We start from the raw sequence: 144,179 nt of genomic DNA, 5'->3' as shown, positions 1-144,179 counted from the left end.
ACTGATGACTAATAATAAGACCCAAGACTTGAAACTGTTTTCATAATTCCCCTTCTTGAAAGCAGAGATTGAAAAAAAATCTCTATTTCCCTCCTCTGTGTATATATGTGCATAAAATGCCTTATCTAATACAGAAATGTATCCTTCCGCTTCTGCATTGGAGCATCAGTATTGTAATGATTTTTAAGTGCAAATATGGTAACTAACAGATGAAAACTACAGCCTGCAACAAGTAAACAGAGAGATAAGCGATAGCTTAAGGTGTGTCTAGTTTAAAGAGCTGATCTAACTGCTGATGATGGGGTTGGGTTCAGGCCTAAAAGCTGTTCAGAAATCAGGTGGCTGTAGAAAAATATCTCACATGCATATAGAAGTCAGCCATTCCCATGATTTATTTCGGTGAGGCTCTTTCTGAGTGAAATATTTATTTTTTTCCTAAAGTGGGCTTAACCGCATTGAGAAGTGATATATTTGTGTAACAATCAATGAGAGAACTTTGGCCTTTTTCACCAGTTTTACGAAGTGCTGCAAACAGAGGGAAAGGTGTAAAGGCCCAGTCTTACTAAACCTTTACCCCTGGAGCTGGACTTACCCATGACAGCAAGAACTTGCCTTTGGCGGAGTTGAACCAGTTGAATTTTGTGTATGGGTTAAATTTCATTGAACAGGCACAAAGAGCTGTGTGGAGATTCTGCCTGTGGTTCAAGCCCATGAACTAGGTACCAGTTTAAGCTACATTAAATCAAGAGCATTTCTTTTCCCCAGTCGCCTCTGCTTGGCTGTGCTGACTGAATGAAACCAGTAAAAGCCTAAGGAACAGAGATACATCTCGGCCCGGCTGAGGCCGCTATTTGCACCAGAAAAATGGGTTTTAAAGGGCTAGCAGGGAAGAACAGTGGCACTCTGACCTTGACATCATTCACTCCAAAACATATTAAACTATAAAGCTGTGTGGACTTGGCTGACAGCTGTGTCAGGCATTGGGGAAGAAGTGATGCCTGTATGCCTGTGCAAGGTCTGCAACACCTGGACAGCGGGTACCAGCCCTAAGGGCACTGGTGTTGCACTTGCTGCATGGCTCCTGCCTCCGAGCCCCTCATCCTTGTCTCCGCAGAGGGTCCCACTGCTGTCAGTAGAGCCACTGAGGCAGTCAGACACTTGCAGCAAAGACATGAATCTGGCCCTACTGTGGTATGTCAAAGATGATAATTCCTACAGACAAAAAAGGGCAATGAGAAGAAAGGTACGGTTTTATATACAAAGGTGCTCAAATAGCATGAAAAGTCAAGCATATACAACAATCCCTTTTAAAAAAAGAGCAAAGACTGAAAATGACCCTGTCTGGAAAAACAAAGGAAAGCAACAGCAACTGGAGGCTGCCTGTGATCCCTGCTGCTGATTCACGATGGAAGAGTGTTTCCCTGCTGCAATGTGCATCTGAGCAGAGACTGCTGCTGCTTTGAGTCACCGCACTCTGCACCACCCAGCCCCCCTGCACAGAGCCTGTGTAAGGGGGCAAAACCCCAAAGGAGCTGGGTTTTACAAAACGTCCCATTTGGTTGGAAAGCCAACTTTCTAGCTAACCCAGTTTGAAACATCAAGTTTCAACCAGCCCAATGCACAGTCACAAATGAAGGTACAAAATAACATGGCTTTTACCGAGCCCTGATGCTGTGACAGCAGCCTACAATGCATGCCTAGCACGCTGGGTTCCTGGTCAGGGCAGAGTGTTTGCACCTCGGTTGTTTAAAATGTCGGGACTCTTCCCACATGGAAAGGATGGTGCATTATGCTGTGAAGGTTGATTTTGCACCTAGGCAGTAAGTGGTAGCTGTTGTGACAGACGTGCCGATGAATAGATGCAGGGAGCCATTTATTGTCTAAAATATCTCTGCTGAGAAATACAGCCTGGCTATGAGTCTTGACGCACCAGGATTGCTATCAGAGCTTCTGTAAGGGCCAGGGTGATTTTAGTCTGATTCTACACAAACTTTTTTGAACCACTCCATGGTTCTTGTAGCACACAGCTGGTATGGACATGGGTGAGGGAGGTAGGAACTTTTGCTGCCCAAAAATCATATGGTATTCACAATACAAACGTCAGTTTCCCACCTTGTTACCAGGCCTGCAGACAGGCTGAGCTCGTCCCTGTGAGGAGCCTAGGCACGGAAGTGCACTGAGAAGCTCAGGTAGTTGTTTCCTTTGGATCTTCATTTGTGACTGCACATTGGGCTGGTTCAAAGACTACATTTCAAAGTGGGTTAGAGAGAAAGCTGGCTTCTGACCAAATTAGATGCTTTGTAAAAACATCCTTCCTTCCAGCAGCTTTCTTGATTCTGCAGCTCAGGCATTCTTCTTCAGAGGTAACATTGCAGTTTAATCTGGGACTGTAGCATGAGCATGAAAACTGGGAAACAAACACCTTCAGCTGGAGCAACCCAAAACCTGGTTTTGGAAAGACAACCATAGGCGCACATGAAGCTTGTTGATATTTATCTCCCTAGCCAGACTGCCTCTCTCCTTCCTTATCATCTGTCCTCTTTGCACAATGCCAGGAACTGTCAAAGGAGCTCCGAGCTCCAACGACCCCAGCCTGTGCAGGAGAATGGGGACACATAGCACCCACACCATGTTCTGCTAGAAAACATCTCTGACATTTCTAATAAAACAACTATAGGAGAGAGGGGAATCGAAAGCTTCTCTTTCAGCTATTTTCTTTCCAAAAGTACTTTGCCAAAACTAGAAAAGTCACAGAAAGAAGAAGAATCCAGCTAATCTAAACTACAGCACACGCCAGGACAGGGAGCTTGCCAGACTATATGATGAACAAGATTTAGAAATTACCTACTCAGACTTACCCTTCTGCCTCCTCTCCGCAGACTTTTGATTTCACAAGTTTTGCTAGGAAGATTATAGTTTAAATAGAGGAGCTTTGCCCAAACCAGTAGCAAAAGTACTGGAGAGCTGAAAACCCCTTAAAGCAAAAAACAGGAAACTCCTACACCACAGGAATCCTGAATGTTCAGTTAAAGAGGATTCACTGATTGGAAAATGCTAAATATTGACTTGAGGGTTATAAAAATGATAAATGTTCAGAAAAGAGGGTGAGATCAATTTTTCAAAAAAAGAGGAGTGAGGTAGTCCAGCTAAAAAACATATTTTGCCCTTTGGGGGCGGGGGGGGAATCTGAAATTCTGTGACTGCAAAAAGCCTGGGAGAAGTGTTTAAAACTTCACAGGGTGAGGAACTCCATTGAATACTAGGCTTCATATGGCCTCTAAAACTTGAAAAGGGATGGTGCAGCTATGCCATAAAGGCCGGAAAATGTCCATTTACTTTCTTCCCAGTACCAGACAGTCCCTCCAGAGATGGGAACAGACCTCAAATGCCTGTCACAGCCCCAGTCATTGCTGCCTGCTCTCTGGACACCCCTCAGAGCTAAGGTGAGGGCTGGTGTTTGTGGAGGGCAGCAGCTAGCTCTTCTCTGAGCCCCAGGCCAGTGCCCACCTTGCTGCTCATCAGGATGCTGGCCACAAGTCCGGGTGAGGGCTCTGGTTTCCACGAGCAGAGGCTCCTGCTCACTTCTTGCACAGCCTGGAGGCAAGGATCTGCCACTGGGTTGACTGGGAGGAACACCCTCATCCTCTTCCAGGGGCCAACGAGGTTTGCAAGGCCTAGGGTCAAGCTGAGTAGTATGGGCAGGAGTAGCAGGACACTTAGGGAAAGGAGCGGTTGCCACACTTCATTCCTTCCTGGGAGTTAAAAGCCTCCCAAAGTCAGGTTGAAGGCTGGGACACACAACCATTTCTGAGCAGTCCTGCCCTTTGATGAGCCCACTTGAATCCCAAGCTCAATACCCTGCACGGCCAGACACCACTGACCCCATCCCATCACTGCACCTAAGAGAGACGGAGAGTCTGGAACTCCTGCACTGCATCCCGGTGTGTTCAGCTCCATAGGACCACACAGAAACACAGTTCATCAACTACTCCTTTACCAAACTTCAACCTGAAATAGCCACCAAGACACAACCACCTTCCCCAAAAACATGGGGGAGCCAAAACTGGCCCAGGACAAATAGGAGACATCTCCAGCCTGAACTGCAGCTCCATGAGCCTCCCTGGTCTCCATGGCCAATTGTGGGGCTGTTCCTCTCATCCTGGGCCCAGATCCCAACCCTGTCCTCAGCTCCAGCCACACATGAGAGGAAGCAAAACCATCAACTTGCTAGCTGAAAATACTAATTCCTACCTGGCCTGTGCCATCACAAGGCCACTTTCCAGCTTTTCCGGGTATGCAGACCCAATGCTTCATTTTCATCCCACCCCTACACCATCTTCAAGCATTAATGGAGCCCATGCTGTCCTTCTGTACGTGGGAAAGTCACTTCTGTATTTTACACAGTCCTATTTATTCTGTTGGATCTTTGTTGATTTTTATCGCTAAATTCATTCTGCTTTTCTATAAAATGTGATGTGTTCCTTACATGCAGGAACATATTCTAGATGGAACTTCTTCCATTTGCTTTCCTCAACAGGGATAATACTGTACTTTTAAATTCTACATAAAAGTCCCATTGCAGCCTGTAGTAATAAATTGTTCGTCACGTATGGTTTACTTTTATGATTGTGTGTTCATCCACCTTGAAAGAGTGGGATTTATGCAGAAATAATTGAGTAAATGATCTAGGAAATCTTAGCTAGAACTTAATAATATCCTTAATATGCTTTTGTACTTAAACTTTAAATCTTCAAAGCTGTAACACAAAAAGTTCCTGTTCTTTCTCACCTTTTTGTATGATAGGATAGCACCTGTTGCAGCCAGACTCTGTGCCAGGCTTGCCAATATCTCAAGAACATGAAAATCACAAGCTTCATCAGATCCAGTGTGCCACTGAAGGAGATGCCCTTCCAGGTGGGCATGGGCACCAAACTGCAGTCCCCCAGTACTCTGGCTTCCTCTCCTATTCTGCTGTATTGCTTGTAAAATATACTCATCGACAGACTGCAGACTAAGCCAACCAGCCTTTTCTGGCGTGTGAGGTCACTGGTCAAAAAAGAGCTTTTTGTCTCCTTGTTTTCAATATACTTTGAAGAAAAACAGTAGGCTGGAGCTAAATGATAGTCTGTTCCCAATGTGTGAGATCTAACAGATCTAAAGAATATATGTAAAGAACTGGTAAGACTTCCTTTATATGCCAATCGGTACATGTCCTCCAGAGTAGACCTGTCTTCTAGCCTTATCTCACTGGTTTGGAGCAATTCAATACAAAGAAAAATTACGTAATTGGAAGATAGAAAAATGCCAGAGAGCACATACCCTCAGTATATAACTCCTGATCACTGAAGATCATGATGGCAGAGAGCGATGCAAGTTCCCTGTGCTCTGTTACAGCAATTACAATAAATATAACACAGAATCAGAAGCCAGAGAAGCTTCTACTATTAACACTTCTTTAATTATAGTGTCCCATACATATGGACAGGAAAGGAAAGAAACATACTGTGGGGAAAGAGCTGCTAATCTCAGCACAGTATAGAGAAGGTGTTTATAGTTTGGTACCCTCTCATTTTTTCCTCTTAGGATGTTCTGTGTTTCACACTGTAAATACATTAGGTCTTTTCTCACTTGTATTAAGAGAATTTAAAAGAGAGATGGAAAAAAATGGCAGATATTTTTTAAAAAACATATCATCAGTAAAGAGAGCGCACAGTTTAGCATCAACACTCTGAACTTCTTTAAACTGTGCAAAACCCAAAAGTGGTGGCTTTTGGTTGCATCTCACACATTTGCACATTAATTACCAAACGCATCTCTACTGCACTTCTACCCTATTCCAACAAAAGGTAATAGCTGTCCCCTCAGCTGGCAAGACCTGTACTTCTATACCAGAAAAGCTAAAAGCAAAATTGTAAAAATGCTGATTTCTCAAAAGATTTAAGTCCCCTGATTCCCAACTTACTTTCTCCAATGTGCTATTTAAAAATCCTGACTTTAAGACCTTTTTCACAAGCCACTCGTAAGGCACATTCCATTTGCAGAGGAATCTGGCTCCACCAAGTGGCAATTGTTGTGATTGCTAATCTACACCTGCAGCTAAGGTAACGCAAATCTGGCACTAGGTACTGCAACAAGACAGTAACATCAGCATTTCACTGGAGAGCTTTCAACTCCAGTAATCCATGCCCCTTATATTATTTCACTGTAATACCTATGGAACAAACCGTGGTGGGGTAGAAGGGTTGCAGAAAAGCAAACTGTTTCCCACAGACTAATTTCACAGCCTTCCAGATGCTGGGTGGGGTACTTACCTTTAGAAATGTGATGGGAACTTGGGAAGAGTGTAGAAATGACCATACTATGTGGTCTTTATCACACAAAGGTCTGAAAGAGCATGCACTGGAAGGCTCAGACAAAGTGGAGAAGCTTGCTGACACACAGCCATCAGGCAGGATGTTTTCATATCTGTTCTGCGTAACTGTTCTTGAAAGAAAAGGTAGAAAAGGTAGAACAGCAGAGCTGTTTTTTCTTATACAATGCCAGTGTGCATGCAGAGCACTGTTACTAACGTTCCTGTCCTTCATTGTGTTACACTCTGCTCCACCAGCATCCAGGTTTCTGCATGTGTTCATTAGATAGTTAATATTCAGCTCTCAGACTGTGACGGGTACTACAACAGCTCTGCACTAGGATACTCTGTTTTACCTATGGGTGAGTTGCTTTCTGTTATGTCATATATCACCATTGTCAGGATCCGCTGTACAGATCAGAGACATTTTTGTCTCATTATACTACTGTTCTACTTTGAGCTACTTAATCACCAGGAAAAATGGGGAATAACTAGTAGGCAGCCACATATCTTTAAATTTTTAAAAAATTAAAAATTTTTTAGAAAAGTATTTTAAAAACACCATAAAGAAAAAAAGTTTTGATAGTTAGTATCCTGTTCAACAGTTACTAGGGGATATGGGGAAGAAATAATACAAGTCTTTTGGCCATTTACACACTGAAATCTTGCTTCAGTCATACTGGGTAGTATGTGTGTGTACCTTTATGTATGTATGTGGGCGGGGGGTGCTTGAGGCATGCTTTGAGTTGAAGGTACCGGGAATTTTGTGTTTGCTTGCTTCCGGCTGCGTGTTTTGTTACTGCTGTGTAATGGAGAAAGTGAGGGGTCTAGCAAACTGACAGATGATTTAAAGATATACACTCAGTGGAGGAATTTAGAAAAGTGAAGTGCTAATATACATTTCATTGACTTCTGTTTCCCTCTTTACTCATTACATATACTAACATCATACATTTTACTATTGAATTACTAACAATATCAATGTTACTAATTGGCATATGTATTTTTGTAACAGTGCCATGGGATAAGGATATCCCTTTTGGCATTCTGGATTTTATCTGAACTTAGACCAGTATATGTTAAAGTATTAATAACAAATTATGTCTGTAGTAGAAGAGACACTGTATCTGACCTATATAATAACCTCTGTATATATTTTCTTCTTTGGAATTCTCCCATAAATAGATCAAAACATTTATTTGGCTTTTACTTACTTATTTACACTAAACCGGTGACTAACTGAAAATATTTTAGAATAAATCTGTACATCAAGACGACAGTGATACAATTAATGTAGCTATGGTGATTTAGAGCATATGCATTTTATGTTAATGAGGCATATGTTGACTCATATTAAATTAACTCATGCTTGTTTGCTTTTATTGTGCATGCACTGTTTCAGTTGTGAATATGCTAAAGTATATAATTGAAAGAAAAACATAAAAAAAAAAAAAGGTCCAGAAAAATTTCAGCCATAGGAACTAAAACAGTATTCTGTAACTCCAGAGGTAACGGGCAGCATCACAGTCCTTCTTGCCATTCACTAACCAGTCTCTCCTTCCATCCAGAGGCAGGAAACATGTAAGTGCCCTTCCAACTAATGAGAGGAACACAGAGAAGATTTTGCAGTATAATTACGTTTGGTAATACACATAACAGTGTACTATGTTTACTTTTTTCTCCATTCTTACAGTCTGCACCTTCTTGTATCCATCACAGTTTTAGACCTATCTCTTGCTTTGATAAAAGTGATGACATATGGATCATATCTACAATCCTGTCCAAGCTGAGCTACCCTGATGGTTTTATGCCATCATTTCTGTTGCCTGACACAGGGCATGAGGCAGCTGAAGTCATGGGAGGGATATTTTAGCTGAGTTTCTGGAGATTACTCAGCTTCCTGCATTAACAAAATCTCACTATGAGTCACCCATGCATGGTGGCCCTGCTGCCCTGGTCATTCCCTATATGATCAATGAGCATCGCCAAAAATGAGTTGACAAAACCAAATACAGTGGGTCTTATCATTTGACCTGACAAAGCCATTGAAGTTGGTCATGTTACTGAAATTAGTAGAAATCTTTAAATAATTTTCTACCAAGGACTGCATTACCAATTTCTCTTACAAACACTCAATAGAAATGTTGTAATTCCACTTATTTGAAGACTTTGATCATGGAAGCAACCAAAGCAACTAATTAACATTGTATAGGATGTTTCAGGTCCAACTTCTTGCTTAGATGGGAAAAGCAACTTTCTGACTTAAAAGCACTTTACTTAGACCTCTAGAAGCACGTGTTGGACAACAGCAGGTAGCATCAGATTTGAACTCTGATGAGAAGTGTCTAGAATGCTCCCAGAATCACAGCTCTGATTCCTTTAATTTAACATAACTATATGATGTAACTCTATCCACGTGACTTAGTAAAGCAAGGTCAAGCCTGAGTTGAGGTTATATCTTTTAATCCTCCACCAACTCCAGTCACTATAACTCTTTTGCCATATGAATACACCTACCTGCAATAAACTAATCCAGACACAATATAGCATAATCTTCATAGAGAAAAACGTTAATCTTCTTACCGTAGAGAGTCACTTGATCTAAAACTATTGACTACTTGGCAAGATTCATTATAAAAGTACCAAATAATACAGAGGAGGTAGCTTGCAGATTAGCTAATACCGTAACAAAGAAATACAAATGTTTTAAGATATGAGTAATCTAGGAATCAGCACAATTTGGTAACAGTTTGTCAGTACCACTAATACCAGAAGTAAGAAAAAAGTTATGAGAAATTATTTTTTCTTGATAAGTATACTTTGGAAAAAAAAGGAGAGGGTAACTGGGACTGCCTTTGGATAGTCAAGAGGAAAGCAATCAAACATAGTTCATTTAATCCTAGTCAATGTATTTGTGTCAAGCAAATGGATGACTAATGGCTAAAAGACCTTATCAGCATTGCTAGAAACGACTAATTACTAGTTGGCCAAATGCAAAATGTGTTATCCATAAGTGAGGCAAAGTTTACAGGGAAAAGTATTATTTTGGTTAGACCAGCTGCTGTTTGGCTGGAAAAACTAGAGAGCTTAATCTAATTGAATTATTAATCACTTAGATAATTTGAGAGGCAGCTGTTTGCAAAGGGACAGGTAAAGATGTTAGCGCTTGTTGAATGGAGGGATATGCCTCCAAGTGGAAAGTTCGTGGGGTGTTAGGATGAAGATAATTGTACAGTATCATAAAACCAGTACTGTGTTGAGCACTTGTTCCTTAACATCCACTAGAGTCCTTTTTTCCCCAAGCTTGCAGGACCTTGGGGGCTTTTTGAGGTTTGTTTGGAAGGAGGTTGGTAGATGTTTGTAGGAGCTAGGAAGAATGAGCAGGGGGACAAAAAGGCGGGGGGGGGGCGGAAGTGAAGAGAAACTGAAATGTCTTTTGGCTTTCTGTGACATTATGAACTAAACCAGAGGCATTAATTATCTAATTTTCTCATCATTTTTCATCTTGAAGCCTAAGAGATTGTGATGATGGTATCATCAAAAAGGGATCTCTGCACTGGATAATGAAATGTGTTCCCACAACTTATTTGATAGAAGGAAAGTGAATCCCAACTTCTTCCACGTAAATCAGTAATAAACAGATTTACACCACTGTAAAGGCTATGCAGACAAAGCCAGCGATTCTGAGCTGAAGAAACTAAAAAATACAGAATTTTCCAAGGAGTGGGTATGCATAAATGGATACATAGCGTGACTGCGGTTTCCGTTCTCAATCCATAAAAGGCTTTTCTGGTTTGAAATATGTCTCTGCCCATGGCAGGGGGTTGGACTAGATGATATTTAAAGGTCCCTTCCAACCTAAACCATGATCCTATGTCCTGGGTAAGTATCTTTTATTAACCTGTATTTACAGTAGAAAATTATATACAGTACACTTTTTTTTTTCTGATTAGAAAAGCGAAGGAACCCAATGCAGTAGAAATTGTTTTCTGTCCTAAATATATTATTATTAATTAAATCCTACTTTTTTTCCTTGAAGGACTTCCACAGCATGCTGCTGGAGATGGTGAAATACTTGGAAGTGAAATGGAGGTTGATAGCAACAGAAATGAGCCCTCTCATTTTACTTCAGAAGTCTGCCAGCAGTCTGACAATGCCATTTCCTTAATGAAAATGGCTCCAGACAAAGGTAAACAAATCTAAGTAGAAATTAGGCATTGTTTCTAAAACACAATTACTGCTTTTGAAGTAATTGTGAAGTAATTTTCACTTATTATCATAAAAAGAGTACGTTAATGTCAGTAAAGGATAAACCTTATGAACGGAGATGCCTAGCAGAACAGAAGAACTTGAAGATGGGTTTTCTTGTATCTGCGGTCTATTTTCATTATCTACTGAGCAGTTCAATAGAGACAACTATTGTTCAGTGGTGCAATTAGTATTTATGTAATCAACAGCTGTTACAAAGCAAAAGATTTAGAAAACCTATTTAGAAAAGCAGATGTGGCCTGCAGCTAAAATTCGCAGACTGCAGTAGTTTAGAAGAATTCTCAATCAGTAGTCCATTTGCGAGTTGCTTTCTGGAGGATGTCTTAAACAAAGATAATTTTGGTTACTACGTGCTGGGTCATAACAAGTCTTTCTAGAACATTCCTATCAGTCTAATTGTTTACAGGTTCCAAATATGAACAAAACTCCAAATTATTTTTTTAATTTTCTATTATAAAAAGGCATACACCAGATTTTCATCTGGACAAAGTAGTGTCAGAGCTGGAAAATGCTTTTTTTTCAAGTGAAGAAGAGAGGCTATTTTACAGTACGTTACCAAAAGCATGTCCACTGGGCATTACTATTCAAAGCTGAGAACTCAGGATGTACTTTGTACGTGTGACTTGGACCATTCAGAGACTCCTGATTCAACAAGTTTTCTAGCTGGGGGACAATCGGACTTGAAAGTCTAGAGAAGTGCACTGCAGGAAATACAATTCCAGTATTTTTCCAAGATATATGCAGGATGAAGCAACTGGAAGTACAGATTGAGGGATCTTAAGAGGATCAGAGTAAATATTTATTTAACCTTACTTGAAAGTTGCCTCTATGACATATAGCTAGGAGTTCCCGTCTGGCACTTTCACAGACATTGTCTTTTAAGATCCACGTTTGCCTGAATCATCCTAAATGCATAATGATATATCATATCTTACATTTTTGAAAAGAAAAAAACTTCTGAGCTATTTTCTTGTGTTGTCAAAAGTGCTTCATCACCGCAGCACTGTGAATGCACATAATTATCCCAGAAAGTGAAGACCCAGCAGCTCCAACAGACATGTGAATTGTGCTTTTACTACCTGTCAAGAGGCAAGTACTGAAAGGAAGCTATCTTAGTGAAATTAAGCTGAAAACTAAGTGCATCAAACTATCTTTAAATGCAGGGTTGGAGGGAGAGAGACTTAAATATGAAAAATGCATTCTTAATTAAAACGTTTACAGAAGGATTGGGTAATAGCAATAGAAAAGAGTTCAAGTAGAAATAGACTTCCGGCATTGCCAAATGTTGTGTTTCACGGTCTACTACCTGTTGGAGAAGGTCTCCTCGTTCAGATGTTATCTCTGTTCTCATATTCCTTTGCAGTTTTGATTTCTCCTCCAATTCTTTCATTCCCCTCAGGAAGAAAAGTAAGACCTACAGCCTGGATCCAAAATTGTTTCTTGGCCTGGCCCCGGTGGGAAACTTGTGATCTGCACAGGCATTTACTGGCTGACTGCCAGCTCCTGGTCCTGGTCCTCCACGTGAGGCACTGGGAGCCTTCTGATGGATGCTGAGCTCCCTGACCTCCCTCTGCCCGGCGTCGGTGGGAGCGCCTTCCCCACGCCGGGCTTGGTGTCCCCGGGGAGTGCTGTGCTGGCACCTCGAGGCTTTGTTGCCACTGCTGCCCGTGGGAATAGGGCCTGCCTTCAAAGGCAGAAGCTCCATCTGAAGAGCCTGAGGGCATGAAATCCACACTCTCCCTTAAATTAAATCCCTTCAAGCACTTCAGTTCTCGCACCTTAGTGAGGAAGTCTTGCCAAAGCCTCTGGTGGGGTTGCACTGAATTAGCAGTGATGTGGGCTGCTCAGGCCCTCCAGGACCAGCTCTGGAGCGAGGAATTGATTTGCTGCAAAACAACTTGTTTACTCAATGTGAAGAAATTAATTCTGGTACCACAGACCCCAGTGCGTTGGCTGTGACGTTTTCAGGCTTTGTTGTTGGTAGTGGTGAAGTCTGTGATTTTCAAAAAATAGCATGGGAATGTTTGCAGGGGCTTCCAGGAGGTGTCAGAACAGGGCTGCAAGACCAGTGTGCAGCAAGCAAGCGCTTGAGATGGATGGCAAGACGTGCGGGGAAAGGACTACAGCCAGCACTTGGGTTGTGCATATCAGGTTTGAAAAGCCGAGTTAAAAAGTACTGTCCCAGCCCTGACGCTCCGGCCGAGCTGCAGCAGCCTGCTTTCGGGCAAAGCCGTGGCTGACGGTGTGCTGGAGGCTCCTGCTGCGACTGCCAAGTGTCATTTTCTTGTCGGCGTGATGCCCACGTCATCTTTCCAATAGAAAAGTTGGTGCTGGAGGTGCGAGGCACTGCTCCGTGGTGGCACTTGAGGCAAGCGGGGAGCGACCCGTGCCCCCCAGCCACCAGGTGCTTTGTGAGCCATCTCTGCATGGTCAGACCCGGAGCACGGGGGGCTGACGCCATCCCTTCAGTGCAAAGAGTGAAGTCCTTCACTGGAGTCTGGATGACTCCGGTAGTCCCAGCTGAAGCCTGCTTGAGGTGTTTTCATAAGTCTGGGCATTTCATCCCTGTGACCCGAGTCCCCCTCACCAAACACACTTTGGCCATGAGGCTGTGCAGGGCAAACACATTGCCGAGCTCCCCGCGGCACCAAATGTACTCAGTAGTGCTTTTATTTGGGACATCAGCAAGTGCTGTCAGGCTTGGGACATTTCGAAGCCCGTGTTGGTCAGTGGAGCAGAGAGCAGAGGGACACAGTGGGCAGCTAATGACCTGCTGGTGGTTTGGCTAGCAGTAGCTAACATCCCCCAGGCTTTTCTGATTGCCCTTTGAATCAAAGCTCTTCTGGGGCTGACTGTTCACTTTGGGAGCCAAGAACAACTTCAAGTCCCGGGCTGCCCTGCACTGAGGGCAAGGGAACACATCAGGCTGGGAATATCCGTGGTGAAATCACCACGTGCCTCGAGCAGCCCACAGGCAAGGAGCCTGGGGAGCCTGGAGCCGTTAGAGGTACGCTCCGGCACTGGCACGGGGGCTTGGCTGCTGGTCTGAACTCAGGGTGGAAAGGGCACACAGAGACCACTCAGGGAGCAAGGCGTGGGATTCGTCTTAATTTCATTTTTATTTAAAGTTCTATCAAAAAAATCAATAGTGAAATTAAGTAATCATCCAATGTTAATGATACCTTGTCACATTTCTAGCCGTGCTGATCTGATCTGATCTGATTTGCCTCTAGCCTTGGCTTCAGACAGTTGAACGCACCTACACACTCCATTATTCCCACGCATGTGTTTTTTTCCTGAACTTGGCATGATGACAGTGTTTTCAGCTTCAGAACAAAGCTAAAAATCTTCCCCTTTTTTTCTTTTTTGATGGGAAAGGAGGTGGTAATAAGGATTTTAACCAGCAGATGTCAAGACAAGGTAGGTGTCTAGGAAAGGACAAGAGGCTGGACTAATAAGCCAGGTTTCAAAATCCCTTTACATGAGCTAGCAACTGCAGTGCTGCACTTCTACTCAATTAGTGCAGCAAGCCAACCCAGGAATTATTTCAGGACTACTTTTGCAATTCCCCTGGTTTTACTAAGGAAGTAAAGACTTTCTTTTTCCTTTTTCTGGGCTTCAGAAGAGACTTAGAGGATGTTTGACTTGAACAGGTGAGACCCTCTCAGCTCTTGAGGTTTGCTACAGTCAGCATGGGGAAGGGAGGAATCCCTTTTTGTGAAGTGTCTGTTGCAGAGGAAACACTCTCCTCCTGCCAAATGTGAATGTTATGCAGAGATTTATCTGTAGGGGAGATACTTTCCTGCACTGACCATTTAGCCTTCACTCCTACGTCTTACATATATGCATACCCTGACTCCTGGGCATTTTCTTTCTTAGTGAGGGGCAATAGCTCCCATATTTGGATGGAAGGTTAGGTGCCAAGGTTTTGTAAGAGAGGGGGCTATTCTGTGTGTATGCTAGTGCTCTCCACAGAATGGAAACCATCCTTACTTCAAAAATTCTTGCACTCGCAAAAATTTATGTTGTTCATCAGACAAGTAAAGTTTGTCTGTTGCTTTTACAAAAAGCCAAAGGAAGTAAAAGTATGGATGTTAGTGAAGTCTGACTTTCCCTTGACGCAAAGTTGTGATTTGTGACCAGGACGCTGGGTGCTTGATTAGACCATGGCAGCTGTGGGGCAGAGCGTTTGCACCTCCATTGTTCAAAACTTTCTTCTCGCATGAAATGGTTAGTTCATTTTGCTGTGAATGTTGGTTGTGAACCTATGTAGCATAAACAATAGCTTTTGTGACAGACATACCAATATATTGGTGCAGGGAATCATTTATCATCTAAAATCTCCCTGCTGAGAAATACAGCCTGGCTGTGAGTCCTGATGCACCTGGGTTCCTGTCAGAGCTCCTGTAAGGTTCAGGGTGATTTTAGTCTGATTCTGTCCAGACTTTTTCATACCACTCCATGGTTCTTGCAGCACATAGATGGTGTGGACATCACAGGCTGCCTGAAAATCATGTAGTATTTTTTAAGGCTGCGGGCAGATGATTATGCCCTGACCTGCCTTTGAGCTAACTGAATGGGACATAAGAAACCACTGGGCATGACATGAGCAATTGCCAGACATGACAGCTACCAACATGAGAAGCCAACAAAAGTTACATATAGCACCGTGAGGAATGGGTGGATTTCACAGATGGTTAAAAGTGAATTATATGAGGAATAACCAGACTTCATAGACAACTGCGAGGGAGGGTTGGGGACCTTCTGGGGAGTAGAGTCTTGCAAGGCCTACAGTGCCTGTATAAGAGTACCAGTAATGTCACTTAAGGTCAAGATTATCTACGTATCATTATCAGAAGTACAGAACTTGGGTATGGATGTAGTCAAATTTGGATTGAGAGGGATAAAGTAATTAGGGGTGGCTTGTTTATCTGGGAGGAGACTAGGGTGGAGAAAGGAGGATCGAAACATGGGAAAAGAGCTAATAGATGTAAATGACGTAATCGCAGCTGTCCATGGGTACCTGCCCTTTATCATTACAGCCTGGAGCAGGACAATTAGCCAAACCTGTTGTTCTGATCATACTACACATGTCTAACTTGTTTCCAGAGTCAGGAGGCCCAGGGTGCATTCAGTTGCCAGCAAGAGAACACTCAGGATGGCAAACTGAGCATCGCAGCATCACAATGTTGGTATCTGTTCCAGGCCTGATGGTATCAACATCTCCCTATCAGCCTAACATCAGTATTCACGATACAAATGTTGATTACATACTTCATAACAGGTTGATTGCTCTGCTTCAAAATGCTGTGTGTGTTTTACTGACTCATCTTGGAAAGTTTCTTGTAACTCAGCAAAGCCATAATGGGGAGAGCAATGACAGTCTCCAGGCCAGGTCTGTAGGATGAAGCCTGCAGTTGTCCCTTTGAGGACTCCAGACACAGAAATTCACTGAGCAGCTCAGAGAGTTCTTATGTTGTTTCCTTTGGATCTTCATGACTCCAGCTAATCTAAACTACAGCAAACCCCAGGACAAGGAGCTTGCCAGACTGTATGATGAACAGGATTCAGAAATTACCTGTTCGCATTTACCCTTCTTCTCAGCAATCCTTCAATTTCACAAATTTTGCTAGATTACATTGAGAAGTTTTTCCCAAGCCGGTAGTAAAAAAGTACTAGAGAACTATAAAAAAATCAAAGTCCTACACCCCAAATATTTTGAACTTCAGCTGAGCACTTTGGTCATACAGCACATCATGTCTGGAGCACTGATCTTGTTCATTGCCTCACTTACCTGCTTGTCACAAAATGAGCGTTGAAGGGGGAGAGCGGGGCTGTCCTGTCTCAAATGTATTGTTTGTGAATGTGAACCTAGGAGTGTAGTTCGGTGGGAGGTTCCTTGAATAGCGGTTTCTTCACGTGTTTCTCATTCAGCTCCTGGGCCTCAACCACCCCAAGCGAATTCTGCTCCCAGAGCTCCAGCTTCTCTGCCTCCTTCTGTGCCTCCCTGAGGCACACTGGGAGTTGAGGTCTGCATCGCTTCTTACCCACTTGTCCCTTGTCTCCCTTTGAGTTCTGGCCTGGGTTATGCGTCGCACTATGGTTGCCATTGGTGTATAGACCCTGTTCAGCATTAACTGAGACCGAGATAAGAAAGGGGTTGATGATGATGGGAACTGGAATTCAGGAGGTCCAAAGTATATTCCCACCCTAGCCAGGGATTCTTTGTGTGATCTTGGGCATGGGTCTTAAGCTAAACTCTCTGCAAAATGGAAGTAACATATCCCTGCCTTTCTGGAGCACTGATGATACAGAAATAGCACGATAATCAGTCGTATTTACACCTCTAATAGCAGGGTAGGACAGCCTGGTCTCTTCCGTATGTGTCACACTGAATGTCACCCTTTGGATACAACATTATTAGCAAAACTCCCTGCAATTGCCTGAGTCAGCTTTGCTTGTTTGAATGAATTCCTCTGGATGGTAGATTAAATACAGCTCATTTTATCAGGCTTTCCTAGGCTTTCTGACAGGGTAATTAATAGCAGCACACACAAAGCATTAGTAGGTTTTGCATGGCTCTTATTGTGAAATTATTGTAATGATGAAACATTTTCATCTGAAGACCTGAGCACTGAGTCTATAGGGTATTAATAAAATTAATTGAACAGAGTGAAAAGAATCTCAGGGAGGGCAAGACCTTTCCTTCTGGCAAGCACAGTTATTTTGCAAGTGAGGTGTGCTGTTCTGACAGAGGAACAGAAGCAATGAAGTAAAAAAGGCTGTTGGTGTCCAGGCAGAGAATGGTCTGGTCCTTGTTCTCCAGCCACTTTGTCGTGTCTGCAGCAGACAGAAGTGTCTCGAACCCCTCCAGCTCTCCCTTCTCACTATGCTCCAGTCTTACTGGCATGTCTTACTGCCAGGAACGAGCTGTGTGGAACAGAAAGTTTGCTCCTGCCTCTGCTACACTTGGTGTTTTTCTTTCACAGGTCGAGTAACATAGATTCCGCCAATATTTTCCCTGTGATTTCTTGGGCTGTTGCATTAATGAGCATGTGTTAATGCTGAGGAAGAAATGCTTGTAGTACAAGTTTCAGGTTCAGGATGTACTTCTCATTATAGTAATTGATGGCTGACAGTGCTGGCAGGGTAAGGTCTACAGTTCAGTCTCAGAATGAGTTCATTATTCTGCCGTTCAGTAGCTTGGATAAATTGTTGTCACTGGTTTTAGCTCAGGAGAAGATTAGCCTCTTCAAGAGACTGGCATCTTCATGCTTGATGTGAGACATAAGACATGGAGTTGGAGGAAGGCAAAAATACTACAGGTTGAGTGTTAATGGGAATCGAATGTGTGGCAGCATGGAGCCGTTCTCTGATCTCTGCTAGTGTCCTGCAAAGGACAGCAAAATTAATTCTGCCCTGCAAGTACCAGGAAGATGTGGGAAGCACAGGCATCACGAATAAATGAAGAAGGGAAATGAAACACACAGGCACTAAAATTTTTTTTTTTAAATGCCAGTTTCTTAAGATGCCTGCAATAATGTTAACTTTCTCTCTCCATGTTTTTGTGTACCTCTGTTGAGTTTACCCTTCCCTCCCATCAATAACTTTCGACTCTTGGTGTTTTCTAGAGGAATTGAGATCTTAAGAGTGCCTGTCAAGAGGCCTCAAGGTAAAGGAGAGGCCCTGTTACCCGTGCTATGGTGAAAGACGAGCTCAGTGGTTATTCAACAGAAAGGCTTCCACGGGGGAGGGAGAGGAAAAGGGAGAGAGTGGATGAATGCCCAGACTGCAGAAGTGCTTCAGTTAAAGATTACATGAAGTCACAGCTAATTATTATCAACATGCTCAACACTTTTTGCAGCTGTGATATATTCTTATTAGCAAGCATGGAATATATTCTTTAGCAGCAATTAATAAGGTCAGATAAAATGTACATAATTTAGTTCTAAGGCTGTTGGACTGACAAGATGAAGGTATAAGTTTCTGGAGGGGGAACAGAATGAGAAGAGGAAAAGGAGGTTAACAAGTTATTTTAAGACTTTAGGCCTCATATTAAATTTGTTATTTATGTTCTTTCTTGATAAGCATGATGAGAGTTGTTTACATTACTTAGGGGTGCCACACCCCAGTGTTACAAGGGCTGCCAGGAAGATTTAGAAAAAGAGGACTTCATGGATGAACTACACTTCCAAAGGTTCAAACTATTAGCTGTAGGGTATGCTAAGGAGCATGCGATCTATGGGCCCATGCAGCTGTGTAGTGGTTTTGAGGGATGTGTCTCATCCAAGTGGTAGACTTTGGAGTCCGAAAAGGGATTTGGATGCTTTTGAACTGCATATAAATATTATTCCTGCACGGTTTTGTGGTTTCAGAAAGTTCAGAGAAACAGTTTACCTTTGAAGAGCTTTAAAACCAGTCAGGTGTATTTTTTTCATAATTTACCCCAGCCCTCAATGTGTTCTAGATATTCTGCAGATACAGGTAAGAAGGCCAGGGGAATGATTCAGCAATCTTTATTCACATTAGCAGCCGCAACAGTAAGACTTACTCTTCTCTGATGGATTTATGATGTCCTTAGAGGAGGGCCGGCTAAAGAGAGGAATACAATAAAGTGATGGTGTGGGAAAACTTAGCTGTGTTGCCCTCAGCCAGCATCTTCTGGTTTGATCTCACTTTGCTGTTAATTTTTATATTTAAATTTGGCATCTTTCTGAAGTGCTTCTTATCACAATGGGAGCACAAATCGTGTTAATTAATGACAGCAGCAGCCAAAAAATAAAAAGGCACTAGCACTTCTTTGCCATAGTCAAGAGTTCTTGAAACACTTGTCCTTGACGTTGTTTTGGCTGAACAAAAATCAGATGCATAATCACTATTATTAAACTTGATTGACTTGATCTTTCTTTCTATTACACCGATAAAAAGTACATGGCAGAAATTCTTAGCCTTGTACAACTATATTGCCACACACACGTATTGCTAAATAGCCAAGCATCATCTCCTTGACTTGGCCATCTGTCACTGAGGGCGTTGAAATGTCTGAGGTAGTCCACAATAGCTTTAGCATGATGAAGAAAAAAACCCTTCCTGTTGATGTAAAATCTCTGTCAGGCACATAATTAGGGTATGATGCTGTGAATCACCACAGCACAGTTGGAAAACCCATATGTTCAAAACCTTTGGTGACTTCTCATATTGACCTGCAATCATCCAATGTGCATGAATTTAAATAGCCCTCTTTCTAACCTCAGATAACAACTCACGCTGCTCACTGTGGGATGCTGTCCCCCTGGCCACACACCGGCAGCCAGGTTTCAAGAGACCATGAGAATTCTTCAGTCACAAGTAGACAACAGTGCAGCATGTAGATGCCCACCTCAGAGAGAAGAGTGTAACTAGCAAAGCTGTCAGAGAAGGCTGCCTTGTGTATTACTAAATTCATAACCTATCAGTAATGCAGTGGTGGGTCCCCAACTCTACTATACCAGCCAAACGTTTTCTTGTGGGCTCAGATCTGACAGCGAAAGAGAAATAAATAGGAAATTTACCACCAGAGTTTATTCAGTTCTTTCTCCATCTTCAGCTGAGAGATGATGAAAACATATCTGTCTCACTCACCAGCAGCAGCAAAGCAATGCAACTGGCTTAGCAGGGACACATAGTTGTTCTCCTAAGAATAAGAGTAAGAATAAGAATAAGAATAAGAATAAGAATAAGAATAAGAATAAGAATAAGAATAAGAATAAGAGTAAGATGATTCTTATAGCTCCTGAATAAACCTGCAGTTGCAGGGGTGCGTGGTGATTATGACAATTTAGAGCAAACTAGGTAAGTATTAACTTTTCAAATCTTTGCAAATCCTCCTGGAGCTTTTGAATCATCTTTATATGCAGCCAGAAATTGCCCTCTGAATGTCCAAGGGTGAGAAGGTTGGGGATCAATCTTCTTGATCTTGTGATACACACACCAAAAATCTTTGGGTGGCCAAGAGCCACAGGAGATGTACCACAGACCACAGAGAGCCAGAAGTAGGGGGAGATGGCAGCAGGTCCCTGTATGTGGAGTGAAGGTGGGCAGAAAGAATGGCAAGGTCTCAGAGAGGTCTAGTTTGAAAGCCTCTCTTGGCTTACTTTCTTTTCCAGCTGAAGGAAAAGGCTGTGGTTTTCCAGCAGCGCCAGCACAGCCCTGTGACAGACACATGGTATATTGCCATAGAAGCCATTTCTGAACTGCAGATCAAGGGCCAATATTGGAGTCACAGGGTGTCTGAAGGACAGACTTTCCTATCCACTACTACTATTAATCTCAAAGCTGAATCAGGATTATACGTAAACAAGGAAGAAAAAGTAAAATGGGTTTCTCCAGTAGCAAAAGATCAATGTAGCCTGAAGATTTTAAATGCAAGACTGGTCCTGAAGAACCACATACAAACTTTCTTTAAAAGTTTACCATCATTCAGAGCTGCTGTCTTGGCATGAGTTGTGTGGAGCAAAACTGGGTTCTTGCACTCCCACCTGAACAGATGATCTGAGAGATCTTTAGTACTGCAAGTCTGGTGTTGAGTCCATAGGTAGAAAAAACAAGATACTTCAAATGGTTAACTCAGCTTAAACAACTTAAAAGCCATACCTTAAACAGCTGTGCCTACGGCATTACAGAGCTGTCGGTCTATACACTGTTCAGTTCTTGGTACACCATTTTTCTTGATCTTGTCATACGTCAAACTTTGATTCTTTCCCCTCCTTGATCACTTTGTCTTTAATAAAATGCTATCAGTTGCTATTGAGCTTCCCAGACACAAGTTGGACTCTCAGTGTAAACACAAGAGTTGCCTCTCTGTTGCCTCTGTTGCTAAACCTTGCTGGTGTGGTGGTGGTGGTGGGATGGGAGAGGCTGCAAGGGAATGCAGTGGAGCCGATCAGCAACAAGCAGGCAAGTGCCAGTAGGAGGGAGGAACCTCCAACAGCCCCAAGTGAGGCAACATGAACTGAAGAAGGTGGCCAGACAGGCAGGACCCAACGGGATGGGGGGTGTGGGGGTCTGAAGGTGGTTGCACACCTGCCAGCTGGCTACCAGAGGTTTTTTGGCAGGCAGGTGAGGAGGGGGCTGTGTGGAGCTGCTCAGGGAAGGAGTGGATAGATGACTAGAGGTGCTAGAGGATCAGAGCAGAGGTCTCCGCTCTTTGACCAGCAAGTGGGTAGAGCAGGAACAAAGTAAGTTGTAGAAGAAACAATGCAAATGTAGTTACCTCATCTGGCAAGGATGGGAGGTATTGCTGGAGGTGGGACTGCATAGCAGGGACTTGAGAACAGGCACAGCATAGCTGGATTCTTCTCTCTCTCACCTAAAGCCCAACCACAGAAGACTCCAGCAGCACCCTCTGGAGCTAGGGCCTGGCATAAGCACGTTAAGAGCTGCTGTTCATGGGAGGAGCAAAAATAACCCGGGGGCTGGGTCCGCAGCTCCTATCAGTCACACACGAAGCTCTGTTTATGTCTTCCTACACAACCAAATGAGCTGTGATTTACAAACACAGGCCATTTCTAGCATCACAGACTAGACTTGCTGTTAATTAAAAAATGGGATGGAGAGGGAAAAAAAGTTATCCAGCTCCCCCATGTGCCTCTTCTCTGTCTTTGCTTTATTCTCACTCTGGCTGACAGCCTTCATGCCCTGTCTTCCAGCAGTGATAGAAAGATTATTTGATTCTACTAGGACTGGTTTGTCTTATAGGACAAACATCATTCCCTGGGAAACTTAGGAGTTGCTAGCACTGCAAGTTGATGCCTGCATGCCCACAGCTGATGGTCTCCATCAAGTCCCAGGTGCTGGAACCATGTTAGAGTGTGTGTGTGTGTGTACGTGCGCACATGTGCATGTGCACGTGTGTGTGCACTCACACACTGGGCAGGGAATGGGGTAGCTCTGTGTTTAAACATGAAAAAGTTAAGTTATGAGCCCTCCTGGTTGGGGGGGGGGGGGGGGGGAAGAAACTCGGAGAAAGGTGGATCCTGAAACAAAGCTAAAAAAATTAACAAGAAGAAAAGGAGGAAGATTAAAGGTATCTGGTAGTATTATTATCAGGCCCCAGATTGAGAGGAAGCATAGAGGCTGCTCATGAGCCCCATTCTGTAAAGGGCTGCTTGCTCTTGAGGCTCATGCCCTTATCGTTCTCTCGCTGGAAGAAACTGTGGCCACAAGGTGAGATGTGGGGCAGGAACAGCAGGCGAAGGCAGAGAACGTACAGAGGCATCACTCGATACACAGGCTCTAAAGCTGCAGCGTCCCCCCACAAGCGCCCAGCCCCAAGAGCGGTTCAGTAGACTATGTTGTAGTCCTGATTACGCCCAGCAGTGATTTAGAGCTCTTCCCATCTTTTAACTCCCGCCAGCTCCCTTGCCCTCTTCCAGGGCCTGTGCTGTAAGCGCAGCGCCTCTTTGCAGGGCTAATGCTCTCCCCAGCTCCAGCGCTGAGGCTGCAGAAAGAAATGGCTGTGCATTGCTGAGCAGCTGGAAGCAGTTATTAACCGAATTTGGCATCTGAGCTGAACTACGAATGCATCTGGGTGGCTTGAATTGTTCTTAATTATATTTTTGGTTTATTGTTTTCATTTCGAGCTGTGCTCCACCACTACTCTCTGTATGTCTCTGTGCTGTACATTCTCTTTTCTTGCAGCCCAGGGTAATTGCTCCTTGTCGTGCTGTGTTTGCCATTTTAATTTTTTATCATCTCAGTTACTTTCTTTTCTCCTTTTGATTATTTGGTTATGTCATTCCCATTTGCCCTGACATTTCAATAAATTCACTGCTACATTATCTTTGTCCCTAGAGCTGCAGTTTATCCTTCTCTTCTAATGTCTCTGTCTCAAAGCTGAGTATAAACTGGTTTTTTTCCTAACAGCTTCCCTCTTGGGCTGAGGAGCAAACAGCAGCAGAGAGCAGCCCTGCCCAGACAGCAGCGTGCTCTGCTGCAATCCTGGTGCCAGAGTGCCCTCTTCCAGAAATACTGGGGAATAACACGGCTCCTCTCCCTTAGGGGAGGGAAAAAAGCCAGGCAGGACGCTGCAGCTCACTGTCCAGCCATAGGTTAATGTCCAGGTACTTAGATGAGACTAGCTAAAAGGATGCTGGTGCAAATGGTGGTGTGTAAGGAAATGACGTTTTTTGGACTCCACGTCTTCAGGTTGAGGGAATGCCCTTTATCTGCTGGGTTTTGCACTTCTCTCTCTCCCTCAGGTGCTTGTATTTTCCTCTGTCGCACTCGCTTTTTGACCCCGCCAGCAAAAAGCTCAGAAGAAGGGGCTACACCGGGCAGGGAGCCCGGCAGTGGGCTGGGGAAGGGGGCTCTCCTCCTGCGCACTCACCCTGTGCACGGGGAGGTGGTCCTCCTGCGGGAAAGCACTTTTTCCCTTTACAATCGCTGATTCCACCCCAAGCAGGTAGTTTCTGTTTGCTCAAGACTTTGGGCTTTGGCAGGCGCTGACAAATCTTGCTCTGTGGTTAAAGACTGCTCCGAGCTGGCCAGTCCACCCGCTCGTGGAGGGAACGGCCTCTCGGGCAGCGTCAGCCGAGTGGCACGAGTGGACCCGCTCATGGGCCTCAGCTTCGGCTGCTGTGGAGCAACATCTGGCAGCTCAGTTTAACAGGATCGATGAAGATGGATTTCGGGTGAGTTGTTGGCCTTTGTGCAGAAGCCGGTGGGCACAGCCAGGCACTGCAGCCCCGTGTCTCTGCTGGGGGGGCAGCAGCATCTGGGGGAGACACAGGATGGGTAGGTGCTGGGTGGAGAGGCTAGGGGATCAGAGCAGTATAATACTCTCTTAACCTGCCTTTTTTTGGGCTGACCAGTGCTTACCTTGTCAGCACTCTCCAAAGCAAGATCCTCACAAATGGTTTGGTTTCTGTACCAACAAAAGGACTAAAAACTTGAGCTGTGGTTTGATGTGTGAATTGACTCCAGCAGTCCTGTGTATACAGCCCTTTCTAAAGTGCTTGCGTTGGAGACATTTGGCCATTCCAAGCCACAACACAGACGCTGAGCCAGACCTTCACATTAAAATTACTCTCAGCACAGGAGAGGCTATGGTCATACCTGTGTCAAGAGGAAGCGTGAAGGAAACACACTGTCCGTGATTCATTTGAGGGAGGTATGAACCCATATGGTTTATTCGTAAGAATAACACTAGATTTAAGGTGAAGTTAACAACATTACATAATCCTTTTTAAATGTTGTTCTTATTGTTATTGGACTTTATTCATATATAAGAAACACCATTTTCCTTCAAGGCACCCTTTTAGACTTTATTAAAGTCCTAGTGTATTAACAAGTTGAGCTGCTGGAGTCTTGCTCTCTCTTAAATCTTTTAACACTCTCCAGAGGAGAGAAAACCCACCCTGGTAGCTACTTGTTTATAAGTTCCAGTGCAGGAAGGTCCCTTGCTAATACATGGCAGCTCTTCAGCACTTCGGGCAACACAAAGGCTCCTGTCAGGGTTCTCCCAGCACTCAGCTAACCTTGTTGCATGAAAGCCCACAGTATTCACAGGTGGGAAGCTCTGTGTTACGCAGCGAGGGAAACTCGGGCAGAGCAAGGGTGCGTGACGTGTCCAAGCCCGCATAGCAAGTGAAGGACAGACTAAAGACTAAAACCCAGCTGTTCCTCTCTGGGCCTCACCTTTACTAGACCCGTTTATCATTTTAGGCCATAGCTGCAACAACGCTGGGAATGTGGCCCATGGCTGTGCAGTCGCCCTCGTTGAGGTCTTCCCACTGCGAGCCTGGCCAGCCTGGCCAGCACCGCCGGCCCCGAGGCGCTGCCGCTGCCGCTGCCGCCTCGGGTGGCCGTGCACACTCCCGAGGACACCCTCCCGTCCCCAAGGCAGCCCCACGACTGCCGAGCCTGAGCCTGAGCCTGAGCCTGCACAAATGCACATGTCAGTAGCGTGGCTGAGCTGGGCGAGCTCCGGCACGGAAGTATGGCTGCACCCCAGCAGGACGAGGCTACAGCTGATCTCTCCTCCAAGGAAACCTCAGCAGTTGGTAGACATCAGGTGGTTTGTAAAGTGTGAAGCGCTGTGGTTAGGTCACCGGGCTGAAGTAGCAACTGAGTCTAAGTTACACCAGCCTCTAAGCCAAGATACAGTCATTGCTGTCAGTAAATGCACGGTAGCGAGGGTATGTATGGATGGCTGCAGACAGATGTCAACAGGCAGGCAAAGCTGTACCCTGGCTCTGAGGGTGCTGTAGTTTTATTTATTTATTTCCAATTAAATGCTAGGACGAAAAAAGGAAACTGGTGCTGCAGTAAGGCAAACTTAGCTCTGTCCTATCTCCAACAGCACTGTTTCTGGCCATTCTGGGGGTAAGCTGGGTGAAAAGGCAAAGCAAGCACTGACCGTAGCAGCCATCTGGGGTTTGCACCAAGCATGTTCGAAGGCCAAGCCACGACTGGAGAGCCACACCGCGGACAAGTACAGCAAGGACATCAGAGCGTGCGAGCACTTTGTTCTTCAGCTCCAGAACTGTTTTTGAAGGTCCTGACCTGTTTGTGGACCTGCAGAAGCCTGGCAGCTGGGAAGGAGCAAACACAGGGACCTTTTCCATGATTTGAAAATAATTATTAGCTGTGGCTGTAGTCACCTAGCCTTATTATCCCCACCCACCCCGTGTTTGTCTTCTCCTCCAACCCTCCAAACGTCATCCTCTCTTGTCCTGGCTCCCGTGCATCAGGAGGCTTTTCAGGGCCAGATGTACACTGCGAGCATGGCTGTGGTGCCGTGGGGCAGCCGGGGAGGCTGACGCCCCTCCAGCGCAGGAGCAAAGGCTGAGCCCATGCGGCTCACTGCGGCCTGCTCGTTTATGCCAAGGAATTTTTGGCTGCAGGTGCCAGGTAATTCCTGGTATCGCTGGCAGGCAATCCTCCTGCCTATTCACAGCACTGCTTTCAGCCCACCCATCTTCACACAAGGCTCCTGTGCAAGAACAACCCTGCACAGGGCTTACATGAAGTTAGCTACCCAGAAAGTTTTGTTTACGGTGAAGTTAAAAAGTGACATACCACTTTGTCTTAGAAAGCAATGGAGGAACGTCTTCTATGGTGAAGCACCTATAAGAGAAATGGTACTTTTATGCCCAGGTTTATCACAGCGTCCGCTGCGTGCAGATAAATGAAAAGAAAGCAGTCACTCAGTGACAGAACTGGGTTTCCTGATATGTCATTATTTTAGCACAGCTCCTCTGCAAGGCACATGGCAAATGACTGTAAATAATTATGACTGAATTCCCCTGAAATATAAGAACCAGCATTTGTGTTCTGATGCATTAACCCAGCAGTTTTGCTTATACTCTTATAAAGGGACCAACAAGACGGATGCTTCCCTGCAGATGTCAGAGGGGTCAGAGGGAAGCCTGTGCGTGGGCATGCAGTGGGCAAATGCACACTGCACAGTAGGAAATAGGGCTGCCAAGCCACACACACCATTAAGCAGCATGAGAAGAGGCCAGAGAGGTTGCTGTTGGGCAAGGATAAAAAGGTGAAAAGAAAAAAAATCCTCCATGCAGTGGGGGCCGATCTCTGCACCGTAAGTCAGCCTAAGAGGTACTAGTTTAGACGTCGTGGAAATGCAGCATTGTTAAATAATTTGTGTCATCTGCCACTGGGGACCCAGGCCCACATGTTAGGTGGCCATTTATCCATGTGTTTCTCTATCCTGAAGTGTTGTGCAGAAGAGAATTCAACTATCAGGTTGTCACATCGGTGCACAGATCTGGGTTGCTTCCCAGGGCTTCTGCACCTGCATTTGGGGCAAAGGAGCAGAGGGAAAGGGACTGAGAGGTACCTGAGGTTCTCCTTGAGATCCTCCCATGTTCTGGGACTATGTGGGAACCGAGTCAGTCTCCAGCCTAGGTCAGAGGCAATCTTCAGCTGTGTGCTGGCAACAGAACCTGCCAAAGTGGCATGAAAGGGGGCATTAGTGTGAGCCTCATTTTATAAACGATCACCACTGCTTATGCATCATACAGCTGCATTAAGTACGTTAAAACCAAGGCAGCAATTACCTAGTCTTGCAGCTAATCCAGGGCTGCCTGCATGAGGTCTATGGCGCATCACACACGATGGAGAAGAGCTGTTGTGCAGCAGTAACCCAGCAGGCCTCTCCAGATGTGCTTCACTTTGAGCTGCGGCTCCTGGCCAGATGGGCTTTTAACACGTCATATTTGCCTCTGCCTTTGTACCACCTTATAAGCAGCCCTCGGTGCTGCTGCGTGAAGTAATTTGAGCCACAAGCTTCTTAAGCTGAGGTATGGGAGGGCAGGCAGAGAGAAGGGCCCTTCGAGAAGATACTCCCCCCAGTTTTAAGCATGTAACTTTACAAGTAACCCCCTGAGGGTCCTCCTCCAGCCAGAGGCAAAGGCTTTCCTGGAGAGCAACAAGGGGGAGCAACTGTCATGGATAACCACGCAGCCTGCCTTGGGGATTCAGGCCAGGCAGGAGCGATCTGTTTCTATAGCTAGAGGAGACAGCAGAGTTCAGCCCCCTGTCATTGCAAGCTCTGCCTTAAAACAGTAGTGCTAGGGTGTACATTTGCAGCAAGTATAAACTGCTCTGTGAAGGGGCCTGGCGCGGCAGAGCAGTGTCTGCATGGGAGGAAGCTTTGCTGGTGTGGATGGACCTGTTTGTTCCTGTTAAGTGGGAATGTGCAGCCTTGCAGCCGCTGCGCACGCCTGCTCAACTCCTCTCTCTCTTGCTGGCAACGCGGCTGTGTCCTTGACCAACTTTCCTGCCCAGCGAGCACAGCCTCCACAACGTTTTTTCCAAGCTGCCTGTTGCAGCTCAGTTGGCTGTCAGGGGTGGGTGTCTCCAGGCTCTCCCCGTACCTGGATGTTCCTCCGTCCCCACGCCACACTTCAACCTTAAAAAAAAATTAAACGAAAAAAACCTGACGGTACTCGCTGATGAAGGCTCTGGCAGCTGCTCGCTGTACTCATCAAAGAAAAGGAAGTGCCAATTATTTCCTCGTACGCACTGTTTCTGCAATAAAAGTGCTTTGCGGTTCAGTTGTGAATGCCGATTCCCTCCCACCCTGCACACAGCCCGGGGGTCACAAGCCCGAGCAGGAGGCAGCTGGCAGCCCACACCCTGATCAGTTTATACTTTCACACAGTGACACCCATACCTTTGTTTTCTTTGCGACGTCCACCATTTCCTCATGGAGCGAGGACAGAGACCGGGCAGGCTGCTGGGGGCATGTTCACACTTGAGTCGGTGCTGTTGACTCCAAGCCCAGCAATTTTCCCACGAACAAGCACAAATTCTTCATGTCCCCATCCCCAGAGCATCTTGCCAAACTGGGAGGGTGGGAGAGGGGGAGTAGAATCACATTTTTACTGGGAAGCTTCCCCGTCCTGTGCCCCCATTTGCTGCTGGAAGGCTCTTGCAGCCAAACAGGGAAAAATTACTCATAGCCCATCCGGAGCATCCCAGCGGAAGCTGGGAACAGCTCTTCCCAAGGACCTCCCAGACCCTGGGACCTCCACGGCTCACAGCGCTGCTCAGGGGCTCAGACTTGGCAGCAACAATGGAAGCCATATGCAAACATGCCACCAGAGAAAACATGCCAAGAAAAAAGAAAGGTTTTGTGCTGTTATTTTTTTCAGTGCTGGCAGTCATAATTTTCCGGTTTGGTTTTGTTTTTTTGGGTTTGGTTTTTTTTTTTAAAAACACTGATAGATGCAGCATTTCCTGGAGAAGCTTCTCTTACCTCCTAAAACAGTAAACACTTCAAACTAGGAAATCAAGTTGGAAAAATCAAACACATCTTTGCCCTTTGTATGCTGTTTTCCATCTACCTCTTATAATCTAGCTTTAAGACTGTCTTTACCAAAAACTAAATTGTATACACTTTTTCAGTTACAAGGTTATATTCTTGAAATGTAACGAAGGTGTTTAAATTACCTATTTTAATGACGCTACCCAAAAATCTGTAATAAGCGAAGTGCACCAGAAAGCCCTATCCAACCACCTGGCAAGACAGACCAGTATCCCAGGCAGACCAAGATGCGGGCTCCCAGCCACTCTGCACCAGCACAGCCCCCGTGACCTTACAGCAGCCGATGCTCTCATCCATTACTGCTGCTTCATTCATCTCGGCATGTTGTCCTCCCCTCCAGATTTCATACAGAAAAATACAAAGAACACAGGAACACAGTTTAGCTTGCTGACATAATGCCCATATTTAATCTTTTAAAACAAGAACAAAATCAAGAATAAAATCAAGAATAAAAATTTCATTTAAGTCATACAGTACATTAATCTTTCAGCAATGACCCAATCTACAGTACTCAAATGCCTGGCATGAAGTCTATTATCTCAGCGTTTAACAAGTGTATAACCAGTGACACAGTAAAAGAAGAGCTCACAATACACAGCTAACACGATGAGTTTAGATTTTCTTCTAAGAGTCCAGCTAGGGTTCGTAATACGTGGGTCACTTTTGAACCATACTTTGATCAACTTTTTTATTCAGTCAATCTGTTTGGGGCTTTTTTCTGTTATGTAAGTTTTTCCATTATGTACAGGAAGATTATTTCAAATGAAATTGCACAAGTTAGAATATCTATCTATAGGCATACATGGTCAATCTAACTAAAAATTTAATAAGCAGTAATTACTCAGTCCTGGTTATACATTCCTAAAGGCTTAGTAATACAGATTTAAGAAGAGGGAAAAAAAAAAAAAACCAAACCCAAAACACAACGAAACACAGTTGTAGGGCGGCAATCTCTGTAAGAAGCCTCCTTCTCTCCCAAAACAACCGAGGGTTAACTGTACTTTCCACATTTGAAATGGGGTCTACAAAGAAGTCATTTCAGCTCCTGAATAATACAAAACATGTGACTGTGTCCTTTCTAAAGTCTGAATGGTTCAACGCGTAATTTGGTGAAGCTCTGAAACAAGTAATACTGGTAGGATGCAGACTGTTAACAGAAATTAGGACAATATGCCCCAACAGCACATTTGGACAGCAAAACTGTATGTATTAAGGGGCCGTTATCCAGTGGTTAAAAGTAGCTTGAAGCAGGACAGCTCTCCCCGCAGCAGCTGTGGAGGAGGGGAAAGGGTGGGCTCTTCTGCTCCTTAGCCAAGGCTAAAGCTGAATTTTCCCCAGCTCTTACTCAAGCACCTGCCGCCTGCCCCTCTCAGCCCCCTGGCCAGCACTCCTTACCACTTTCCAAGGGGAAATCCCCCAGCCCAAAGGTGACCGGAGCCACAGCAGGGCACGAGCCTCCCCTCCTCTGCCTGGCTCCTGATGCTCCAGCTCTGCGGCAAGCGCGAGGGCTCCCATCGACTCGCTGCTGCGCAAGAGCTGCTCCTGCACGGCGAGGAGGAGCTCTGCAGTCTGGCGGCTTTCTGGCTCCTGGCCTCAGCTACCACATACATCTAAACGCAGTAACTGAGAAGCCTCTCCCTCCGCAGAGCAGTGTTACCAAACGCTGGAGACCCAGAGGGCTACCTCTAAGGTAAGTTAACTAAACACAAGGGTAATGGCGAATCTTCTTCCCACATTAGCAAAACATAAACATAACTAATTAACACAACTGCTTTGGCTTTTTTTAATCTCTCTTTTCTGGTGCCAGGTCCTGCTACAAATGGAGAAAACCCATAGAGAGCCGCTTTGTAATTTGCTACTGGCATAAACAACAAAAAAAGTCCCATTTGTTTGTTTGGTTTTTGTGGTGTTTTGTTTTTTGTTTGTTTTTTTTTTTAAGAAAAAAATCCAGACCATCCAGTGCACCTTCTCTGCACATACACACACACACACGCACTCACATGCACACGCGCCAATGGAGAGCTCCAGAAGAACAGGCATGGGAACCACAAAGCCCAAATTGTGAAAAGACATGGAGCATCTCACATTTCTGTGTTCAATTCTCATTTAGCAATGAAGCAGCAAAATGATGCATTGCAAGAAATAAATGGTCACAGAACACACATACACCCAAACACAACCGTGGATACATTTTTCCCATATTTTTTTCTGATAGATGCTGTTACTCATCTGATAGTTTCTTTCTGGCTGTGCTGAAGTTTTTGAAGAGCATCTGGTGCTTCTTTAACCTTTATCAGAATGTAAGAACCTCAGTGGCAATGGACAATCAATCTCATTCGTGCCACAACCAACCATCTCCACTTGAGATTCTCTACGAGCCCGTTCTGGAAGTTGAAGCTGACTCTGCCCCTTTGGTGCCACTCTGTTGGTTTTGTTTTAAATTAACAAACACAGCATATTAATGCAAATTTGATGTTTTCTAAAAATTAGAAATGCTCAGATAATTAGTTCAGCAATATGCAAAGTGCATCTACTTGGTTCTTCCCATAGATCACCTTCTGTTTTAAGTTTAAATTCCTTCACAGTTTAAAATATTGTGAAGGAATTGTATGTATACTTTATGTATAGAACTATTTATATACATACACATATATACACACAACTCTGTACTTTATATAGCCATAAACACTCATTACTTAACTATTTATATTATATACACACGGTATGAACACACGGTCAGTGAAGAGTTGGTGCAGGCTGAAATCATTCCATCAGGTTTAATGGAATAACAACAGTGAAACCATGAGTGAGTTATCAAGAGACACAGACATACACCTATTAGATAAGTGAAAGACCAATTAAATCAGCTCTTCCATTTTCCTATTAGCGCAGGATTGTTCCCACCCCATTCCATGCTCCATATGCACATACACAGCTAGTCTGCATTCAGTTTACATGAGAGGGCAGTGGTGGTTCTTTTTTCTAAGTGAAAGAACAGTCCATATTTACTCGGGCTCATCACAACCTCTTCTATGGAAGTGTGGCACAGCTGGGTCTGGACGTCTTGGAGGAGTCTGAATGCTGCGCCGCCGTTAGCTGAAAGCACCTGCTGAAGCGTTATTGCATGGTTATGGGACAGCTATCAATTGTTCACAGTCTGTGAACTCTCTCTCCCCAACAAGTGGTACAACTGTATAAATACATATTTTAGCACAAAACAGTTTAACACGAGGCAAGTCCAAGTACAAATGAGACCTAAAGGCCTATGGGTGAACTTTAAAGGCCAAGAGTTCTTCAGAGTGCATGTTGTTTAAGGAACGCAAGTCAGGTAATTTCAAAAGAAGTTTTGTGAAAATAGAGGCTTCATTTGGGTGATTTTTCATGATTAAGGTCCTTAATGCACGGATTAGTGTTTCCTGAAGGGCCTCCACAGAATTGACATTTTCTATTCCAGAGCGATCTAAAGAGAAAGGGGGGGTGGGGGGTACAGAGAGAGAGAGAAGAAAAAAAAAAGAGACTGAATAGATGTAGTTTGCAACATAAACCCACTGCAAGAATCACTCACTAAATTAAGAAGCACAAGAAAAATTAAACCTTTATGCGGGAAGTTTCAAACCCACATACCAAAAGTCTTTCAAACATTATTTAGCATCAGCTTTGCAAAGTATTAATCTCACACTGAACTGGCAGCATTCAATCATCTTTTCTGTAATCACCCATGTTTCCAGAAAAAGGACAGATTGAAGCACACGCTTAAATATTTTGCTGAATCACAACTTTCAATGCAAGGAGAAAGACAGGGCACACTGAAGTAAAAATTTCAAACATTTCTCAAGGCTGAACACAGAACCCTAAACTTAAATTGGAGGTTCATGGTTGAGGAGGAAATCCCACTCAGGACAAGCCACACTCGTATCTGCACAATGGGATCCCCAGGGGCAAAGGGAGTACAAGCCTGGACACGACTGGGCACTATTTCTGAGTGTTCAGAAGCACTTACAAAATGAAACATGATGCACCCAAAAATTCCCAGCTGAGGAAGAAAAGAATTTCAACATCAAGAAAAATACTATGCTTTCAGATATGCACTCACCCCACGCCCAAAGCATCTCTTTCAAGAAAGCTGTATTTAAGAACATGCCTGTTGTCCTTAGGTGGAACTTAAGTAGCAGCTTAAAAGTATGAATTTTTAAGCAAAACATCTCACCTAATCACCATGCACAGTAGCTGTTTTTTCCAAGCTGCAGCCTCTTCTCTTAAACACTATGTAAATTCAGCAGGGCACATACATACAGGAGTGATGGACACGAACAGAAATGTGCTGTGATGTGTACATGTACTTCAGCACTTTGCAGAACTGGGACACAGACTGACAACAGCTTTCTGGAGTAGCACTGAGTCAGATCGTACAGTTAGAGTGGGAATCCCTTCCTTATGCCTTCTGTCAGTGTCAATCCAATCGGACTTCTCGGGTGAACAGAGTCTAGGAAGTCCTCCTGGACTATTCACTGCACTTCCCTACCGCTATGGGAAAAATTATTATATAATCCACTTAAGGATCCATCTTAAAGCAGTTAACGTTTTTTGTTACTGTAGAAAGATTGTTCCAGAACCTTCTACTCTAGCAATTAGCAACTTTGATTAATATCAAACAATGTTTATTAGCACATATTCCACTCTTCTGTGAGGACTCCCCATTTGGTTTGGCAGCTGCTCTCCAGGAAAGCACAAGTGAAGAGAAGCCTCTCTGCCTTTATTTGTTAAACCAACTATGCCACCTGCCCCCCCCCCCCCCCCCCCCACCTTTGCAAAACCTTTAGGTTTGCTCTGTCATGAGCAGGGATGATGACATTTGCACAGAGTATGCCAGGCGAGGTTTCTCAAGAGCTCTGTACAGTGACAGGAGTACTGCCTTGCCTCTGAAAGCAGAAGAATGCACTCCAGTCTTTCCTGGCTGCCTCAGGTGAGTTACTGTAGCCTCCTCTCTTCAATTAGTCCAAGTATTTCTTCTCCCTCTCAGTCTACTTCCAGTTGCTCCCAGTGGCCAGCAGAAGTTTTTGTTAGTACTATCCCAATAAGAGAGAATAAAGGGTGTGTATTTTAGAGTCTTCTACCACAAGGCACCACTCTCAGTTAAGAGATTATCTGGTCTCTAGACCTGCACGAACTGCATTCTTTCAGCTTTGCTTCCACCTTGCTTCCTCCTTCTTCAGTGCTCATGATCTGTCTTGCTATCTCCCCTCCATCTTCAACACATCCAGCTAACTGAAGCCAGAGGTGAAGCGTTCTTAGTTTTGGAATGGTACCAAAGTAATTCCTCAGCACCACTACAAACATCCTCGATGTATGGCCCTGCTTTTTCTTGCCTTGCCGTATGACACCAAAACAAGAGGATGTACACAGTTACACAAATTCCTTGCTACTACCACTGCTGCTTCTTTCTGCACATTCTAAATATCCCTTGTAAGAGTGGTTATTCATCCAGTATTATGTGGAGATGCTTCTGACAAGTGTTCGTCCCACTAGCACTGTTTAGAGGCTTATGAACCTTTTTTTTTTTTCTACTGGCACTTTTATAAAGTATTTTATGCAACTGAAAGTATTTTAAAAAGATTTTTAAATAGTGCAGCATGGCATTTTATTTTCTGGATCACTTAATCAGGATTCAACACTCACACTCCTGTCTGCTTCTGGAACCCATGTGAATTTTTACTACTATCTTCCTTTCAATCTTCTCTGAGTAACTTTCATTCTGAGATGAAGAAGTCTTAATGGCCTTATTCTTCAGTTCTTCTTCCAATTACAGCATCTTTTGCCATTGCCTGCATCTCCATGTCATTCTCTCTGATGCTGTTCCTCAACTCTTCCTCATTCTTTAATTGAGCTCTGCCTCCCCCTTATGGGAAATGACTCTCTGGGTCACACTCCTCGTTGAGGGGTGGTGTGCAGGGGATCTGTCTTTCAAGATCCGTTTCATCGACGCCCACAATCCTTCAGTTCTACCGAGACCTTCTCCTCCTGGCAAGCCCTTGCACTGCAAGCATCCTCCCCAGGAGCGTTGTTGGGGGCCCTTCTGTTCTTCTTAGGTACCTGCTCAAGCATGAAGCTTGCTCGCTTACTCGCTTGTGCAAGTAACAACTGCAGCATTTCAACTCAGTTGCAAGCTACAGAATGAAGTTGATCTGGAAATTGCTGGACTCACAGTGACCATCAAGGTTACTATTGTGCTGGAATACGGTACAAATGCAGGTTTGGGCCCAAATACTAGAAGACCAATGAAGTTGTGCTTTAGAAAACTCTGGAAGTATTTTGTGAAGAAGTCCAGGAAGGTCGTGATCAGACTGCAGATCAGATCACAAAGTAGCAATAACGTCCAAAGCCACGATCTGAAAAATCCCCAGCAGCTGCGAGAAACCTAAATACCAAACACCTCCTCTTTTTGTCCTGTTGCACAGCTCTGACATTATGTGCTGTACATCTTACACACCATCCCTAAGCTAAGCCCTACTGGGAGCTAGCATCAGCATGGAGCAGTGTTTAAAAGGCTGGGGGGGGGGCACTGGCTCTGTGCTACAAGCACATTTAACAGAACCGATACAGCCACTTACATTCAAAACAGGCGGCACACAGACTGCGATATTTGAGGGCCCAGCAGCTGACCAAGCAAGAAGAGCGGCCATAGCCTAGTTACAACATTGCACAAGGAGGGAAGAGGCCTGGTTCTCAGTCCTTATTTTAAAGGTTGTCTCCAGTTCTCATCAATTTATTTTTTGAAAGATCAAATTTGTAAAGCAGAGTCTGGAGAAGCAACTAAACCCCCAGATTTCTCTCTGCTACCTGAACATTTTCATTAACAAACTACAGTGCCATGTTTCTTTCACACTGCACTTGCTTCTGGCTTTTGAAGCTTGCAAACTCTGTACCACCCTCTGGTCATTACCACCACCTACAAATTGAAGAGGCTACAGCTGCTCCATCCTGTGCTATCACATTTCAGTTACGCCGTGCACAAAGCTATTAGACTGAACTGTCCTGCCTTGTTTACAGAGGCTTCATGTGCCTGCAGCACTGTGCCTGGGGTGCTCCTCCCTGATAAGAAATATGTGGGTCTAAACCACTCACATGGAAGAGGTGCACTTGTTTAAGAAGTGAGTGGCCCCCAGATGCTGGCTTATAAGAAGTGGGCACTACCAGCACTCCTGCTAGCTACCTCTAGAGAGCACCTTACCCAGCAAGCAGGGATTCTGCATCTTGTATTCCAGGCATTATATGCAGAGCTAATGTGCCTAATTTGAGGCTTTAGATAATACTACAGAAGTAGGTGCTTAATCCTTCTTTGAATCTGGGCCAGGGTGTTCTGTCTATCCAGGGACTGAAACAAGATACGAGGCCAGGGAAGATGTTAGTGGATTGGCAGACCTTTAGTGGTAAGAAGTCACCATGCAGATGAATAGGGCTTTCTTGCTGACAGAGGCAGAGATCAAACTATTGGATTTAGACTTAAATAAGATACACAATAGACTTCAATGACAATACTTGGAAGTAAAAATACCACCTTATCCCAAGACTTAGGCTGTCCAAGTCAGGAGTAATTTCACTGATGCTGTCCTGTGAAACTTAGATGAGTCAGACAAATAGCTTCTAAACAGTCATTGGGCAGCTATGAGATGTATTTTTGCATTCTATAGAAAGTAGCAAGAAAATATAAGCCCGTTGCCACATTTTTCCAAAAGGCAAATATTAGAAAGAGCAGGTATGTAAAAAAGTAAATTACAGACTGCTAGTATCTTAAAACCTACTAAATTGCACTTAGACATGAAATAACAAGGTATACATTTTACAGGAATCTTTCAATAGAGAGTCATATTCAAAATTTGGCAAAGGTGTAAGTTAACTTTCTCTCCTTACCAGCAGATACCAGGACAACCGCTGTAAACAAACTCATTTCCTCATCACTAAGTTGCAGGGCATTTAGTTTCTCACTAAATTCAAACATTGAGTTGAGCAGATCACCAGCTCCCATTGAATGTAAGTCATCCACACTGTACTTCTTTCCACTGAGGAAGGTGACGGTACGTTCCTTTGCATCAAACAAAGATGCAAACCGTACCATTAAAACCTGGTGAAAGAAAAAAAGAACAACAAAACCAGATAAATATAGGTGGATTTCTAGAAAAGCCAAAGAAAAAAGTTAAACCTTTTAACAACATTCAAACTGTCTCATTAATCGCATTCTATACTGAAACTGTCAGCATGCTATTGAGCTGTAAAAAACAGTGCAAGCTCTGGCCCAGTAGTCAGAGAAACAAACAAGTGAAAAAATTAGTGAGTGGATGCAGGGGAGGGGCTATAGCACATGAAGGGGAGGAAAATTAAAATTTAAGCCTCAGACAGCCTGAGCCCCAAAGACAATGCCATTCATAAATATGCCAGCAGGGCAACTTGCTTAAGCGACCGAACAGCCAAAGGCATACAGAGCATTAAAAGAAACGTTTTCGTGGCCACGCTTATAAGGAGCAAAATCAAGGTATTGAACCAGATTCTCTCTTGGCATAAACTAGAGCAGCTCCATTGAAACAATGCTGATTTACACCACCTGATGATCTGGCCCACTAGGCATTCTTTGGGAAAGTACCATGCCACATCGCTGTACCCACTGGAATGTTAATGAGCTCTGGCAGAAAGGAGCCACATGTACGGCCTTCAAAAGGCTAGGAAAGCAGGGCTTGAAACGGCACCTGGTCTGTAGCTGCAGCTGGGAATACCCTTCGTATAAGCACCTGGGCTGGAGCAGTTGACATGTGCTGAACTTACCCCTCTGGGCTGAAATTTCTCTTGTGGTTTCTCAGTCGTATTGTGAAATGTTTCCCTCTGGAATGGCTTGTAAAGTTTCATTTGCTCATGTTCAACAACCTTATTTACATTTTCAAGGTTTAAGTTGCACACAACAGCCTTCTTATTTGGAGAAAATGAACCAACTGGCATTGGTTAAAACTTCAGACTTGCTGTAATCTCTTGGTGTGACAGTCGTCTCTTCTCACTTACCCTACATAACTGCATTAATTTAAATGTTTACTACAGATGAGAGGAGAACCAGGTTTTCAGCAAAGACTAGTGCCTTTGACAAGCTTAAAAAAGGAGGGTTCAAAAAAAATGAAAATGTTTGAGAATTCAAACACCATTCATGCACATTACATGACCTGCTCCTAAATTTAAACAGCCAAATAACATGCAGCAATCTTGAAGGATACACGAGCATTATATATCATTCACCTTTGTCACCTAAGCTATATGTCCTTTGATGACATTAACTACAGAGTGCGGAAACCTAGGTGCAGAAGCCCTCAGAATACAACAAAAGGAGACAAAGGGTAGACAGACAAAGCTGAACTTGTGCATTAGCAGGGACCCACCAGGTACTCAACAACTCTCCAGTTCAAAATGGTATTCTTCTTACAGAGCTGGGCTTTAGAAACATGAACTTTAAATATGAGCAACCACTATTAATACTGGTATTCAAAACTGAAGCCCATGAAGCTGTGTTGATTTATACTAAGGCAAAGACCTCGCCCATAGATTTCAGTGTCACCATTCTAACCAAAGGAAGAACAGTTTAGACTATAGCACATGATTGATTCTGCCTGTTTCTCTTCAAGCCAGACTCCCATTTTGCACACTGAGGATATACCTGATCAACCCTTTCACCTGACCACAGCAATATAAGCACACAAAAACCTCCACACAGGCAAGTGCTTGCTCGCTTCCCCACCACCTGCAGACAAATTACCAAGTTGGTGACTCTGTGGAGAAAATGAGCCACTACCCCAATGGATCCAAGGGGCTTGCGAGCTCTACTATCAACTACATTTGAGGTGGGGGCTTGTGGAGGTGGGTGAGGACCAGCTCAAATCCAGCCGAGTTCCTTATTTTAGGCTCACTGCTGGTTTTGAGTTGGCTCCCATGCAAAATGCCACCACAATATACCAAGCTCCGCAGTACTCCCCGTTCTAAGAGGGCTTTTTATTTTACATGTGTGTGAATATATATAGCTGTGTGAATATATATATATGCTCTAAAACCAACATTGTCTCCATGCGTCTTCTTACCCCCAAACGAACAAGCACTTCTCGAATACAAGCTGCTGGTAATCACAGTGCCAAGACAGCCACACGCTGGTGCCCAAGGGAGCCAAAAGGGGCTCGGAGGCAGTACTTTTACTCAGGTTCTTCTATTAACATGCAGATTTTGGGATATCCTAGTTTAGTTACCCAGAAGACAGAAATGACCTTGTATGCACCAGGCTTTCAAGATGCTTTTGCTTCTATTACAATGGTTTGATTAATCCCCATTTTGGGGGTTTTTTTCCACTGCTCTGCAGCATTATTTTTTGGGGTTTTTTTTCTGTTGCTAAGATGCCATGTAGGCCTTTAACTACAGGTACCAGCTCACTAAGAGAAATCATTAATGTTTCTTATAAGTGAATAGGGAGAAGCATGCAGCCATACATTATTATTAATTCCCCTGTATATAGAAACCTTCTTATCAGCAGTGCTTGTAACTGGCAAAAAGGCATAGGAATGAGGCTTGAAAAAAGCTTGAGGTGAAGAAAGGCCAAGACAAAACATTTTACTTGCAAAACATGAAGGTTTGGCTTTACGTTATAGGAACAGTTCAAGCCTGATTTTCCACCCTCCTTGAGGGCACTGGACAGTATACCACTTTGCAGAGGAAGGAACCACCATTTTTGTGTAATGTGAACAGCAACATAAGAGGCTGTAGCTGAAGAAGTGAAAATACAGCCCTTAGCTACAGGAGTTGTAGATGAATATTAAAAGGTCAAGAATAAGTATAACAGCAAAAAATACATGACAGCCAAATGGAAGAAACAAAGAAACTGACACATGCCCAGCACCAAGTCTTCCAGTATAACTTGCACCTTCCAACCCAACAACAATTTAGAACTGGGCTGTATAAATGCAGATAAAAGACCCAACACATTACACAAGAAATGTCTTCAGTTCAGGTAAATACAATATCCAGCATCCCTTTTTGAAAGATTAAATCAAGTAAACAAAAGCAAAAGCACCACCGACCCCACCCGCCCCAGAAAAGCACAGTAACATTGAATACTTGGGACTTCAACCTCTCTGGCCCTCTATGTTTAAACTTCACATCTGAATACTTATAAAATGTACATGGTCTCCAACAAACACAGGAGTCTGGAAAAACAACTAAAACCTTAAGTAAAGGTCCCCTGGTGAAGGTCACTAATTATAAAACAGCACCGAGCTCTCTGGTATCATTCCCAGTTTAACACCACTAATTCATATACATGTCATGCTCGCAAGTGGGTGAAATTCATCACAAGGACCTGGTGGGATTAGTCTAGTACTCTGCAGCTGGTACACAGTATCTACAGAGCTGCAGCAGTACAGCTAGTTATCAGTGCTACTGCTTTGGAGATGGAGGCTTCAGCAACCCCCAATTGCCAGCAAAGGCTAGTGGTCACTGGTCAGGATGGATGCTCTGGCTTTGGCAGGGAGCACAGTGGCATAAGGAAGGACATACAGAGTGAAAAACACATTTCTCTACAAAATGGGCAAGTCAATAGATAGCTTTCTAAACTATCCACCCTTCCAGATGCAGTCTGCTTCTCTCCAGGCTAAGCAAAGGTAGTTATCAAAGTAACCGCTACTATACAAAACCAAGAAACTCCCCATTAGTCATTTATTAATGCTGGGGGAAGAGGAGTGGGTAAAAGGCCTGAGCAGTTCTGAGCTGCTTGGAAGAGGGACAGCTCACCAAGATTTGACCAAACAGAAGCACTGGACACCATCAGCTTAAAGAAAGCTCAGAGCTAGCATCCACGAACAAGCTGGTTTTGCCCGATATAACCCAGTTCTACTTATTTTTGTTCTTAAGTGGGTCAGACTGCTACACAGCTTGTCAAGTCTGCACTATACACACAGTGGTCTCACCTCAAAGGTCCCAGCCTTCAGAAGATTAACCTGGTCATGCTGGGAGAGATCTCGGAAACCTGGGATGCGCTTGGCAAACTCCACCACTTCCTTCACCGCAGGGGTAAAACTCAGGGAAAACTCTTCCCAGACTTCATGACCAGACTTGTTTGGGTCCACGTGGGGAGTCTTACTCATTGGGCAGACCTGATGTTTATAAAACATATGCAGAAAACAACTCTTAAAGATATAATTCCAAATACTGACAAATACTTGAAAGAAGCAGGTTTATTCTTCACAAAAACTTTGCAATAATGATGCATAGAGAAAAAATACCAGTATTCCTCAGTCAACTCCCAAAGCAACTGGATTTCTCCTCCTCCCTTTAAAACAAACAAACAATAAAAAACCCATGGTGATCCATTAGCAGTCTGTTTCTAAATATGCTGACCTTGGAAATGCCAACATTGTTTGTAGCAAAAGACTTGAGAGAACCCAGGTTATGCTATTCTTCCCCAATGTCACTCATGCCTGACATTTGGATTTCTCTTACTTGTATTATCCCTGTAATCTCACAATTAATCACGATTTCACAATCAGTCGATTGTAATCTCACAGTCACTACTACATTCATTCTCATGTATCTGTCTTGTTTTGCAGGCAAGTAAAGTGATTCAGTCAAGGTGACAAAGGTGTCAACACCAGAGCAAGGAACCGAGCCTTGGTTTCCTGAGTCACCTGTTTACACCCTCACTACCAGGCCAACCTTCCTCTCCTATGTGTTTGCTTGTATTTGTATCACTGAAGGAGGACCAAGGAACTGGTATTCCAACTTTGCTCAGTCACAAAACGCTCTTTCTTTTATACAAACATACAGCGATTTTTTTGTAGGAAAGTCTGAATCCATTACAATGGGATCAGACGTATCAGTCAAGGCTGACTGCCAATAAATTCCCTCTGTAAAACCCAACCAGACGCTCTGAGATACTTTCAGTTCTGCTTTCTAAAATTTACATCTTTTAATGAAGTTTAAACATTTTAATATTAATTTCACCTGTCATCATCAAGGATGAGAATTCCTTTAAGTATTCCTTACAAGTATACTAAAAGGTGTATGTAATCCTACATAATGTCAGCAAAGTAAATAGAAAACAGTGAAATAGATCAGTAATTCCCCAGAGCTATGATGCTTTTGCAGGGCATCTTGAATCTGATAATTGCCTAGCAATTCTTTCCATGGAAGGTCCTAAGATCCATACTAGAATATGGTCAAAAGGTATACACACATGGGTGTGCCTATGCATTTGGCAACACCTAGGGAAAACAAGATGTAGATAGATACACATTTCTGTTTTGGTGGGGGTTTTTTTCCCCCAAATATCAGTTTCTAACTGGGCAGTCAATACGCAGAAAGCTCTCCCCAAAAGACAAGGAACAGAACTGCAAATTTTTATTTCAGCTGTGAATCACATCATCATTTGCATGTCTGCGGAAGATGCCTAAAACCAAATGATTACTTGTGGGGTAGAGGAGGACCTTTTCCATAAACTCAAAATCTTAAAATATTTTGGCAAAAGGAAAGGTCTAGGCAGACAATCAGAAGCACGGCAAACGCTAACCACTGCTCTGTCCATGATACTGCAACGGTTCACGCCAGTATTGTTAAAAATACAGTACTCTCTGAAAATAAGGAAGGAATGGTTCAGCACCCCGCTCTAAATCAGACACAAAAAGCACTTTGGTTTTTCATCCCACCATGGTTTACCCTAGCTCTCAGGCACTCGGTCCTCATGGGAAACTGCCACTTTCCACCCCTGTGTATTATGTCTAAGCTCTTGAGAGACCTCTGCCCAGGAGTCCTTCCTATGGGAGCTGTCAGCTTGTACAGTCACTAGCTCTCTTTACAGGAACCTGTTCAGGAACAACCTGTTCTGCTTTTCTGGTTGTGAGGGTATTGAGTAAAAAACCGAACCCCTGAACATCTCTGTCTCTGTACTGGTTAAGAGCCTAATTACACTCCCTTACAGCTACTGACTCATTTTGGCCAGGTCCTGCTCTCATTGACCTCTCTGGCAAAGCCCTCTTTCATGTCAGGGACGTGGAGGGGGCTTGCAGCACTCTGTTGGATTCGGGTTTGTTTCCTTATCGTCAGCTGCATTAAATCTCCCTGCAGCTGCTACACACAGGTCAAACTGACTGGCTGGGCCTCTGCAGGCAGCGTCACTCCCTGCCTGCCCATACTGACAGGTTTAACCTCTGCTTCTCAGGAGTGCCAAGAATGCTGTTGTAGTGACTCCACATACTTTCTCTGCAAGGAAGAAAGGTTGGGAATGATTACTATTTGCCATGGTGTAGTGCCCAGAGTCTGCAATTAAGGTCAGAGCCTGCTAGGGATGGCATGGTCCACATATGCAGTAGCCAAAGAAGAAAAAACAAACAAAAAAACCCCAACAAAAAAGGAAATCCAGCATCAAAACAAACAGCCTTCACTGTATGGAGACTTTCAGGGGCCTTCAAGAACCTGTGAAGACTCTTCACAAACTAGGAGGAAGAAAAATACCAGCAGCTCGAGTACTTCAGAAAGGTCAGGGGCTCGTGCTTCTCAACAGGAGTGCAGGATGAGAACGAGGATGTTATGTTCTCTCATCCCAGGCAGCTCCAGTGATAAAGAGAAGGACAATCTATTTTAAGGGGCTTACAGAACCGGTTGCCTGAATGGCAAAGAAACAGCAGGTGCAAGGCAAACAGGAGGGACCTGTTAAGGAAAAAAAAATTCCACCGAAACCCATATGCAGGAAAATAGGAAACATCCTTGTTAAGAATTCAGTGAGAAAATGCTCTAGCAAAGTCATCTAAGGATTTTAGAACACACTAGCAAGGCATGCAAACAGACTCGCTGAAAATCCTAGCCCTGAGGTTTCACCCCAGAAATTTGCTCTGAATACCTTTAAGGAAAATACAGCATATCTGAGTGTATAGATTATTTTAAAGTGAAGTCTTCAAAAGGATTGAGTGAAGAAGGGAATTTATAAACTCTTAACATCCATTTTCGTTTTTAAGTCAAGCCAGTTAAAAAAACAATGACTTTTCTTCAGCCAATGCTCTTTGACATTAGTCTACTTTCAGTCAGCTAAAAACTGAGCCAAGAAACCCCATCACTTGTATGATTTCAAATCCTCCACATAACTCAAGCCATTATTCTCCATTACAATTTGCACTATCAAACTTGTGTCACTATTTTAAGTTTCAGCAGTTGTGCCAATCATGTGCAGCTTCACTGACTAAAGAGGCACAGCTGGATCACACCCATCACCAAGCCTTTCACTAAGTCAAATCAAACAATTGATATCAATATACCAGATGCATTCTTCCTCCAGTGCTGCAAGAGTAAGTGGTATTCTTGTTTGGAGAAAAGCCATCTTCTGGGATCCTATCACACAGTCGCTGAGTATAACCACTGGGGAAGTTCATACAGTGGCCATTTGTGAAACATATGGCGTGTCCACTTGGATAATGCATTGCACTTCTCCCTTTGTACTGTCCACCAAGGGGCTGCTCACTTCCAGGGTACTGAGGGCCACCGAGCCCACTAACACAGTGCTCACTGCTCAAGATGTACTGCTCGGTGTTCTTTGACGCTCTCTCCCCACTTTGGGACTGCATCATCTCTGCTGGGTTTTGAGACTGTTCTTGGTTGTACATGAAAGTGTCTTTGTGGGCCCTAGTGACCATACCGATCACTTCTTCCTTAGCCATGTCAGCACTAGGAGGAGGAGAAGGGCTTTTGATGGTTTCCCGCTCTTGTTTGGGGTTGGAGGAAAGGTCTTCTTGAAGTGCTTGATCTTGATGTTCTGTTAATGCTTCATTGGGTAAGTGACCGCTGAACTGACTGTTCATCATGGTTTTCATGGCACTCTGCATTTCAATCAGCATCCTCTGTTTTTCACGTTTGGGAATACGGCCAAATCGAACAGCTACCAAGGTGGAAAAATGAAAAGTGATGGGAAGAAAAAAGAAAAAGTCAATCCTGAAAGCGTTAGCATGCACACACAGAGAATACACACCCCAACCAAAAATCTTGCCTTTTAAGGGAAGACTTTAACTGCTCGCACCAATACTACAGCAGGGTTATTACCAGTGAAGTCAAGGAGCTTCCTGGGCATAGGATAGGTGTGAGATATGAAATGTATGCTGTTGTTTACATACAAAGAGAGGGCAGCTCTAAAGCACACAATCTCTAAAGCCTTTTCCCCTTTTGCTACAAACCTGGCTACTGACTACACATACAGTTGTGTTAATTGTCAGGCTTTAAGCTTGGATCAATTAAATCAGTACAACTTTGTGAGCTGACAATTAGCTGAATGTAAACACAGTTCATATCATATTTGAATAGAAGTCCTACAAGACAGCTCCTCATGGACCAATTATATAACTTGCCAAAACAGTTAAGAGAATCAATGCTGAATGAAGCTTACCTTGGCAAATTTTCCTGATAACTTTGCCTTGACAAGGACATTTTCTGCTGGTAAGGGGATGCACATCATTGTGGCTGCAGCACTTTTGACCCTGTCCTAGGGAAGCTACAACTGCCTCTACCATCCTGTTCAACCACAGCCTTACAAGGGCTTATAACCAGTTTCGACTGATGTAATTATGTTCATGCAGCAGTCCATCATTAACGTAACTAAATCTCTTTCATTAAAGCAGGTGCAACCTTATGCGCAAACAAGCGCCTAGGGTATGAAATAACTCCTATGCACGACAAGAACTCAGAACAATTATTTAAAATAAGTTTTAACACTCCACCCACTAAATTATTAACAGCCCAAGATTCCTAGTTCTTGTGAAATAAACACCCAGAGAAAATTAAAAAGTGAAACAGAAGGAAGAGTTCTTGTTTGCGACAGTAAGTTGTAGCAGACTAATGTACTACATTTTCAGCATTACATTTTAAAAAAAGTCACAAGGAGTGGATAGCCAGCAAGGTGGTCAGAGACAACAGCTCAACATTACCCTTTCCTCCTTGCCTTTCCCCTCCCTCCAAGAAAAGAAAGAAAAAAAAAAAAAAAGAACAGTTATATGCTCGTCCCATGCACCCAAACCCAACTTTTTAGGCTCTATAATGATTACTCCACGGCTATCAGCTTGGGCAGAATTCCCTTTCACTGAAAAAGCAACAGTAACAAAACAAAAAAAAAACCAAAAAGAAAGAGAGAAGTGTCTTGTTCAGATTCAGGCAGGACACAGCTATAAATATTAACTCATTAAAACAAAGTTGAGACTCTTGTTACAACCGTCCCCCTAACAGACCACTGCAGCGCATCCCACTGCATTAGCCTCCAGAGACGGGAGGACAGCTCTGCGGCCAGTATTACGTTACCAGTTCAGGAGAGTCACGGAGCAAGAAGGCAACTGATCTAAACGCTCTCGGACAGGGAACGTGTCCCTGACAATAGGGCTGGCTGTGTTTTCTGCAACTAAGACCCTCCGCAATCGGTTTTGAGGTGGGCAGCAGATTCCCTCTCAGAGGATCACTGCTCAGTAGAGGAACGTACCATCTCTTGACATCCCAACAGACAGGCATTTTTTGAAACGACACTGCTGGCATCTGTTCCTATTCATTCTCATTATAGAGCAGTTGTTATTCTTCAAGCACTTCTTATACTGGATGTTTTGCTGAATGCTTCTTCTGAAAAAACCCTGTAAACAAACAAACAAAAAAACCCCACAACGATTATTACAACACATGTCAAATCCTCCTGCCAAGATTCACCTCTCTGCAAGCACAGAAAACCTCACTGCATCTCATCAGCTGCTTCAGAGCCATCAGCCCCAAGTGATTTTAAAGAACTTGCTACTCCACGTAACTTACTTCCCCTTCACGTGTGATCTGTGTATAATGCAAACTAGTTATGATTTTTAATTCTAAAAGATGCTAAGTTGTTCCCTGCAGAGTCAGCACCTAAGAGCAAAATATCTCCAGTATTACCTCTATCACTGCACTGACAATTTATAAGATATGCCCTCAATCTCCTATGACATCAAGTGCAAAGATGAAAGTCAAAATCGCATCTTTTGACTTCAATCTCCACAGTTTGGCAACAAAACCATTCTGTTGCACCGTATGACCTTCAGAGCTGGTTCTTTCACATAACCCTTAAGCTGATCAACTCCTTCACAGAACATAACACTTGCAGTGTTACAGTATCAGAAAATACAGATCTACCGATGTGTGAACATGCAAGCACCCAGTTCTGGCTTTCCCCGTGGTAAAGAATTGCTTTTCCAAAGCCGTTTTGTTGTGTGCCCCAGCCCAGGTGACATCTCACACCCACTATCTCTTAATGCAATTAACATCCACATGTCTTGCGTGACACGGTCCTTACCACCTCTGTCTCCAGTTCTTGTTCTCTGCCGTGCACTCCAGGTCAGGCAGGATTGGACAAGGGGCAAGAACAGAAAGTACTGCAGAGTTTGGAAAATGCTGTGTATTGCTAAGTGGTTTGCCTTTTCTTACAACTTACACACTGTCTGAAATTTCTCAGATTTAAGTTTAACAGAGAAGCATATCAATATTTTTTCAGCAGTATCACCCCTTCTCCCCTATGGGGAGAACTTGAGCTTTTCACCAGCAGAAAGGTGAGCAGAAACATAGCTTACCTTGCAGCCCTCACAGGCATGAACACCATAATGAAATCCTGAAGCGACATCTCCGCAGACTTTGCAGAGAAGAACCATGCCATTAAATTCTAGAATCAGAACAGAAAAGTCAAGGACATAGAAAACCAATGACAAATGCAGGAACACACTTCCAGCTTTTAAAACCTGAACTAAAAGCAAAATATGTCAGGTGAGTTCTACATAAATACAGCAGAGGAACAGACAAGAAGAATGTACAAAAATCCTGAATAGTTCAGAAGGTACCAGTGCAAGGGAGGGAGGGAAAAAGACAAACACGAAGCACTCAACAAAATAGGCAGAAAGTACATATTCACTGGACTTTAAATCACAGTAGCATTGTACTCAACTGTAGAAAAAGAAAGTCTGCTTACACTTATGCACTTCTAAAAGGACCATTTAGTTAACTAGGACACCAAAGTTCAGGCTTGATCTGTTTTCCCATCAGGACAAGTAAGCCTATATAAAGGCTACAGTTTCCCCAACAAAGAATAAACATCTTTTCTTAAAAATAGAAATATTAAAGTACACTTTATTTTATTATATATTGTAAACAAGCCATGCACTCTACCTATTTGATAACAATTTAGGACTGGTAACTCAGCCACATCTACATATGTAGAGACTATGCATTTGAGTGCACATCCAGAATGGCATGTTTGCACACTTGAACTTGAAAATACCTTCTCAGTCCTGTGAATATGCTCATGGTTTGGGGGTTTTTTTTAAGTTTTTCACCAACTATTTTATTTGTTTGTCAATAAAGATTTTTTGCAAGTCCTAAGTGCTGCTCTAACATTGGTTTCACTGAAGGCAATGGGAATTCTATCAGTGACTTCAGTAACCACAAAGTTACCTTAACAGTGAGCAACAGAAACACCTGGAAATATTCCCACAGAACCATATTCTACCAGAAAAGTAATTTATTTGACATTAGGGTTTCATTTGTAAAGAGGAACTAAAACTTTTTTTTTTTAAGGTTTTGAAAAAGAACCAAACCACAAAATTTTCTTTTTTTTTTTTTTCCTAAACAGAACTAGTACTGAGCTACAAATGTTATCTATCTATCTATCTGAACAGTTTACAACAGGTTTCATCTTCAGGAACCTCCACCCTGATATCAAAAATCTAGTTGCTAGTGAATTTTTAAGAGGAAGTAAAGGTTCTTACTAAGAACCTGGTGTAGGAACACTTTTAAAAAAAAAAAATACTTTTAAGGTAGAACTGTTAGATACTTATTCTAGCTTCATAAAAATGCAAAATGATAAAACAATTCTGCCAATAAAAGAATTCAGCCTTCAAAAGACTAGTCTAAGTTCCGAGTGTTTGTTGAAACACTCATTCCAGTACTCAGTTTGATTCCTGCCCTTCCAAAACTGCTCAAATGTAGTTCTTTATCGTTGATATTCTCTGATTACAAAAAAAAAAGTGTGAAGAAAATAGCTGAATCTAGATTATTAAATGCATTTTAAAAGGCTATCCTTTAGATCCAGCTTACAAGTAATTTGTGGATGTAAAAAACAAAGTAAGACTTGGAATCGGAAAGATAAAAGTCCCAGCTACAGCTATGTAAATACAATATAATGTTTTGGTAATTTATTTATTTTTGTTCCTCAAAGAAATTTGGGGGGAGGGAAGGTGAAGGGGCATGAAAAAAATAGAGAAACTACATTTGCAAGACAGCTCCGCAAGTATTCCTGAAGGCAATTTCTGATTCCTATTACCTTTACTTCATTCATTGCATCTTTTTAACCAAATGTTCGATTTTTATTAAGATTTCACTAGTGAAAATACGAAGTAAAGCTGGACTGTATTTATGGACTGTTTGAAGTTAGCAGCAATGGGACCTCTATCTATTAGTATTTGTATGGCAATACCATACGTATTACCATACATATAATGCAAAAAGATAAAAACGTAGGCTTTGCTATGTGCCTTCACGGCAAGCCTCATGGAGGACCCGGTTGTAATATATGGGGTTGTAATATATAAGGGGAAAATGGTGGTTTCAGGAACCAGCACCAAACATACTTGTGACTCCATTATGGCCTTTTGTCAAACCAGCAACACTCGACTGGTTTGTCTTAATCGTCTCCTCCAACCGATCGCTCTTCGGTGCCCCATCAGAGCCTTCGCTGCTCCGTCCGTTGCAGCCACTTTCCGAGGAGGAGCTGTTCGGAGAAGATGGTACAGGGGAAGCGGATGACTGGAAACCGCTGTCTGAGCTCTCACTGTGACATGAGGCTGGGCTAGATGCCGAGCTTGAAGAGCTGATGTAAGCTATCACACCCCCTAAGGCAAGAAAAAAAGACGGCACGCAGTGACATAACAAGCAGACATGCACCGCTGCCATGTGAGCCACACCGTGACCCAGCACCACCAGACCCAGCCATCACGTGTTCCTGGGCGCACTCCTTTCCCTCCCTCCTTCAGACTTGCTTCTCTCCATTCGTTTTCAACGCCTGACCTCCCAATCTGCCCCATCCCCTTCTCCTGTCTTATCAGCCTCCTCCGATCCAAGTCAAGATGAAATGGCAGAACCAAAAAACGGCGCAACAAGTCATGGTGCTGGTGGGACGGGGCAGCGGGGAGAGGGCACGGGATGGCCCAGGGCAGGTTCCCCTGGCCACCCTCTGGGCAGACCTTGTCTGGAGCCACAGCAAAGACAGGATCTTACAGCTCTGTGGAGCCAGAATGCAAACAAGCTAGGTTAGGGACAGAAATAGGGCAGAGAGAAAGACTCCGGGCAGGCTACGCGCCAGAGGCACAGAAAGGAAGGGCTGGGAGGTGCTCACGATGCAGAAGGGAAGGGGGCAAGGGAAAGAAGCAGCGCTGCAGCCTGGTTACCCTACTGAACGCCATTTGTCCGACTGCAAGCCTTTGTAGCGTTTCTAGCAGCAGCTAAACTCCGACTGCGAGGCTGCTATTTGCAAACAGTCTCCGTCCTGCAGCGTCTTGCAATCTGACACACTTGAGAATCCCTCAGATGAAACAGCTTTTTGTCCTCAGGCAGACCTGGGAGCAGTTCTGGCTTTTCACAGGCTCCTTTTTCTTGCTTGGAAGCAAGAGAAATTGTTTTCACTTCATTTGAGTTTGTCTCCGAGACTTAGCATTTCAAAAGTCAATATAAAAACATTTGATATTTCACACAGAAATTTCAACAGCGAAAGCCACACAACTGTTTAAATAAATTACACTCGGCGTCTTCTCTGTTCTATGCCTGTATTGCTGTGTAAAGCCTCTTCACAGGCAACTCAGGACATTGCAGCAAGGAACCCCACGCACCAGCAAGAATTAAAAACTTTAAAAGGGCCATGCACTGGCTTCCTTTGGAGGAAAAAAGCACTGGTGTCAGTAGAGTCCTTGATCAACTGAGTTGGCATGGCAGGTCAGGGCTGTAGCCCCTTTCATCAGCCATCGCCTCCTCACAGATAAAGGCTGTTATGGCTATTAGACAGCAGTGTTATACAACCCTGGAAATACCACTGCTTGCAGGTAGAAATTCTGACTTACAAATTTTCGTTAATTTGATCAGCTATAACGGTCCTCTTAGCATTTCTGCGGCAGTTTTACTGGCCCATTTCCTCTTTAACATTCAATTTTTTCCACCAAGGGAACTACCACCAACACCCTACAGGGCGTGCAGCTGAGGAGCCCCCGGCAGAGCCGCTGTGGAGCAGAAGTCAGACCGAGCAGCCGTGCGACACGTGCGCTACACACAGACTGCTTCTCACGTTCCTGGACACTGGTGGCCCTACGCCCCACCACAGCGGTCGCTCCTGCACAGATTTTTTAAGAAATCCTCCACGCAGCATAGCACGCATTCAGGATCAGGTTTTTGGAGAACGGAGGGTTGCAATGGACACACAGGTCCCGCAATGGCGTAAGAGACTGCCAAACACCCGTGCTAGTGTAAGACACCACCTATTTGACACATGTCCTGCCACCCCCTGGGGTGCACGCGCCTCTGCCAGGTGCCAGCTCAAAGCTCACAGTCCACCTGGTCCAAGGGAGGCACCGAGTTCCTCAGCAGGCGCCATCCTTATCGGCAAGGGGCAGAGCAGGGCACGCAATCACGGCCCCTGCGGGGAGCTCCACGTTTCTCCAGGCCGCCACCTCGCCCCGCTATCTTTAAACCCTGCCCCATAAAAAGAGATGCTCTTTTCCCTCGAGGGTAACACCAATGTCATAGGGGAGCACGGAAAGAGTACGTCCCCGGGGGTTCTCACCTCTTGTCTTTCGAAAGCCTGAGGAGCCCCAGGTAGCTGGGCTGCTCCCGTAGCCTGGAGAGAGCTTGGTGGTCTTGTCTGTGTCACAGTCAAGATTCCTGGTATTTTTGTTATCCTAGGAGTTACATTTCCCCGTGAACCCTATTTTTGTTTGGTCAGCAGTCAAAAGTTGAATCTCATACACAGCACAGGGCGACAACTCGAGACAAAGCGCGCAGACACAGCGATCTCTCTGCACGCGCGTACTGGCGCCCCGCAGAGCCGGACCCCCACGTTCGGCGGATAGGGCAGCGCGGGGTCTGCAGACCGCTGGGGCTTTGCCCAGGGGACCCGGTGGAGGCCGGTAAACCAAGTCCTTTTGGCTACGCCGAGCCGCGCTGCCGCGGGGGCCCCTTAGGAGGACCCCGGCCCTCCGGGCCCCACCTGGCAGGGATTTACTGACGGGGGGGCCCCGTAACGTGCGGGCGTTTCACTTACACGGAGATTTAGGAAGTTGTAAGGACGCAGAGGCGCGAAGGCGGCGGCGAACTGGCTGCGTTATCGATCGTTTCGCCCGCCCCGAGGTTGCTGCCGCTGCAGCAGCGGCTCCCCCGGCCGGCACCCCCGACACCATTTCACCGCCCCGGCCAACAAAGCGGGAAAGAAAGCCGGGCGCGGGGTGGCCCTGCCCGTCCCCTGCCGCCCCGCGGGCAGCTGCCCGCCCGCCGCACCGCGCGGCGGGGCCGGGGCTGCGGTTTTCCCTGCCGTCAGGCGGAGCGGGGCTGGACAGGCCCTGCCCTCGGCCGCCCCCTCCCCGTTACACAACGCCACCCCCGCGCACCGGGCCGGTCCACGTGCGGGGCGCGCGGGCAACCCTGCCGCCGCACACGGCCGCGCGCGTGCGGGCCCCGCGCCCCCGCCGCAGCGCGTGTGTCGTCGTCCCCCCCCCCCCGCAGCGCGCCCCCCCGCCCCCCGCACGGCGCCAACGGCCGCCCGCTCCCCGCCGCGGCCTCGCGCGGCGGGGGCGGGGCCGGGCACGGCGGGGGCGGGGCCGCCGGCGCCGCAGTGGCGGCGCGGCCCCACGTGTCCCCGGCGCGCCCCTCCGCCGCCGCCCCGAATGTAGGTCACCAAAACAGCGGCCGCCCGCTCGCCTCACGTGTCCGCGCCGCCAGCCGCCCCGCGCCGCCGCCCCGGCACTATTATGCAATCCGCGCGTCACCGCCCCGCACGGCCAATGAGCGGGCACGCCGCGCGGAACGTAAACACAGGGCGCACATGGCTCGCCCGGCGGGTCCATGTGAGGCAGCGCGCGGCCGGCCCGGCCACCAGCGGGGCCGGGGCCGGGCGTCGCCGCCGCCCGCCGCGCTCCCCCGCCCCGCGGCGCCCCGGCCGGCCCCCGCCCGCACCCCGCCGCCCGCCCGGCCCGCCGGGACCACCCCGCAGAGCCCCCCCCGGCCCGCAGCGGCCGCCCCGCCGCTTACCCGCGCTGACTTCCATGGCGGCCTCCTCCTGCAGGGTCAGGGGCGGCGCCGCGCTGGGCTCCGCCGGACCCGACCCGGCACGGCTGGGCTGGGCTCGGCTCCGCTCGGCACGGCACGGCTCCGCTCGGTCGCTGTCTCCCCAGCTCCGTCCCCGCCGCAGCCCTACATGCAGCCGGCGGGCGGGCGAGAGGCGGCCGCGCTGTCGCCTGTCAGAGCGGCGGCTGCCCGTCCCCGCCGCGGCGCCCTCCCCTTTACAACAAAAGCGATCGGGAGCCGCGCAGAGTGCGGCACCGCGGCCGCCCGCCCCGCCCCGCCCCGGCCCGCCCCGCCCCGGCGGCCCGCCCCGCCCCCGACCGCCCCCCTCACCCAGTGACACACTTTCCGCGCCGCCCGGGCCGCGGGCGGGAGCGCTCACGTGCGACGGGCGCGTGCGGGCGGCGGGGGCACTGCGGCGGCGGGCACTGCGGCGGTGGCGGGGCTCGCACGGGCACTGCGGCGGTGGCGGGGCTCGCACGGGGCGTACACGGGCTTGCAGGGGCGGCGGGACCTGCCTGCAACGCGGTGTGCGCGGAGGCCCCCGCCGCGGCGTCGCCCCCCTTGCCGGGCGCGGCGGGGGAGCCCCGCTGAAGTCACCTCCACCGCCCGGGCCGGGCCGGGCCGGGCCGGGCCGCTGCTGCAGTCGGCGCGGCGCTCGCCCACCGCGGCTGCGGCGCCGCGGGGCACGGTGACGGCCGGCGGTGTCAGCATCCGCCGCCGGGCCGGGCCGCTCCGCCGCCGGGCGCCGGCAGGAAATGCCACTGCTGATTGCCGCAGCTAATGAGCTCTCTCCTGTCCCGGCCGCAACATCTGACAGTTCCGAGCACGGGTGCTCGGGGGGGGGTGTGGGGGTGTGTGTGGGGTGTGTGTGGGGGGGGGGTGGTGTGTGTGTGGGTGTGGGGGTGGGGGTGGGGGTGTGGGTGTGGGTGTGTGGGTGGGTGTGTGTGTGTGTGGGGGGGGGGTGTTGTGTGGGTGTGGGTGTGGGTGTGGGTGTGGTGTGTGTGTGTGTGTGTGTGTGTGTGTCCCCCGCGCCCCCGCCGGGCGAGGGATGCACCCCCAGAGGACCCACCGCGCCGGGGCGGTAAAGCAGCGATGTCCCCGCCGGGGACTCTCCCCCATCTCCCGCTCCCCCCATCTCCCGCTCCCAGAAGGGAACCCACAGAGAAAACCCACCACGACAACAATAAAGAGGGGGGGAAAGGGGTCCCCGTTAAGTGAAGGCAGAGACCAGAAGGAAGCTCTGCCCTTCCTCGGGCCCCGGGAGGCGGAGGGAGATGCCTCGTTTCGCGGCGTATCTTGACCTCCAGACTGAGAAGGAGGCGGTGGGGTTAAATGAGGTTAACAACTAGAGGTTAAAAGCAGCTAAATGTAGTTTACCGCTTCCTAATTTGGGTGAGTTTCCTCGCTTCTCAAATGAGGTAAACAGGTCAGTTTGGGCGAGCTTCCTCACTGCTCGAATAAGGTAAACGGGTAAGTTTTCCCGGTTTTCCGCCTGTGGCCAAGCAGCTGGGAGACATCCAGCTTTTCTCTTGGTCCACAGGCAGCACCCACCACCATCTCCAGGCCCTCCATCCCCCATCCCCAATTTCCTAGGGCAAAAGCTTCTTGTCCTCGTATTCCCAGTTCTCCTCCTCTTACCAACTCCAAACTACGTTTCCGAATCCCTGCCATGTTGCCTGCTGGCTTTCTCGCACAGCCCCTGCCCTCTCGGCTGGCCGCCGAGCAGTGCTGCCTGCCCTGGGCACAGGCAGGTACAGGGCACGATGTCCCACCCTCCCTTCCCATGCTCAGGGCACCTGGCTGGGTCTCTGTCTCACTCCCCCACCTGGCTCCTGGTCTTCGTGGACCGAGCACAAATTTAATGTATTTGAGATTAGCCCATGCTGCCATGTCAAACCTCTCAACAGCTGAAATTGGCCAACAAACTCAAAGGAGAAGACAGTGTATAAATCAAATTCTCTCAGGAAACCAAGCTAAACGTCAGGAACAACAGCAGAGCAAGTTCTCTGCCTGTGCATTCTCTGTCTCTGGGATTTTCTTTTTGTTATTTTTGGATTTTGGCAAGGCATTAAGGATTACACATGATGCTTATGTAATATTTACTAACCAGTGGGTTATCACCCCCAGATGTTCACTGAGGCTGCTAAAAAAACCACAGAACTTCAGCTCTTGCTGTTGGATAAGGCAGAAGACTTCAATTTGCAGGTGGTTATGGAAGTGATGCACTCAGAGGTGAGTATGCAGACACTGGCACTCAGACCAAAGGTCCACCTGGCCTGCAGGCGGCCTGTGGTGCTCAAGGGAGGCTCCAGGTTTTTCGGGTCCATGGACTCCATTCCTGAGAGTGGCCAATAAAGGGTAGGACTGCTCCTCCACTTCCTTTGTGGGCAAGGGCAAATGCTGCTGCTCCTGCCTGGCAGGACAAATGGGAAAGGCAATGTACACAGCTTTGTAGGATGCTGTAGGGAGAGGCCATCACGCTATTGCTCCCAATCTCAGTCTCTCCTATTTACTGCCAGGACAGGACTTTGTCCCTCCCAGAGGGATTCCAGCCTCTAATATCTTCTACCATCTGCTTTTGAGACTCCCGGGGATCATTACAGCAGTTTCAGCCTGCTCTTGCCTCTGGTGCTGCACTTTGCAGCCCTGGAACCACCCCCCACCCATCTTCAAGAATGCCTTTTATTTTGCTTTTCTCTCATATCTCAGATCAGCCCCTTCCTTGATGACCTTGGACTGCTCCCTATGCTCCCATACTACATCCTCTCTCATTCCTTCCCTGCGGTGGCTCCGCACACACACATGTGGGTTGCAAGAGCCAAGCACTTCTCTTAGGGACGGAGTATGGCAAAAGCAAGTAATGGGCCCACCACCCAGGCTTCCACTCAGGATCCTTGTCCACAACATCAGAGGAAGCCAAAAGGTGTGTTTCCTGAGAAGGTCCAGCACCTAGAGCTGGCTGTGGGTAGCCACGGGATGGTGCAACCAGTGTAAGTCCCATCCTGGAGTTCCTAATGCAGAAGGTCTCAGAAATGTCCCTGTCCACTCTTATGCTATAGGTCTGCTGGTCAGCACGAAGGTATGGACTGTCACAGTAGCCCATAAGAGGTGCTTCAGTGTTTGGAGGAGAAAACTGTTTTGGAGAGTATCAAGGTTTTTATTCTGCCCTGTAACTTGGGGAAGACAACGCTCTGCCAATGGGTTGAGCTACGGGAGCCAAATTTTTCTTGGAGCCTCTTTCCACCTACCTCTTCCAAACTCCACACAAACAAACACCTGCCATAATAACCTTTGGCTCTGGCTCCTGACCAAGTCGTGGTGCCTGGGCTGCTTCTTGGGGGGCTTCTCTTTAACCCTAGCTTGGCCCCTAAAGCTCTAGCGTTACTTGCCGAGCTGCCACTTCCCTTCAAGATGTGATGCTCAGTGGGTATTTCCTGATCCCGAAGAGGAGACGTGATATCCTCAGTGTTGTTCACCCCTCTGCGAAGGGCAAAAGAAATCCTGGCATTACAGAGAGGCAGTGTACTGCTGGCATTCACAGGGGCATGGCACCTCTCCAACCCGAAGGACGGGCGGGCACTAGGATGACCACCTGAAGAGTGATTGGGAGTCCTTGTGTTTGGTCAGTCCTCTGAATCTTTCCACCTCTGTTTGCTGAGGGTGCTGTTCTCTGCAGAAGTCTTGTGGTTCAGGGAAGAGACTGAAGTGAGGCATTGACACGTGAAGGGCCAGAAAAGGAGACAAAGCACAGAAGGTGGGACAGAAAGCTTCTACAACCCCCTTCCCACCCCCGGGAAGGAACACAAACATTTCCTCCTCTTGCCCCCCACCCCACACATGTGGGACAGCTAAAACTGCATGTTTAAATTGCAGAGGTTGCAGAGTGACTCCCATCTGTGCTACAGACTCTCCTGCCTCTGGATGGGAGACGGCACAACAGTGTTGCGGCAACTAATGCTGACTTAACTGTTAAGTGCAGTTGATAGCTGGATGGTGGGACAGGATGCACTTTGGCCTCCTCACCAGAGGTATGTGGAGACTGATGACTCTTTTTCCTCAGGCCTGAAATGCTGGTGGTTGCTCAGGTCGGGTTCTGTCCCTGTGGAGAGGCCCTCCTAATCCCGGCAAACATCCACACACCAGCCAGGAACGTAGGAGTTTCCATCAGCAGGCATTTGTCTGCTTTTGGACAAGTTGGATTTCTTCAGTGCCTGGCACATTTACAATAATATTAATTTGATCCCCAAACATATACTGTGCAAAGAGAAAAAGTTTGTTTACGTGAAGAATGCCAAGGAGCAGCATCTTTTCAAGCCCCAACAGCTCCTGATGTTTTCTCTTTCTTTGTTCCTTATTACCTCAGGAAAAAACATTCCTAACCTCTTACTTGTCTTTTTGACCGATGCTCAGAACAACGCTGACATTTGCACAGATCTACAGTGAGTCCAAGTTCTCTTCCCTGGTCGTTTACAGCTTACAATGGTTTACACATAATGAAAGTTATTTTCCCCCATATAAAATACTTTGTCACTGTTTTTCTGTCTGGTCAGTCTGTTTGACAAGATCCTTCTGAAACCCTCAGTAATCTGTCTGTCCTGAATAATTCGTGCTCCACAACTGCAGGTGGAACTAGTTCATACAAGTATACTTCTCTTAGGTGAGGCAACTGATACCAAACCTATCCTTGCATTTCCAGCTTCTTTAAAGCAAAGATTTACTCGCTATCTTCAGTTACTAGCTTAAATATTGCCCTCTAAAAGTCATTATAATGATACCTATACCCGTGAATTCTTTCCTACATTAAATGATATAAATAGCAATAACTCATCTAAATAATCTCAGCCTCCGGAAGCCAGTGGAAATTCTTCTATCGATTAGCGTCGGCTGGGGTCAAGCCCTACACAGTATTTTCTGACCCCTTGCCCTACTTATTCTCCATTTCTATTTCATGTATGTATCTAACGCTTCAGATTGTTGCACTTTTTTTTTTTCTCTCCATTGAAGAGAAATCCTGATAAGGAGGTCCCAGAGGTCTTTAGCTTGTCATCGCATCCCTTCATAGGCTGAATGTGTGCAGAACGCTTTAGGAAGAAGCAAAAGCTAAATATAGAATCATTTAAAGCCTACCCATTAAGGGCATGCCTACATGACACGAATGCAACTAGTTTAGGTACCGAGAGCGGTGTAGTCACGGAGCTAAGTATAACCGAAACAGAGGAACTGGCTCACAAACCGTTCCTCCACGCTCACATCCTGTCTCTCAGTGCCAAGTATCAGAGCCTTGGAGGGAGATACAAAAGCTCATAATAGACAGTTCTATGTAAGTTGCCCATAGGGTAACTTTCTTCCTGATTCAGCTCTTCAGCAGTAGGTTTATGGCCTGAAGCATGTAACACTTCTGCTTTTCTCTCTTACCTAGTGTTACTGCAGGTGTGCTTTTTATTCGCATAAATTGTAATACAAGTGGCCGCCTAGGCTGGTCAAAATGATGGGAAATAACCTCATGCAACAGTGACATATTACAACTAGCCTCAGCTGCCCCGGCAGATTTTAATGGAAGATGAGGACTTGGACCTTTAGGCCAGAAAGACAAAGCATTAATTTTGCATTAAGCCTATATTATAAGGCAGTAATATCACTGCCTTTTTGTGTTATAGGTTACTTAATCTGCTGGTACATAATCTATTTATCCAGAAATGAAATCATCAGCTAATGAGACAAAGATGGGAATATTTATTGCTTGATGGGGCCTGATTTTTGGGAGAGAAGTAGAATGGGTTGTACAAAGGATGCACAAAGAGCTGCCCTTTACTTTCACTGAAACACGGAGACTTACGTGACTTAACTACAGGTGATTTCTAACGACACATTGTACCGTCTTGGAGAAGACATCAGCAGTGTTCTATTGAAGGCACAGTCAACCAACAACTGCTGCCTTTCCCTCTGACAGCTGCCAGTCGCTTCTCCCCACCACCCAATCCTCTCCAGGGGCAACTGCATTTCTCCCTCTGGTGTCTTTTGTAATAAACATCTTTCTAAGACTGGATTTTCTTCTGCCTTTTTCAAACTCTCTTACGTCCCAGCATCCTGCAGAGCACCGACGCCCACTAGGAAGTTCCCTAAGCTGCAGGCTGCCAGCAAGCACGTTGGCGTTGCGTGACGCTGGCATGGTGCTGGCCAGGACATCCCCGGTGTGACAGCATTGCTGTCACCGGATCACAACCATTGCTTCAGAAGTCATGCAGCTCGGCTCCACCGTTTCCCTCCTGAACCCTCCAGGCTGCCAAAACATAAATCCGGTTTGCTTTTACTCTTTGTAAACTATGTTAGTCCTTGGAGGGACGTAGTGTAACACAAACACAAAGCTCAGTCCTGGGCAGAGCAGAGATGCAAATGATGCCTTCTCCTTGTCTCGGGGAAAACTCTGCAGGTCACATGGAGGGGACACAAAGTCAGAAATGTCACCCACAGCTCCCGCAAGGTTTTTCGTATCGCCCTTGCTTCTCTCCTCTGGAGCAGCACAAGCTTATTATGATTACTGGCATATTTTACAAGGAAAATCCCAGAGAAAACTCAGCTCAGCCATGAACAGAAGCAAATGCTGCCTGTAGCTGGGCCCTAAATAACCCAAGACTGCAGAAAACGAACAGCCTTTCATTACAGGTGCCATTGATGCCTGTGCATTGGCCTGGAGAGAGAGGACTGCCTTTTTACATCCAGGCAAAACAAAGGCAACTGTATTGAAATCTGTAAAATTTTTCTGGAATAAACCAAAACATATTTTGGCCCCAAGAATTATTACCTGTAACTACCCAAAAGATAGCTGGCAGTTTAAGGGCCAGGACAGCTTCAGACTTTCAGCAGCTCTATATAGCGCAGTGTTTTTTTCCCGATCGTTGTCTCACTTTGGCTAACTTGGAGGTCAAAATATGATTTAAGGCCTAATGCTTCGCGGTGCTGAGGTGTCTCAGGAGATGATGCATGGAACACCGTATCAGACCTTGTGTCCTCCTGGATTAGGCTCAACTGGTTAAATTCTTGTTCTGAAATGCTGGCTTCTCTATTCTGCTAAGAGTCTGAAGAGTTAAAGTTATTAACTGTCTTCAGAATAAAATGCATTAGGAATAAATAAGCTTTAGGATAAACCTATTAAATGGATAAAAATGCCATTACCAGTGATGAAATATGATTGTGTGACCTTTTAAATAAATAAGCCTGCTATGCACCAAATTATGTCAGATAATAAGCTTTCTACATGATAAAGTCATGCAGTAGGCCTCAATGTTCAGGCATTCGATGAAATATCACTAGCCATAAAGGGCTTCTGAAATGTTACACTAAAGAAAATTGCTTCCAGCTATAAAAACTTAACTGTTAAAACAAATGTAGTTTCTCTCATAAAATTCTACGCAAGGCATTGGTAGCAAGAGTGAAAGCCTACTAGAAACAAACCTTAGGTATTCAAACCATTTTGCAAATACACAGCGCTTCTTAAAATAACTTGGATTCCAGATAAATCTGGAATAACTCTATTGAAAGCGAAAAGGTTATAATCATGTCACGCCAGTGTAAGATCCAAATTAGTTTCATAGGGTCTTAGAAATACGTTTGTGGGATATCTCTGGGTAGAAACATCGCTGTGGATCCAAACTAATCTACACTCATAATTTTGGTACGTGTACAAGCAGTGGAAATACTGACCTCTCCCACTGTCCTGAATCTTGGTCCTGTCTGTGTTATGCCTCAGCGACTTGCCCAGATTACTCCTGACACAATGATATTCCTATTAAGGGACCATTTGTAACTGATGTGATGGAAACAGAGCTGGATATCATCAGCCTTGTGAATAAAGAGAGACGTGCATTTAGTCAGATTCAGCTACCAGCTTCACGTGTGGCAAAACTGGCTCTCTACAGTAAGTCAAAGTAAGAACCTTCTGCTCTAAACCATTACAAATAAGAAGGAATGAAGCAAGTTCTCTCGTTCCTTCTAGTGATCACGGGCAAACCAACAAAACCTCCTGGTGAGGCACTTAAACTTTTAATAAAATCATCATGGTCACTTCATCTATTGTTACGTGAACACCAGCGAATACACGCGATTCCAAGCTAGGGTCTGAAGCACAGCTCCAAGGACTGAAAATACTCTTGGAACTCCCTGCCACAATCAATTATCTTCTCCAAAAGGTGATGTCAGACATCAACAAGAAGGAGCGTTCCTGTTTCTTTTGGGTTTTTTTCTGAACTGGGAGAATGTAAACACTTTTTTTTGAGGATAGAAAGGATCTTCTTAACCTCCAGCTACAAACTCTGACAATTTTCACCAACGCTCAACCCAGTATAAACTTTTCCAGGAGGGGCACTGAAAGAGACATAGCAAAATTCAAGCACACAAAAGAAGCCAGCTTTGCTCCAGCTCCCAAAAAGCAAAAAGATCGCTCTCTGAACGCTAGCCATTTTAACTGTGAAGAAACAGGTACATTCTCCACAACTACTTTTAGTGCTTTTGCTAAATAGAGCGAGGTATGCCAAGCTAAACACAACTTAAGCGGGACCACTGCAAAGCAATGGGTGGCATCATGAGGCTAGCAGTGAAATTTTATCTTCTCTTCCTGAACAACTGTAGCATAATGTCCAGAAACAAATAATAGGTCTGTTCCGGGCAGGAGCTCAACTACATCCTGAAAATGCCTCCAGGCACTTGCCATGTCATTTTTATTGCAGTTCCTCGTAACTGGTCAATTGTAAGCATAAATCTCGCAGACAGGGCACATTCTCAGTGGTGAAGGACAACTGCTTGTTATATAATCCTGCCAAACCCTTGATACAGCAGTTCTCAGCGGACGACCGCCTTGCTCTGAGTCATCTGGAAAGTCTCTGGTTCAGTGAGCTTCCAGGAGCAGACCATCACAACAGGTTATATTTCCACTTCCCATTTCAAATTACAGGAGGCACCTATGAGTCAAGGCAATCATTTTCTCTTTATCTACCTTCAGATGCCATCCTGCGTATGGATCCAGCCCACGCTCCTGCTGAGCCAGAAGCCCTGTGGGAGTTCCCAGCTAGCCCTGGCTGTCGCACCGTGCAGCTGCCCTGGGTGGCTGTCGGCGTGCAGGTCCCGCTGCAGTTACTGAGCAGGACGGTCCGAGGGCAACCACGGTGCAAGGAAATCTTTACCCTGCTCTTCAGAGAACCTGAGATGCTACATGCGGGGCTGCACGCGCTCTGTGCTCGCCAACCTTTCTCCAAACAGCCATCGCTGGCCCCTGTCAAAAGCGGACACGGTGCCCATTAGACCTGTGGACTGGCCCTGCACAGCTGTTCGGGTGGCGGGAGGCCAGGCGCTGCCAAACACCGTATCCCCGCTCCTGTCACCAGAGCCAGGCTTGATTAGCTCACACTCCTCTTTTTTTTTCCCCTTTGAGGCAATGCCAAGCCTTAATCCGGTCCTGGGTCACAGATCTCAGCAGGACACATTACACTGGGTCTATCTTTGAATTAGGAAGTCTTCCATCTCAAAGCTGGCCAGCTCTCCCACCTCTTCCCCCCGCCGTGCCTGACAGACAGCTGGAGTCAGCTCTTCTGACAGCAGTGTTGGCACACAAAGCTGGGAAGCTCATTTTTTACAAACCCAGACGACTACAACTTTGGCAATCTCACTGATTTTGAACAGCAACAACAACAAAAAGAACCGAGTCAGCAGCAAGCAGCACCCTGTCGCACAGGGCTGTCATAAACCCAGAAGAAATTAGATGGGTCAGGTTGGGTTGGCTGATAGGTGCCAAAAAAGTTGGTCCAGGGTTACCACTTCAGGGGCCAAAGGTGGGAAAGATGGAAGGTGATCGCTTCCCTTGTTCTCCGTCCCACTCCTCTGCAGACAACGAAATTGCTTCAGCCTTTACAGCTATTACAAAGTTCCTATGAAAGGACCATACAATTCAGTATTCAAACTGTAATGCAATTAATATGATTTTAGGACAACTTTCAAAATTGGCAAAAAACATAAAGTTTCAGCGTTCATTATGATCTGGACAAAATTCCAGTTCTGCAGTTCATTTCCACATATTTATAGTTTGGCTAAAATAATTATTCAGGCTCAAAACAGATCTCTTATTTCCTTATTTTTAAATTATACTTCTTAAAATAAACTAAAACTTCAGGAAGTTGCCAGAATAACACCTACTAGAAAGCAAGATGGTTTAGTAGAGAGGTATTTTAAAGTTTTCAGTCCTAAATGGATGGGACCATCACTGGAGAAAATAGAACTCGTCTATGCCATATGTTTTCCATAGTTTTATGATTCTTTTATTTTTATTAAACTAGCCAATGAAAATAATAACTATAGCGGAGTTTTTCGTTTAGCCTCAGGAGTCAGAACAGTGATTCAGTTGTTCACAGTGGGTTGTTTTCTTTTCTCCTTTTTTTCCTTCTCAGCAATATAAATCATAAATCTAAGAATTGGGTTTCCAGTGTAACCCATCATACTGATTAATTTATTTTGTGTTTCCTATGAATATGGTATAACTGTTGCTGTAAAATTGCTGTTTGGGTAAAACAGAGTACAAAACCCAAGCAGCAAGTATAATCTAATATATGTATCATACATAAAGGGCAGTTACCATCTTCCCAGTACAAATCATTGGCCTTAACGTGGAAGAACTTAGTATCTCACTATCCGTTCATACGGGTTTTTAGTCTCTGCCTGTTAAGAATGGACAACCAGGCATCTATCAGAAATAAAACTACCTACATTAAGATTGGGAGCTAGATTCTCCAGATTCAATAAAACCAATTGATTCATGTATTTTGTATAAATAATGTATATATAAATCTATTTAAAAAATCAAGACAGATCCTTTTATTTCCACCTCTTTTCCTAAATTTATAAATATTAACTGATTTATATCTGTCCTTGATTTTTCTTGTGTAGCTGAATCTTACTTTGTGTCTTGTTCTGTAAAAAAGATCATAAGCAGATGTTCTCCCTCAACACCTGTAGCAGTAACTTGTAAACAAAGTGAAAATAATATGAAATTTTCTATTTTACTTAAAAGCTTTACTATGACTTTGTTTAACCATGCATTGACAAAACTGCTTTCCAAATAGTTGCAAACAACATAGCAACTTAAAAGACATCATTTTTCTATATAGCGCTGAATGAACTGAAAACACAAAGCTCAAAACACATTACTTACAAAGGTTGCGTAACTTGCTATCTAAACTCATCTGACTAATCACGAAACCCGTGAGAGAGGCAGGTGGATCGTAACAGCAGATGAGTTGAAGGGCCACGATTCTCATACAAGGAAAGGGTTCAAATAATTGCTTGTTAGTCACAGAAAAACAATGCTGGAAGAAAAATGTATGAATAAATGAATGAGTGAACACTGGACTAATGAGCTACTTCCTCCACTTGGCGTATGAGCTCTCTGGGGATGGCGACTCATTTTCTTTACACGTGTGAACACAACGCAGAGTGTAATAGGGTCTTGTTTTCTGCCTGCTGTTCCAGCTATTGACACACAACCCGGTGATGAGGCCTGGAAGACGGAGGGCTCGAGCGCTGGACATAGTGCCTTTCACAGTCTACGGTGCACAGCACCAACTGAGAACCGTCCTTCTGCTCTGGGTTTGGTGAAGTGCAGCTGCTGCCTGGTCTGTCGGGGTTGCAGATTAACACCAGAGACACAGGCACCCTGAGCTAGTTCTGTGCTGAGACATGGGTCCAGACAGGTTTTTACCCCAGGGCTGCATCACGCGAACTTGGCTGATGGACCCTGCTGGACCCCGGCTAGCCATAGCCTCCTCTGCAATGCGTTCCTGCCACCGGGCAGCACCGGGCTACTAAGAAGCCCAGCTGGAAGCCAGCTGACTTGTCCTTTTCCTCTGCCTTCTCCTTTTCTTTTTTTCCTCCAACATGCCTCCCGATTCTTGTGTTTCCAAGGGACCCTGTCAACCTGCACACGGACATTCAGCCGGGGTCCAGAGGTATGCCTCTACAGCCCTTTCATGACAAGGTACAGGCTGCATAACCCCTAAGGAGCCAGCTCCACTCCGGCATATTAACTTAGCAAGGGTTTTTCTAAAGCCTGGTACCAGAAAAGCAACGCAGGGAGACCTGAGCAGACTTGGAAGGGGGCTACCTTCCATCTGAGAGAGCAATCCCAGACAGCATTGATCTGAAGAGAGCCAGGCTTAATTTAATCACTCATCTGCTCCCACTGAGCTCCCTGATCTCCAGGATACCCTGGCTCTCAGTTTCCCTGAATGATGAAGAGTTGACAGTATTTAATGAGATTAAATGTCATCTTCATTACATAAAAGCCTTTAATTATAGGATATCATTGAACATCATTTGATACCGAAGAAAAGCATGCTCTCTGAAATTTCAGGCAGTGACAAGGGGCCCAGAAGAACTGGCTTCCAGTCCTGGCTTTGCCAGAGGCCTCTTCTGGCACGTCAGGTAAGAGCAGGATAGCCACCAAATTAAAGGTTGCGTAAGCAGTGTAGCTCAGGCACTTCCTAACTCTAGGGAGCTAGACTTTGCAACCTAAACACTCTGCGTGTAATTATTAAATTGGGGCTGATTCAGAACCTTGACACATGAAAAGAACAACCCACAGGCTCTCTATCCTTTTAGACAGCTTTACATTTCAAGCAATTACTTGAAAATGATTGGACGAAAAAGTTGGTGCTTGCTCAAAGCCCCCGAAGAGCGTCCGATTCAAATCCAGATTGCTTTTTCTGTGGCTGAACCAGTGTTTCCACCGCTCTTGGTATTGGCTTGATACTCTCAGAACTAGACCTGTGTGTGCTGCAAAAGAAAAGAGCCATACAATGGCAAAAAAGATGGTGTTTTTTCCCATCTTGGAGACTGAGTAGATAAGAGTAGGAATCAGGCTGTTTTTAGAGTCTAGCTTTTTAATTCATTAGCTGGACGGGACCGTTCACATGCAGTCACTTTTCTCACTGGGTCAAGGCCAGTGAACAAGCACTGCATTACAAGGACAGAGACAAGCGAGCAAGTCCAGCTATTACTCTCCTCCATCGCTAATTACTTCATTTTAAGACCCCCACAAAATCACCAGTGATATTCAATGACCTTCTGCTGCAAGGAAGGAGCCAACCACCCCCTCCATCAGCATCTGTGCCTACCGCAGGCAGCACGCCGGCGTCCCTCGCCCAGCAGCACACAGCTGCCTTGCACCAATGCTTCGGAGACAATGCAAGGAAACAATTAACACTCGCTGTTGATTAGTCAGTCTGTACTTTTCAACTTAGCTAGTGCTGCCAAGTAATGAGCACTTCTATTAGCTACGTGGAAGGGAGTGTACTACTTGCTTCTTTAAAGAACATGCTAAATTACAATCTGTTTTTACACATCCCACCCTTCAGGAGTACAGAATTAGTTTCTAACAGGGGCTGAATCACTTACCAGGCCCTCACCTTCTACCAAAGGCTAAGCTATTAGTTAATCTAGGCAGCTTACACAAAAGTGAAATCCAGCCTAATAAAAGCTTACAGTCAACTACTTTCAACAGCACCTGGTATCAGGCTGAAACAGGCTGGCACTGTTTCTCTGCAGTTTAACTGGGGTACTCATTATGTCTTGCCTAGAAACCAGAGATATTTTGTCTACAACATGCCTGTTCAGACTGAGGAATAAGCAGTCCTGCAAGCAGAGCCAAGTGGATGGCTTGTAAACCAACTACTGGATTCCTGTGTCTTAATAATCTCACCAGTTAAATTCCTGATGCTTCCTCTTCCCTTCCCTTGCCCCAACCCCCTTCAGCTACAGCTTAGTACCCATGTTTCAGGCAGACTCTTGGTGTATAAGGGGGGGTCGAACTCAAGTAACAGCCTTTCACTAGGACTACTGTCTCAGATGACTGATTTTCACCAAACTCGTAAGGAACGCAGACTTGCAATCTCTGTTGAACTTGCACAGCAGGTTCAAAACCCATCAAGTAGGAAAGGCAGAGATCACATAACCTAAGCCTGGCTTCCCAAGCTAACAACCCCAAACAAAAGTTTTCCTCAATGTTTTGCCTTTTTTAAACACAGATTTTAATAATTTGCCTTTGCTCTTCACACAAACACTGCACCGCAATTTCCCCTCCTTCCAACCCAAAACACTGTTTAACAGTGCGTTAGACACTTCCAGTGTGAGAAAATGCTAAGGCCATCTGATTTCCTGAAGATGGGATGAGCTGTACGTACCCAAAGCTCCTGCTGAAGACAGCACCATCTGTTTCAAATTCCTTAGTTAGTCTGATCAATACCATACTCTCTTACATACACTTTTATCAGTAGAGTTCAACAAACTTTGGAGGGGATAGTATTTCCCCCCTATTTTAAAGTTCAAAAAGCTACAGGACCATGAGGGGAAGGAAACCTCAGGCAAGTCTCACTGAAGACATCTCCCATGCGCTAGAAGCTTTGAACCCTGGCAAATGACACAGCATTAGTGCTGACTGCCCAACCACCTTCCCCCATCAATGGCAAGGGTCCTGCACAGCTTAACGAGCTCTAGTACAGCATCATCAGACTCCTAGGAGCCTGCTCTTAGGAACTTCCATTTTCTGTCCTACACCATCACAGGAGCTGCTTTCAATAATCCTCTTCCCAATACTAGTTCCTCCCCCACAGGAAAGGTTAAAAACCCCCCTTCTTTAGAGGAGCAGATAGCACTTTTTAGCATAGCTACGAAAGAATCCTTTTTAATTTTTTTGCTTGTTTGAGCTGAACAAAACATGGCATAGGATTGAGCTGTTGCTCTTGCGCTGTTCTTCCTGGCTTTAACGCTGCCAAAGAGTCTCTTCTTCAGACCACAGTCCTCCTGTAAGAACTTAAAGAACAAGGTAAGTTCATTTCTCAGTTGAAGGGCAAATCTTGGACATTTCAGTCTCAGCATTAGTTTCCTGTTGTTTAAAAACCTTTCCATATCCCAAACTGAAGCTCTAGGAAGACACAGCTACTTCTTGGGCCTTCTATTGATCCCTTTTCCTATCACTACCCAATGGACGTGGTACGAAATCTGTGGAAGCTAGGACAGTCGTGCAGCTAATTTACCAGAAATTGCAGTTATTCTCCTCTCAGCATTTATGTGCAAGCTGACTTCGTGCTGAAAGGTCACACTGTAATTTCACAAAATGTAGCCTAAAATACATTCATCTATGGTTATAACTGTCATCCAAATGTGATTATTTATACCACCTAACTATGCAGAGTAAATCAGAATGCAGCTCTAACACCAGAGAAATGTTCTCTGTTCTGGTCTAAGAAACACTGCAAAATGTAAAATGAACATCCTGGAATCTTGCACAAATGAAGTAATACCTACTCTACAGTCAGTACTGTACTAGTCAACTTAAAACACTGCATAATTCTTTGTGAAATGTCTATATTTAAAATACTGTGCACCTCAATGAACAGAGCAAGCCTTAGTTTTCTATTCTGTGCTTAGTCGATTTAGCCTACGTTTGCAGATAACACAGGGGCAAGAGCTGGTTTCACACTGAAGACATACAAAAAAACAGAACTTGAAAAATAAAATTGCCGTTAGTATTTAATGACCTATAAAAAATAAACTAGCACTTTAAGTTTACATCTCATTGCACAAGATCAAAGCTGGCCTTCAGTCTAAGCACAGAACACAGAGACCCCGACCTGCAGACAGTGAAGAAGTATGCTCAGACCAACAGAAAAAAGAACATGGACTAGCCATTAAGCTTTCAATTCACACTGCACATGTCTTTTCAGTCTTATCAAAAGTGAAGCCCATCACAGAACTCTATGCTTGGGGCCCACAATCTTCACAAATATCAAATTACATTTTCAAAAACCTTTCAAAATATGGAAACAACTGAACTCCTGGAGAATTTGACACTCCTCCACATAAACCAAGAAGCAGCAGAAGCACTGGTTAAATTCAACAACCCGCATCAGCTTTATTGGATTGTTACATTTACAAGAATTAACGGTAACGGTGCAGCTGCAGGGTATTGCGCCTTCTCCAGGCAGCACGACGTGAGCCACCAATGGTGTGGTGGAATTTGTGGCCCTTGCCAAGGCCACGACTCTTCCGCCCGGCCGATGTCAGCCCACGCATCTCTCTGTGCTTGTGGACAGGCTTGGTGATCCATTGGGTATCAGGGTTGCGCCTGATGGTCTTATGGAAGGGATCAATCAGGATCACTTCGAAAAACTTGTAAGTAGAATCTTCACCCACCCAATACGAGTTCAAGACTCTCAGAGCCCCACAGTGACGGCCAGCACGTTCCTAAAGGAAGAAAAGAAATGCAGAAGGCTGTAAAATCATGGATGCAGGGCACTCTTCGTGCAAAAAGATATGAATAACTCAAACCTAAAATTTCATACGCGCTAGAAATTTCTATTTGCCCTGAGACACCCTCTTCCTAAAAGAACCGTTCCCCTTCCAGTTGCAAAGACATAAGGAAAGCTGAAAGGACTGCTGTGTTAAAAAAAAAAAAAAGGCTGCTTGGATTCCTACATGAACCATGTTTTCAAGAATGTAAGGAGGAAGGTGGTTGGTTGAGAAAAGAAGGCACTACTCTGTACACAGAAGCATCCAATAAGCAAATACACAGAGTTAAAAATAACGTGAAGATGAAAATAAAGAGCACAAGCTGCACTTGGGGCCATGGAACAATCTTTTGTGGGAAGTTATGAAAGACTGATCAATTTGCACATCTGAAGCTACAGGGGAGAAAGACATTTCTGGAGAGAGTAAGCCTGTACTGATAGGAGAAAAGAAACAGCTGATGAAACAAGTCTTTGTTCCACTGCTTGTATATTAGTGCTTGCTATTCCTATCCTCACTTGTGGTTGGAAAGAAGCAGTCTTAGTTTAGAAAACAAAACAAAGCAGAAAATATCAGTTATGCAACTCCATCTGTCTCTCCTGTCAAGAATGCTCCTGATTTAAAGCACTAAAAGTGTGTTTAATCCTAGGACTTTATCATCACTGCGGAAAAGTATGAACCAATGGAGCCCCCCCATCTTCTAGCCCAATGCGATCCCAACCTATTACTACAGTCTTCCACTGAACAGCACTTGACTATTTTCTGCATATGTAATAAAATTCTTTCAAGTCCTTGTTTTATTCCAGCAGTTGAGAGCAACACATATAGTAAACGTTAACACACCAACCACCCTCAACCAGCTCCTATGTGCGGATGGTAGCTACAACGGAGGTTTTATATTTCTGTAGTATTTCTACCTGAAAAATGTTAAGTGTTCCAGGAAAGAGCATGTCAGATTCAGAAAACTTGCAACTAAAACTGAGGGCCAATAACCTCTTCCATGAGCTGTCACCACAAGTCAGCATGTGAATAGCCATCAGATATCTCGTAATAGCATGCATGAGCACTGAAAACGCAGAATTGCGTTTTTAACTTAAACTCATTGTCTGTGTTTCTTTTAAATTAGCATGTCCCATTTAGGTTTTTGGTTTTTTTCCTCTTAAAAAAACCGACCATATTCAACTTGCTGAAGTCAGTTACGAATATTTTTGAAGTCCTGGGAACAGAGAAGCCTTCTGCTTCCACATGGAAAGGCAACAGGTAGTCTCCATTCTTTCACAATGTATCTCTTGAGTGCAGACTAGTATTAATTCTAACTGTGAGAACTACATCTCTTCAACACTACTGCTGTGACATAATGAAACTTAAAAATCTCATTGAATGGAAGTTTCCATTTTGAGTATTTCACTGGGTAACAGCATCTCACCTAAAAACAAGTTAACCACCAATCTTTGTCTATTTTTCACTACAAACATTGTGGCGTACTTTAGAAATAAGTATATGCTGTGAACATCAATAAACCACCGAAGTAGTACTTTTCCCAGATCCCATTTGTAAAATCCGAATAGTTTTTTCATTTGTCTCAATACAGCTTTTCAAGACATTCTGGTGCTTTCCGGCCATCAGTATCCAGGATCTTTTACCCAACACATTAACAAAACAGTTGTTTCGGGTATTTTTGTCTCTGAGTATTTTCAGCTTTTACAGATTAAGACAGACCTTCCTACCACCAAGTTTCTAAGCAATAACCAAAACAGTCACCTCTGCTACAGACTGAAGACTCCGGGCAAACTTCAGCTGGTTAACACCATGATGCACAGGTTTACCATAGGTTGCACCTTTCGGGACTGGGCGTTTACGACCACCACGGCGAACACGGACACGGTAGATAACGTAACCTAAAAGAAAAGGTGACTTAGGAACTAGAAGGATTCTGTAGTGTAGCAAGTGCCAATCACAGCAAAGCAACTTTGATGCTCATACTGCATTTCCAACCCTGAAAAATTCACAGGAAAATTAGGTCACTATACCAATCTTCACCAAAACCTACAACTGGAGGTGGCTAGCACAAGATGTTTTTGTTACTTCCATTACAACTGAGTAAGGGAAGCGATGTCCTGTCATGACTATTTTTTACTTCCAAACCAGAGTTTATGCCACCTTGCCGCTATGCAGTTCCAAACACACTAAGAACAGCTACAGCTACGGTGTAATACAAAAAACTCCCACCCTGAAACATGCAATAAAACAACCACCCCAAAAATAAAATCCCATATTCTGACAGTAGCATTCATAAAGCACTGAAGCATAAGCCATCCATAAACCCTGCTGAAATATGATCACTGAAAAATGAGGAAACTAGACAAACTTCACAAACAGTAACAGAAGCATAGACTCTTAGCTTTGTATTTTCATAGTGAACACGCATATTGTTTCAAGGATTTGCTCAAGTTACAGATGCACGGCCACTTTCCCCAAGTTTCTTTCACTGACCAGTAACTATTTTCTAATGACAGCATGAACTACGTCACATTGCTTACTCAAGCACATTCAGCTGTAATACAGTAATACATGATAAAATCTGGGCAGAAAAGGACACCCCCCAAACCTCAGATACTAAAAGCATTGGTCAACTCTGCAGTAGTAACACAGTGCATGAGCAAGAATTAAAGCTAAAGCCCTCTTGATCTCTATCTCTCAAAATGGCCACAGAAAGCATGAATTCAAAATTACGTGCAATATGGGTTTGGGCTGTGGGCACTGCTACTAATTTAAACACATTTATAATATTAAGTTCATTTCATGCAGGACACTTCAGGTTCTTGGGGAATATTTACGTTTCAGATTTTCTTACTCTACTACCACTTAAGGAAGGAAGGAAGCTGACATAAAACTCAAGTCACTCCATCATGAAGCACATGGACTTCACCTCTACGTCTTGTTACCTTGCTTGGCCTTATATCCCAGCCTGCGAGCTTTGTCTGGTCTGGTTGGCCGGGGAGCTCGGTGCAAGGCAGACAGCTGGCGATACTGCCAACAGCGGACACGGAGGAGGAATCGCATCACATCCGACTGCTTTTTCCTCCATAGCTCCTGGATGTACTTGTAGGCACCCATGTTTGTCTACCTGCTAAATCAAGAGGTCAATGAAAAAAGTGCACCAAATACGATTCCAGATTTGAACAGCTTCCAACACAGACACTGCATAAAACCATACACGTAACACCACTGATACACAGGATGCTCTCAAGCTTCTTTACACCACTGGCGCATCTGGTAACATGGCTCACACCCGGCAGCCTCCAACAGGACACACGGCAGTTACCATTCTCAGCAATTTTCTTCCTTTTTAATATATTCTTAAGTGTTGACCTCCTCAGCTGATAATTTTTCAGATGTGTATGTCAGATAGTACTAAAATCGATAGCTAACATCTGAACCAAGTTGCAAATATTAATCTATAAAGAAGTATATGACTGTGACTGGTGTCTTTGTTTTTAATGTGGTTTAATTACCTCTGAAAACCTTTGTGCTCTCACACACCTGCAGCAATTAGCAGATGTAAGTGAAGTCCATCAAGTCATCACCCAAATCACCATCAGAAAAACGCAGCTCATTTTATTTGCACAAAAAAACCCTGTTCATGTATGACTTTCCATACCCCTCTCTGCCTAGTCATGGCACAGCTCCTGCCATCCCAAGCTACCTCTTCTTTATGATTGCATTATGGCACAAACCACCACAAACGAACTGCAAACCCAGAATCAAACCAAGGCGTGCGGCCGGCCTGTAATCAACCTGCACCCGCTAAGCTGCGGTGTACGGCCTTCCGCACACACCAGGCAATGTGGGTCCGACTCAGTGTCCCCATCCCCTCCCAGTCGCACACCCCGGGCAGCCAGGCTGCCCCGACGAAGCGCAGGCCACGGGCCCTCCACAGGCCTCCCAGGGCCCGCGGCCCGCCCGGGCCCTGCTACCCGCGGGCCGCAAAGCCCCCGCGCCGCGGGAGCAGCCCGTCACACGCCGCCAGGGTGGCGGCGGGCAGCGGCGACAGCAGGGCGAGCGGATGACGGCCTCGGGCCCGGGATGGAACCGGATTGCGGAAAAGGCCGAGCACAGACAACCCCTCACCTGATGGCGCCCAGCACCGGAAAGGAAGAGGCCTACTTCCCACAACCCCTTGCGACAGCATCACACTTCCGGCGGCGGCGGCAGCGCATCATGGGTAATGTAGTCCTGGGGGAACGGGGCCGCCCTCCTCGCCCCGCCCCGGCCGGGCCCGGCCCCCGCGCCCGCCAATGGGCGACAGGGGGCGGGGCTCGGCCCGCCAGGCCGGCGCGGCTCAATGGGGCGCTGTGGGAAGGTCGGCCCAGGTGCGCGCTCGCGCTGGGGCGGGGGGGGGGGGGCGCGGCCCCCGGGGCGCGCGGGGCCGGGGGCGCGCGGAGCCGCAGGGGGAGGTGCGCCCGGGGGCCCGTCCCGGCCCGTCCCGGTGCGGCCCGTCCCGGCCGGGGGCCTGCGGAGCTGGGGGGCTGGCCTTGGGGCAGGGCTTTGCAAGCTGGGGCATCCTCTGAAACACACCCCCCCCCCATAAGAGCCCCATACTAGGTAGGGATTGGGGCCGGGCGGGGGGGTGACCTAAAAAAAAGTACTTTAAAAGAAATCCTGAAAAGAACCCTTAAAAAAATCCTAAAAAAAATTTTAAAAAAAATCATAAAATGACATCTTTAATCCTAAGGGGAAGAAAAGCCGTAAGAACCACCCTAAGGCCTGTTCGGCGCGGGGGGAGCAGTGCAGTGCCCGTGGCTGGCGCCGGGGAGCCCCCGGTGCTGCAGGCCTGGGGGGCTCCCCGGGGGGGGCTGCCCGCCCCGGTGAGCGTGAGCAGCCGGTGGGTGCTGGGGCCGAGGCCCTGGCCCTACCCGGTGCTGCTGGAGCCGGTGGGGCCCCCAGCCCCGCCTGCTCACACCCCTCCTGCGCACAGCACTGCTCAGAGGCCCGACCATTTCTGTGCCTCCTCCCCCCGCGCCTCCTCCGTGCCCAGAGAGGTGAATTTTCAGGAGCAGGGAAGGGGCCTGGTGCTGAGGACCTTTTGTCCCCCACTCTGGCTTCCAGCAGCGTCCCCAGTGTGCTGCTGTGGGGGTGTCGGGCCCTGCCAAGGAGTCAAAATGGGAATTGGGCCTTCCCTGCCTGAAAGTACCCCCTGCCTCCCTGCGGCTGCGGGGTGACCTTTCTGTCTTTCCTTGTATGCTTTGCAGAGCACCCTGGCTTGTGAAGTGTTACCCGGTTAAACTGGAATCGAAACAGGACATCGCCAGCCTCTCCTGGTCCTCAAAAGGTACCCTTCGTCTTTCTCTGTGGCAAACTGCTCCAAACAGCGACCTGAGAGTCAAGGCCTGCTGCTCTGCCATGGCTCCCTTGCAGAGGGAACTGCCCCTGGCTTCTGGAGGCCTCCTGCTAAAACCAACCTCCACCCATCCAAACCGATTTAAGACTGACAAAAAAACCTGCTTTTGCATTTGCTTTCCTGTGCTTCTGCCTTTAACGCTTCTATTGTCTAGCTCCTAGTCTGTAAAAGCTAGAAACTTTCTTTGCACAAAGTAAAAGGGAAGGAACCGCTGTTCTGTCGCGTTTCCAGAAGCCATCTTGATACCACCAGATACCATCAGGCCCGCAGCAAAAACACGAAGCCCAACAATGCAAGTCTTGCAGTTTACACACACGCCAACAAGCACAGCCCCTGCCCCAGAGGGTTTACACACTTCAACGCTCGCAAACAGTCTCCCCAGGCCCGACCGGATGGGTGTCGAGGCTACAGGCAAGCATCGGCACCGATGGCAGCAGCCTAAAACCTTAAAGAATGGTGTGGGAGGAAACTCTAGTCCTAAAAATATCAGTCACTGGCAAGCGCCTGGGAGGGAGCTGTGCCTCCGAGTCACCCGCTGCTTTGCGTTTTGCCTCTCGCCTTTCAGGGGCTTTGCTTCTGTCTGGTGCTGAGCTCTGCCACCGCGCCAGGCTAACAGACTCCTGTGTCTGCACAGGGCTCGCCTGCTGACTCTGCCCTCTCAGGAAAGATGGGAAAGGGCTACAAGGTGGTGGTTTGTGGAATGGCCTCGGTGGGAAAGACTGCGATTTTGGAGCAGCTTCTCTACGGAAAGCATACTGTTGGTGAGATATTTTTACTTTTTGGGGGGGGTTGTTTCCTTTTCCAGAATTTTGTTCTGCGTGGGCCCCCAAAAAGCAGTAACCGAGGACTGCGAACTGGACTGAGGTGAAGGAGGAAATTAATTGTTTCATCTCTGGGCTGTTCTTGAAATTCGTAGTCCCTTGCTTACCGATTTTTAAAAGGGGCTTGGAGAAGAACCCTTTCCGTGATGTTCCCAGTTATAAAACACATGAATGTTTAAAAAGAAACAAACACAGAAAGTAGGCAATGTGCTTGCTCCCTATTTACATAACATCTCGTTCCCTGAAAGATGCTGTAGATGCTTGAAAAGTAAATAGATATCACATGATGAGCGGAGAGACTGTTTAGATTTTTGTTCCATCTTCTTAAAGCTTTATTTTGCTTGGTTTTGGCTAATATTTAATCAAAGTGCTGAAAAGAACAACAGCTCTGCTTTAGGTCCCACATTCTGTGCTGAACTTCAAGGGCCGAGCTTCTTGGCTCTCAAAGAAATCCTCCTGTGGAAGATGGACTTGAGAGAGGAGCATGGGATGTCTGAGACTTGCTGTGCACAAAAGAAAGGGAACGAAGGCAAAGCTGTCTTGTTTCCCTCTGTTTCCACATGACTTGGCTTTGAGAGGAAGGGCAACAATCAGCAGGGGTGGCACCAGGGGTGAATCTCAGGGCTTTGTCAGAAGCTGTCTAGTCCATTTGTATCTTTTCCTTGGGCCGGTAAATTAAATGTTGGGGTAAGTTATTGGGTAAAGGACTTTCAAGGATTTCTAGAACAGTGCTTTGCAGGCACTGTGCCTTTAAAATGTGTGGATGGGAGGAATTTGCTGGCAAAGCATGATACAGAACTGGGTGCTAATACCCTTGTTTAAAAGGAGGATTTCCTCTAATGTTGCAGCAACATATGTTTCCAGCATCCTACCAAGCCCTATGCACGTAGCCCCATGTAGCATTCAGCATGAAGGCTGCAAAATCTTCAGGCTGAAGGTTTTTCCTTTTGCTACCGACCTGCCTCTCCTCTGCGCTTGGTAATTGTCAGAGACACCCGAGCAGCATGAGCAAGGCCACGTTGCTTAAATCGTATTGCCTTGCATTACTTCCTCCCCCGAGCTCCTATTAGCGACCCAGGCAGGAAGGATATTCGGGTGTTGCTGATCGGAGGAGCTATTTATGGAACCAGCCATGTACACGATTATACAACGTCATGGATACTGGCTGACATAACCGGAGGGAGGCCTCGTGCCGGGGGTTTAGCTGTGGGTGTCCCTCTGTTGCTCCTGAATGCTGGGCTCCAGCTCAGCCATTGCGCAACGCAGACTTTCCCCCTCCTCTCTCAAAAAGATCAGTTTTCCTTTCCCACAGCTCTGCTGTTATTTTTCGGAGCTAACAGTAAGGGAGGGAGCCGCTGATAGTGGAGGTGGGAGTGCAAGGGGAGAAGGAAGAAGGTAGCCTCCTGTTTTTTATGACTTTGGTCAGATCTTATTCCAAAGACATTTGGAGAAAGAGGGTAAGTAGCAGAGGCAAGATCAGAGTAAGAAGAGGGCTCATACGGAGCCACTGCAGCCCCAAAGGACGAGCGGCCACGGCCCAGCGCTTTTGCTATCACCCGCGTGTGCCATCGGGCACATTTTGGGGCATGGACTGATATGCTGGTGTTTCTGGCAGTCCCACTGAGCAGCCACTGTCCTCCCTGCCTCTTCCTCAGCCCACAGGCAGTTCTGGCAGAGAGTGCCTGAAATATGGTGAAAATGGTTCCCGGAAGATCTTTAGCTACTGCTCCAATCTGTGTTGATTTAACCCTCAAACTGTGGAGGCAGGACACCACTGTGAGGGTCTCACTGGGCAAGGACAGAGTTTGAGGACTGGCAAGTCCTTGGCTGCTCCTCAGCTGAGCGGCTTTAAACTGCACAGACCCACTGCTGGTGCTACCATTGCAGGGGTGGCCCCTCCACGCTTAAAACATGATTACTGAATCTCAATCCTCGTTTCCTAAAGCTTGTGAGCTCCAGAAAGCTGACATGTACATCTTGGCTGCTGGCCTTCTTGGCAGGAGGCGAAAAGGACTAGTGTGTTTGCTGAAAGCCCGTCTGTTCAGAGCCAACTAGCAAGGCAGCTCACCAGGTACGGCAACATGGACACAAGCTGTTTCAAAACCTGTGCTTCCTGACTGACATCAGAAGCAGCTCTGCGGCTGGTCCGAGGGCTGGGGAGAGGGGACGGGGTGCTGTGGGGAGGACTGCTGAGCCAACGCACGAGTCTGTTCCTGACGGCAGCCACATCCTCCTCCCAGTGACAAGAGGTTGCTCGAACTCAGTTGCAGACTCAGAGCACAAGGTCTGGTGCCATCCTCCAAGGTGTCCCAGACACTGACATGGGGGTCTCCTCCTGGCTGTAAATCAGCCATCAGTCTATGTCAGTGCTAACCTGCCTCCTGTTGACTTTCCTGTAAGAAGGAGTGGTGCCACAGCTGCTGTCAGGGAAGTGATTAGTGTCCTTGGAGGTTTCACGCTGCTATATAAAGCCCTTGGCTTTGAGCCTATACTCCTGGCCCTTTGCATGGTGATGGTGCTGTAAACCCAGTTGTGCTGTGTTTTTCTTCCTAGAAAAATGTGTACCTTCAGCTCTCCATGGCTTGTCATGGGTGAAGTCCGAAGTGCTGCAGTTGCTTACATGGTTGGCAGCTAGCACTCTTGCAAAGGCACCAAGATTGCTTGAGGTCAGAGGAAAAATTACTAGGGGGGGAGGAACACCCCTAAAAAAGGAATATGCGTGTCCCTGGAGCATGTGAGCAACAATGTGTGGTACTGGGCTTCGTGCTAGGCTTTAAAACTGTAAGAGGAGCTGTTTGGCTTGGGGCCTGGGATGAGAGAGGGCAAAAAGATGAGAGATGCTAACGTACATATTGCATGGCAGCCTCTCTGGCTAAACTGAGACAAGGAATCAAACAAAACCTGAAAGGAGATGTTTGAAATGAGTGCAGATTTATCTTTGAGTCGTGCAGGGACTATATTGCCATAGGTTGGGCTGAATAGTTGTTAAGACTTGCATGTATGTATACGGTTGCCTGGTACCTGGGATGATCTCTCTTTTCATGGCTTCAGTGTTACGTTCGTCCAAATCTTCCACCCTCTGTTGCACTCCTGAGGAAAGAGGGGCCGGTCTTTTCTCCCTGGTCATGAAATGGGTCCTTGACTGGCAGCAGAAGTTTGTCCCACTAAATACCTGTGGTACCTGGCACTGCTTGGCCTGAGCTCTCTTGAGAGAGCTAACAGGAGAGGTGCTGGCTTAACTTTGGCATGGGACACGTCTGTAAAGAGGATAGGTGTTTTTCCTTAAACAGTGCTCCTGTTCAGTGATGGCACAGAAAAGAGCCTTCCTTCTGCCTTTAAAATATCTCTGGCTCCTCAACCTATGGTAAAGCTTATCAGCTAAGCAGGAGGAGATGAGAACTTTTCTTGCAGAAAATACGATTTTCCTTATCTCTGCCTCTTGGCTACGTAAATAGCTGGTATGGTCAGGTTATTCATAAGCAGCTACTTCAAATCATCTTACTAGCTGGGAATGAAAACACCATATATTACTGTGGTAGAACCCATAACGAGAGAGAATTTGCCTCGCTTGTTCTCAGCTGGGGGGATTTGGGGTTTTAGCTGTCACAGCTCCAAAGATGTGGAGGCTAATTAGCCAAATTATGCATTCTTACATTTTTGTTTCTTAAATCATAACTATCTCCTGGTGGAGCTGCAGTCAGCTTTGTATTTTAGAAATGGATGAAAATGAAGCTGAATGTATGCAACTGAGGGTCACAACTGTGGCTACTGGCTGGTGGGACCAGTACTTAACTAGCGGCCAAATCTAAATAGACCAGCTCCTGTTGAGTCCTGTCCAGCTCCTCTCCAAGTCAGTGACCCTCTGATACACTGTTGTTTGAGATCTAAGTAAGCAAAGCCTGTTATCCTGGAGTTGTAGAAATGCAAGGAATAGCAGGCTTTAGGAGCTATTTGCTAAATTCCTGCTGGGAAGAGGGAGGGAGAGATTACTTAGGAGATCTTCAAAAGTACACAAAAAGAAGACACAAAATTTGCACTGCATTTATGTTCAAGAGTCATTTGGGAACTTCTGAAATTCCATCCCTCAAATTTTGCTTTATTTTGGTATTTGCAGTATCTCTGCCTTGTCTAGCCTGAGTGTGCAGTATTCATTAGTATATTGAACCTTTTCTTTTCCTCATTGGGAAACCACCAGGGGTTGAAACATCACACAATTTATGACTGAGGCTTACCCTTGCAGTTCCTCTGTGGCAGCAGTTGGTAACATAGATGAAGACGTTTCTGCCTCTCCCGAGACTTGCACCAGCTAAGTAGGCACTAGAGAATGGTATCAATCTCCTGTCTATTCTTCCCTTTCCTCCCTAACTTTTTTCATCTTTAGTTTCCAAAGAAACCATGAGATTGTTCACTGCCTTGTTAGTTCCCCTTTCCCCCCATAGCTTCTGAACCTGAAAGCTGGTTCCATCTGCCTGTTCATCTGTGTTACAGCAGTAGATATCTCAAAATATGTTTCTGTAAATTTAGAAAAAACGGTAGCAGGAGAGAGAGAAAAGGCCCATGATAATGCTCTTCTCCAAGGAAAACCTACTCGAGCTGGCAGCAGTCTGCAGGGCAGTAACTCCCCAGCACAAGCTGCCCTTGCCCACCCAGGTAACGAAAAGTGGGAGGATGCCTGGGGATGCCAGTGAAGGAAAGGAGAACCGGGGCTCTTGTGACAGGGAGGATGGGATGGTGCTAGACACCTTCCTAGGACACTGGGCTTTCCTGACTAGTTCTGCTGCTTGTACAACAACTTGCCCGGCACGTGCTTGAATGAAGACTGAGAAAGTGCACAAATGGGATGGTACTAACAAGAAGTGTAAGTATCACTGCCAGCAAGATGTGGCTAGCACACGTTGTGGGCTTTGGAAGCAGGGCCTAGAATAAGGTGACACGGTATGTCTAAAAATTATCCGTGTTTGCTTAGGAATCTACTTGCATATACTCCTTCCTCCAATGTACGTAGGTGAAATTTCACCTCTGGAATCTGATACTGATGCATAAATTCCAGTTTCTTCCAAAGTACCCCCCCATTTCACATCAAAATTTGTTGCTCTATTCTGCTGACTTAACTCCCAGATCTTAATTTTTCCTATTCGTTTTCAAGTAGGATGTTAAAAGACACAATTTGCACTGCTACTTTTAATGCCATTAGGAAGAGACTGTCACAGGAGAATGTGGATATATTAGACTGTTGAATTACAGTGCAGCATTTAAATGGTAAAAACCTGTACATTCTTCATTGCTTTCTAAAAAGAAAACTTATGGTTCAGTCATTCTTGCCAAAGTAGTATTTACTGATGCTAGCTATTTCTTTGACCTGTCTGTAAAATGCAATGAAGCAGAGCGAGAAATAATATGGTGCTATACCAGAAAGGGCTCTATTACCTACTTCAGTCTTTAAAAACACCCTTGTAACACATTCTGCAACCACATGGAATGCCTTCGCGCTTCCTCTTTTTATTAACGTTTGTTTTGTTCTTCTGCTTTTAGTTTTGCTGTCGCATGTTAGCATGGCTATATTTGAAGGCGAGATGAATGAATTCGTTGCAAACCTAGTAAGAGCCTGATCTACGAAGACTGAACAGAGAGGGGCAAAAAGAACAGCTTGTGCCACTTTCCTGCACAGGAATGCTGCATACATCATGGGAAACCATCAGCATGGGTGGAATGCTTTAGTTTGTTTGTCAATGTGAAGTATTTTGAATAGTGTCATTGAATATAGCAAAATCCTTATTTTCACAGGCCAGATAATCCCTCGTGTTTTCTTAAACAATGCACTAATATGGTCCCTTTTTGGCAGACAAAGAGAATAATGCGGTGCTCATTATTGTAGCCCTGCAATGGCAAACAATTCATGTATACAGGAGTGCAGTGGAGGCAAAAATGTGGATTGCAGAGGGTTTATACGAATCCTTAAAACCTACTCTGAAAGTGGCCCAGCTACACTATACATAGTTTGTTGGGACCTGTAACCTTATGCATCTGCATCCAGGGGACCATGAAGCTAAGGTGATCTATGTGTTTTCAGGTTTGTCTTGGAAAAAAATGTTTTAATTAGTTCAAAGTAAGCTGCCTTGAATTACCTCATGTTTACCATGGGGAGAGAGGAAGGAGAGCCAGTATGCAGATAGTTACCATGGAGCAGGTGATATACATATGAAAGCTTATTACCTTGTGCATGCTCTTACCTTGCAGTAAAGAAGCTTGCTCCTGTTAGCAAATCTGAGTCATTTTAGATCCCTAAGGGATGGAAAAAGCTCATTGTGTGTTTGAGTAAATATAGCATGCAACTTTGCTTGCATGCAAACATCACCTTCCCTTTCTGGCTTGATTTCACTTGTTGGTTAGTTGTACCACCAATACACACTCATTTCCAGAATTATTCCTTTGGCTCCTGCTTCTGCCATGTGATCCAGCTCAGTATGAAGCAAAGAAGTAGGCTCAAGATGTTAGTACTTGACTATCTGGTGTTTCTTGGCTGCTCTTCCAAAAGGGTATGTTTGGGCAGGCCTGTTCGCAGCGTGTTTGGCACTGAACTGGTACACTGGGTGGTTGGAGTTTGGGAAACCTGGGGGAAGAGCTGTATATCTTATCCTATCCTGAATGTGCATGTTGTATAGATTAATTTTACAGGCATAATCATGTGCTCATATGTTAGATGGTTCTATTTACACAGTGTTGCTATTGTAAATAGCTGGTGCAGTGATCTATGAATACAGCCCTTCACGGGGATGTCAGGCAAGGTCAAGTCCAGGTCAAGTTACTCTGGAAAACATGCACTGAAAGCTGTTGTGGGGTAAAATTCTGCTGTACTGCAAATAATTCCTACAGTGGTGCTGTACTTAACACCAGTTGAACTTTCCTGCTTGTTTTAAAACAGGCTTAGAAGAGGGTGCCACAATGGAAGATGTGTATTTGGCATCGGTGGAGACAGACCGAGGTGTGAAGGAACAGTTACGACTTTATGACACCAGGGGTCTGCAGGAGGGTGTAGAATTGCCAAAACACTATTTCTCTGTTGTTGACGGCTTCGTTCTTGTGTATGCCGTGACCAGCCTCGAAGCTTTCCAAAGAGTCGAACTGCTCAAAAAGGAAATTGATGTCTTTAGAGACAAAAAGGAGGTAAATGCACAGTGCCTTAACTGCTTGGCTTATAGCTTTATCAGTGATAGGAAGGTAAGGTTGCAAAGCATAGATTTTGTTTCTGTAAAACTCACTTACAAAGGAAAACGAATGTACCCATAGCCTTGGGCAATCCAGCAAAAGGAAGCTTTATCATGCTGGGGAAGCCTAATTCACGTGCCATGCAGGTCATGCAAAAGAATGCGTTTTTTTTCTCATCCTTACTTCCTCTACTATAGCTAAAATTCAGTTAGCTGAATGCACCAGCCAGGACACTTATGACTAATAAAACATATGGTCTCCAGCAGTGCAGTTCATATGTTTTTTTAGCTATTGTACACGGGAAGTCAAGTGCATAGAATAATGTAACGAAGGGCATTATCTTTGTTTGTTTTGTATTCATGTAGTTGATGGCTTACAAACTAGTGTAATTGACAATGGGTCTCCCAGACATTAGTCAATTGGCAAAGCAGCTTTAATGTATTTTAACAACCGTATTGAATCAATTCAATTGTGTGAAATGACTGCTCTATTTTCCCATAGAAAGCAGCTAGTGTTTTCAGCTGACAGTGTTCCAGCTTAGCTAAACAAATATAACTTGCATGTGGCATTAGCATTATGGCTTTTCTTACAGTATCTTTATACTCTCAAGTCGTTTTCCCTGTTAAATGTCTTTAGCCTACAGCTTTCCAAATGTCTGGTTTATGCTGTTAAAAAAAATAAAAATGCATGAAGAATTAATTGGATAATGGTAGGGAGAGACTTCCCAAAAATGTAACTTGTTTAGTACTGACAGCACATAGGGTGGTGGAGGAAGGCAGGCTTCAAGTTTGACAGCAGCTGAACGTGCAGTCACAGGAGAGGTATGTTAGCTGGTAGGGCTGGTGTGAGCTGCAGACTGTCACGTATATCAGGGATACGGGAGTCAATCATAACTCCCCTGCAGGGCAAGGAAAGGTGGATGAGCAGGAAATTTTTCCCAGGCGCTGTGTTTTGTGAGGGCCCTGATTTGTTACTTTACAGCACATTGTAATGCGGAGAGGGAGTCACAGACCCAATAGGCTCTGCATCCCTCTCCCTGTGTTACCTGCCACAACTCTTCTTTCTTGTTGCATGCAGGTATTTTAGAAAACAGCCAACTTGCTTATCCTCTAGGAGAGCTTAAAGTTGTGATCTTGACTGAGGATCACAGTCAAAAGAGCGGTGCCCACAATAAGCTGGATAAATTAGTTTTATTCATCTGATTTCTAGTCCATATAAAATATGCTTTGAAGTGGGTAGAAGGTGAGATCAGGAGTCCTACCTTAAGACAGCACCAGGAGGCTTAAAGTTTGGGCTCTGCTAGAATGCACCCTTAACCAAATTAGGGATGTTATCTCCAGACATGGTGCTTCTGAGCTGGCAGAACTTCACCTTGTTGGGTGGCACAGTCTCCTGTTGTGTGGCAGATGACAGAAAGTGCTGATGGCTGGTTCCTTGCCTCTGCTGGCTGTGGTGGCTCTCCAACACGCACCTTAAACCTGGCCAAACTTTATACTGAATAGAGGTTGTGTTCTTTTGCACTGACAGAGCTTAACCATAGGTAAAATTCAGTTGGAGCATGTGGTAAATGCATATGAAGATTATAGCTTCTTTTCAAAGCCTTCACAGAGGGAAAAACATTTTTTGCAAACACCATGGATGGGCTGCTATAGAAAAGAAAGGAAGCCTCAGACCTCACAGGAACAGGACAAACATCTCTAGCTGGAAAGAAACAGAAGACATCCTGGAGTTAGCCTGGTGAATAGGAAAGAGCAAGCAGGTGTGGCCACAGCAAAAACCCCAAATCATCAGTAGGAGAGGACTTTATCACTTGATCTTTGTTAAGCCACTACTGTAGAGATGAGACCAGAGTTTGACTAAGGACCTTGAGCTATAAACATAGGCCTGGTTTCCCCTAAGAGCTGACGCTGGTAAAACATTTTTAGAAAATGGTTAAATTAAAATAGGCAGGAGCAGTAACTTTAAGTGGCCAGAACAACTTTTGGCACTTCCTAGAACTGAAGTACCAGGCAGGCCACTGAGCTCAGCCACACCATACTGTCTCGGTGATACAGAAGTCACTTGATCGATCCTTACAGCTAATGGTCTGACTTGATACAGCTGTGCTGCTCTGGTTAGCTAACTGGCTGCTCTTGAAACTGCTTCCAGGAGGATGGTGCTGGTGCTTATCTGACCCTTTTCAGCAAGAGAAGATTGTTTGCTTAGGTTCCTATAGTGGCTTATGGCACATGCGGGAGCAGGCAGCCGGTTGTGCTGGGAGAGGGGTAGAACAGCTCAGCCTGCCCCAGCTGCTTGCACAGGCTGCCTTGTGGTAATGTTGGCTTTAGTTAATATTCCGGGCTGGGGCTTGGCAAAAAACAAGCTGGGCAAAATCCATAGCTGTGGGGTCCAGGCTTTCTCTGCTGCCATGCATTTTTTCATCACTCAAGCATCTGCTGCTCTGACCTACTCAGATGTCATGCTCTTATCATTTGTCTAGGGCAGCTCAATTGCCAAGTAAATGCAGAATAGGGCTGTTTAACTTTGGCTCTCTTGGGTATTGTTTCCCTTTAAGCAACTGGGGGGAGAAGGGGAAGTCCTGCATATCCTATGAGTAAAACCAGCTCCCAGCCTACAAGTAGATGAGGGTAATTCAAATCCCAGACCCCGATCTTCCAAACTACATGCAGCTTACCTTGTGCCAGTGCTAAGTTAAAGATCAGTTCTGAACTGTGTTGCTGCTTGCTTGCTGTTTAAAAGCATTGTGAGTGGTAGATGCTTTTTGTGTAAAGCGCACCCTTTCATTTTGTTTGTAGGTAACAGTAATTGTCTTGGGAAACAAAACTGACCTCCTGGACCAAAGGCAAGTGGAAACAGAAGCAGCACAGCAATGGGCAAGGGCTGAGAAAGTGAGACTGTGGGAAGTGACAGTGACAGATCGGAAAACACTGCTTGAGCCTTTTACCTTCTTAGCTAGCAAACTCTCCCAGTCCCAGAACAAATCAACATTTCCCTTGCCTGGAAGGAAGAGCAAAGGCAATAACTGTGATAACTAGGCTACCTTAGCATTGTCTGCTGCTGCCAGGTCACGGCCTAAGTCCTTTCTGTGCCATTTGCTTCTCACAGTTTCACTTAAAGCAATAATCTCATTCAGCAATAAAATCAGCAAGCTTATGGCTAAGAGGTATCCTTCCTTCTCACAGACTTGGCTTGAAAAAGTCACTGGTGGTAAAAGCCTTAAAAAGCACTTCATGAGAGGAGTTATCTTGCAACAAGGGTTATAGAGGAGGGAGGGACAGGTGGACACCTCTCTATCAGGGGCTTTGACTATGCCTGGATACAACCACGTTGAGGCACAAATCAAGAAACTTGTCATTAAGCAATCCCCCTGAAGATCTATAGCCTCTAGTCAGAAATAGTACTAGCTGCAATAAAGCATTCAATTTGGAGAGCACATATGTTTGAAATGGCAACAGTCCTTTTACCTTGACCTTAAACAGGGTCACAGGACTTTTTGATGCTGCAGGAGGCTGAGGTCAGTGTGTTGTTGCAGAAGGGTTTGGGGCAGGAGGAACAACCACCAGCAGATTTAGCTGCTGAAGTTCTGCTAGTGTCTGGAAGAAAAAAAAAGAAACCCAAATCTTGTGGGAGATACTAGAACAGATCTACCCTGACATGAAGCTTGTCAGCAAAGTCTGGCAAGTAGTGCTTTCAGCTCAGGAATTTATTTGTACAAACCAGAAAAGCTCTCAGAGCACTCATTAATTTAACTGCAACCTGAAGGACAACATAGCTGTACGTGGTTTTGTTCCAGCATGTCCAGTACAAATCAGTCACATAAGTGATAATTTTACTGAGAGATTATACAGAACAATTTTGTATGCAGGAGGTACTGGCCAGGCTCTGCTTAGTGCATTGCATAATACTCCTACCCAGCCGTACAGCCAAGCTGCAGTAATCCACAAAGCTACAGGCCAGATAGCAACTGGTACAAAGTGCTGTATTACTTTGTGAGAGGGGGCTAGGGAGCGTAGGAGGCTGCCTTTTGGGAACATCCCCATGGCAAACACCCAGAAATACCTGTATAAATGGCCTTGATCTTAATACGCTGTATTGTCCAGCAGCAGGAGCACAATTGTATGTGCTGTATTTGACCTTCCATGCTGGTAAACCTGTGCTGCAGGAATCTGCTGTCCCAGGTCAGCCTGTCAGTAAACTAAACAAAATTGGACATAGAGGGACAGAATGAGCAACTGTTCCCAGAGAGAGTGGCCAGCTTTTGGCCTCTAACCACCTCTTATACTAATTGATACTAGCTTTTCTTTATATTTGAAGACAGGAGTGGGGAGAGGGAGTGAACTGAAGTACCCAGTTCCCTCATTTTCCACTAAATTAATGTTGTTTTGAACAAATATTGAGAATTCCTCTGTGAGTCAGCAAAACCACAAGCAATATGCACTGTCATATCATAACTGCTAAATAGTAAGTGGGCTTAATGATCACAATTAAGCTATGTGCTTCTAGCATTGCTCTTCCTGAATACTGACAAAGTCCATCAGCATTACTAATGTCAGAGCAGCAGTACAATTCACTGAAAATGAAGTAGGTATTCCTACCTTTATAATGAAGGTAGATGAAACTATTTATGTGCTTTGCTCAAGATAGTTTGGATTGCTGTGGCCAAGGAGTAAGATAAGAGAGCAATTATGAATGAGCAAGCTTTTCTAATGCCCTGCTAGAAACACACAATTGTTTCCATTGCAACACTGCAGCTGAGTAAGCACTATAGCATGACCTCCCCCAACCTGGCTAGTAATAGTCATTGTCTCCAGCGATGCTGCAGAACAACACTCCCTCCTCACTCGTATTGTACGGAACACATGTGTACTCAAGGCTTCTCCCTACCCAGAAGACTCCGCATCTGCCTGCATGCTTTGGAGATGGGGGTGACTTCAGAGCAGCAGCGGTTCACCTCCTTCCTGCAAACTCTCACCAAGGAATTGGTTATGTTCCTCCTCTTCAGATCTGCAGAACCCTTCTAGAAGAAGGGACTTGATTCACCTTTGGATCAATCAAAATAAGCGAAGAACTCTGCTAACCGCACATAGTCACTGAAGCTGACCCTTGAGCCAAGGGAGTGCAGGCTGACAAGTCAGAATTAACTTAAAATGTGTGGAGATGGAAAGAACGGAGATGAGTGCTTCCTGTCCCGTTCTGCTCTCCGCAGACTCGGTGCCAATTCCACTGCCAAGACTGATGTCACCGGTAGGCTGCCAGAGCCGTGTCATGCGAGATCAGCTTGCTTACTTGCTGCCCTGGATGCTCAGGACTTGACAATGTTTTAAGAAAGGCAAGAGGAAAAGGGATCTTCTGAATGACTAAGGCCATTTTTCCAAACAGGTTACATAAAGGCAAACACGTTATCTTTGATTTGCTTAAATCCATTAGAAACAAGTTTAGATCATTTTGGGCATTCACATAAACAACTACCACCCACTGTTTTCTTTCATAAGCTTATTCTGGTGCTTTTCAAGCACTCAAATCAATTGTCTTTTCTAAATACCGCAGTATTTTATTGACAAGTGATGGAAAATGTAGTGTCTCCTCTGCAAACAATCTACACACAGTGGCTGGTACTGAGTAAAAATGAAACTCACTGCAGTACAATTTTATATAGGGTTATAAGTAAAGTACAGAGTATAATGTAGTAGCTAAAGGGCAGGACACATATTTTGTTCTTACTATTCCACTGACTCAAAACCTGTCCTAGGTCACTGGGATCACAAAGCTAGACAGTCCCTTCACAAGATAATGGAGAAAAATTATTATAAAAAAGAAAAATGAATCAGTAAATTGAACCATCTTTCCCTGTTCCTCTTAAAATTCTATCCTGCCAAATAAACAGTGTGCACATCAGTCACCCCAAATCAGCTCCCTCCCCCCTGCCAGCTACAATTTGGCATGTCCTGCTAGCACGAAGCAAGGAGCCAACAAAAACCTACTGAGATTAAGCCATTTACCTCCTCGCTCAGTAAAGGAGAGGAAACGATTACCAGAGATGCTCCTGGTGTGATGTAGCTATATACCAATAATTTTCCTAGGCTGAGCCAAACAGCTGAGGGAGCTCATACACCAAAACATATGTTGTATCAAAAGAAGGCAGTTCAGCAGATGAGGCTAATGTACTACTACCCACAACCACCCAGCAAAGGAAGGGTACCTCTAATTAACAGATCACTTTGGACCAAGTTAGATTTGATCTATGTATAGATAGGAAGAGAAGTATATAAATAAAATATATACAGAATTTATTTTAAAGCACCAAAACAAATCTGAGAGCCCAGACGACCACATAGCGCTCAGAAGAATGTTGCAAGGTGAAGTACTTGCTGGGTGAAAATGAATCTGTACTTCCGGCCTCTACCTTAAGGGAGTGGTCAAAAATGCCATATCCACAACTAACTGCCCTGTTGCTACACACCTCAATGTAAACACCATGTCTCTAGGAGATAATCTTTGTAGGTAGTTAAAGGATCTATAGATTAAGTCTCCTTTACTCTCCTTTAAGGTATCCTCTGCTAGCTTACCAGGACACGATTCTTTCTCCTCTTCCAAGTGGGAATAGATCCACTCCATCAGAAAACCACAAAGATGTTCTCTACTTCCTTTTACCTCCTGCCTGTTTCCCTTCCAGATCTCTTACACTTTTCCAGTTGTACTTTCAAATAACGTGCCAGTCCTGAAAAACCAATGCTGTGAAAAATTAAGCTAAAAAATAACTAGCCTGGACTCTGTGGCAGGTTACCTCCTCATGGGCTATGCCAGCCCGCGCAACAATTACACAGTAAACAGCTGAAAAAGTCTTACGCTGTCATTCATTTTATGCTTGTCTAGAAGTGTTTTCCCAAAATAGCAGCAGTCAATGCACTTACCTGCAGATCTCCCTTGTCCTTATCCATACTGTAATCCTCAAAGCATACTGGGAGACACTGTTCTGGCAAAATGACAAAGCAAGGCACTGAGCAGAAATCTTTTCTTCTTCTTTTTTTTAAACATCTTTTTATTAGCACAGTAACAAATGCAGACTTAAGTAGCCCACAACATACAACCAATCCACTGAGTGACTCCTATTCCACGCCTTACAGTTAAACAGCTTAAGGTATTTCACTACAGGTTACCGTAACTCCTGATTAAACCCTTTATTCTTTTCACAAAGATAGATTGGCTTATAAAATAATACATTAACTACTTCTCATTTCATATATGAGGCCATATACCCACCTCTCCATATCACAAGTCATGAGATGACAGTCTTTAAAAAGGATTTGTTAAATACCAATGTGCCCTCCATAAGGGAAAACAATCCCGACATCTTTTTACAAAAAAAAAAAAAAGAAACCCAACCCAGAACAAAATAAACCCCCCAAATCCGAAACAAAACAAAAAGCAAAAACAGTGTGTAGAGTCTTGAAAGGACTTTTACATAAATGTCAACATATGTACCTGTACAAAATTAAGCTGTTTTAATCTTTTACATATTGCAAGCAAACTGAAAACCAAAGAAGTCTAAGAAGTTTTACATTCTTCTCAGTACTATATGTGAGCTAATATTGCTGAACTAATTACAGTCTTAAAATATGCTATTCCCAATCCTAGCTGTCTACTGTAGCAAGATACCTTAAGTTACAACAACAAAATCTTAGGAAATAAAAGACTGAATAAAATCTGTTATAGAAATACCCTACTCTTTACCAGCACCCTCCCTCCCCCCACCCCTTCAAAATCATAAGCAGCTCTTTCCATCACAGACGAATAATGTAAGAGTTTGACGAAAATCCAATTTATGTAGCGTATCTTTTGGTCCATTGTCTGGCCATTCTGTCATGCTCTGCTCTGTTAGTCATATACTGAGTGGCAATACTTCCAACCAGGGGGTCAGCTGAAAAGAAAACAAACCACTTATTGCAGGCAAGTTACCGAATAAAAACTTAAAGCTGAAGTGTAAATTTAATGCAACGGAGTGACACAGGTAACGTACACTGCAACAATCTAAATATAGTGAATTGATGGTCTGTATCTTCACTGATTTGTGTGTATTTATGGTGATGTACTAATCTATCACTTAATAAAGAGCAAAATGCCAATTAAAGTTTTAAGGAGTTTAAAAGACAACAATCCAATAGTCCTATTTTGCATCACTGACAACTTTCACAGATTCATGCGTTTCAGGTTTATTTTACTCCTTCTAAAAGTGCCTGGGACATACTCATTGCTAAGTGTACTCATATCAATATAAATCTGCTTCTAGGAAAGATCAGATCTCAAGAAGAGGTTTTATTTTTCCAACAAGTTTATTTTTATTATACATCATATAGTGTGAAATCTGGTGTTTCTCTCGTCTTTAGACACATATAGAAATGCAACCTGTAAAATTGGCTTTGGAAACCAAGACGTACTCCTCTTAACGGGTGTGGATAGTGGGTGGGTTAGAGAAGCAGTGAGGACTACTTGTGGCATAGTTGGTCACTGTTTTTAAATGGATGATGGAAAGTAAAAGGCTAATCCCCTTGTTTTCAGAACTGCGTCTGCGGCTCTTCTAGCTCCTTTACTGAATTACTACAGTCCTAGAGACCAGCGAAGAGTGTTTAACCCTTACCCAAAACCAGAGTTGGTTTGGAAGGGGAAGGAGTTTTCATGTGCAGGAGGAGGACCGCTGCTTTCCTCGCGGGTCAGCCTGAGGAGCGGTGAACAGCAGGCAGGTAGGGTGTATCACCTCCACCACCTCCAGCCCCTCTCCGGCTGCCCTGGAGAGGGAAACGTGCTGCACTGGAGGCCAGAGCCGTGCTGGCTGAAGCCAGCAGGGTGAGATGAGGGCCGTGTTACTGGGGTGCCGGGTGAGGTGCAAGGCGGCAGGCGGCCCGCGTGACCGCGTCAGGGGACTTACCCGGGTTGCAGTCTGTGAGGAGGGAGCAGATGGAGAGGAGAACTTTAGAAATGGTTAATGCTGGACTCCAGTTGTCTTTTAAAATGTCCAGGCAGATGACGCCTTGGCTGTTAATATTACAGTGGTAGATTCTGGTCCGAAACGTTACCTGCAAGAAACGGGTGTTAGCTGGTGTGCTGGGGTACCACGCACAGGCGGTAAAGTGACGGGCGGTAAAAACTGCAGGGCAAGGAGAAGAGCCCATGCACGCTGGCGGAGCGGGAGGGCACGAAGGCCGGCCTTTCGGCTGGGGCGAGGGTGCCTGAGGGAGCCGGGGCGAAGCGGGGCCGCAGGCCAGCACCCCGTCCGGGGCCGGGCCGGGCCGGGCGGGCTCCCCGGGCCGCCGCCGCCCTCTGGCGGCCGTTGGCGGGAGCACAGCCGCCCCCCGCCGGCGGGCCGGGCAGGGCCGGGCTCCCCGGGCGCGACCCCGACACCCCCACCGCGACCGACGGCAGCCGCCCTGCGCTGAAAGGCCATTTCCCGCCGGTAGATCCAGGGTGAAGTAACAGATGCGGCCCGGGTACACCTTCGATGCCAGAGGCAAATAAAAAAGAGCCTGATGTTAAATAAAAAAATAGCTGAAAGTCTCACGAGCGCACGGCTGGCAGCACCGTTTCCAGCCCCTCCGAGTACACCTGAGCGGTGTTAAACACGCCGTGACGGGTGACAGCACAGGTCTCCCATCCAAAGGAAAGGGAACCGAAGTGTCGAACGTGGGTGACTTATCGGAGCCCTGGGGTGAATCACTGCGGCCTCAGCACCGGCCCGTGGCTGACAACACACGTACCATCCCCTGCAAAACAGCGGCCAAGTTTCCAACCTCGGGTGCTTACGGTCACTGTGATACCCAGGTTGTGGGGGGTTTTATTTTATTTTTTTTTATTACCTTTTGTCTTTTTGCTCACAGCGGCAAAGGGGCCTGGGGCTTTAGTATGAGCATTTTTCTCCTGCCGGGCTCCCAAGGACTCGTAAAATCCCTCAGACAGGCCAGGGCACTTGGAATCGCGGCTCCCATCATAAGAGCTCAGCAATTGGGGGAGTTGGTTGGATTTTATTATTTTCAAATCTGGGAGATGTGAATGAGCTGGGCAGTTTGCCACAGAAGTTATTCGAAAGGGAAACAAAAGCACCACGAGCCGTTTTCAGGAGAATACAATGTGACCTGCAGAAAGGCCTTACTCTGACTCACTGGATGAACAACGACAACAAATTTGGTGGAATTTGCATGAATTAGGATTATCTGTGTGAATAAAGGGTAGCGGGTTCATGCCCTAAATCCTCAGAATTTGTAAGCTATTCACACCCACAGATTTAATTGTCTGGTTTACAGGTCACGGGGGTATTTGTGAAACACACTCGGTAAGTGTGCGGTATGAGCAGAACACACTAGTGCTTTCTCTCGAGATTGGACCAGCCCACACATAAAACTTGCCAGCCAACCCTCATTTTTCCTACCATCTTTCTGATGCAAAAATTTTGCCTGTGACCCTCCCTCTCACAGGCTCGTGGAACAGGCACGGGGTGGGGTGACACAGCTACAAAATCCCAGCGCCTGATGTGTCCCCTTGCGCTGCATCAGTGCAGTGTTTCCAAGAACACTCCTGATGCACAGAGCACACGGGCTATTTTCGGACTTGCAAAAGCGGTTACTTGTCACACAGGAGACACCCACACTGCACGCTTGGGAAGATTTTCTGCTTTGTTCCTTGTAAGCTGCTTGGATTTTAGATTAGAACAAGAAGCAAACAAACAAAAAAACCCCAAATCCCTACGCTTTTGCACATTATGGATGGGAGTAGCAAAATGTCTGCAAGAGAGCAGAGACGTGTGTCCCCCTCCCACACCTCCTGCAATAAGCTGCTACTCCAAAACCAAGACCCCCTGCTGCTGTCTACCTAGGGAACCTTAGAGGTACAGCAGGTAAGAAACCAAAATGACCTTTGTTTCCCAGATCATCTAATCCTAAGAGGAAGAGCAGCAATGTCTCCCTACAGTCATGTGGAAGTCCACACACATCAGCCTGAGCAGAGGGCGGATCTGACTCTGCGGTACCTGCCCCAACCCGTACTGTTTAGGGCAAAGCAGAAGTTTGCAGCATTTGCAGTTGCTGGCAACGGCTCTGCCTTGGGCTCCCGAGCAGCCCTCCACCCAGCCCACTGCTTGCTCAGTATTTCTCTATTTGACCTGCAGCTTTGGTCTCCTTCCAAGGCGGCTTCCAAATGTAGGTGAGGTAATAATTTTAACAGATTAAACACTTCCAGAAGGGGAAGCGTGGAGTATTTCCAAGTTGATACAATAAGGACCAAATTAACAGAGAGGTCAAGAGTTCTAATTTGTAAAGACAAAGTTGTTAATCCTGATTCTGAGCACAAAAACTAAATACTCAATATTGCAGAAAGCAATCTCCGTAAGCAGTCTCTCAGTCCAGTTGACTGATAACTGATAACAAAGCACAAATCATGTTTGCCTCTAAGAATTAGACTTACTTTTTAATTATTATTTGGGAAGGGAGGGCAAGAGAGAAAAAAGACTCCCATGCATTTGCAGAACAACCTGGTTCCTTAAGGAACCTTAAGATATAATCCTTAAGGGTTATACCCATGGCACCAAAAGCAGTTTTCTCCAGTGAGAGGAGCTCTACCTAACCAAAGCACTGTGGGAAAAATCTGAATTTGGTTTCACTTAAGCAGCAAGTCAGAACTGGGATTGTTAGACACATGTAGTCCAGCTGTTTGCCATTTACAGTTTCTGCTGATGGTACAAAAGCCAGCCATGCAGGGAACCCAAATGAATCTGGGAGAGGAGGAGGAATTGGAGGACCAGTTAAAATGAAACAAAAATATTTAAAGTAGATGTTCATTACATCTTAAAGGGAGGGGGTAAAAAAAAAAAAAAAATTCACATAAAGCTAGCAGATTCAGACCAAAGCCAAGAGAAACTGAGTTACTCAGAAGGTAGTACAATGTATTCAGGGTCAAGAGAACAGCACCTGGAATAGCGGAAAAATACAGCGTAACCGAACAATCCTTTGGAAATGTCCCACCTGAGATTACATTAATGCAGTAACTACACAGAGTTAAGCACAGCTTTTGAAAAGACATAAAAGAAGCTAATCTCAACCTTACCCTGAAGTGATAGCAGAGGTTAATTTACACAAGCAGTAAAATGGGAGTGGGGGGAAGGAAGTGGTTAGAGGTTATTAATACGGATGATCAAAGCACTCACCAGGTCAACACAAGCTACTGTTTTCACCTCAATAAATGAAATCTAACCCAACTATAATGTAACTCTTGGGAAAACATCCATTGTAATAGTACCAAAGAATAGCAATCATCTTGAGGACTAAGTACTGAACTCTTAAATTCTAATTATACTTGTTTATTAGATTCTCCTGAATCCAGGGCCACCCAGCACGTGCCTGACTCAATTGCTATCTGAAACAAAGGCAAAAGCAGAATACCACACAAAATGAGACAACATAAAAGCAGAGAACAGATTAATGCTAACATCTTTAAAGTGTTGTATGGAATGCTCAACAAATGCAGAACAACTCCATTATACGTATTTAGGACAGGAGAGAGAGTATCTGTCCCTGTATCAGATTTCTCCCACTGAAGTTCCTTGTACTGTGCAATGCATTTCCAAGTCAAATTTTAAGGACTTTAACTTCTCCAGCCTCAAGTACAGTAGTGCAGTCCCTCTTTACCCTTCCAGGAATCTGTTAATATCACTTCCAGCACAGTTCTCTGGCTCTTCTATAGCAATATCCTCCCCCAAAAGTTTGCTCCAACATACTGAATCAAACCCTCAGCTGGAGCTAGACCCAGTCCTCAAAGGCTGCTCCTGTGTATCCTTCATCACACATCGCTAGGATGCTCATCAACCACACAGCATTTGTCAGTAGTGGCTATGCCTCAACACCTTCTCTCACGCATATTCCTAAGGGTTTGGAAGCCTGCCAGGATGACCAGTGTCACCTCACTTTATTTAAGAAGTTAAATCCTTTAATGACATTTCATTTTCAAGTTATGAAATGTGTTCTACTATATGCACTTCACCACAGGGCAGCCCACAGCAGGGACTGTCCCCAGCAGAATTACCGAGGACTCAAAGAGGCAGTAGAGGCTTTCTTCCACTGGTCTTGCAAGGCTTACTAAGGAAGATTCAAGGGAAACTAGTCCTTTCACTCTAGACAGCTTAATCTTTTCAGAGGTCAAGGCTTTTGAAATGACCTTCAACCACTCTACTGCTCTACTAGTGCTTATCATTAAAATGACACACTGGGTTTTGTTTCAACTAGCTGTTTCTTTATTTCTTAAAAGACAAATATAGGAAGGCTATGATAATTACATTAGTCCTACCACTTCCAGATGACCCACAAACCATATTTATCAGTCACTGCAAGCAGTTGGGCAATCTGAAATCAACAAATTAGTGGGAATAAAGCAGGAGCAAGATGATAATTACATTTTCCACATTATCTTTGATTAACATTAGCGTAGGTGTTAACACAGGAGCCGCTGTAAGTGTCTTTGTTTCTCAGCAAACGAAAGGTTATTCATTTAAACCTGAAGTACCCAAGTAGCACAAGTACTTCTATTAGAGCACTGCTACGCTTTCTCCTATATCCCATCGCCATGTGACTGAAGCTATATGTATTTTATTTCCATACATATATGTGGTTTGTAAACCAGCTTGGACTCTGCTATATGAAAGACTCCATTTAAATGCAACTCTGCTACAATACAGTGGATCTCCACTAAACTAGTCTTTTAAGGCCTCACTAAATGATGCCTGGTTTTTTTTAATCCCATCCTTCTTTTCATCTGGGTGAGCATTCAGATCCAAAGATAAAGGCAAAGAGATCCCTGTCAGAAGTGCAGAGCAGAAAGCAGGTCTGAGCTGGAACGACAAAACTGTATCTTTGGTTCTGCATCAGGGAACATAGGGCTGTCTCAATACCACTGGTAGTTATAACATGGTCTTGTAAGTCAGTCTGGATAAGCCTAGGACGATAAATACTTGTGACCTGTGGCATAGAAATTATCCAATGCAAACTAATTAAACCAAAATAATGAAAAAACTGTTCTGAACTGAATTAAACTCTAACACAAGACACAAGAGAATCATCTGTGCTGCCAGAGAACCTCCAATGCAGGAAATCACTAGAGATGTCACAAGGTAGACCATGCTGCTTGTGAATTGGAGCACTAGCTTAGAGGCAGAATTTAAGGTCCCGTTGATACTACCAGAAACCCTGAAGTTATACTAGCAAGAACAGTCAAACAGTTTCCTTAATTTGGGAAGCTTGTATTAATTTGCCTGGTACGGCCAATTAGCATTGTCTCCGCTGAGATGGACTGATGGCCTGAACTATGGCAAGTCGTTCCTACTGCGGACTAAACTAAAGTCTGAAAATGGGGCAGTCATTAGCATTTATCTACTTAAAAGTCATTGCTTTGATGAGAAAGTTAAACATGCACATAAATGCTTTCAGATACAAGGCAAACATGAAGCATATACACAACCACCTCTTCTTGTAACCCAACACTCTTCCTCTGGCCAAGTACGTGAACCACAAGATAACATTAACCTGCACTGGTATTTGCCTTGTAGCATTGGAACACACCAACACTGGAATATAACAGCTTCACAAACATAACACACCTAAAGAAAAAGTTTGTTACTGTACAAGTAGGTGAACAACACAAGTACCCAAAGCTGAAAAATGAAATACTACTTTAGTGGCCAAAACACACATAACTTATGCTTATGGTAACTGAGTGGTTTGAGAAACAAGTATTTGTACCCTTTCTCCTCTCCCCAAGTTTATTTACTTTTCAGTTTCTCAGTCCTGTCCTGATGCTTGCACTAATTGCTTAGGATCTCTTATAAACAGAAGCAGGGAAAAAGAAAACAAGCTCTAAAATAGCAATCAAGAGGACTGGAAAAGCTGTAATGTTAGCTAAGAGAAACCAACGTAATGTCTAAAATGAGCTTAAGCTTGTTCTTAAAGAGAGTGGCTTTCAAATGGGCTGCACTCCATTAATACTGCTTGCTACTTGATGTTCTGTTGAGCATTCATGGCTTAAGACATCAGGTACAGGTCTCTTACCTTTGGAGGCTTGAAAGGATATTCTGGTGTAAATGTGATGTCAAGGAAGAAAACACCTCCCTCATAGACTGAACCAGGAGGTCCTAGAATGGTTGATCTCCATTCGTAGATGTTATCACCTTTGGGGCCAGCGCTAAAAGATAAAAAACCCAAATGGTTTAGGAATATTACCACAGTTCAAATAAATATGACCTCTTGCATTCTTCAAGTATGATATGGAAGAAAGTTTTCAGTGTTACACTTCATACACCAACTGAAGTAAAGACAGGTATTAAAAGTAGATTGAATGCTTCCAAAAATCTCAGAGATCTTACCTGGACTTATCAGTGTTCCAGACTGCTTAGCAAAGCTGAGAAGCTAGAGGTGGGATATGGTTTTCAGGTTCTCTCTTCTGACATTTAAGAGCAGCATTGCCCAGAACTACTCCTAAACATGCTACACAATCTCAACACAACAGAACAGTTAAGTTTCAAAGAACAATCTCCTACCGTATTTCAGAAATGGCTCTTCCAGCTCACCCTTAATAAAACTGTACCACATCAAAGACCATACTGAATAAATTAAGGACTTATGTTGATTTTATTAATCTTGTGTGTTCGTTACAATTAAAATATAGTCCTGTATTTTTGCTAAACCAAGGCTCATGGTATAATTGAAGGAAGCCAAATACATGATGATACTCTCATATGTCAAAATTGTCTACACTTTTATCATTTTGCTACACAGACTTCTATAACGAGGCCACATGAACCCATGCCATTGATATTGTTTGTATTGTGGAACTGCTTTTGTAAGGGGAATTAAAATCACTCTGTCAAATTAAAACAGCGCTTTCTCAAATCAGCTTTGTCTAATTCTAGATTCTCCCTAGGCTGCCAGCAGCTCACCAAGAGCAGTACAAACTAAAGGTGTTGCAGAACACAAATGTCTGCTTGTTGAAAATTAGTTTTACTGAGATCCTTAGACACTTGTATTCTGTAGTGTGCCATATGTCACTGAGTATTTCTAAGTACAGCTCAACCTATAAAGCCATTAACGGTTTAGGACTCCATCGCTACCTCTTTCTTTCTGTGCTGCTATGGTAGCATCTTATCTGTAAGATGCCAGAGTTGAAAACTCCCTTTGCATAAAGGGAGGTGCTGACACAGCTTTTTCCATCATGGATGTGCTATGACTTTGGAAATCTCCCCTTGTTTTGTAAGGGGCTGGACTTTAACATCCCTAATACAATGAAAACCACCCTTGCTCTTCTTTCCCCATTCTTTTAACAAGGCTAACATAAGCAGAAGGATTAAAAAAAAAGGCTCTTTTCATATTATAACAATCATGGAGCAGTATTACTTGAGAGGGAAGGCAATCCAATAAATTCAATATATACATGACAATATGCATTTGATTAATGTGAAGGGAACCAGAGTAATTGCTAGGTGTTAGTAACAGTGTTACAAACAGAAATACAATTACAAAAACATAAATTCTCAATGTAACAACAGTGATCAGAGACATGCTTTTTTCCCCTGCTCTTTGCAGTACTGGTGAACGTGTTCTTGACAGCAGGGAAATGAGGGGAGAGAAAGGGAGTTAATTCTGTTACCAAACCTGAAATTTTATTTTCAGATTAAACTAAAAATAAAAGTTCACAATATGTTGGTGCTAAGTAGTTCAACAATAGCAAAGATATGACTAAAAGCATGCTTCCAAGGGAAGGAAAGCATGTAAGAAAGCAGTAAAGGGAGACAGGTTCTCTGCAAAGTGATGCACCGGCCATTAGGGAAAGATTTCTCTCCTCAGAACACAAAATCCCACGCAGCTCAAGATCGGTACTAAATTAAAGTAAAAGCCATTCGATCCTGAACACTCCTGGCATCCTGCTCCACCTTAATGACTTGTCCCTGTCCTATGCAGGTCTATATATTTGGGCACCCAGTACTCTCCAGCTACCACTTGTGCATTAGACTGGAAGAGTGTTGTATTTCAACAGGAAGCTCTACCCCTTGAAAGACACCAGCTTAACTGTGCAAACTTACCGAAAAGGACTCTCTGGGGCACCCTTAGCCACCACTCCAAGGAATCACCTCTTTATGTACATATTAGCAACCTGCTGACACGCTGTCATTACTGCAGGTTGCACCAGCGATCATCCTCGCCTCTCTCCCCTAAAGATGGAGCTACTGAACAGAACAGGTACTTGAGCTTTGTTAGCACCGATTTACTGTCGGAATTTATATCATGAGAACTCCCAACTGGGAGCACTTCAGCACTCAAGAAATGTGATGTGTGATTAGCACTGAATACAGCCCTCTGAACCAACAAGAAATATTTCAACATTTTGCATTTTATTTCCAGCTTCTACCCAAAGGACTATCGATAAAAAAAATAATCCCACAGACTTAAAAAATAATGTATTATTATTATTTGTAATAGTCTTAGAAATCTCTTGTATCCTATTAGGTTTCCAATTAAAGCTATCACTGCATACAAGTAATATACTGCTAGACCTCCGTATAAAAAGAGTGCAACATCTTTGCAAGACATCAGTAGGCTTTAACAGTGATGTACTAAGCTTACCTTTTAAGCTTTTCATAATTCAATTAACAGAGTGAAATAGCTGTAGATGTCCAATTTTTACATATTAACAATGATTTCTTATAAAGGAAAGACTGAAAGAGGAAGATGCAAGTCAGCTTCAGAGCGCAATATTGCTCGGATTTAAATTAGGATTAGGTAATATCAAGCAGCTCAAGACGACCTAGCGCTTAATAGAAAAGTGACGATACTAGACCACAGCAGAAGTGCAGTGGCATTAACTTTTGGTGGAGGTATAAAAACTGTCAAAGGTTAAAGATTACATTCTTTGTTTAAACTCCTTGCAATTATCTGCTTCAAAAAGAAATTCACTGATGCATAGATAGAGGGCTCACAGGCACAGCTAACACCTAGCCTGATGTGTGTCACCACTGCTCAAATTAAGTGTCTAGATCTACTAACACAACGTTTTGTAGCTGTCCAACATAGGACCACTGGGAAGACAATTTTAAGCAATTAAATAGAAATTGTTTCCACTGCAAGACAAGAGTATGAGAGCAACAACTTTCTGTATTGAACTCAATAGCCCACAACACCTCTTCACTTCCAAAGAAAGAAAGGAGACAAAGACTGGTAATGCAGAGCGAAAGATGACATCTGAAAGAAAACTGAAAGAATCCCAACCCATCATTATAATATCAGGCAGCCTGTGTTACACAGCAGTACAACGGAGATCTCTCTTCCCTGGAAAAACAGCGATATACTCAGGGAAAATGCACTGCACCCACTGTAACAACTGTTCCTGATCACTCCCAAGTTGCTGCTAGCTTATCCTCTGGGCAGATGTTATGACAATAACATTCAATGCCAAGGTAGTTTTTGTTCAAGGACCTTTCCAAGTCTAGAAGCAGCAGGCTGAATCCTGCTGGTACAGGCAAGGCAGAGAGAGAGTCTTGGCATAGTTGAGACCAAGTTCAAAGTTCTGCCTGGGCCAAGCCCCAACCAGCCTTGTGTCACTTTGGAAAACCTCATCTTGCTCTGCCTCCCTTTGCTGGCAGGTACCATGTTCTTTCTCAATTTAAAAAAACCAAACAGGTAAATGGGAACGCCCGCAGCAGAGGCTGGGGAGCGGAACAATGCCTAGGTAAATCGGCTGCATGCTCAGATGCCTTGCAGTACTGAGCAATTGTAAACATAGGACTGTCTCAGAGATTAAGTGTTCATGGAGAAGACACACCCACCCACTCACCCACCCCTTTTCATGTATTGAAAAGGCTGAAATGACAGACAGTCTGCAAGAACAGCCAGCCTGTGGCTTTTTCGTGTTAAGCCAGCCAGATAAAACCTCCACCTCAGGTATACATTATGTCATACCACTTTGGTATTTTTGGTGCACAAACTCAGCTCCCTCCTCTGCCCGGGCATCCCTGGGCAAATCACTCAAAGTATGCCTATGCCATGGAGGGAAGGCAGGATCTTTTGGTGTTCACCACATACAGCTAATATACAAAAATCCCTGAGAACACACTGCTGGTACTTTCCAGGAGAATGACTCAGAAAAAGCCCACTGTTTATGTCAACTTGCTAGTGCATTTGGAAACTACCTAGTCCTTTCTAGGAGTTGACCAAATGATAACTTAAGCTTTTCCTCTAGTGAAAATACAACCCGGTGAATACTTCAGTTCCTCTTCTTTGAGATATGGAAAGCATGCAATAGCAGGTCACTATAGTGATAAATGAATCAAAAAAATCAGTCCATGCTACAGACACTAGGTTAATAACCTGCTATACCAAAAAGGCATATATTCCTTTCAAAAGCTAACTAATTTAGCAGATTAGTTTAAAAATGCCAGAGACAGCTATCTGCCAAGGTGGTGAGAAGAAGGGCAATTTCATGGTATATTGAAGTAAATAACAGCTAATGAAAAACTACAATAAATTTCAGTTAAAACCGCAAGTAACAAAACCACGAACTCACACTCCAACTACTTCATATCCCTAGATTCTATTTTTGAGGCTATTTTGCCCTGAACAGGAAGAGTCTGATGCAAGTAGCTAAGATGTTTTAAAGTTGCACACTTGTGGAAAATAAATATAATTTCCAAAAACACTGCAGACATGACCTTTTCCAAGGGACATAGCTCAAATCAGAAAGCAAACAATATACTAATGGCACATGGGAATTCCAAGGTGGCAGAGAATATAATGATCTCCAATGTAAAGCTGTGCCATTACAAACTGATAGCAACATCAATTTTTTTTGTTGTTTTGTAGTAAGGAAGAGTGAATGACTGAACATGGAATTGCATCTTGGTCATGTACACATCACCTTACTAGGCAGCTTTAGGAAATATTTAGTTGACTGCTAGAAGGTCTCTTTTTCCCCCCCTTTTTTCTTTTACCCTTTTTTTTTTTTTTAAAGATGCAAGCCCAAAATGCATTAGAAATTTTGACTGGCAAGGAGACGGCATAACATTCTCAGATGAAGATCTGGTGCACTTTGATTTTCCCTCCTAATCCACCCCATTCCTGACCTCAGGGTAAACATGCTTTCTTTGCTGGTAGTCCACCAAGTGGATCTGTGCTGAGTTTGCTTATGTACATTGTTAGGCTGAATCTGGTGCAGAGATTGCAGAAGTACCCCAAAAGTCCTAGATCATTGGGGGAGGCAGGCACAGGGTCTACAAAGAAGCAGGACAGCTCATCTAGCTTAGCCATTGAAGTACACACACTTACAAAACCCCTCATTCAAAGAAGTTTTGCTCTACAGTTCGTTAAGCAAGCTGTGTTAAAAATGGGAATGTCAAAGAACAGAGTTAAAACCAACCACACAAAAAACCCACCTAATCCTTTGGCTACAATGTCACTTCAAAAACTTCATGCTAATGCCTAGCTCTAATTTTAGAAATAAATTGTGACCTTCTGCACATGCTTTAGCTACCAAAATGTATTATTTTTATTACTATAGCACTGAGACACTCCATTCACAGACAAGACCCCACTATGCTAAGCATGGTACAATGCAATCCAAAGAATCGTGTATACAACTTACACAGATTTTTCAGTTATCAAATAAGCATTAAAACATTTAATAACAACAGTTATTAGGACAAAATTCAACCAGACAAGACAGAAGTAGTTAAAAGGATACCCTGGGCCATCCATTTAATTGCCATTTTTTGGTCAAGTAGTTTAAAAGGAGGATATAATTTTTTTGCCTCCCATTTTTAGTCAAAGAATGGATATGAAAGGAAAAGAAAGAAAGAAGAAAAAAAAAAATCACAACATAACAAAACCCCTCCTGGGCAACTGTGAAAAGTTAAAGGTAACATACTGAATTACCATGTGACTATGTGAATCAGAGTGATATTTTTTGCCCACTGTTATTATACACAGTCAAGCTGCTCCTCTGTGTTAACATTAGCTAAAAATGATGGATTGACCATAGGTGAAATGTCTGTGAGCTCAATGAGAGACAAAGAAAAGACAGCAAGAGGAAAAAGTTGCAGCTGGCATTAATTAAAACATAAGAAGTGAGCAAAGGAGGGCAAGGAGAAGTAAGTGAGCAAAGATGGAACATTATATTGCTACAGCAATCCAAACCATAAAACTGTGATAACAAAACTTAATTGTCCTTCTAATGCATGTTCAGGGGCATGGTTTTCAAGTACAAAGCAGTAAATATTATTATTTTTCTTGCAACTCATTGAAGGTACTGTATTTTCTGCCTTAAATTTACAATGGCAGTCACAATATTATTGCATAAGTGTAAGTACCTTACAAATCTCACCAGAGATTCTAACAGAGAAGAGTATGCACAAAATTTCTGTTTTAGCATCTGGGAAAGCTTTTCCCTTAAGTATCAGACTAATGTAGAATTGGGGAGGGGAGGGTTGAAAAATTGCACATAAATTGCACAAAGCTTAAACTGGAAGATAAATGGTGTAGCGAATTACATTCTTACGAGGTTAAAAAAGGAACTAAATAACTAAATAGCTCTGATAATGGAGCTGATAAGGTGTTATGCAGGTATTTATGGGACTTCAAGGAAAACTATTTCAGGGGATTTCTTTCTAGGGGAAAAAAAAAAAAAGACTAGGTTTTCCAGTTTATATAAAAAAATTCTCGGCAGTAAGATCACACAACCACCAAGAGCCTTATTGTTGCCAAGATCTCACTCTTTTCAGTTACAACCGGAAGAGAAATGCCCAGGAGTACTTGCAAATTTAGGACGTTCACCTGAAATATTTCAGTCTCTGCAAAATATTACTGTGAAGTTACTACTAAACTACTTGGTGAAAAGGCCAACCCTCTTGAATAATTTCACTGCAGAGTTTGATTTTTAAACCAGGCTTCAAAGATTTAAAATAAAATCTCAGTTAACAGGGAGGTCAGAAGGAGACTTATAATATTCTCAGGAGTGTGCTGCAGCTCTATTTAGTTTAACAATAATCACTTCAATTTAGAAGCAAGCCCTCATAAAAAGGTTCAAGAGAAATTAATCCATTTAGCATTGGTTCCAAAATTGAAAATAAATCCAGCCTGCTCAGCTCTCAAGGGCTTCTGTTTTTCTTTCCAGTGGCTTCTTCCTAGCCTTCTCCACCTCAAAACATTGGAAGATTGTCCCACTACATGAAAGAACATTTTCAGTGTCCAATATGACTGCAGAGAGGCTGTTTCTGAAAGTCTGTGGCTTTATTATGTACAGTATGCAAATACAGAAAATGCCAAACTAAGTAGTCAATGAAATTATTTTCATTGTATGCAAATCTGTTTTCCTTTTCTCCTCATAGTTATAGCTTGACACCATGACCAAAAATTAAATAAATTAAAATTTACTGGCCTATATTTGACCTTGCATCTCCCATTAAATAATACCCTGCACGAGAAACAACAAAACAAATTGGGAAAGAGTAGAAGAGAATCTGACTCGCCTAACAATTAGTAATGGCTTATTTAAAATGACAAGAAAATGTGATGGTAGAAACTCTGCTCTGCCAACTTAACCTTGTGTTATTTTTACATCCGTTTCCTTCCTGCCATTTGTCAACTGGACAATTAGCTGCCAACATGGGGACAGAAATTCCTTCACATCATCAGACCTCATTTCCAAATTTAGTATTTATGCAGATGTGTAATTTACAATTGGTAAGAAAAAATAAGCAGTTTCACAAATGCACCATTTTTGCAACTACACCATTTGCTTGGGGCCTCTTTACATTCCAACAGGTTTTTGGAAATTAGTATAGAAATACAACTAGAAAACCTATTTGTTTCTGTAATTTTAATGCTTTTGTAAAGCAAACGTACTCTTAAAGTGGTTGCCCAGCATCAAATCGATAGTCCTGTATTTAAAGACAATAAAAGATAATCAATACTATTAATGCAAGAAAGTTCTTGTGTCACTAATCTCAGATGTGGTGTACCCCTCAAAAGAAAACAAAAGCTCTACTTCCTCCTGGCACTTATTGGGACATAGTAGGTTCTTCACACATGGAAAAGAAACTACCCCTTTGACAACAAAACAGTTCAATAATGTGCCCTTCCCCTCCCACAAGCATCCCTAACTGTGCTACATTAAATGATCAGAGGGCTCTCCCCTAAATACCATGCTTTATCCATTAGGGAAAATAGAAATCCACCACAATTAACCTGCCAGTCCAGAATCAACCTGGGACCTACATCTGTGTTTCTGTCCTCCGTGCTCATCTCCTGTCCTGTCCATATCAGTGTGGGAATATGGAAGATGGTCTCAATAAATGGTTAAAAAAAGCCCAGCACATCATAAATATTTAAGCGCCCTGTAGTACGTCAATTGTAAAACTGCTAATTTTGGACCCACATGATCTGGAGGTTTCAGTCTCTTCAAAAGTCACTTGCCCTGTTTAGGGGAGAGGAAAAAATAAAAAAAAAAAAAAAGAGGATCCCACCTATTTCATAAGTCTACCTATCCAGCATTGAGGTAACATAGTGGACTGGTTATCTTAGACTTTATTATCATCAGTTTGCCCTATTGATTTCATTATAACTAGTAATTCTGTAGATCAAGAAATGCATATGCTAAATAACTTAGATTGAAAGGGCAACACCAGCTACAAACCAGCTTGGAAAAACTGGCCCCAGAAAGTTAAAGGTGATGTATAACATTTGGCAAGAAGCCCCTGCTGTGCTGAAAATTGAAAGCAGACAAGGCTCTTGAACTTCCTCAAACTAGTAAGGACATGGTTCTTGTGGCTTCATCCAACTGTCTCCTCGAGTAGCTTTCTTACTTCCATCGGGAGGAAAAGGGCTATTTTAAATAGGGCAGACAATGCATTGCCAGACTAGAGACACACTACCATCTCTCTTGCACTGAACTACAGGAATTCTGTTTAAAGTCTGTACTCAGAACAGATGATGCAGTGTTTTAAGACTGCTAGTTTATATGCAACTTTAAGTTATCAAGAGAACATAACCTAAGGAAAAAAATCTGCACATGTACCTCATGCTCCAAAACTGATCCTCCTGTCCCACCACTTACCTACCTACCAACCAACTCGCCTTAAAAACATGCTACAAATTAAAACAAATCCATCAGCCAGTCAACACCAACAGTCTCTTTCCCATTAGATCAAGGATAGGTAAAGTCAACATTACTTAACTAGAGAACCAGGTCATCCCATTATCTTGGCTTTGCATCATTCTGTTGCTTCCCATGAGCATACCAATGCTGATACCGATAACATTATGTTGTTAATCGAAAATATTTTAAGTTTTGAAGGATGTATCTTAACAATACATGAAACCTAGAAAGAAAAAAAAACACAACAACCCACTAATCTGGATGTCTTGCCCATCTCCTTTATCTACATTAAACTCCTTACATTAACTTCCTTTCCTTGCCATTCACTAAAATCAAGATCAGTGCACTTACTTGGATTAACTTATGTCACTGCACGTGATAACAGCAAAATTGAACAAACCACCCAATACCAAAACAAAATTCGGTTACTCAAAACAATAACAAAATATTATCAGTTATGCTACACTACTGAGAGCATCTCTTTACTGATTTTCACAATTCTAAACTATCAAAGCTGCCTAGCAGAAAAGTAATTTGAAAACACTGCCTTTGAGTTTTGAAACTGTAACACGGACAGACTAGAAATTTTATCTGAGAGATCTGAGATGCGAGTTTACTATTTTTTAAGTAAACCAAGATTACCTACGCTTTAATATAGCACAGCTGCCAGCCAACTACATAGCAGTCACTAAAAATTGTTTATATACCACTGCAAGTTGTTCTCATTAATAACAGTTGCAAACACAAGCCAGTCACAATAGCTAATCTGCATTTATTGTAGCATTTTCTTACGTAAATATTATTCTGAAGCTGACATGAGGGCAAAAGCTTGAAAAAAAAAAACCAAACCGAACCCAACAACAATCTTTCAAGGGATTTAAAAACAGAAATAGGCTTTTGATTTCTTGATAGCATTTTCACACACATAAGGATAGCCTGAATAGGAATTTGTGGTGGCCTTCTAAACTTTTGGGTTTTGTTTTGTTTTTTCAAAGTCTTAGGAACATTAAATTTAATCCTCATTAGGAGCCACAAGAGGACTAAGCAGTGCTCTTAAATAATATATACAGTTTCGGGGCCAACTTGCACGCCTTAACTTGAAGGGGCAGAAATAGTCCTTCACAAATTATCTTTTTTCTCCAGAACCTTATTTAGCAATTGACATTAAATAACTTCCCTCCAAAGCAAAAAAAAAACCAAAACCACATCACTGACTTTCAAACTTCCCAATGCCTTCATTTCATGACATTTTTGTCTGGAAGTGTCTTCTGAATGTAAGGAAACATTAAAGACAATGAAGTGCTAGGCAATACGAGTTTTAACTTAGGGCATTATATCACTACACCTTTTATAAAAAGCATGCCACATTCACACACATAAAAGCCAGAACAGGTGTCCACTCCTCCCTGATTTCCACTAAAGACAGAAGACTTAGCAACAATTTAATAAGCTGGAAAGACAACACCCACGGGTCGCAGTTAAGTTCTGCTGACAGAGGTCTGCAGCAGGCAGGTAAAAGGGAACTGCTAGGGAGCACAAGGAGTCCAGACATCCTCCTCAACATCACTCCTGGTGCCACATAGCTTGGAAACTTTGCTCCTTCAGCTGATCACTGACATTCTTAGTTTAAACTAAGTTTCAACCTTTCGCTGTCATGAAAAAGAAAAAAAAAATTCACACTAAGTTTACACTGTAATTAGCTGAAAACACTGATGTTAAATAACACTTCAGGTACCACAGAATCACAGAATCATTAAGGTTGGAAAAGACCTTTAAGATCATCAAGTCCAACCATCAACCCAACACCACCATGCCCACTAAACCATGTCCCGAAGTGCTATGTCTAAATATTTTTTGAACTCCTCCAGTGATGGTGACTCCACCACTTCCCTGGGCAGCCTGTTCCAATGTTTGACCACTCTCTCAGTAAAGAAATTTTTCCTAATATCCAGTCTAAGCCTCCCCTGGTGCAACTTGAGACCATTTCCTCTCGTTCTATCTATGTTCCCATGATCTGGAGGCTTTTCTAGTCATTAAAAAAAAGACATATTTTCCCCATAAACTTCCTGCGCAATCCATGAATTTCACAGAGAAGGATCTTCAGTGGCACTTAGTAAAAAATCGCATTTCTTTATTGGATGGTGTCAATTTAATTTCTAGTAATGTTCGCATGAGATTTTCTACTATATTTCATAGAGACAGAAGGAGGAAAGCACACGTTACAGACACATGCAATGTTTCAGAGACAGCAGTTTACATCTTCTAACCTTTTAACCTGAGGGTTGTTAAAAGTAACACCTTAAAGCAAGAATGACAAGATTAGGAGAGAGTTCCTGGGTATGTTTTGAGAGTTGTCCATCAGCTTTGTTACGCTGTAACCATTTCCATACAGACGGCAACAGAAATTAAGAGGCATGCCTACAAAACTTTAAAACTGACAGAGATAGATGTACCATTTGCACCTAATTTTACACTATTAAGTTTCTGAAGAAAAACTGAATACTTATAATTAGGCACAAATATGAAACAGCATAATAGTATACAGTAGTATGGCAAAACACCTGGAAGAACTGACAGCCTTAATACCTATGTTTGATGTAATTTTACATACGTATCAACATAAGAGAAACAAATCTATCATTAGCTACAAATCACAGGGATTTGGGGTATGAAGGTAGGGGAAAGCACCGTAAGAACAAAGAAAAATTATTTGTTTCCCATCACTACAGCTTTGTTCACTTTGATTTTCTTACCAAAAGGCATTTCAAATATTCCTTTTAGTGAAAGAAAGATGTTCAAACAGCAATATGTTTACAATCTAAACACCTCTATGCTATTTACATTATGCTAGAAAATTCCTCAGCCAGTCTAGGCAATCCTATCTGAACTTTCAAGATAAAATAATGAAGAGATATTTCTTCAATTAAGTTTCTATGCCAAGATCTCAATTCAGAAAGGTCAGTAAATAAAACCCCTAGAGTGCAGTTTTCTTCATAAATCAGTAAGAAGAGAAAATTCCAAAGGCAGCTGACACTCCCACCATTAAAACAAACTTTTAATAGATTTTTTAATTTATATTGCATTCTTAATGAAATGTAATTAGAAGTTACAATGAGACAACTCTCTTTTTCCAGTTAAGGCAAACTAACTGAAAATAGTTCTCGTCTGCTGATCTTGTGCCTGTCACAGAAGAGTAAAACAGATCACACACAAAAAATCATCCCAATGGTAGTATCATTCAGAGTAGTAAACTAACCAATAGTAAAATAATTTTTTAATTCACCCTGCATAAATATATGGAAAACTACATCTCACACATGTAACTTTCAAGCCATGAGGTAACGATACCACAAACATGAAATTTGATTAGGCAAAGCCAACCTTAAGATTAATCACAGAATCACTAAGGTTGGAAAAGACCTGTAAGATCATCGAGTCCAACCATCAACACAACACCACCATGCCCACTAAACCATGTCCCACAATGCCACGTGCACACGTTCCTTGAACACCTCCGGTGATGGTGACTCCACCACCTCCCTGGGCAGCCTGTTCCAGTGTTTGACCACCCTCTCAGTAAAGAAATTTTTCCTAATATCCAGCCTAAACCTCCCCTGGTGCAAATTGAGGCTATTCCCTCTTGTCCTGTCACTAGTCACTTGGGAGAAGAGACCAACACCCACCTCTCTGCAACCCCCTTTCAGGGAATTGTAGAGAGCGATGAGGTCTCCCCTCAGCCTCCTCTTCTCCAGACTGAAGTACTGGAATAAGACACCAAAGTATGTATGCACTCATTTTCAGCTTTAAGGCTCAATTCTCTGAGACACATATCAATTTGACAAAAACATTACGGGAAACACTTTTGGAAATTACTTTTAGAGGTGCTTTTGTCATATATATATACACGTATATATGTGTGTGTTTCATAATGCACAAAACCTTTTATAACACGACTTACAAAGATTTTTTCTAAACAGTTTTCCCCTATAAAACAATGTTAAAATAAAGCTCTGTCCACCCATTAGTACAATAAAAGTAGTATTATTGGAAAGACTTTGATCACAGGTCAAATGCAAATTTTGTCATAGACCTTTGTTCCTCTCCCAGCTTAGCAAAAGAAATATAGGAAATCACCAGATTGAATCAGATCTGAAGTCCACCTACTTCAATGCCCTGCCTCTGACTGGTTTCCAGTGCCAAATGGGGCAGAGATTCCTGCCAGGTCTTCTGCTTTCCCCTACCTTAGCACATCCTCAGCAGTAACTGATTGAGCCCCAAAACCAGACATCTATGTTTCCCTTCTGAAATCAGTATTATGAATCAGCTGCAGTAATTCTGTCTGCTTTTGCCCTCCATAGAAGTCTGAGTCTTTTCAAAGCTTGCTAAATTCCTGGCTTCAGCAATGTAATACCGCGTGGAATCCCTGTATCTAATTTCATTCTGTAAAAATTAAATAAATTAAATTTCCCTATCTTTTAATCTCATTCCATATGCATTTGTTCTTGTATTAGAAAACCGAGGAAAATAAGCTTCCTGTCTATTTTCTCTAGAGAATAAAAATAAGGAAAACAAATATTCAGTCTATTTTCTTAAGGAAACAATCCCCATATCTTAACATGAGAACTCCTCCAGTTTATTTTTTCGTAATTTCCATCTCTCCTCTCCAAAATCCAACTACTTATTCAATATTCTTTTTGAGATAAAGTGGACAGCATTACACAAAAGTTGATGTGGACAAGACAATACTTTGTACGTATCTTTATTAAGGCTTTTTCTCATTCACATGACAGAAATACCTCCTGCCCCTCCTTTTTCAAAATGGGAAGACTTATCACCATAGGTATGCCCATGAGCACTAGGCCAGTAAAGAATAAGTTTCTTCCCTGCTTTCAAAGTAAGAAGTTTTCAGCAGACCGTAAGGTGTTAAATATCTCTTGTTAGCAAATACATTTGTCAAGTCTCTTTCTAGAAACCAGTACTTCTGTATCAGTCTGGGCTAGTTGAAGTCCAACGACAAAACTCCCATCAAATTAAGCAGAACAAATTCATATGCAATGCAGGACATAGAGAAATCTGTTTTGGGAATCTGGAAAAAAACAGTAGCGACTGCAAAAGCCAGATTGCTGCAAAGCACTTTGATTGGGGGTTTGCTTCACCACACTTAGCCCAGTTAGTAATTATGCCATTCCTCATTCTCACACTTATTGTCAGCAAAGAACACTTTTGAAAGAATCCTTGTTGCTTCTGCATCCTGTAAAAGGACAGAATATTGCATTCTTTATGGAAGAATAAACTCTAAGAGTTTGCTATCAATCAATGATGCAGCTGAGCGTCTTAGCAACAAGTAACAAGCTTTGCTTCTGTCATTAATCTGACTGTAGTTTTTAGATAATTACAGAACAGTAGAACCTTACAAAGGAATGCACACAGCTCTGCAAAGAGAGCTGAACTCCTCTACAGGAGACATGTTAAGGTTCTTTCCTTTAAAGCCACATGAGTTATTCAAGTTGCCTTTCCTAAACTCCCAACAAGAGAATCTAAAGACAATGAATATTTTGGCTAATGCCCAGGGATTTCTAATTGTTGTTTCTGTTATGCTTTTGCTCAACTACTTTTTTCTTTTTTTCTGATACTACAGATGTGGGTTGGTTGGTTTTCTGTTTTTTTGTTTTTTTTTAAATAAGGCAGGTTTAGCATATCAAGAAGATATTTCTCCTCCCTGGCCCAAATGTGTAGGAACTGTGAGGTTTAAAGCTCTGCTGAGATTTGCAGGCATAAATGTCAACTATAATAGTTAAACCTTTTAACATATTTATTACTTCGCTCCTGATATTTTTCCACTCTGTGGAATTAATTCCATAACTTGAAGTGCCACTTATTAAAAAGCCAAGACATGGTAAAAAGCCTGCTACCATCATCACTTCCTTTACAGAAATATAGTGATTTCACTCATCAGAACCTACTCAAGTTTAATCAACGTTGTGCCTCTTGCTTTGTGTAGGTATTAATCATTCATAGGTCTTTGGATTCTATTGCTCACTTTGTAGGCCATTTCCATAGGCATTCCCATGCAACCTGATCAGACATGATACATAATGGTCGTTCCTGGGATGAGCTGATATGGAAAGGGATGGGGAAAAGGGGTATAGAAAGGAACAAAGAAAATATGTGAAGAGGATATCCAGTCCCAAAGAGATACGACAGGTGTGTACATGTGTGTGTATGTGGAAGAAGGGAGGGACAAAAACACTTGTGTATGTCCAAGCCAGGATTGGACAAAAGGATTTCCATGCAATGCTCAGAATTCAAGTAAATTTTAATCCATAGGCAAGTTTAATTTGAAGGAACACAAAAAATGCACACTCTTCTGATACAACATCTCAAGATAAACTTGCTTAAGCCTAGGAGCATGGGTTTAATATTGCTCCAAAATCACCATAATTAATAAGACTAACTTTGAACATTCATGATAACCATATGCCTGCCCAATTCTATTTCAAATCCTGTTATGTTCTTGGTCTCAATAATTTCCTGTGACAGTAAGTTCCATAGCCTAATTATATGTGTGAAAGACACATATAATACCTTCCTTTTATTATTCTTATATTTGCCACCTTTGATTTCAATAGAACATATCTCTTTGTTCTTCTGTTATGAGAAAAAGAAAGCAGATGTTTCCAATTTATTTTCTTCTTTATGCACTAGTATTCAGTGCAGCATGAAGCTAACAGTTAAATAAATGACTGACGTACTTCATACTGGCTGTGTTCTTCCAGACAGAGTAAACTTGCCTGTCTACTAGGAGAATCAGAGAAAGATGAACAAGTAAAGAAACTCAAACTTTATGAAGTCTGAGCAAGAAGCTTATGAGAGAACATGAGAAAACAAATACTACAAGCGTTAGAAAATGGTCCCCTATTCAACGCAGGTATTTGAAGGAAAAAACCCAACAACAAACAAACCACAAACTCTAACCAAATGAAATATAGCATGTGTGGCTAAAGATGCTAGTGTGGGAGAGGGACAATAAAAAAAGCAAAATAAGAGAACCTATCATATAATGTCACCCGAACCTCTGATATCACACATATTCAGCATGCTATTTTAAACCTCACTGTAGAAGCAGTCACAGTCAACAGTTCCAACTTACTTTATGAGCACATGCAAGTTCTCAGGTGCCATCATCAGCGGCACAGATGAATGGCTTAAAAGGGTTCAATGCCCAGTTTTGCAATGACATTTCTGGGCACTTGCAGGAAGGGTGTACCTCTGTATTTGTATATAACTACCATTATCTGGATGAAAGCTGCACCAAACACAAGCATGACTTCAACCAAAACATTTCACAAAATAGGGATCACTATGCAGAGGCATTAAATTTATAAAAGCAGTGGAAGTAGATTTCAGAGGGACTTCACCGGATTACAGACTGATGGCACTGGTGTTACAATTTCCAGTGGAAACCTTGCTTGATTTAGTTATTGCAGGACAGAAAAGGACAATTCAGAGAAACTACAGAGCTTTTGTATTACCTCGGCTATAGGACTGATCCCTGAATACAAAGGTTACCTACCCTCAGATCCAATACCAGCCTGCAGCGTGGCTTACTGAGCGCAGTTCCAACTTCCCTCACATACCAATGACTGAGACACTGGTGCAGTTAGCTGCATCTGAACTAGCATCAAATCATCCAAATAAAACCACAGAATGCAGGAAAAAAATTGACTTCAGAAGTCTGGCAGTTTCTGTATGAAATCTTAGCCACCTGTCTAGTAGGCATAGAATATGCTTGAAAGATATTTCCTTGACTTCGGCTGAACCTCCCTCCCAGGCTAGGTACCAAAAATCATAAGACAGTAATTCAGAAGGACAAATACAAAACTAACAGATCTTAGAAGTCCAAGATCATAGTCCTTTTATGTTATGCTACTTAAATGGTGACTACAGCCTCTTAATTTTGAATAATCTGGTTGTCCTCACATTTAAGGGAAATGACACTGTACTTGAGGAAAAATACACTTACATTGCAATGCTTCATTTTGCAGTACCATGGGATTCTTGATCTTTACACCAGCATCATTAATATACATTTGTTACACATAAAAAGGCATCAGCTATATGTGACCAGCTTTCAGGACGTGAAAACAAATTTCTGGAGCAGAGAAACTCTTTCGAATCCAAACATCATTTGGATTAGATTTATTTTTTTTAAAGATATATTTTCAACAAAGAAACAGTTTATGAAACAAATAAAATGTTCTTAACGGTGTAAGTTGTTCATTTTTCCAAGTCAAAGCTCTGCAAAGACTGGGGAAAGCCACCAGTCTGCTATGATTAGCCAAGGGCACAAAAGCACAATTAGTTCTTACTTGCTGACAGAAAGATTGGATAGAAAAAGGAAACGCAGGTGGGTGAAATACAAAATGAGGTGTCCTAATTGAGCATGACGACATTCAGATACAGTTTTCTAAAAATGTCCTACATCTTTTAACAAACTTGGTGATAAAGGTACAGTTATATCTAGTTCTGATCATACCCACGCTATTTCATATATAAAATCTGTGTATAAACATGCAAATATGTATACATGGACATAAAATCTGTATGCCTCCATAGGTGTACTAACTCAGTTCAGTGGCAGTTAAAATGAACAGCTACTGCTACCATAACAACACTGTAGAAGTGCAGAAAGACCACCCGGGATTGATAAAAGAGAATTAGCCCACTTCAACGCCTTTGCTTAGATATTTGTTCAAATCACACACACTCTTATACTGCCTTCTGTAACGGCAGATCTACAGTTATATTACCATTTTGTAGCAAATTATTTTTACTACAAAATGATGACAAGAATATACAATACTGCAGCGCTGATTCCAGCTAACACCTTTTGCTCTCAGTCACGACAAGAAGTTTGGCCTTACCCTTTATACCACTGGGATTAACTGTGGCAAGTCAGCGTTATCCTTGGAGTCTCTTTTGCCTGCACTTAAGAGACTTTCCCATGTGTGCTTCTCCTGGGTGATGCAATGTTCACAGTTCCGGAAAACATGTATTTTGTCAGCTTTTGCAAGTCAAGTTAAATGCTTAAGAAAAGGAAAGTTGATCTTACAATAATTCTTTTCCATACAGCTATTTTTGTGCATTTGGGGGAATGGAACAATGGGGAAAGTAAACAGAAAATAACCATTTACTTTCTCAGAAATACACTGGTAAGTGAATGCAAAAGGGGTGTTTGCACACACGTGCATGCTCTAAACATGCCACTAACAAAAAGCAGATCTGATGCAATACTGTACCCTTAGAGCTGTTGTACAGATAATATGTAGCGGTTTTAAAATTTGTAAGTTTTTATTAACTACCTCAGAATTTCCAAAAATGAAATAGTGGGCAAAATAAAAACCAAGCTAAAACCTACTTCATTTATATCAAACTTGAAGTCTGGCATTCTTCTTGAATGTCATTCTTCTTGAACAATTCACCTACTGCAAAGCACATATCAAGAGGTGCTGTTTAGAGCCTTCCTTACTGTAAAGGATTTACCGTTAGCTGCTGGCAAAATCCAAGTACACATTCCCCTCCTAAGCATCTTTTAATCTTTACAGTTTCTGTTCCTTTATCCAAGTAGAGGAGACCCTCAACAAATATGTGTGCCTCCCCAGCACAGGCTACAGAATGAAGACAGCTCTGGCTCAGTGGCGACTGAGTTCAGGTATCTTTCTGAATAGAGTGGAAATCAGGATCTAAGCTATGCAAGCTCCAATTAAAGCAGAAAAATAGCTTAAACTAAGAAAAATCTGTCTATTAAAAATGTCTTAGCAGCTGTGACCAACATGGATAAAAAGTTGTGAGGGAGGCTGCCCAGTGGCTGTTGTGCTGTTTTTACACACTTTTCCCACTAGAGCAAAGAATGATCAAGAGACTCATCATCTTAACAAGTACTCTTGCTGTAAACAGCTAGTGTTGAAAGTCAGACCCTTAATAAATATATGCATTTAATAATTTTACTCCTGAGACATGCAGTTCTGCTACATACCAAAAGAGGTACAGAAAGAATCAAAAATATAGGATAATTTAAGCCCTTGTTTTCTTCAGTACTACTTGTAAAGAGAAACTTGAACACATAAAATAAATCACCTTTCATAATCCTGTGAGGGTCCTAAGGATGCACACGGGATTGATTCCTTACAGACATGCAAGTGTTTAAAAAACAAAACAGTTCAACAGACCTCCCCTCATCTAGATCAATATCTTACTGCACATGCATTTTTTTTTTCCTTTCTTTGTTTGCTATATGTTCACGTGCTCTACAATTGTTGAAGTTTCTTAAAATCAGAGGACTGTAACGGTCAAACCAATGCACGGAGAAGACAAAAAACCAATCCTCCCACAAAAAATAAAAAAAACCCCAACAACCCAGCACAGCATGCCCTAGCCTTTCTTATACTGTGAAACAGGATAATAAATATTAATAAGGAAGCAACATGAATCTGTGCATGGCATTATTATTATTTTTAAACAAACAGTCTATATGTTTGCTTTTCATTAGCTCCCTGTGGTGGCGAAACTATAAATGTAAAAAAGTTAGTGACATAAAGGGAAAAAATGAAGTAGCCAATAGCAAAGATTTCAAATACACTTACACAACCACACTGTTTGTCTTACAGCTGCTTTACATAACAATAAAAATGTAATATACCGTGGGTTTTTGGCAGAGTGTAGAAAGACAGCATCAAATGGCAATAACGGAGTAAGCACAAGTGATCTCTTTGGAACGATTAAGCAATTTTAGAAGCACCACTATGTCCAACAGCTATAATGGGTCCAAAGAGACAGAAAGGTCAAAAGTGTGAGTTTCTCCCTACTGACCAGAGATCACATATATGACCCTTTGGAAGAGAGAATAACTTCATAATCATATTATATAATCCCTATATAAAACCCAGCACACTAAACAAAAAGAGGTATCTTTCCTTCAGAAGCCAAAATCAAGATGCACTCTTCCATCCAGCTGCCTCAGCATAATTAATAAATAAAAAACGAAAAAAAATGCTTACCCTCTTTGTGTATAAGGAGCTCAGAAAAAGAAAAATCACTGGCTATACGTAAAACAGTAAGGTGCTCATGTAGTTCAGTAAAGAGTTTGGCACTTTTTAAGAAAGACCGGGTAAACAATACATATTGTACATTAAAACCTACAACTCTTCTAGTTACCTTGAACTCTAGTAATATGAACAGGGACATAGAAACCCACTTATTTCTGGACACAGTTCATTCACTATCTTCAGCAAGGACTGAAATTCAGCACTTGACCTAGTGTGTCATTAGGATATGACACATTATCTTCCAGGAAAGCCAATCTAAGAAAACGTCACAGTTCCATTACTATTTTAATATCCAGAAAACCAGATTCTCCCTCTGAAAAGAAACCGTTTGCTAAAACAGCAACTAGATGACTTTCCAGATGTGTCATTCAATGTGTACCTGACAGAAAGATTAGTAAAAATACTGACCAAAGAATCTTGTATTTGCCTGGTGTACAGCTGTCTGCTGTGTCTGCCTGCTCATACAGGCTCACCTATTACACATGTCAAATGTCCTCATAACCGCAAAGTGAAGTTTAGATGCATCCTCTTGATGAGGAACCTTACATGGTAATAAAATACACTTTTCCTATGACCAAAGAGTACCACATAAAAAAAGATGACAAATGTGAATTCTTATGTTACCTTGCACTCAGCATTATCCCAACTGATCATTTAAGTACTTTAAAAACACTTTCCTCTTTCCCTTTCATCAACCTCCTCTGATTCGTGATCCAAATACTTAAGCAATTAAAAAAAATATATATAAAATTTTCTATATACACATTCAGTAGTTTAGCTGATCAATGATACTTCATTTGCAAGTAAATTAATATGACAGGAAAGGTTTTGTCTGTTTATTTTTTCATTCCTCATAAACATTTTCTTTCTGTCAATGGGAGAATCCTGCCTCTTCAGGTCCCTGCAGGCACGGGCTGCAGACTTTCACAGATGTAATGGCTTACTGCTGAAGGATCAGTGCAGTCACCAGCAAAGAACAGGGGCCAGAACCTGCTCAGCTCAGCAGGGTAAGGAGGCAGAAGACACTAGCACCATTCCTTACAAGCCTGTGATGGTTTTCAGAAAGAGGCAGAGCTCCATGAGGCAGAACAGGGACACTAGCTCTTTTGCAGAAGTTAAACCATACTGGTGACTTGGGACACACTGGATTGTAATAAAGAGAGTGCCTAGAAAAGAAGTACAGAGAGAAAGCTGAGAATCTGTGCAAAAGACTGGTAGGTTTACTAGTGGAAAGAGATCTAGCAAAATGCATTTCCCCCCCCCGTTGTTCTCTGCTTTTAAGGGTCACATCTAACCCTACCCTATATTTTCACTCTTTCCTAGTGTGTCTAGCTCAGCCATCAACTCTAGCTCCATCCCTTTTTTCCCATTCGTTCTGAATCGATGAAGACCGCTGCAAGTAGAACAGACTTCACTAGGTAACAGACAAGTCTCCTTCCCAGATCAGCACTCCTTCCTTATCTCTCTTTAAGCCAAGCTGTGAATCACTAACAAATTCCATCCAGCTGTTCAGTCAGCCATGAGAGAGGTCACAGCACATCCCCATTTACCCTCAGCCCTTTACTCTGCTGCTACAGCTTATGGCTGGACCCTGCCAGTTCATTGCATCCCCACTGCAAAGCGTTACCATACAAAGGCTCCACTATCCAATCCATATTCTTCAGTCTTTCCTGGCAAAATCCCGTACTAGTTATTAAATATGTCCTAAACGGCTAGTTCTGTGCTACTTAGCACTGCAGTGAAACATGCACCTGAACAATCTCAATGCTAAGTTATTTGTCTGAACTTTACAGCTCCTCATAAATAAGACTCTACTACGAAAGGCAAAGCAAAAATCCTTGTAAAGCAATGTAGAAAGTACAGCTTGCACCTTCTATGGGTTAGAAAATTTGCATTTGCTGTGGAAAAAACAATGTACAAGACATACCTGATACATTACAAAACCTCAAATGTAACATAATATTTATAGTCATTAGGAGTTAAGTTCACACACTGAATACTAAGTAATTTAAATTGGAATGTCTCAGCACATGTAATAGCTCTGCAATTTAACTAATATTTCCCTAACAAATAGTTACAGTCCTCCCAGTTATTGAGGTGGAAGGTGAAGTAGGAGCACAAAGACAGCAAAGAAAGAGATTAGCTGTTGGACACCTTTATTATTTCTCTGCCACTATCCAGGAAAAAAAACAAACAAACCAACACTAATATATCTCAAAACACATTATCCTATTACAATGTAGTACTATCACAAAGTAGCTGCTGTGATAACCTTGTTGTGCATAAAACCGGAAAATACCAAATCACATATTCAAGATAATACAATATCTGCTGAATAAAACAACTCGCTTATTTACCTCAGATAAGGAAAAAAAATGCAATGTCACAACATAAACAGAACTTCATCTTTTTGGGAAGAGGGGATAGGGAAACATCTACAAGCCCAAGGACTAAACCTACTTTATTATTGAAGATCATTTAAACATAGCTGGAAATTTACATACCACTTTGCAAACGCAGACAAAAATGAAAGAAGTCTTTTGCCCCGAATATTTTACAATCTAAATTCAGCAAGACAAATGCATGAAGGTTAACCCTTCACAAAAGCAAGGAGAAGTGGCTGAGTGACAGGAAACGAGGGCTTGCTTTAAACAGCAAAGCGTAAAAAGAAAAGAGGTAAGAACTGTTCCATAAAGGGCAGAAGTTGAACATTTTATGTGGCTAGAAGCAATGTCGAGGGAAACAAGGAAACAATCCATACTCCTTGTACTCCCACAGCATCCACAGCCACTGGATTAGGGATGCTAAAGGGTACATCCCTAACTTTTCTCTTTCAGTCTGTTTATGGACCTGTTGCCCATGAATTTGTTCAGCCCATTTTTGAATGTGCTGATACTATCTGCCTCCATGACTCCCTGCAGGAACAGCTTCCAGAACTCCACTGCCTACTGGGTAGAAGGACTTCATTTGTTCTAAAATGATCTCTTAATAGTTTCAGTGAATATCTCTGTTTCTAGTATTACGGAATTTACTGAATAACAGTTCTTGTCATGCTTCTGTTCCAGTTGCTACAGAAGCAAGGTGTGCTCCTTTGGGAGATGCAGGTTCACAGGGCCTTCAACAACTTAAATCTGCAACTTCTATCTTTAATACTAGTCTACGTGATTGTGATTGACTGAGTTTCAAGTGATTTTTTTTTTTTTCACTTCCCTACATTTTTTTGCTTGCTTACTTGTTTTTCTCTCCCCCTTCTGCCCCCTCTCTCTATTTCTATGCCTTCCTTTCCCTCCCTCTGCTCCTTTCTTGCTATCTCTCCCCTAATTTTCTTCTCCCACTCCTCACTGTTGTTTTTTCACATCTCGCTCATGCGCTTCTAAAGATATAGGTGGACACTCCATGGCTCAAGAGCCACATGTGGCTTATGCAGCGGTTCAAGAAGGCCTGCAAATATACAGTTGGGCACCTGTTACATGTATTCTTCAAGGCATAGTAGGTTGTGCCTTCTTGATTTATATAGTCTTACACTGTTTACAATGCTCTGTAAATGCATTGACTTTATTGCTATATGAACATTTTGCCTCCCAGGTGGGGTGCAATGCAAGCAGCACAGAAAAAACTATTGTTGCAGCTTGCATGCTTATCTGTTTTAAAAATTCACGCATGTCCAAGAAGAGGTTGGCCCATGGATGGCCCTCCCCATTCATTCAAGAGGAGGATGCCCTGTCTCTTCTGCTCCTTACAGAAGGCAACAGGAAAGCAGAGCTAAATTCCTGGAGCAGGCAAAGAATCAGTCTGTCTCCGCTTCCACCTTTGCCTCAACTATTTCAGCAACCAGTGCAAAATTGCCTCAGCCACCCTGATGAGCCATCTCCCTGCTGTCCCTTACAGTCACCATTAACACTTTGCACAATCTTGCTGTCCATAGGAACGTAACACCCTTCTGCCTTGAGTGGTTTTATGTCCTTTTCCATTCCTCACCTGCAACTCACTTATTCTTTCAGTCTTACCAATGCCTGAAATCTGATTAACCTCGTAGCGGGAGTAAGGGGATGGAAAAAATTAGAAAAATGCTATTCTAAAGAAAGTATTATAATTTCACTAGAGACTTCAATCCTGGGATGCAACTAAAAGACAAGCAGCAGGGCAGCTGAAGGCCTGACACTAGGTACATTCAAAACCTAGATCTAGGTCACTCTTGTCGCTACTATATATCTTCTTGCCCCATTTCCTAGATCACAAGGGTGCTGTTGAAGTTCAATTTGAAGTAGGAAGGAAAGTATAGCCACAGCTTTAGTACAATGGAGAACTCCAGTTAGATTCATGATATTTTAAGATTTTACTTGGCAAAGCTATTTAAAGCCTTCAGTCTTTTCCCTCTCTGCCACAGACCCCCAAGTGTAAGTAGGCATAAATACTTTTATTAGAAGCCAAAGCACTACAAAATATGATGAGATTCTCAAATTAAGAATTACCCCATCAAAACCAAAACTAGACAATTCTTCTTGATAAACTGCTTACAAGGAAGTCAAGGAGGACACCAACTATAAATGCTTGCATGCATCACCTAATTTATCTCCTTTAAAAAGGTTACCAAGACACACAGGAAATAATGTGCAAATACAGTATTACAACAATCAGTTTGATTGATCAGAAATTTCTGATTAAATGACCTTTTGTGGTATACTACAGTATTGATATAATTGCTTTCAAATGATGTTACTATAACAGTGTGCATTTTAGCAATCTTTCAAAACCATCTGCAACAGTTAAATGCTGCTTTAATTAAATATATTGCACTTCCTCCACCATTTATAGGCCACTTCTCAGAGAAATATACACTCATTCACAATACCAAATAACACACTGAAACTTTCTAGAAGTTGTCCACTTGAAATTTCAAACATATGACATATCCATAACAGTTATCACCTAAATTAGCACCTCAAAATTTCAGTGAAGATATTCAAACTGCATGCAAAACCGTTGAGACAGTTACCCTGACAGGTTTCCTTGTATAACGATCACTACTGCCCTGAAGCTTTGCTGTTGTCTCCAAAAACTGACAAAGTTCTGAGTCCATACCAGAAGTATTTTTCTTCTTTTTGTCAATTCATTTATCGTGAAAAGACACCTTCAACTTCAGAATTGATTTTTAATGCTTTGGATCTTTTCACCCCTGTGTGCAACTCTCTGTAGGATCCTAGCCATCACAAGAATGAAAGAAAAAAGATCCCAAGACCCCTCTCACGATTTTTTCTTAACATATACTGGAATTAGCTTCAGTGGCAAAAACCTATTGCTCAGATAGTCACAGCAGAAATAGCATTAAATATTAGCAGTCCACCTGCCTCAGGAAGCATCTCCCCTCTAGCCCACAGCATTTACTACTGCCTTTACAGTTCTCAGTACCTGTTCAAGTTCTGTGTGCTTCTGGCAAGTCCAGCAGCTCCACGTGGAAAGATGAGAAATGTGATTCTCTTATCTCTTAAATAATCATTACACTGATACAAAGAAACTACAAAATACATCTAACATGCTGATTTGGTTTACACTCACTTTTGACTCTAAAAGATGAAGCTTTTGGAGGAATCAAGCCCTCAATTCTGCACTGATTCACAGAAAGAAGAAGGAAAGAAATGTAACAGGACTCTACATCATTAATTGTACAGCCTCTTTAATCCAATTACTTTGTATTTTCTCTTAAACAAATGAACTGCCAAAACTTGGCCTGGACCCAGTTCTCAGAACAGCTCAACTTAATCTTACCTGATCTATATTTTCAGTTGTGAAATCATGGGAGAGACTGGAGGGAGTGTGGGGAGTCAAGCACTACATCTGCCCTGAGCTGCAGTCTGCATGCCCCACTCTCCTTTTCTCCCCCACCTCCCATCCCAGGGAGTCCAGGTTAATAAAGGAAAGAACGTTGCATGCTGGATGTTGCAAGTTAAGCATATAGATCTATGATATATTCTCCTGGTAATGTCAATTAGCCCTTCGTGCACAGAAAATATGTATTAAATGCACTGTAGTAACCATTACACTTTCCACAAATGCCTTGGAAGACCAATTGCATGTTGCTGAAATTTGCAAATTGGCAAGAGAAACAAGAAAACCCCTCGGAATTCCAGAGTGTACAGTGTTTATTTTGACAGTTGTAGTTTATTTATAGTACTTGACAATACATGTTCTCAGTTCATCTTGTAAAATAATGAAGTCGGTATTTAGACCTCCACTGTTAAGCCTCAGAGGGAAAAATAAGTATAAACTTATTTCATTCAAATAAATGTACAGATTGGCAAGATTCTACTATAATGACTAAATTACATCATTAATTTTAGTTTAAAGCACTTTCTTTGGTGCAGAAAGCATAGCCCTTAACTTTGTATGTGATGAGCAAGCCTGCACAGATGTGCAATAATCTCTTAATCCATTCACATAAAATGGTATCTTCTTTTTGTTTAGTACATTAAATACTTTTAGAGGGGTGCTGTATGGAAGGCTGGTCTGTCATGTACAATTACAGAAGAGTGCAGGCAGAGGCTGCAGAAGTTTCGCTATGCACTAACTCATCAATAACCTTAAACCATCGACATAACTTGTACCGGTGCAGGTGAGCTCTGTCTCCATTCCCAGCACAACCCCCTTCGACAGCAGGGCCAAAGTTAACATCTTGTCAGACGGCATCTTATCGGCTCTCAAGACCAACCCATTCTTCAGAAACCACAAAGCTCTCAGGCACTAGCAATCTGCCCTTGTTGAAATCCTCAAACACAAAACCATCCCCTATCACTTTCTCAATTCCCTAGACTAGCCAGTTCTCTGTGGATAATTTTGTCTTCATATAAAAAGACAAGATAGATTCAAGCCCTTAAAGTATAAATACTCCACACAGTGTTTCCCATTTATGTCTATAAAGTAGCATATATATATATATATATAAAAAAAGAATATTTCTTAAAACAAAACCAGACATATAACCTGCTGCTATACACATATCCAATATAAAAATGTAGACAGAGAGAGCTGGAATACAACTGAAACAAAAGTAAATTAAAGACTCCATAACCAAGAGGAAATATTAGAATTTGTCAGATAAAACATATACGCAGCATCATAAACACAGTTGTGCAGTGCCCTCCAAGGGCAGCAAAGCTGAAAGTCAAATAATAAAATTAAGTGGTATACAAGAAAGTGTGCACAGAAGGGATTTCAATCTTCTTTGTTCTTAGCCATGATACAATTTCACAGCCGCTCTCAAGATTCATCGTTCTGATGTTTGGCATGCAAGAGCACAGAATGCAGTTCATCTGGGAATTACTGAGCCGGGATGTGCCAAACAAAATCTACCACAGCATCGGCCAGCTCCTGCCACAGGGTCCGAGCAGCCTGGCCATCAACATGTTTCTGATTTTTAAAGGGAGCCAATAAATAAAAACAGGAATATCTCTAGAAAGGTGAATTCCTGTAATATTAACTAATCAATCTACAGTAAAGAAGCTGCTCTTGTGCAGCTATTGTCTGAGTACATCAGGCAGAGGACTTCGCCTGCAGGAGCTGCTACCTACACATACTTTGAATTCACCGAGTGTAGAAATGGTGTTATTTTTATGGTTTGCAAGCTAGACCATACACAGCTGCAGAAGATCTCTAAATTAGTTAATACACCATTTCAAAAGGAAGAGTTATTTCTCCAGGGATCATGTGCCAAACAAAGGAGGGAGGGAATGCTGAACCACTGATAGTTCATATGACAAAAGATATTTTTCAACTACACACAGCACTAATTACGAAGGTCCTTCCTATCCTACGGCTGGAAACTTCTCACAGACAACACTCCCATTTCAGAGAAACAACACGGGGGGGGGGGGGGGGGGAGGGGGGAGGGGAGAGAAAAAAGAAGGTACTAAAACCACTCTTGCAAGCTCATAATTTTCATTAAACATGATCTGCATTTTTTATTTCTATAAGGAAGCAAAACCCAGCATTTGTATCATTCTTGCTCTAATAATTTGAGTGTGCATATTAAAAAAAAATCTTACTGAAATTAAGATTTTTAATTACAAAATCTAAGACTAGAAAGTTTGTGCTAGAAAATGGCTATGTTTAGGAAGGACAATTCCAAGCATGAATATAATAAACAACAACACCGATATTATAGTTAAACAGTGACAGTCCATTCTTAGATAATACACTAGATTTTAAAGCAAAAGCACTTAAAGCATTGTTGGAGGTATTGAGAAAAATACATTTGCAAAAAATTACAAGTACTATAAAACCAAATGCAATCAAAACAAATGCCAGACTTTCATGGTCTGTAGATGAAATATATTAATTATAATATGAAACTATTGAGTTCAAAACGGCCTTTGAGCCACACATTTTCTGCAGACTTCTCTCTAGCCAAGAAATCTTAATTCCACATTGTAAAGTTTTGAAAACTATTAATATTCCACACATTATAGCAGAGAGCACTTCTCCCCACCATCTATACTAAGACATGTATTTATTAAGTGCTGACAGTTAACTTTCACAAGACTCTCAGGGAGATCTGGTCCTTATTCTGTGAATTTTCAAAAACTGGGCTGAAGGAGCCAGGAAACACAACTGTATTTTATTATTATTTAAATAATGAATTTGTGATAGCATTTCACTCTGAAGCAGTGGTAAGCCTTACAGGCAAATGCCTCATTCAGTAAAGATTTTAAAATTATTTTTGTTTAAATAACAGCTGGTCTTGCCTATATGGACTTAAATGAGCCATGTGGAGACAAACTTGTTTCAGTTTGGGTAAGAAAGATTAAAAAACATTAATTCTAGTTAATATCCATTGTGGTCCCTCTACACAGATGGGAAAAATAACATTAAATTACCATGCTTACATACAGTCAATACCAGACACCCAATAAAGCACAAATTCAAAGCCCTGCTCATAATGCAACCGATGCACACAGTTCCAGCAGAACAGCTCAGCTGCAAGTTAGCCTGAAACAAAGGAGATTTACATTCATTTCTCCACTTTGCCACAGACTTCCTGTGTGACCTTGGACAAGTCACTTGGTTTTTGTGTGCTGCAACTCCCCATCCCTAAAATAGGGAAAAACATTTATTTCATAACCTCACAGCAATTAGCAGATTTACTATCAGGAGATGCTTAGATACAGAGGTCAAATAAATGACATAGAGAATAAACAGTACGTAAAGCTTTAATTAACTTCTGCTAAAGGTTTAGAAACCTTGTCACAGTGACAGAAGGAAAGCTTTGGCACAATACAAGTGTTATCTACAAACAAAGATCAGGTCTGCCTACGTAACAAGATGGAGCCGTACTTTGACATCTGCAGACAGTCGTGGATGCAGGCTTCCATGACTCAATGCACAGACACGACATACTCCTCTATCAGCAACATACAGAGAAGACCAAAAGTCTAAAGTCTCTAGGTACCTTCTTTGAGTTCTAAAACAAGAGTTATAACTTTCTGATACAATACAAAGTAGGAGAAGAAATCACCAGGTACCCTCTTAAAAGATTTTAAATACTTCAGGTCCAAACAGTTATTCTCCAATTCATATTAACCACTAACCACCTTTTGAACTTGAAAGCCACATTTAACTTTCATAACTCAGTATTAATATCAGAAGTTAAATCATCTTGCAGACAACAGAAAATTAAAGACCTCTAGAGCGTCAGCCTACCGAAAATGATGAAGAGGATAAAAACCACTCAGAAGTAGCCAAACACTACACATATACTAGCCTAGGACACTTACGAGGACAGCATTGCCTCCATCAAGAATCCACAAATTCGTGAAGTGTATTAAATATATATTTTTAGAAAATGTCTTCAAGTCCAAAAATCTACTTTTTGAATGCAGGCCAAACATATACTGTATTTCCATGCACATAATCTGCACCTCTGTACAAGTAACTGTACTAGCCTGCGTAAAATCAAAATCACAGCCTGGGGAGGGGGACATGAGGGGCAAAGGGACTACATGGGATGATGAAGCAGTCAATGAGAGACGGGCACGGGTAAGCATTCAGGGGACACCGGCAAGCTATGGAAAACCAGAAGCAAGGAAACTACTGAGGGGAGAAGTTCTGGGATAAACTTCCCCTCATATTACCCACATATGTGTAAAACCCACACAGCTGCTTAATCACAAGGTGTTGAGTGTGCTTTGGGTTTGGTTTTTTGGGTTTTTTTTCTTCTATTTTTTTTTTAAACAGATGATCTGTGGGTTACACACATGAAAATACAGTCACTGTGAGCTACAAAAATAAAAATGCAAGTCATTTGTTTTTAAGCTATTTTGTTTGAAATATCAAATGGTTTTCATTATTTGTAATTGCATCTTATATATGGTGTTTTATAAGAAGAAAAATAAAACCGTTCTTACGAAAAATCATTTACAACCTAAAGCTTTTTCTTTCAATATGCAGAGCTGCTCTGGGATGTGTTAAGTATCCTGAACGCCCGTTACTGCAGTAAGAATGGAAGAAGAACAGCATTTTGCAACGAGGCCAAAAATTAAAGCACGGCCAACAATGAACTGCTATCAAACACCAGGCACGGCACAGAACAGAGGAAAATACAAATATGGTGGTGAGCGGTATAAGAACAAACGTCCAGTAGAATAAAAGAATATAAAATTTCCAACATAACACAGTATACAGTTTCGGACACACATTTTCAGATGTGACTTCTGAGACTTTGGCACACCTGAAGTTGACAGCAGAATAGGTAGTACCTGGTATCGTATATAGCTCCCTGAATATTTAAGTTTTGAGATTAGTCTTGCAGGAGCGAGTGAGATGCCTAAAAGGAGAGGACTGCCCTACCCTCCCCTCCAGTGACACCCGAAAAAAGTCTGTAGAGGCACAAAGGCAGCAGAGGGATGAGGGGCCAGAGGTCAGAGGAAAGGTGAGGATAAGCAAAGTCATGAAGGCAGGAAATTGAAACTATGTTTCAGAACTATGTATTTAATACCTCCCTCACAGCATGCTAATAATGTTCATATGAACAAAAAAAAAAAAAAAAAAAAAAAGGGAAAGCAGTGACACTGTTAGCAGGCTTCCCCAGAGCAGATTTTGGCAACCTTAAACATCACACAGCAACCAGAGTCTCTCCTCACACTCCCAAATTGACTATTTCTATTTCTTTTTCCACAAGAGGTGAACTTTCCCCATAACTGCAATAGCTGAAACTCATGTCACTGTTGTGGCAATCGGCACCTGCCTTCCCTTTTACAAACCAGCTGCTAGAGAAGCAAACTCTCGGTGCTTGACTGTACAATTGGAACCTCGTTAGCCATAAGCAGAGCTGTTCTCCTTCACTCTCAGCACTATCTTCACTGAAGTAGGATGACTTCACCCCAAGATGAGCAATACCAAAACTCCTTTGGTCACACACACACACAAACCCCTCCATTCATGTTTTCCTACCTATCAACATATTATGAGACAGTAACAATTAGACCAGCTTCATGTATTATTTGCAAGAGTTGCCAGCCTTCACTGTCATTCATCTGAAGGTTGGAAGGAATGCAGAATACTGGTAATTGCATTATGGGCAAAGATTAATCATCACTACTTGTACTATGAACTAATTTTTACCATTAGCGATATTTATAAAGGCTGAAACAACAAAAACTTACTATGTGGACCTTGAAGCGCATTATCCTCAGTGGTCTATGTAATTAAAAAAAAAAAATCAAAACCATGTTTTATTTTGACAGGTAGCCTGCTAGGTCGTCTTTACCTGTGAATGATGCCAGTTGAAAGAAGGACAATTTAGGGTTCTAATATTATTTACACAAACCTTCAGATGAAGCCTGCAATCCGACATCCTCATACACTATCACAACTTTTGGATAGATTTGCAAAGTTCAGACTGTAGTCCCAGCACCTTGATCATCCAGACTCCATCCAGAGCAAGCCACATTGCCTTTCTGATCTGTGCTTCTAGGTTTCTTTCCCATGAAAATCAGGATATGGTGGGAGGAGGACGGGAAAGCATGTGGACTTAATCCTGACACAGAGCCAGGACACAGACAGGACAGGCACCTCCAGCCCAAGAGCCGGAAGCTCTTGTAATATTCAGATAGTCATTACTGTCACTAAAACAATATTGTCATGGCTAAAGATTTCAGAGCTCATCAGTTATCTTCCAAACAGTGCAAAAATCTTAGTATCAGCCTAGACCTTTACTCACATGCCTTATCCCATCCCTCCTTTCATTAATTATGATCCTTGGGACTGGTACCAAGAGTGGCTCTGGACCTGCCAGGCTAACTCTTGTGCTAATGCCCGCCTGCAGACTAACAGCAGCAAAAAGCTTCAATAAAAAGGTTCATGTGCATTTGTGGGTGACAACTCAATACTAAAAAGACCAACTTAAATATTATTTATAAACATAATTTTCTCTGATTTCTCCTATTAGCAACATCAAAAGGCCTCAAACCTAAGCCACAGCAAGAAGACAGGAACAGAGTTGTGCTTTGGCAACTACAGCCAACACAGACCAGACCGAAAGCCACTTTCCTCTCGAATGAACAAGCACAACCAAAAATGTTACGCTACTACTGCCTCCTCTCCAAATGCAAAGAGGCTCTGGCCACCATGCAATGAACCAAATTAACCTGCTAGATGTTTTAAACAAACAGTACAAGTTTCTAAAACACTTAAAAACAAGCTGCTCTGTAAAGGGCAATGGAATATCCCTGTTTGTTATTTCATCAGCTAACGTGTGCTCCCGTAGGCACACACTGAGTGATGAATTTGCGCTTCTCTTCCACTGTAAGTTACTGTTCACAACAGAACTCTCTGAGCTAAAAAGCTTGTAGCTTTTTACTATTCTCTGCTTCCTTGGCAGGACTCTTATTTATATAAGATTAGTGCAGTCAGGCATTACATTTATAAACCAGAAAAAAAACAAACAAGGAGAAAGTTTTCACACTCTTCTTTAGAGGTCAGTTTCAGAAACATACACACAAAGCAGTATAACAGATTGAAATGCAATTGTTTAAAAAAAACCCCAAAACCAAAACAACCCCAAAACAAACAGGAAACTCATCTTAAAACACATATAATCTCTGGAGGCCCCCAACCTGGAAACTATTTAATGTCATCCAAGCATTCACAAAAGTACTGTCAGCCACCTAAACAGCCATTCCTCTGCTCTATCCAGAGCCTCTGAGGACAGTTACAACACACACAAGCACACTTCAGCCCCTCATCTTCCCCCACCCTCCTCAGGGAAGGAATCAACACCAACCTGCAGTTGGGAGGTGGATCTAAGGTGATGTCAGCCAATTCCTTCTGAATCCTGTGGCAATAAAAGCGAGAAGGAACAAAGGTAAGTCACTGTGTGGGATAGCAGTTAACACATACGCCTTACAGACATACTGTCACCGCGAGTTTGCAACACTACGTAAGAGAGAGGCACTGTCAGCTGCAGCCTCCCACCAGTCCAAACACACTAAGCAGGACAGGCACCCTGTTACAGTCAGAAAAAGCAGACAGGCACTGTGCCCTGAACATAGACAGGTGCACTGTTGTATGCTCCCAATAAAGATGCCAACCACACAGGGGCAGTGGAAAAGACTGTCCACTTTACTCTGCCAACCAGCCTGTAAATGAGAGAAAACCTCTGCAAATGTGATGCAGCAAGTGCTAGGAGGAAACTGCAGTCTGAAAAAGAATTTTGTCTCGCTGGATTGAGAGAAACAGTCATCGCCAAATTGGCTCCCTCCCTCTCCCCCCCCCAGCTTCCCATCACCATCCTGAGAAAAAACACCAGCCCCAAGGGAGTGAATAACTGCGCCGTTCCCAAGGACACTTAAAGGAAGGTGAATATCTATTTCCGAGGCTCCTGCACATTCCTGCCACCTTCAATTCTCCCCTCTCTTCACCCTCAAGAGCCACACAACATCCCCCCGTCCCCTCCCTCAGGACTCCAGACTCTCTCTTCACTGCGTTCAGACAACACCCTGTCCTCCCTGCCCAGACTATTCTGGGCTCACACTGCTTTTGCCACAAAACGCCCAACCAGCTATCATCCCCTTCCCTGGAGTCCCATTACTGTCACTCAGGCTTCCCCTCCAGATTTCCCCACCCAGCACTCAGTCTGCCTCTCTTCTTTAAACTCAGCCAGCATCTTCTGCCTCTCTTCCACTTGTCACACATGAGAACTGCAGCCTTTTCACATTAGGCAGTTTACAATCTTCTTTTTAAAATAGTTAAGTGCACAACACGTAAACACTGCTCGCCACCATCTATGTCAGTTTGCCATGGAAACCTGCTGAGTGGAGACCTGGAATAACCAAACTGCCTAAATTCTACAAAGCCACAGAGAACTTAGTTGCGACAACAGGGCATTTACATAAAACCCCAGCCACTTTTGACACCTACAGATACAGCCTCTCTGTGCTGCTTGGCAAAGCTGTTCTGTAAGATGGTTTATCATTCTTACTGAAGTACTGCAAGTTTGCTTGAAAACTTCCATTTGTCAGCTTAGTTCCCTGGAACAGGGTGGTGCTGAATCCAGGTGAAACAAAGAATAAATATGAAAGGGTAACAATTTTTTTTTTTTTTTTTTTAATTGAGTGGCTACAAGAGTCTGTCCAGGTGAAGAAAACTGAGATAGACGTTCTGGAATTACTATTCTATGCAGGCATCTCTCCCCCATGTAGACATTATTCTGGAATAAAAATAATTTCATTCTCAAAAAAACCCAACCCACTCTATGCTGTGAGCAAAAACTGTTTTAGAGCAGAATGTCCACAAGTGGACCTGCTGTGGATTATTTATTCTAGTCAACATCCAACCATACACAGAAAATACAATATAAGTGATGAGCAGAAGAAAAAACAGTAATATATTTGGTGGAAAAGATTTGGGGCTATATTACATCACTTGCATTGGAGTGCACTCCCCCAGTGTAAGCAAACTAAAAACTTTTCACAAACATTAATTAAATCCCAAAGCAGTGCTGGAAAGAAAAATGCCACTCTAGATCAATCCCAGCCTACAGAGAGGGAAATTGATGTTGAAATGCAACGCCTAACTCGGGACCACAAAGCTTCCAGTAGCAGAGAAGGAATTAAGGTCCTACATGCCAATCCTACACCATCTCTAGAACTGATGCTAATAAGGAAAAAGGAAAAGACAGCGGAAATAATTGAGGGATAGAATAACAGCCCGGAGGAAGAAAAGACAGGAAAATATTTGGGATGGAATGGAGGAAGAAGCATGAAGAGAGGCCAGAGAGCAGTGAAGTTGGGCAAACGCTCGCTGCACAGAGGCGCTGAAAAAAGTGAGACAATGGCAGCTTCGTGTGGAAAGGTTGAGCATAAGGTCTAGAGATGAGGAATGGAAGCAACAGGGGAGCAGCTAAGGAATGGAGCAAAATAAAACGAGGAAGGAGAGAAGATGCAGTGAATCAGTGAGAAAACTGACTGCAGCCTCACCTCTTGGCACTGGTAGATAGCAGCTTAGAGTTTTTACTCATGCTGACTTTGCTTTCCTTCTTCTTAGGCGTGCTTGTCTCTTTCTCTGTCTGTTGGTTGGAGGATGAAGATGAGGAGGAGCTGGTGCTGGCCCTCGAATCGTCATCCGACATAGCGACCCCCCCACCACACACCCCAACCTGGAGAGGAGACACCATGGGGCGTGGGGAACAAACAGTGAACACACACACACACACAGAGAAAGGCCACTGACAATCTCACTCTGTGTTTGGGTCATGCTCCTTCTAAAAGGTCCTTGTGTCTCACTCTCCTCTTCAGGCCCTACAGTCAAAGCAGGAGGAGCAGTAGCCTCCCCTGCACTAGTAACATCGAGGAGCAGGGGGAAAGGGACTTCTAAAGCTTCCTTTCAGAAAGCAAGTGCGAAATGAGAGGAGAAAAGACTGGAACGAGGATGACTGCAAGGATCAGGGAAGCTCAAAGCTATTCCTTCTAATCTCCCCCAAACTGCACACACAAGAGGAGCCATCACCACCCACCACTATCCAGCCTAGGGGTGTAGAAGATAAAAATGGAACAGCTCCGGTCCCTCGGGTTCCCGGGAGGCACGTGGGGGAGGTGGGAAGGGACGGGGCTGGGGCGGGGGGTGGGGGGTGACTGTCGCCAGCACTAAAATGGAAGTGGGGCATCACTGGCAACATGGGGGAGACCCCGAAGGAGGATCTGTGACCTGCGGTGGGGAAATCCCTGCCTGCAGGATTGGGTGTTGGGAGCAGGGTGGGCAGGGAGGGAGGGAATGAAAGGGAACAGCTAAGCAGGGAGTGGGGTGCATGGAGGGGACCCACTGAGGCCCACTGCACCGAGGGGCATGTCAGCAAAGGGGGAAGGGAACAGAGGGTCTGTGCTGGGGCGGGGGGGGGCGCAAAGTAAAAGAAGGTCCGGGGCCTACAAGGGGTGAGATCGAGGGCCTGGGGAGGCCGGGGCAGCGAGGGGGCCAGCGGGGTGCCAGGGGGAGGCAGCCCAGTTCCATGCGGGCACCTCGGGGGCACAGGGGAGGAGGGCGAGCACGGTGGGCTACCGAGGGCAGGTCCGCACTCGAGAGGGGCGAGAAGCCGTCGGGAGGGATGGGGGGGCAGGCAGGACACCCCAGGAGAGTTAGGGAGGGAGCGAGGGGGCACCCGCGGCCTCGGGGCGAGCGGCGGCAGGGCAGCAGAGGGCCGGGGGGCCGGCACACGGCCGCCTCCCTCCCAGGGCCACCGGCCCCCGGGGAGCTCCCCTGCCCGCGCCGGGCCGCCTCCGCTGCCGCCCCTCCGCCGGGCGAGAGCGGGCGGCGGGGGGGCCCGGCCGAGCTCCCCCGGCCGCGGGCTCGCAGGGCCGGGCGGCGAGGGGCCGAGGGGACAGCGGTACCTGACAGCCCCGGGCGCGATCCCCCTGCCCCGCCGGCTCCGCCGCCTCCCGCCCCATCGCCGGGCCGCGGCGGGCCCTGCCCCTCGCCCCTGCCCCCGGGGCCGGCGGGGAGGGCGGCGGGGGGTGCCCCGTCCCCCTACCTCTCCCTTTGTGTCTGGCTGCTCCTCCTCGGTGCGGCTGGGCCTGGCCACTCGTGTCTCTCTCGCTGGGAGAGAAGCGGAAGTGCTGCAACAGCAACTATTAAACAGGCAATGGCTTCCCTGGCTGCCTCCCCCACCGCCGAGCGGGGCTGGGGGGCGGCGGGGCCGGGGCGCCACCCGCCGCCTCGCGCGGAGCGGGGGCAGCCGGCGGCGGAGCCCCCGCTCCGGGGCTGGAGGGGGGATCCCGGCAGCCACCGTCCCCCTGTCCCCCCGCCTCCGGCGGGTGCTGGGGAAGGAAGAAAGGGGCGCTCGGAGGGGGACGTGAGGTTTTAATGGAGACCCTCTGGAAAGTAATCTGCAGGGGTGTCAAGGGGGGAGGGATAAACGCCCTCCCCGGCTCCACTTCTGCTTCCGTGCGGGAGCCCCACGGGGAAGCGGTCGAGGCAGGTGGCTAGGAGAGGGAGAAAACTCCCGGGGCTGCCTTTTTTTAAGGCTGAGAGGGGGTTATTAGGCTTGGGGGGGGGGCTGCTTGCTTTCCTCCTATTCTTACAACTGTTTCAACCCCACCTGCTTTGTCCCTCCGGCAGCAACAGCAACTTCTCACCTGTCTCAATTGGAAAGAAATGGGGGGGGGGGGGGGGCGTAGAAGAGCCCAGCCCAAAGCCCCCCCTCGCCCAACTAAGCCAAAAGGAATCCCCGACAGCTTTCCCGTCTCTCACCTGTTTCAGCCCTAAAGCAGCAGCTGTGTCTTCCCTTCCTTCCCCCGGCTCAGCCCTGAACCAGCAGCAGGAGCAGCCGCTTTTCCACTCGCCCTCGCCCGGAGTTCAGGATTCCATTGTCCCCCACACTGCACTTGGTGACATCACTGACACACAAAGAAGGGGTACTTCGTGATGTCATCAACGCATGCTGGGAGAGAAAACAAAATCCTGGGCTCGGGGCTTGGCAGCGACAGCACGAACCCCCCCCCCCCCCCCTTCAATTTTCCAAAGGTAAAAGTATTAGGGATTTTTTTTTTTTTTTTTTTCCCCGAGTCCCCTGACGGGGAGCCCGTCTGCGGGAGCGGCGCAGCGGCGTTCAGCCGGCTGGGCTGCTAGCGTATTGTATTTGCGAGGCGTTTTACTCATCGCCCCGAAATCTTTCCTGTCGATCCCCCCGCTCCCTTGTCCGCCCAGCGCAGAAAAGTAATTGGGCTGGAGCCGCCCGCCACCCCCAGCCCACGCGTGGGCGCAGGGAGCAGCCCGCCGCCCCAGTGGGCTGCCGCGGCTCTCCCCGAAGGTGCCGGACCCACTGGAGAAAGGACAATAGGGACCCGCATTCCCACCGACCTCACCCGGGGCACATTTGGCTCGGTGCCGCCAGTTTCCACAGCCTGTCGAGGGATCGCCTATCGAATTACTTGCTCTCTTCAGCGGCCGAAAATACAATGACTGTCACCACCGCGCATCACGACAATTAATAGGAGTTTGTATTTTCACCCTTCCTCCCGCGGGAGGACCCCACGCACGGCTGCTGCCCCGACAGAGCGCCGCTGCGACATAACGCCTTGGGAGTCCGGGGGGTTCAGACACAAAACCGAGGCCGCCGGGGCGGCGGGGGACGGAGGGGCGACGCGGCCCCGCGCCCGGGGGCACATCCCGGGGCTGGACGTCTCCGCTTCGCAGCGACGGGGCGGAGGGAAAGGGGGGGCCGCCGAGGCTGGCTCCTCCTGAAGGCCAGGCTGCCCGTCTCGCGCTGCCGGGCGCTGCCCGTTCCCGGGAGCCGCCGCGGGGCCCGGGGCCAGCGCCGCGCCCGGCCCCGCACGCCAAGATGGCCCCAGCGGGCGGCGGCGCTTGGCGGTCGGGCGCGCGGCGGGGCCGCGCGGGCGGCGGGCTGAGGGCCCGGGGCCAGCCGCGGGAAGCCTTGCCGAGCCCCCGAGGCGAGCGGCCTCGGCCGGGTGCTGCCCTCGGGCTCCCCTGGGACCCGGCTCTCTGCCCACCGGTGGGGCGGGTGGTGCGAAGCTGGCCCCCGAGGCGAACGCCTCCGGGAGGGCCCTGTCCCTTAGCAAGGGCGCAGACTTGGGTGGGGACAAAAAACTAAAGGTTGGGTCGGGTAATGGCTGTCTGTGGCTACTTTTGGGGACACTGGGGACCTGAAGAAAAGGGGTGTTTGGGCCAGGTGGAAGCAGGACTGCCTGGGGACAGTGGCTTCACACTTTAGTGACTCACCGCAAGGATCTTCTCACAGCACTGATCTTTCACCGTTTATATCCAGTAATCCTTGAGCCAGAGGAAGCCCTGGAGAGGACACCCAAGCAGGGATAGCATTTCCCTTTGTCACCCTTCCCTCTGTTTCCTTGGACCTCTGCATCTGCTGCTTCTCCCTCCTCATCCTCCTCCCCTCCCCATCCCCCCAGTTTTCTGCACACATCTCAGCAGCACCTCATTTCACCTGGATTAATCCCAAAACCACCTACAGTCCCCCAGACTTGCTGCCCGGTCTCCGTGGGGTTGAGCAGTGCAGTGTGTTAGGCAGGTACACCAGCGACATTGTGAGAGTCACCCTGACCAAGAAGGAATTTCACTGCAGTGTCACACTTCCTGGTGTTTGGGTAGATTTTTTTGGTTTTGCATTTTTTTTTGCTAACCCTCCTTTTCAGTCTTTATTACCTGCGGTACTAGATATTAGACCTTGGTGACTTGTCCTCCAAAAGCAGCTTGCTAGCATAGCCAACCTGTCTAGTTTGACCTATGGGAATGACACTTGAGAAGTCATGTTCACCCTTCCCTCCAGTAACTGTGGAGCTTTGGCATCTACACCATTGGCAATGGCCTCGAAGGCACAGAATAAATTCCATGAAAACTGGCATTTAGATAAAGGCGGGTGATCTGATCACTTAGTCCCCCTCATTGACGAAAGGTGGGCAGAATTCACCTCCTATATACTTAACATCAACGCAGCTGCTCTGTCAGCATTCTCCAAACTAACCCGGGGAGGCTGTGGAGGATGGGGCTGGCGGTATGGTGCTACGTGCCAGGTGACAAATACAGGAGATGAGAGGACACAAAGCGAGGTGACCAGGCTTCACAAATTTCACTGCTTATGGAACAACTTTTTAAAAACAGAAAATCTTCACTTTCACCACAAACAAACCTCCAGCCCTTTCCTGTCATCACAGGAAACCTGCACCAAAGTCAAATGAGGCAACTGATATTAATAATGAAAGCCCTGCACTTCTGTATTAGGGGGCAGGGAAAATGTGAAGTTTGTTACAAAATCACACATGCACTTTTCCTTTATTATGTTAATAACCTTGGTAGGGGGTTATCTGTAGACTAACCTTTTCTGCAGCACACAATCCTTGCTAACCCTGTGCAAAGTAATAGTATGATAACCACCAGCAGCGGTTATTTACTTTGAAGCCTACCCAAAAAACGCATTGGCTGAAAGCACCTACTAATGTCATCGCTTGAGCAGATGTTACAGTGGCAACTCCCAGTTTATGACTCACCTCCTAGGTCATGGCTAGGATCAGGCAATGGGCTCTTCTCCTGTGCTAGCTATGCCATACCCATAGCCCTGGAGAGAGAGGGAGCCAAGAAGCCGACTTCTATGCCCAGCGTCATTCTTGCAGCTTGCCTTGCTCCCACCCGTGATTGTCCTTTCAGCCCTGCATGGACACCGAAGAACTGGAAAAGAGTCTAGAACATGATCCTTTTCCCAGCAAACAGCAGAACTAGCTCCTCTAATCCAAGCTCTTCCCATCTTGGGAATTTTGACAAAACCTCACCGATCTGCTTCTATTTATTTTCTGTAAAGTGTGTGCACTTTATCGGGCGAGCTTTCCTTCTTATCAGTGCTTCCTCTCTCTGCCTCCTTGCTATTTTTTTTTTTTTTTTGGCCAAGTTGTGTAAAGGACTTGCAGAGGAAAACTGACCCAGATTACTCATTTTCCCTGTGCCCCAAGCTTTTCTAATCGATGGCACTAGCTCAGTGCAGCAACTGAATAGGATTAGTCACTTTTCCCTCCGGATGGAGTTTGGAGGAGGCTGCAAAGCTAGATGACTAGAACCAAGTTGCCTTTGGGGCTTTGAGCTTAATTCACAACAGAAGCTAGCCAATTCAAATCACTCTGAGCCTCCTGCTATAGGAAGGTGACTGGGATTAGTCCCTTTGTACCATCTCAGCTCCAGATACATTTTCAGCATTATTCCTGGCTGGTCTGTTTGGGTCTGAGCCAAAGCCCCTTATATTTGCACCAATTCCAGTGAGTTTTGCATCAGGCCTTTTGTGGGGAGCAGAAAAGAAATTATCATCTGTTTGGGTCAGCTCGCTGCTAATGTCACACTTGCAAGTGACAGCGGCAAAGCCAGAAACATGCTGATATCTCACACAGCCCTGTGATGACACACTTTGTCCTTTTTGTGTGACCCTGTGATACAAGGTGAGGTAGCCAGGAAAAGCTACGATAAGCTCAGGACTTATGACACAACTATTTGAATAAAGCTAGGCAGAAACTCTGAATTGGGCCAAAAGAGGAAGGAACTGCATTCAAATGAGAGAAAATGTAACAGAGAAAACACAAGTGGCTCATTTATCTGACATAAAGGTAGTGAATTTACAGGCTCACCCTTCGGTTTCCTGCTCATAACTATCTTGCCATAACTTAATGATGCAGTCCAACTTCCCTTGCTGTAATTTTCTCACACAATACAGCTCTTAGTCCTTAGAGTTTTATCTTTTTCAATTCCTTACAGAAGAATGAAAGGGTCCACAAGCAGAAAAAGACTTGTGTCCTCTCCTTTTATTCCAGTGCCAAAGAGGACTTAGTTGTGGTCATTGTCAGATCCCTGCTATTTGCTACTCGGGTTTGGTTTTGTTTGAGACTAGTCCTGGGAGCTCTCTGAAGGCCTTGCCGAGAGACTGTCATCTGGGCAGAAAGACTTGGGACCTGTTACGTATTCTGGCCTTATTAAAGTCCTGGCCAAACTCCCGCAGACATGAAGAGTGGCAGGCGATTAATTCGAAAAGCTTAAGCAGAGAAGTATAGCTGCATAGAAGTATACATATCTTCTACCTCTACCACGCTTCTTTTATGCCTCTCCTGGTACATTGTCTGGTTCATTTTCGGTAACTGAAAAACTGAAGATGCTTATATCAATTCAGTTTCACAGCATTGTAAGAAGTTTCATGAGATATATTTCCAGGGGGTTTTGCCTTGCTTCCAGATGATAAGATTAAGCCTTAAAATTGCTTTACCTGGAAGATACCACGATTCACCGCTTTCTTAGTTTGCCCGATTTGTAGCTAGTACTTAGCAATCAGGACTTAGAGATACGTGATGCTTTCCCTGTCTATGTCTCTAGCAGTGACTCTATATTTCTGATCCTCATTTTCCCTCCTGTAAAAGAAGAGAATGATGTTAATCAGGAGTTAGACTGAAAGTGTAAATAGAGATGCATATACAGACTTTGCCCTTAGCCACTCATTACACTTTTCTGTTGCTTCCTTTTTGTGCCTGATGGATCTGCTTTTCTGCAGAATGCTGCCTCCCCAGTGGTCTCTGTGCTTCCTTTGGGCTTTGCAGTAGCTGGCTCTGCTTTTCTTCTCTGTCTCTGCATCACACAGGCTCCCTGGATTGCTGTATTCCAGACTCCTTGACTTTTTCTCTTCTGGCACTGCATGCTCCCCCACTTCAGACAGTTTTCCTGTTTCTGCCTCTTTTTCAGTTTACAGAAACTGCTGCTTTATTGATCATCATCAGCTCTCCATTTCTATATACCACTTTTCCTTGGCAGCAGTACTCAGGTCCTGAAGAAACTCGGGAAGTGGAGTGATTATACTAGATTAAGCAGTAGATGGACTATCATCAATCAGTCCTGCCCTAGGAAAGCTCCCATGGCAATGGCATTCCTGTTGGCAAGAGCCCTGGGAGAGGTGAAAGGTGTTGGCCAACATGACCCAGACAAAAGGACTCCTGGAGGTAATGGGTCAAACAGCAGCAAATGCGCTATTTTTGCCACTCTTCTCCTGCTAACTTGCAGGAAATTCCAACTTGACATTTAAACTTGTGTTTGCTTTTTATTTGTCACCACTAAACGGCCAATGGTAACGGCCACTGCTGGACCAAATCCGTAGTTGAAGCTTTCCACTACAGTAATAAATGGCTAGTTTGTGACATTCCTACGCTGGCGTAATGCCAGGTGTAGCCCAGGAAAAGCCAGTCTAAAAGACTCTTTTGCCAGCACAAACGGCACCTCCTGATGTTGCGTTTTGCCTGTACAACTGTCTTGCCTGAACAACTATCCCAACAGATCATTTTCTGGTGTAAGTTTAACCTCACAGTGTTTCTGTCTTGCAACAGAATAGTCAGAGAGGAGAACTGCTGGGGATGGCTTATTAATAGTGTACACTAACAGTTTATGCCTCTTCCTTTGTAGGGTGCTTTGACAAATTCAGGTGAAAAGGACAGTATTTTTCATATGGTCACCAGAATGTTACAGGTTAACCATAGACTCCGAAGACGTACCCTGGAAAATGACTCATTGTGGAGATGCAGATCTGCAATAAGACATATAAAATGTAAGTCAATTGCACTGAATGGGCTCTTTAAGAACTCAGCAATAAATGCACAAAGTAATTTTCCTAGTATCCAAGACAAAGGGGATTCTCACCATATAAATAATACTTACACCTGCAATCCTTTCTTTCTGCCCTTTCAAATATTTCTCAGTGTCACAGTATGTGTCACTCTGGCTCCGATGCGTTAGTACAAGAAAATCTGCTTTGCTTGCTCATACGCTGAATTGGTAATATTCTAGTTTATTCTTTCTACTAAAAAAATGAGTGGTTCCTGGTATGCTCCAATTCTGTGGATTTGTAAATCCATGTGGGGAAAAAAATCCACATGCCCTAACTTCTCAGAAAATGTATTTAGTAAGGATTTCAATTGAGTCTTTCAACCTCTGCCTCCTCATCTAACAAAGGTTCTTCTCAACAGAGAAGGATCAGGAGAGGTGTTCAGGGCTCAGTAATTTCACTCTGTGGCTTGACTACAGTTCAAGACTTCAATGGTCTTCAACTGCAATTTTTCTCCCTAGGCCTCCTTATTATTAAAGCCCTTCAAAAGGAAGCAATAGAATCACTCAGACTTTTGCAGATCCCTGATGCTGCATTCTTGAGAAACCAGTGTGTAGCACTTCTTTTCTTCTTTTTTGTCTGACCAGCACATGGAAGCAAAGAATAGAACATGCATCTGATTGTTAACCATTACTTATATTTAACACTTGAATCATATCTTTTTCATATTTATTGAGGGATAAAGCATTCTTCATTTCCCACGTAAAGTCCATAGTTAAAACAAAAAGGTGTATGCTATTAAAAGATCCAGCACTAGAGAGTCCTTCATTTCAAGACTTCTTAAACATCATTGTCTATTTTTTTCTTCCTGATATAGGCCATGGTAACTCTCAGATTATGCCAAAGGTTATAGAAGTGTTCACAGCATGGACTAACACTTCACACATAATATTTTCTCATTATCCCTTCTCACATTCATGATCACAAAACTTCCGTGTGGCATCTTCAGCAACTGCTTACATGGAAGTATAAGCTTAGAAAACCTAAACATTTCTGAATACCTGTAAGAGACTTTTTTTTTGTTAAATAATCTTGTGTTGTTCTGCTCTGTTCCCATACAATCATAAAAGGTGTCTTTGAAATGTGGCTTCTTGCTAAGCTAAAGAAAGAATGTCATGTCTATGGCCTGAAGGACCGCTAGATATTTCAGGCTTTGTCCACACAGACACATTTCACCGTTCTCATCAATACATCTATACAGATACAGTTAAACAAGCATAACCCTACCTGTGAATTCCTGTCCCGACATAAAAATACTGTGTCTAGCTCAACTAAAACCCTTTCCAGAGCAATGTTAAGTCAAAACTGGAAAAAGGCTCACTTCTAGAGTGTTCATACGAGGAATTATACCAGTATAATTATATAACATTACATAATATAATAATCTCTTTTGTTGCACAGACATGCTTTGGGAAACTTTATCCATGGTGTAACAAAGTTGCTCTGCCAATCTTTTCATTCAACATTTCCGTTGAGTTAGGACTGAAACAGGAGGACCTTGCTTTGATGCTGTGTTTCCGATCCTTTCTCAAAGAATTCATTGCACCTTTTCTCCCCCTTTGGCTTTTTCTTTTCTTTCCCTCTCCTCATAGCCTGAAGCACTGTCTTTCTCCATATTTGTCTGGCCATGATTCTCTGCTTCTTTTTCACCTTTTCCACTTTTTCTTCTTTACACACTTCCTTGTTTCTGGCTTTTCTTAACTCGCTGCAAGTGATCCC

At 44.1% G+C, this 144,179-nt stretch overlaps 4 protein-coding genes across 6 annotated transcripts; 1 reads left to right on the top strand and 3 right to left on the bottom strand.

The window, feature by feature from the left end:
- Positions 1 to 29,854: 29,854 nt before the first annotated feature.
- NR1D2 (nuclear receptor subfamily 1 group D member 2) lies at positions 29,855 to 53,830 on the bottom strand. 3 transcript variants are annotated; one of them, XM_059818479.1, is made up of 8 exons: positions 53,775 to 53,830; positions 50,117 to 50,377; positions 48,068 to 48,156; positions 46,963 to 47,107; positions 44,765 to 45,381; positions 41,429 to 41,614; positions 37,359 to 37,569; positions 29,855 to 32,910 (listed from the first exon to the last, which is right to left on the bottom strand). In XM_059818479.1, exons 1-8 carry the CDS (start codon positions 53,788 to 53,790, stop codon positions 32,714 to 32,716), a joined length of 1,722 nt encoding a protein of 573 aa, XP_059674462.1. In that variant the 5' UTR covers positions 53,791 to 53,830; the 3' UTR covers positions 29,855 to 32,713. The 3 variants fall into 3 exon arrangements, with proteins under 3 accessions (XP_059674462.1, XP_009820333.1, XP_059674463.1); XM_009822031.2 differs by lacking the exon at positions 53,775 to 53,830 and having other exon boundaries at positions 50,117 to 50,441; XM_059818480.1 differs by lacking the exons at positions 29,855 to 32,910; positions 37,359 to 37,569 and adding an exon at positions 37,585 to 38,504.
- Positions 53,831 to 69,734: 15,904 nt separating this feature from the next.
- Positions 69,735 to 74,288, bottom strand: RPL15 (ribosomal protein L15). The gene is made up of 4 exons (XM_059818716.1): positions 74,265 to 74,288; positions 73,079 to 73,263; positions 71,895 to 72,031; positions 69,735 to 70,091 (listed from the first exon to the last, which is right to left on the bottom strand). Exons 2-4 carry the CDS (start codon positions 73,248 to 73,250, stop codon positions 69,786 to 69,788), a joined length of 615 nt encoding a protein of 204 aa, XP_059674699.1. The 5' UTR covers positions 73,251 to 73,263; positions 74,265 to 74,288; the 3' UTR covers positions 69,735 to 69,785.
- Positions 74,289 to 74,466: 178 nt separating this feature from the next.
- On the top strand, positions 74,467 to 86,609 carry NKIRAS1 (NFKB inhibitor interacting Ras like 1). Its single transcript, XM_059818319.1, has 5 exons — positions 74,467 to 74,506; positions 75,386 to 75,465; positions 76,169 to 76,295; positions 83,278 to 83,519; positions 86,357 to 86,609. Exons 3-5 carry the CDS (start codon positions 76,202 to 76,204, stop codon positions 86,594 to 86,596), a joined length of 576 nt encoding a protein of 191 aa, XP_059674302.1. The 5' UTR covers positions 74,467 to 74,506; positions 75,386 to 75,465; positions 76,169 to 76,201; the 3' UTR covers positions 86,597 to 86,609.
- Positions 86,610 to 91,366: 4,757 nt separating this feature from the next.
- Positions 91,367 to 135,924, bottom strand: LOC132317178 (ubiquitin-conjugating enzyme E2 E1). The gene is made up of 6 exons (XM_059818320.1): positions 135,843 to 135,924; positions 134,299 to 134,477; positions 132,105 to 132,155; positions 98,639 to 98,771; positions 92,485 to 92,632; positions 91,367 to 91,479 (listed from the first exon to the last, which is right to left on the bottom strand). The coding sequence occupies exons 2-6, from the start codon at positions 134,448 to 134,450 to the stop codon at positions 91,382 to 91,384; spliced, it is 582 nt and encodes a 193-aa protein (XP_059674303.1). The 5' UTR covers positions 134,451 to 134,477; positions 135,843 to 135,924; the 3' UTR covers positions 91,367 to 91,381.
- Positions 135,925 to 144,179: the final 8,255 nt, after the last annotated feature.

The sequence above is a fragment of the Gavia stellata genome, chromosome 6 (genome assembly GCF_030936135.1).
Source record: "Gavia stellata isolate bGavSte3 chromosome 6, bGavSte3.hap2, whole genome shotgun sequence".
Lineage (NCBI taxonomy): Eukaryota > Metazoa > Chordata > Aves > Gaviiformes > Gaviidae > Gavia > Gavia stellata.
This window is presented reverse-complemented; position numbering and strand designations above follow the sequence as displayed.

Bases quoted from the DNA above. Each gene is read 5' to 3' on its own strand.
- NR1D2 (XM_009822031.2), bottom strand. From the start codon at position 50,438: ATGGCAGCGGTGCATGTCTGCTTGTTATGTCACTGCGTGCCGTCTTTT. The intron at 47,108-48,067 runs GTAAGCTATGTT...GTTTGTTTACAG, and splicing joins ATGCCTGTGAGGGCTGCAAG to GGTTTTTTCAGAAGAAGCAT. The intron at 37,570-41,428 runs GTGAGACCACTG...TTCTTTCACCAG, and splicing joins TGAAGGCTGGGACCTTTGAG to GTTTTAATGGTACGGTTTGC.
- RPL15 (XM_059818716.1), bottom strand. From the start codon at position 73,250: ATGGGTGCCTACAAGTACATCCAGGAGCTATGGAGGAAAAAGCAGTCG. The intron at 72,032-73,078 runs GTAACAAGACGT...CTTTTCTTTTAG, and splicing joins GGGATATAAGGCCAAGCAAG to GTTACGTTATCTACCGTGTC. The intron at 70,092-71,894 runs GTGACTGTTTTG...TTCTTCCTTTAG, and splicing joins GTCTTCAGTCTGTAGCAGAG to GAACGTGCTGGCCGTCACTG.
- NKIRAS1 (XM_059818319.1), top strand. From the start codon at position 76,202: ATGGGAAAGGGCTACAAGGTGGTGGTTTGTGGAATGGCCTCGGTGGGA. The intron at 76,296-83,277 runs GTGAGATATTTT...GTTTTAAAACAG, and splicing joins CTACGGAAAGCATACTGTTG to GCTTAGAAGAGGGTGCCACA. The intron at 83,520-86,356 runs GTAAATGCACAG...TTTTGTTTGTAG, and splicing joins TCTTTAGAGACAAAAAGGAG to GTAACAGTAATTGTCTTGGG.
- LOC132317178 (XM_059818320.1), bottom strand. From the start codon at position 134,450: ATGTCGGATGACGATTCGAGGGCCAGCACCAGCTCCTCCTCATCTTCA. The intron at 98,772-132,104 runs GTTGGTGTTGAT...TTTATCTTTTAG, and splicing joins GATCCACCTCCCAACTGCAG to CGCTGGCCCCAAAGGTGATA. The intron at 92,633-98,638 runs GTAAGAGACCTG...CGTTTCTTGCAG, and splicing joins ATCCTTTCAAGCCTCCAAAG to GTAACGTTTCGGACCAGAAT.